Raw genomic sequence first — 144,179 nt, forward strand, 5'->3', positions numbered from 1 at the left:
TCATGAAGTTCAAGTTGAGTGCTGGAGGGGCGGTGAAAAAATACACCCAAATAGTCAATAGCATCAGGTGAGAAATGAATACACTTCTGAGCTGAGTCAAGATGTGATTGACAAAATATCCAGCCAGTAGTTGAAAGAGGCTGCCCTGTCAAAATCAAACCTAAAACAATGTACTTTGCGAGATCTCTTTACCAGATTTGTTTAACTGTATGCAATACATTTAGCACTTTAACTAGTTTCTAGTGGCATTGCTGAAAATTACCCTATTTGCCAGCATATTTTCAAAGTTCAATCGTTGAGGGTGAGCCCAAATGCTTCAAAATTCAACTTCTGACACTATTCAAGTCCAAGATTTTGCCTTTGGGTTTATACAGTGCTCTCAAAATCCTCCAGAAGGTCATTGCTGGAAACTATAGCTGGATAGGGCACCACTGGCTAGGCACCTTTTTAGCAGGACCTAATTAAGCATTTTTCAGCATTACAAGAACCTTTAAAATCGAAAACTTTGTTTTCTTGCCCTCCCACTGTGCGACTTCCCAGAGCAAGCCTCAGCACCTTGTACAAGTCCTTTGGAGGAGGAAAATAAACCTAAGCCCAACAATTCATCAACCGCTGGCAAAATTCAGCCGGTTCACATCTGTAGATGTCAGGTACTAAGGGAAGGCGTCCAGGCACTAGGTCTTGCTAGCCAATGTTCTGGCAGGGTCTAGCTGGGATGTCTTGGAGTCTGGATTACTTCTGCTTTTTGAGTCACTGGATCAGGGAACAGGAGGCCAACCACTTGTCCATAGGAGATCAGTACTAGTTCCTGGGTGTCAGCATAATTCAGGAGTCCTTGGGTCTTCATTTTCCAGTAGAGTCTTCCCAGGTCTAGCAATGTTTTGAGGAGGTGGTGGCGATGTATTAATCATATCTTGTGTACCAGCCAGTGATTGCAAAATTTTTCCTAACCAATCCTGTTAGACCAGACAGCCTTAGGATGGTTTTCTTCAAATATTTTGCCTGTTTGCCTCACCTTTTTGCTGATTTCATACCACTGCTAACTAGTGCTAATGTCAATGTGCTTCTCCCTCTTAAACATGGTTTGATTAACGTATCCACAATTGGAATATTAAGTTTATCTAGTAGTCCCTAGTAGAGTGCACTACCTGTGCCAAGGGCTTGTAAACTAAATACTACTGAGGTGGCAAAGTGAGCTAAAGAACGATGATGGATTCAACCCAGATCTGTGACTGAGGGTGAGTGTCTGAAAAGTTTCAGCGCTCTATCCAGCATCTCCTTGTGTTCACTAGTTGGCCTGGAGCACTGGTTGTGTCAACCATACCGGTAGCATTTCAAACATGTCTCAGGTCTGCCACTGCAGAGCCTGTGTGTGTAGTTTTAATGCCTTGTCGACTTGGCATTTAAAAGCCCTTGCCAAGCCTCAAACTCCCCTTTTAGCACAAATAAGTCACCCCTAATGTAGGCCCTATGTAGCCCATAGGTCAGGGCACTGTGTAATGAAAAGGTAGGATATGTACATTTAAATTTTACATGACACGGTAGTAAAAAGCTCCCAAATTCATCTCTCACTACTGGGTGGCCTACGCCTCTCATAGGTTAACATTGGAAATTCCTTATTACACCTATAAGCCGAAATTCCTGATTGAGTAGCTCTGTCGTGTCTCATATCCTTGGAATGATACTGATAAATCATATTTACTGTTAAAGATGTATGTATCACTACCCTTTTAAAACTGCCACTTTTAGAAAGATTGATTAGCAACACGAGGTTGGGCCAATTTATTGTCAAAAAGGCTAGGCCACTGTAGAGCAAACAAGCACCAGTACTGACTCTATTAACCAATGCTATGATTTCAGGTTGGGGTCACACAACTCAATTACTGTGATCACCATTTATTTTCAACATTATTCATAAAAGACTTTTCAATTTGCATAAAACTGTCATCAACAGAGGAACAACATCCTCATGAAATGAATCAATTGACATGTATTACACGCCCAACATAACATCAACATGATTACATTGTCATAATAGTTAACATGCAACAATGAACAATGAATGTCCCAGTTCTGAACTTTAAAGCAATCAAAAGGGCACTAAGTGAAGTGCCCGTAAAATCCCCTGTTTTTTCTGACTTTCATTGTAGGAGTGTGGGCTCAACCCTTAATTTAATTTGAGGCTTGGAACAGGGATCTGATAATTAGATTTTTTTTCACCCACAAAAATCCCTGCATGCCTGTGTTTCCTTTTTCTGGACATACTCCCTAGTACTCTTAAGCTGCCGGTGCATTTTGAACCCAGGATCAAGTTGGGGTTCTCTTCGAGACCCAGAACTGCAGAACATTATGTTTCAGTTGCATGAATACATCCTGTTTCCAAATTCTTCTTTTCCCTTTTTCTATTACTTTTTTTTGTATTTTAAATGTTACAACAAACCTTTTGGTTTCACTTTATGATGTTGTGGCACAGACTATTAATTTGTGACTCACTTCTTCCAACTTGCTTTTGAAAATTGCTGATGGACGTAGTTGTAGAGCTCCTTCACTCATTCACACCATTTCTCAGACTGCTGGCAGTCAGTATTGCCACTTGTTGCCTCTAAAATCTTTTAGTAAAATGGCATATTTTTGCTCTTAGCCCTGTGTACCTTCAGCCTATCACCAATACACATCTGGGATGGGTGAGAGCTCAAGCTTGTGCATTCCCTCTCGGCAGCCACACATCAAGGGAGCTTAGGTGTGACTGAGTTGCCATCCACACCCTAACAGGTCATTCTGGGTAGGATGAGAAGGAGAAGCTAATACTTACACCTGAAGAGGCTGTGTCCTGCCGCGCCACAAAGGGCTGCGTACCCCCATAACGTGTCTTGAGCCAGAGCTGGATGGGAGGACCTCTGTGCACTTCGATGCCCTTTTTTAAAGTAACCTTCACTTTAAATGCACAACTGGGTATACGTACTGGATCCCTGACCCCACCAAATCAGACACCACTGGACCTGTGAAGAGACTCTGCCAGGAGGAAGGACTGCTCTGCTGCTACAAGGATCACCACCCTGCTGGACTGCTGCTCTGGAAGAACTGCTTTTCTGCTGCACTGACCTTCTGCTTGCTACCCTCTGTCCTGCTGAGGAAGAATTGGACTCTTTGACTCGAATCCAGAGTGATCTCCAAGGGAATGCTGGCCTGCCTCTTATTTTAAGACTCAGGGTTATCCAAGTCGTACCCTCTGCTCCTGTGCCTGGTCTACTGGAGATGATTTCAGGTGCTTGCTCGAGTGAGCAGAATCAATGCATCGCTGTTGTTGTTGGAGCAGGACCGGTGCATCGCACTTGGAACCAGTGCATCACCATTGGATCTGTTGCATCGGAAACACTGTGTCACTGCTGCTGCAGTAAGAGACGTTATACACATCCCCTCTACTGTGTGGAGAAACCCAGCACTTCGGCTTCTGAACCAATACATCTTAGTCCTGGCAGTTCGTCTTTGGAACAGGCACATCGCCATTGTTGCGTGATGAAAATTGACACATCACCTCGTCTGAGGGATCGACCACAGCACATGGCTTGGCTGCACCCCGCATCTCGCTGTTCAACCGGTATCAAGATACTTTTGTTCAGCTGGCCTTGCGTTACTCCACGGTTCTCGGCAGAGGTGGAGGCGGTGGCGGAGGCAAAGACGGGGACAGAGACGGAGATTGTGCAGCATCGACCGGTACCAACCCCCAGAGCAGTGCGGAGATCGGAGGAGTTCGGAGGAGCGGAAGAGCGGCGGAGGAGCTGCGGAGCTACGATGGATCCAAGGTGAGCTGGACTAGAACCTGGACCTCGTATTGTATCGTATCGCTCCTGCACGGCCGCCTCTGTTGCCCCTGTTGCTTCTCGTCCCCCAGCTCGGGGGAGCTGCACCGCCTGGAAGCGGTGGTCACCATTGCCGTTGCTGCCGCGGGGGTCACGGTCGCAGGAAGGCCGCTGATTTCGCGTTCTATGGTGCTGAGCAAGGGGGTTAAACAAAAAAACACCGAGGAGCCTAGTCCCAAATTTCCTCGTCCCCTGAGACAAAAAGGCTCATGCATCTCCCCACCGGCTCGCTGCTAAAAAGAAACTCCCACCCCTCCTGCCTAGTGCCTTACCTTGCCTAGTACTTCGTGCCTTGTGCTGTCACTCTGTCAAGGTGACGTCAGGGCAGTTCAGGTGGCACAGGTGGAAACTGGCAGGGGGTCAGGAGGGAGTGTAAACAGAGCGGGCTGGTTGGATAACAGCGTTTGGGCAGCTGTGTATAGTCCCTCTCAGGTACTCAAGGACATTCGGAGTCACCAGGAGCCACGTGGGCAGCACCTGCGGCCTGATTAGGCAGCCCATATCCTACACTCTAGTCGCGGGGTGCAGTAGAGGCAACCAGGGGATTCTCCCGCCTAACCCGGGAATGAGATCAGGAAAAGCACGGCAAATGACGGAAAATAAAAAAACAAAAAGAAAGCTAAACTGCAGAAAGGATCTGATGGAGCCTAACTCTCTGTCGCAGAATGACTTACCATGCACCAATGAGTGCCCCGGAGAGAGACTAGTCTCAGTACCCAACCCTTATCAATTTTCAACCTCAAAGCAGAAGGTCGGTCTTTATAAATTTTTCTATCTAAAGGACCCGCTGTCAGCAATTTATTCGTCGACACCTATAGTTGAGGCTAGCAAATTACCAACCCCCATTATTCCACACAAGGTGTCACCGCCCAGTACCAAGAGTGGGATTAACAACAAATTTGGTGCAGCGGGGCCCCAAACCTTGCAGCCTCAGCCAACTTTTACAAACCACCCAAACCAGGCCATAGCGACAGTTCAAGTGCATCATAACAAATCTCCCTCAAAAGTGACGGAACCAATAAAGAGCACAGGATTAAAGGAATGTATAGAAGATCTGTCAGTAAATACAAATCAAGAAAACCGGAGCAGACTACCATCACTGGCAGTGAAAAGTAAAGAAATGTCGCCTGTAAGGGAATCCAAAAGCTCAAAGGAGGATAGTCCAAAGCCCAGTAAATTACAAACCTAGTCTTCCAAAAAGCCCGACTCCTGGCATAACTCTCTTGCTTTGACTTCCGATTGCCAACTAGAGGAATTGATGGAAATACTATAAAAAAATATTGATTGCCAAGAGCCAGTTTCAAATTCAGATCCAGGCAATAATGACAATCAGATAAGCCCAGGAATAGTGATCTCGACTCCCTGCAACAAAAAGCAAAAAAGGCTATCCCTGGATGACAGTGGTATTATGCCAAGAGAACAAAACCTTCAAAATCATCTCAGCCAAACAGCTCCAATTACAATCTCGTCAGTATGCACATTGGACCCAGTCCTAGAGCCGGACGAGACGCAAAATTGGTATAAAGATCAGCCGTCGAATCCTTCGAGTTTATGGGCCCAAACCCTCCTAGGCACCCTTGATCAAGCTATAAAGGTGCTGAACTATCAATCTGACAAATTGGAGGTTCAGATAGACCTCATCAATCTAATAGCAGGCCACATATCTGGAATAAATTCGAAATTGGATACACTGTCTTCCCATTTGATTAACAGGGAGAAATCGGAGAAATCACAGTCCCGTGTTGTGAACGAAAAATTCCAAGTCAGTTGCGGTTGTGGGAGCATCATTGAAAAACTAGCAAGTCTCCCGGACACACTAAAAGACATCTTAGAGGAGGTTAAACTAACTCGATCAAGCAAACCAGGTAATGAAATCTACGCCAAGCAAGTTATGTTAACCCCAAACACCAACGACACGTTAGGGGACCCCAAAAGCAACCTTTCAGAAGCCCCAGGGCTAGAAAAAATTGGTATACTTTCAGGAAGCGAAGATAAGGAGAGGGATATAATTCAGCTCTTAAACAAAAGCCCCATTGCGGGAATACCAACCAAGAAGGAAAGGAAAAAGGCAAGGAAGGCCAGATTAAAGAACAAAAAGCAACAACGAACAGATGACGGAATCCTTTTTCCCATATTCAAACTAGTCACCCCAAAGGTGGAAAAACGTCGAAGATTTCCAGACGAAACAAAGGAAGCCCAGGCACCATCAACAAAGGGAATTTTAGAAAACTCATTAAGGGAAGGTTGGCAGGGTTCTGGAGAAATCGCACGCACGCCCTCACAAGAACGCATAACATCCAAATCTTCCCCTATATATGGAAACCAACAGAGTTCATTACCCTCGGCTCCCAAGAAAAAGTGTCATGGTAAACAACAAGTCAAACATGACCACAAAATGGAGCCTGGTCATGCAGGTCCCTCCCAATCAACACCTCCATCGCATTTGGTAGGCAACACGAGAAAAGCCAGCGCAACTTGCGAGAAGCCACGACAGGGAGAGGAAGCGAGTAACGTGCAGCAAGCCCCAAAACAACCGGAGAATATAATAACCGTAATACAGGAGGAGGATAAAACCCCACGAAGCAACATCGGGCCAAATCCCTTGAGTGTTACCATCAGGGGAAACAAACGCCAATGCACACTATCTCATGGGATTTCCACCCGCGTTCCAAATAGAGTACTAAAGAAAGGATCAACACAAACAACCAACGGTAATTCTGTGGAGAGGACAGACGAACAAGAGCAACAATCAGCTCCAAGGAGTGGTAATAATCTGGCAACTTATGACGCCCTCTCCCAAAGACCAGCCACTTTAAAACATCCTAAAGACTCTTCTGACCACTCAGAGGCGTTTGAATCCAAGGTGACATTTGTGCCTGATTTTCCAACAAAGGGGATCCAAGACACCCTTAATCGAGGCAACCTCCTAAAACTGTTCAAGGAAATAGTAGATCTCAAACAGATCACTACCCATGATCTAATATCCGTGGAATTCCAACCGAATGCCAACAACATGGACATCGAGGAAACCGTAACAACTTGGGCTACAAAGGACCTGGCCGACAAGATTTATTCTGCAAGAACCCAGTTTGGTGTATGGGGTATAATCCTGTTGCAGCACAAGCGTCCAAGATACCCCTACCCCTTACTAGAAAAACCTTACAACCCAAAAAAAGGAATATGTGAGAAGGAAAGACAATTTACTTGCTTACGTGGAGCCAGAGGTCAAACGCCAACAACTACTATAACAGGTCGTAATGTTACATCACTAGAAGGCAATCAAAATATCAGCCAACAATCAGCAGTTCAGTTGGACTGGTCATGGTTGCCTAGGATCCTGAATAATCAAAATTCCTAACATCGTGCGTAATAACTCAATCCGTTTGCCAAGGCAGAAACAAATTCCAAAGAAATTAACGCCGCAAAGTATTTCATTCTGTTCCTGGAACGTTCATGGTTTTCACGAAATGGCCTTTGAAAATGATACTCTCGCCTTTTTCCAGCAACAAGACGTAATCCTGATCCAGGAATCATGGAAACTCTCTCCCTCGTCAATCGTAGGGTTCAAAGAACACCATATTTTGGCAGAAAGATTATCATCCTTCGGGCATCCACGCGGCGGACTGTCTATATACGTAACACTAAAATATAACTGGGTAACAGAAGAGCTGGATGTGGGTCTCTCTTGGGTACAAGTGATTAAAATTACCGTTTATTCACCTACCGGAAATAAGAAATGGCACCTATTGGTGTGTAACACCTATATCCACCCGGAGAGGAAAACCCAGAAGGAGAAATACGCAAATTTATCAACCTTGTTAAAAGTATTACAGAGATCCCATGCGCAATGCCCGATGTATATTTCTGGAGATTTCAACAGCAATCTCTTAGGGAAAAATCAGGTAGCGAAAATCAAAAAAATGCAATGCGACCTGGAAGATTTAGGTTTATCAATACTGAACGGAAAAACAAGGGGCGACATTCTGGCAGGCATTACTTACTTGAGCGGTAAAGTCCACTCAATAATTGATTACACAATAATAAGTAAGGTTCTATCTTCGAGTATAGAATCATTCCAAATAGGCAAGCGTTTGGAAAGTGACCACTTCCCTCAAATAACTAAAATGAATATTCCACTCACTGCTTTGTATATTCTGCCGTCCTTACTACAACATGCCGAGAAGTTCAACCTAAAGAAGTTAAAATGGCGTGGGGGTGGCCTGGAAAGTATATTGGTCACAGTAAAACAACATATGTCCAACTCAAGCTCCCTGCACGACGAAGATCGCATAGAGAACTGGGAGCAACTAATTCAGGTCCTCTTGCACAAATTCCCAGCACCATCAGCGAACTTGGGTTGCATTAAGGCAAGGAAGGAGCCTTGGTTCAACCCGGACCTAAGAGAAAAAAAGAGAAGCGTGGCACGGGAGGTCCGAGCAGTCGCCTATGGAAAAAAAATGGGAACCAGTATAAACAATCGCAAACTAAAAGAAGCAAGAAGCATGTATAGAAAGTCGTTAAGGGTTGCAAAGAGAACGTACAAGGAAACCATTTGGAACAAATTATTGAGTGCAGGAAAACGGCCAAATAGCAGGGATTTTTGGGGAATCATCAATGACCTAAACAAAGGAGCAAGCCTTCATCAGGAAGCAGGGGTAGGAGAGGAATGCTGGTCCCATCACGTACAATCACTGTATGGAAACACAGTGTCAAGCAGTACCAAAATGCAACGGGGAGTGAGTTGGGAAGTGGGAAAAACAGGAAAAAAGAGTCTCAACCGAATAAAGACCACGAGGACCAGGAAGAAGCAAACGTGATCGCGGAAACTCCCTTAACATCTAAAAAACTATTGAGCAGAATAATAAAAAGATTGAAGACAGAAGGAGCTGCAGGTCCAAATGCGCTGCCAAATATACTCTTTAAAACCGATCTGGATTTTTGGTCAGAGTCCTTAACTCCCCTATTCAACTATATATATTCTCAAAACAAAGTCCCCGCATCTTGGCATGGAAACATCATTCACCCCATTTTTAAACAGGGAGACCGTCGCAACCCCGCCAACTACAGGCTGATATCCCTAATAGACGTGGAAGCCAAGCTCTATGCCTCCTGCATCCTAACTCAGTTACAAGACTGGATAGAAGATACCAACATTATCCCCAAGTTTCAAACAGGGTTTAGGCAAGGTATGGGCACCATCACAAACCTGGCCTGTCTGTCACTTTTAATGGAAAAAGCACTAACTGAGGGTTCGAGACTATATGCCTGCTTCATTGATATAAGGTCAGCATTCGACCGGGTATGCAGAGAGCACCTATGGGCAAAGTTGATAACCTGGGGATTCCCGAATTCCATGTTAACTGCAATAGTCACCTTGTATAACAATACATGGGTAAGGGTTAAGCTAGGCAACGGTGGCAGTATTTCCTCAAAGATTCCGACGTTTCAAGGATTAAAGCAAGGCTGCGTGTTGGCCCCAAGCCTCTTTAACCTTTTTCTTTCGGATATTAGTAAAGTTTTGGTCACAGCAGAATGTCATCCGCCGAGACTGGCCAACAATCCAATCAACTTTTTACAATACGTGGATGACATAGTAGTACTGAGCAAATCACCAATCGGTCTACAAAGAGCAATCAACAAATTAGCGGAATATTTAAAACAGGAAAAGCTGGAACTAAACAAAGGAAAAACGAAGGTTGTCCGACTAGTGGAATCAAGTAAACTCAACTTTAAATGGATGGCAAATGGTGAAACGGTAGAAGAACAACCTTCATATAAATATCTGGGTACTTTAATAGAGCAAGGACTGAAACATAAAGAGCAAAAAGTAGTAATAAAAGCAAAAGCTCAGTCATTAATCTTTGCATATCGGCTACTGAAATCCAAACTGGATTGTCCCAACCACAATCATTTATTGAAGGTCATGGCCGCGCAAATTTTGCCCACCTCATCCTACGGCCTGGTCACTTGGCTAGGCAAGGAGGCTGATTTATTAAACGCAATGCAGACCAAGATTTATAAAGCCGTTTTTAATCTGCCAAAATCCTCCTCTCCATCACAGATACGGTTAGAATTTGGCCTTCAAAATCAAATCTTCCGGAGCATGAGCGGCTTTGTGAAGCTTTGTAATAAATTTCGTTCCGCAAATCAGCAATCCTTGGACCATCTATGCTGGGAAGAAATAAAGCATCAGGCGGATAACAAAATCTTGACTGCCTGGGGAAAGCATTTGCAAAATTGCTTGACAGAACTCGACATAGAATCATCATGGGAATTAAGGATGGATAAAGCCGGGATAAGTAGCTTAACCAACAAGGCAGCCAAAATGAAATCCTTATTGGAAGATCAAAATTCATTGGCCAAACGTAGGCATGGGTGGACAGTTATTGCTTCTTACAAATCATTAAAACCACAAACATACCTATCTTCTCATTTCAGCGGGTTTCTAAAGAAATTTTACATGGACTATCGGATGGGCGATCACCTGTCAAAAGACCTACTCCCCACCTGGAAACAGAGCTACCAAACAGAAAAATGCCGTTTATGCGGCTACAAATCCGAATCCCTAGCTCATATCTTTTGTGTATGCCCAGCTGTATTAGATTTGAGACGACGGTATTTAAAACAAATTTCTAATGTTCTAAAAATTCGCACTTGCAGACAAGCAGTAACAAGTTGGCTGGGAGGATCCTCCATAATCCTGGCATGCAGGGGAATCAAATTTATGGGGGCAGTAAGGACTCGCTTGAAGCAGCAAGAGCAGGAAGATCGTAACATCGGAACCCTCAAGAAAAAGCAATAAAGAAAATAAACTGTGGAAATAGACAACTTAGATTTTATAGAGACAAATTGTCCCTCGCTTGAATCAAATTTTTATAATTGTATCAAATAAGTTTTATGGGCCTTGGAGACAATGACTAGATGTTTAACGATAGTCAACTTTTATATAATTTATTTATACATGTGGGTTTTGTAATAATTTTAACAAATTATACAATAAACTTAAACTGAAACTGATAGGATTACTCCTGTATCTGGCCTGCACTCCATCGCAGTTGGCCTGAACTCTTGACTTTGTGCTGTCCAGCGCGAACAGATAACCCCTTAGGTGCTTATTGCTTCTAAGCGCTATTTTCTCTTTGAATCTTTAAAAATTCATGTCTTGACTTCTACTTATTGGATTTTTGTCATTTTGGTGTTGTATTTATAAAATTATAATCTATTTATTCTAAACTGGTGTGGAGTCTTTTGTGGTGTTTCCACTGTGTTACTATTTGAAGTGTTGCACAACTACTTTACACATTGCCTCTTAAGTTAAGCCTGTCTGCTCTGTGCCAAGGTACCAGAGGGTGAGCCCAGGTTAATTTAGGGTATGTATCTGACTTACCCTGACTAGGACTGTGGTTCCTGCTTGGACAGGGTGCATACCTCTGCTAACCAAAAACCTAATTTATTAAAAAATCCTATATACTTTTTGGCCCTAAGCCTGCCTTCTTCTGCAGCACTTCCTCTTCACTGTACTGGAACAAATCCCAGAGGCCCTATTATGTAAATGATTAACACCTTCTTTCATCAGAAGGAGATCTGACTCTTCCTATGCCACTCACCAATTTAGAAGATGCATCCTCCTTTTTCAACTTCAAGAACTGCTATTCCTACTGCTGGGGCGTTCATAATGGAGTCTCAGGCATGCTGAAGGCATGCCTGTCAGTGCCCGTCCATGCACCGGCCGCACACAGCAAAAGCCATGCTACTAATTTTTCTATCAAGAACACATTACATTTGATGAAACGATGTGGATGATACTTACTGTTGGACCTGGACATTTTTGCAGGGTTAACACCAAACTTTTTACCTTCATCTGCATATTTTTCTGACCCTCTTTTTGTTGGCTTTAGGACTCTGGGCACTTTACCACTGCTAATCAGTGCAAAGTGCATGTGCTCTCTCCCCTAAAACATGGTATGATTGATTTAGACCTGTTTGTAAAATTTGATTTACTTGTAAGTCCCTTGTACAGTGGCATCCCATATACCCAGGACCTGTACATTAATTTCTACTAGTGGGCCTGCAGCACTGCTTGAGCCACCCATAGAAGTAGCCTTTGAAGCCTGCCACTGTGGGGCCTGCATGTGCAACTTACTACCACAGTGACTTGACTTTTAAAACTACTTGTTAAGACTTAAACTCCCCTTTTTTTTACACATAGGTCACCCCTAAGGTAGGCCCTAGATAGCTCCATGGGCAAAGCACAGCACACATAAAAGGTAAGACATGTGCCTTTCTCGTGTGGCATGTCATGGTAGTGACAAACAGCCTATTTTGTTACTCAGTACTGTGAGGCCTACTCCTTTTATATGCTAGTATTGGAAATTCCCTTATATATGTTCAAGCAGAAATTCCTGATCTGAAAGGAGTAGCGTTGCCATGTTTGTTATGTTTGGAATAGTGGTGATAAATCCTGCTTACTGGTGTGCTTGGATTTCACATTACTATTTTGGAAAGGGCAAACACAAGGAGATGATGGAAGGAGTGCGGAATCTTTTCAGACACACACTCCCAGTCACAAATCTAGGTTGAATCCATCGTCGTTCTTTAGCTCACTTCACCACCCCAGTTCAGACCCAGCCATCTGCATATCAGTCTTAACCATGTTTTTTATGGGAACAGTCCAGCCTGAACTGCCAAGTCAGGTCTTTCCTGGACCGGAAACAAGCATCCTGGGACCCGTTTTGGGGTAACACGGCTTATCAGCCAGGCTAGATTGAATTCAGTGGCAAAGTGAGCAAGGGACCCACATCTGGGCACACCTTGCCAACTTAGGGCAAACAAAGCAAACACAAGGAGCTGATGGACGGAGAGCTGAAACTTTTCAGACACTCACCTCCAGTCACAGATCTAGGTTGAATCCATCATTGTTCTTTAGCTCTCTTCACCATCCGAGTTCAGACACAGCCATATGCAAATCAGTCTTGACCCACGTCTGGGCATACCTTGCCAACTTATAGAAAGGGGGAATTTCTCTGTGCTTATGACTCTTTGTGCTTTGCAGCCGGACTCCAATTCACGCCTGGGCCTGATTGACAGCTATACTTTGTGCATACCTTCCAGACAGCCATCACACAAGAAGGGTTGGGTGAGACAGGGTTGCATATGCATTCATCTGCATTCTGATGGTCTTCCTGAGCTGGGAGCGAGAGGGGTGTTCACACTTTATATTTGTATAGGCTGTGTCCTGCCCTCACACAAAGGGTTGATTTATCCCCTACAAATGTCTGGTGCCAGGGCTGGGGTTAAAAGGAAGTGTTGTCTACTTCTAAGGCTTTCTTTGATGTTCCCCATTCAACAAAGATTTGAGGATAAGTTTGGAGCTCTGACCCCATGTTTCCAGAGCACTTTTGGAACTGGGACTGAACCTCTGTCAGAAGAACTGCTGCACTGCTCAAAGGATTCGTCCGGACTGCTCCTCTGCTGTTGCCATGAACCCTGCTACTTGCTGGATGGCCAAAGAACTCACTGGATTGTTTTTCTGTTTGTTGACATGCTGCTAGCTGCTCCCTGATTCAGTTTTGCAAGGGCACTGTGCTGCTGCCAGGAGAGATTGCCATTAGGGCTGCTGGTCTGGATGTGCTGTTCGACGTGCCTACTGCTGCCTGCCTTGTGCTTCCCCCCGGTTTCTCCCAGGGCCCAGCACGGGGTTAATGTTGCTTTGTGGCTCCATGTTTCCCTGAGTGCCTCAGCGCTTTGACCCCTGAGACTACAGGGTGCCTTTGAAACTAGCACATGGTGAGTGTTTCTTGTTCGGCCAGGATCCGAAATGGCCTCTAAGCTCCACAGCCGCACTCTGCCTAGGAGCTATTATTGAATGCTCCATTCTTTGAAAGTCATCGCATGGTGAGGGCTTAATTTTTATTTAACTTTCACCACAAAGTAGCGTGTGGTAAGCTCTTCGTTTTCACCCCTGGACAAGAGCAGATAGTGTTGAGTGCTTTCGCCCGGCAAAGCCTTTGTTGTTGGCAATGTGGGCCCCTCAGTCGAGGAGACTGGGACATATGGCACCTGGAGGGAAAAGTGCAGTTCAGAGGAACCCTCTCTACCTAGGAGGATACCACCAGCCATTTGGAAACCCCCCAGTGGAGCTCCGTCAACGGGGTAGTCACCATGCTGAGGGAGGATCGCTGCAGTCGCCACCTGTGGCCAAGAAAGACTGGGTCTCCAGGGACACAATGACCATGCTCATCATGCCAAGAGTGCAGACAGTGAGTCGGGCCATAGGGGAGTCGTTTGCCATCCTGCGCTCTTCCCTGGTGGATTTGCAGTTGCTGGGAGGGCCGTTGCAGCTCTGGGGAGGTGCTGACGATTGCTGACACTCGTGCTGATGGGACACACCTAAAGTTCTCTGCCCTTCATTGTCGCTGGCCTCAGCCTCATAACGGCTGTATTCCTTTGTTATCCTAGCAGCGGAGAGGACCGAACGAGGCCTCCTCATGTGGTTCTTTCATTGTGGGGCCCTCCCCCTTTTTTGGGCCTGAGCGTACCATATTTCATGTAAGAGGCACCCAGGTGTCTCTGTGCCTACGCTTCGGGGCTGATTATCATATCAGATTTAATAGGAGCACGGGTGAACCATACCCTACGAGTGTCTGATGGTACATGTGTTTGTCTCTGAAACCGCAGGCTTTACTTGCACTGTACTTTGTTTCTGTGGTAAATGATTGTCTATAGGAATTCATGTGTTTTCTTTGACAAACCATGAATTATGTGCTTATGGTGACACTTAGTGATTTATATGTTGTACACTATGATGATTTATGTGCTTCACTACTGCATCTTCTGAGACTATTATGTATGCTGTTTTGATGTCTGCATAGGCAGGACAAAGAGTACTATTTCGGTCATTATACAAAATGCAATGTACTTAGGATCTATGACACTGTTTGGTCTTAGTACATGCATACAAAATAAAAGTCATATTTTTATATAGCCCTCTGTGGAGTTTCTTTCGTGGTGCATTTATTGTCTTACTGGCTTGAGGGTGTTGCGCAAACACTTTACACATTGCCTCTGATTATACGCCTGCCTGCTCTATCCCAAGCTACTAGAGGGTGAGCACCGGTTATGTTTGATGTTTTAATGTGTAACTTACTTGCCCTGACTAGAGTGGTGGGTTCTGTCTGGCTTAGGTCCATACCCTAGCCACCTAGAAACCCCATTTCTAAAATGTACCTACTAGAGAGACTGTTAAATCAGATCAGGTAACATACTTTAACTCCCTTTACTTCTTCTAAGGATATCTCACACACCATTTGAGCCTCATGTTGGATTGCAGGAATAGTGCGTTATCATCCGCCTGGACCCAATGCTGATTTTGCACAAGCCTTTGTGGACTATATGTCACCTTTTATAATCTGGGTCTCCTAAAGGGGAGTGATTCAGTTCAGGGCTGTGGAGGCTGGAATCAAAATAAAGTCTCTACAATGCAGTGCCTCCCAGACCATGAATTGCAGTTGGTTATTGAGCCGGGATTTACATAAATCTCCCTGCTCTGGTTCTAACAATGACCTTTTTCTCACTCTAGTGTAAATTTTCACAAAAAGTAAGGATCCCCATATCCAGATTTCTAAGTTCAACCCAACTTCTTCAAGAAATACTCTTATGCCTTGCCTTTTTCAAGTTTGTTGTTTATCTTTTTTTTTTCAAGGATTCTGTATCATATTTTCTCATATACATATAGACAATTTACACACTTTACTGTAACATGAATATATGACGTGCTTCACAGTGACAAAGTGCAAATAGTTAGTGTAGTTTAACGATTAGAACAACGAATGACAATGTATGGCAGCATAACTTACACATAGACGGTCCAAAGACAAAGAGACATGTCTTTTTACATTACATATATATGACATATATTTACAAGTGTTACAAGCGTTACAGTAAAGTGTGTAAATCGTCTATATGGACATGCCAAAGTATGATACAGAATCCTTGAAAAAAACAAAAAGATAAACAACGAACTAGAAAAAGGTTCGGCATAAGAGTATTTAGTGTTTCCTTGCGGGGTTGGTGTACTCCCCCGGAAGTCCTGGGTTGTCAGGCACAGGACCCGCCTAAGGGTATAGACCCTGGATGGGAGTAAAACCTCTGTGTACTAGACTATACACGTATGTCAACCTGAGCATGGGTGATATGGTGCAGTGTGTGAAAATAAATGCTTTTTCATAAGAAAATATACCGCAATGCAAACATGCTAAATCACCCAGTGTTTTAAGTGACTACCATGTCAAAAATCATGCTCATCACCTTAGTAATAAACGCCAATAAACCTACCTAATTTCGTCCAACCATATACTTATTAGGTCCTTGTTGAATTCCAAACAAACCACTGCACATAACCACTGCAAAACAAAACCCATTGTCAATTTCACCTCTCATTTCAAATATTTTCTTATGAAGAAGCATTTATTTTCACACATTGCACGTTAATTACACACAGTGCTCAGGTTGACATATGGGTATACTCTAATAAGCAGAGGTCTTGCTCATTTTAAGGTTGGCAATTGTGCATCAGCATGTATAATAATGGGTTATTGGTTGCTTGTGTAACTCCATGTACTTTAAAATAATGATTAAGAAGTGATATTTCGTTTGGGTTTCAAGGAATGCCCCTGCGTAAGGGACTTAATTGTCCCGAAATGCATTGGGCATGAAAAGAAACAGGATGTGCATCTTATGTATTACAAAGAATGTCACAGCATCACATTGATGTTAAACAAATTGAAAGTGAACTTATGTTTGTGAAAGTTTTTTGGTAATGACAGGTATCAAGCATTGAAAATAATGTGAAATACGGAAAACAAGGTTGAATACATAGAATTAAAAATGAGATAGAATGAAGATTTTTTGTATATTGTAACTTATAAAGTGTTAAATAGTTTCAAAAGTGAACAGTGCACACTGCATTAAAGTCTATAGGCTTGCCATAGTATGCATGTTAATCTGCGTGTGTCGACATCACACGCAGCGGTGAAGAACCACTGGTCTATTTTGAATATAAGGTTTGTTTCTTTGAGAATATATTGGAATAGAAAGGAGTGCACTTCTCATCTAAAAGCTACATCTGGCCCAAAGAGCACAACGTTTGTATGTAGGTGTGGTTCCTTTATTGTATCCTCTGCATCACTTGGTATAGAACATGCACCTTTAAGCAGTTTGTGTGATTTTCATCTTTGAATTCTAACCCCACTTTTTGCAGTGAACGGAATGTCACTTGAGTGTACTGTCTAAGAAAGATTGATAAATGTCTGTGTATACTTTTTCTAGCCCTGATTAAGTAATTGTTATCACAGTGTGAAAAAACACACCTTTGATGGCTACAAACTGATGTGAGTGAGAATACTGTCAATAAAGAACATTTGATCTGACGGCATAAGGACAGTTTCTGGTGATTTTCAGGGAGTGCTAACTAATGCAACTGAATTTGGAACTGACTTTTGCTTCCCCATACATTTGAGGAGCTTTTTAAGTGGCTGCTTCTACCCTATACGAAGCACCCAACTACAGACAATTAAATATATTGGACACTAATTATAATGTGGATAGGAATGCACTTACACCACTTTGGCCACCAAATTGTTCACTAAAAATCTTAGATATTTACATAGTAATGCCTATGTACCACCCACGGTGCACCTCCCTTCAAGCAAAATAGCACAAATTAGTGCATAGAACTGCTTTGCATTACTTTATCTACTTTCCATCACAAAACTAGGTTTGTGCTGGAAAGGAAATCCAAATTCTACACTTTGTACTTGCTTGCACCACTTTTGCCATGGAAACCAGTCACAACATTTTAATAAATCTGGGCCATAGTCTGACGGCTGTCCTTTGTGTGGCCAACTGCTCTTGCCCCTCTGAGATGATTAATCTCTGTTATGTTGCCAATTGTTGACTATACCCCTGTCTTCCTGTGCCAAGAGGCCAATCTACTGTTGCTCTGCGAGGAGGGTTGTTAATGCCAAGCTCAGAGCACACACACAGTTGTGCTGAACGGCAGAGCCACAATAGTCAGAAACCCAGTATAAATAGAGGGCCTTATTTATAAGGCCTTGCAACACTTTTGCGCCGCTGTTGCGTCACTCTTTGTGACGCACTGACGGCGTGACAAATGCACCATGCTTTGCCCTATTTACAAAGGTACGCATCTAAGCAGATGCGTCACTTTGTAAAACCCTGCACTACACTATACCTGTATCAGGTATAATGTATGCAGGGTGGGCGTTCCACCGTAAAAATAATTCAGATTTCACAGTGCCACTAATAAGATGCCACTGCATCAAAATCTTACGCCTGCCTCACAGCGGTAAAAACATGCGTGCTGAAAAATGCGAGGAAAATGGATGCGTTGTATTTACCAGCGTTGTATCATCGTACAACCTTTTGTACTGAAACTTATAATTGCTGGTGGCCACCAAACACTTTGCAACATCAACATTTCATAATATAAAGCTTGGTCAATTCTTGTCTAACTTCTGTAGAGAACAGCAGGTGTTCTCATCAAAATAGACCACAGGTCATTAAAACACATAACAACATTAAAATAAAATCATAGTTTGAAAGCAAAAACAAAACATAACCTAGAGATATACTTTGAAAAAACATTAGCACACTATCACTAAACCTCGTCTGCGATCTGTTGTAATAATATATTAACAAAACAGGCATCAGTCCCTTTACACATTAGGCCTGATTCACAAACTAAACTTTATGGAACATTTTTAGTGCTATAGAAATGTACTACAAATGCTATTCACAAACTACTTGGGGAGTCTTATGACTCAGCAAGACCTATACTTATGTGTACATAGTCATTTGTCCTTACTGCAGAGCTACTGGTACAGAGAACTCTTTACACATATGTATAGGGAGCACAAACTCGTAAAACTCCGCAATTAGTTTTATGAATTCTGGAAAATTTGTAAAGTTACTACCAAGTCTACTTTTGTGAATCTGGCCCACTGTAATTTGACAATTTAAGTCAAGGGTGCCCTAATCTGAACCCTGACTTAAAGAAATCGAAAGGAACAAAACATAATAAGGGAGAATACAGTATTAACAAATTCACAAAAACACTCCACAGTTTCCTATTACTGCAGATAATGAAAAGCTTGTAAACCTGTACTTCTGTGAAAATTAAGTATCAACAAAAAAGATTAAATGAATGAATGGTTAGTTGGTAGACTAATCGTACAGACAACAAGGAACACAACGTTCAGTATAGATAGTCTGTTTTAATTTAATTTTATTTTAATTTCAATTTTAAGAGTTTTCTATAGTGCTAGCCAGACACGAAGGTATCGGAGCGCTTTACAACACTGTCACAAGTAGGGAAAACATTAACACTCTAGAATGTACAGAGATTTAAGAAGCATCAAACAATATCATCTCATAAAACATAATGTGACTTGTAAGATATGGTATCACATTAGTATGTACATTTACTCATGGTGCTTCATGTACTGTCATTGTAGATAGCACAATGAGTCTTGACGGGATGAGACCAGGGAGGGAGGGGGAAGAGGAGGTGGTCATGAGGCGAGTGTGGTAGATGTCTTGATGTGCTACTGAGGGCAGGCTTCGGTGGTTTGGCTAAGGCTATCAATTTGCGAGAGATCCGTTGATGAGGAGGTCCTTGGGCTGTCTTTTGAATTCTAGGTAAGAGGGCTTGTTTCTGATATCGACTGGTATGGAGTTCCATATTTTGGGTGCATTGTCTGTGAAGGATCGAGATGCGTTTTTTTGTTTGCGGGTTTTCGAAGGGATGAGGAGTAGAGTGTTGGAACTCCTTAGGCTTCTTGTCTGACCGGCTTTCTGGAGTTTGGAGGCCAGGTAGGTGGGTTTCCCTGTGTGTATCACTTTGTTGGTGAGGCAGGCAGTTCTGAAGTTGGCACGCATTTCGATTGGGAGCCATTTTAGATCTCTGAGTGCAGGCAAAATGTGTTCATATTTCTTTGTTCCAGTGACCATTCTGGCTGCTGCATTTAGAGTTGATCTGAGGGGAGCTAGGTGTGATTTTGCTGCTCCAGTGAGGGTTGCATTTCCGTAGTCCAGTCTAGACAACACCAGGAACTGAGTGACTTGTTTGAGGTCATTCTGAGGGATGAAGGGTTTTATTTTGTTAAGTAGTTTAAGATTGATGAAGGCGCTCTTTGCAGTGTTCTTGATGTGTTTGCTCATGTCCAATTTAGGATCCAGGGTGATTCCTAGTCATTTTACAGAGTCAGCTAGTGTGGGGTTGTATTTGAGAGCGTCGATAGCTTTTAGCCATTCTGTGATTCTCCTTGCTGGAGATGAGGATTTCCGTTTTGTCTTGGTTTAGTTTCAAGTGGTTGCGCGATAGCCATTGTTGGACTTCTCTTAGAGTATCGTTCAGTCTCTGAATGTCTTCAATGGGGGAGTTTTCCAGATTGATCTGGGTATCGTCTGCATAGAGGTGGAAGGGAATGTTGGTTCTTTTGAGTTTGGCGGCAAGGGTTTTCATATAGATGTTGAATAGTTGTGGGGAGAGTACTGATCCTTGGGGGACACCCCTGTTAACGGGTGTTAGGTCTGATAGGAAGTTTTTTATTTTTATTCTTTGGGTGCGGTTCTGTAGGAAGGAGGTGAACCATTGTAGGACCACCTCTTCCGCTCCAACCCTTTCTTGCAGTGCCTTGGTGAGTAGTTTGTGGTCAACCGTGTCAAAGGCTGCCGATAGGTCCAGAAAGAAAGAAAGTAAGCAGCATTGACCTGTATCTAGAGATGTGTGCATATCATCTATTACATTTAGGATCGCTGTCTCTGTGCTGCAACCTTTTATGAAGCCCGATTGGTGGGGGGTTTAGAAGGTTGATGTTGTCTAGGTGTTGGGCGAGCTGGAGGAGAACACATTTTTCCAGTATTTTCACTAGGAGTGGGAGGCTGGAAATGGGCCTGAAGTTATTCATATTGTTTGTATCAGAGCCCGTTTGTTTCAGTAGAGGTGTGACTTGGCCGATTGTGAGGCAATCTGGGATGATTCCAGTGCGCAGGGAGCTGTTTATAATTTTGGTCTAATGTGGGGCTAGGGAAAGTTTGAGCTTTTTTGCCAGTTGGGCAGGTATGGGATCCAGGACATGTACTGAGGTTTTGGAGATGGCAATCCTTTTAATGACCTCTGTTTCGGTGATGGGATTGAAAGATTTGCATACGTATATGGGGTGCTTGGGTATGATATCTTCTGTTCCTGTGGGTGATTTCCTGTCGGGGGACGGCGGTGTGTGTCCAAGGAGAGTTCTATCTTGGTTATTTTGAAGTTGGCAAAGTTATCGCACAGGACTTTGGAGGCCGCCATTGGTGTCGAAGAGGGCTTGGAGGTTTGTTGCCTGATGAGATTGAAGAGTTCTTTGGGCCTGTTTTTCACGTTCCCAAGGGCATTGGAGAAGAAGGAGGTTTTTTCATTCTTTATGTGTTTTTTGTATTTTTCGCGTATTGAGTTGAGGTGTAGTTCGTAGGATTGTGGACAGGTTGTTTTGCCAGAGTCTTTCTGCTGCTCTTAGTTCTCTTCTTTCGGAGTTTATTTCTGTGTTGAACCACGATCTGGATGGTATGTTTCTGGTTCTTTTTAGTTTCAGGGGGGCTATTTGGTCCATAATGGAAGTCATAGTGGTGTTGTAGTGGGAGGTGAGTTCATTTGTAGAGAGCTCCTCATTGTGTATGGGGAGGAGGGAGCTTACCCTTTCTTCTAGGTCTGCAAGGGAAATCTGCCTTAGATTTCTCATCCAGCGAGGGGGGTCCTGCGTATTGAGTTGGCGGTGGATCGTTTGGTTGATGTGTAATAGAATGATATGGTGATCAGACCAGTCAACAGGCAGGGTGTGGTTGATGGAGACTGCGTCTGCTTGAGCGATAATGGCATCCAGAATTGAGCCTCTGTTGTGGGTTCCCTTTTTGCAGTGTTGGGTGAGGTTGGTATTGATTAGAAGATCGTTTAAGGTTTTGATTAGTGAGTTGTTTTCCTCATTCCAGTGTAGATTGAGGTTGCCTAGAATTATGTTGTTGGAGTCTCTGACTGAGCACTGAGTTCTCAGATCAGAGAGGTTTTCTGTGAATGGGCCTTATCTAGTTAGTTGAACTGCAGACAAATGGGGGCATATGTACAAGCCCCTATTGCTACTAAAAAATCACCTATATTGAAGCTGTGGTGGCTTAACGCAGCCTTGAACATAAGGCCCCCTTTCACGCTATGGTTAGCATGAAAGGGGTGGGCAGTGGGTGTTGCGGTGGGCGCTCCACCGCAACACCCATTCATTTTGGCGCTGTCCCCTATGTACAAGGGAGGCGTACATAGGAGGCAGCGCCAAAATTAAGACCAGGTAAAAACTGGTCTTATGATGGCGAAACGAGGAGAAATGCATTATTTCTCCTTATTTTTGTTTTTTCCATGTGTGCTGCCTTGTGCAGCCCACATGAAAAAAGCAAAATGCCATTGTTTGTTGATGTGTAGGAAGGTGTCCCTTCCTGCATATAAACAAACTTTTCAAAAAATGACATGTTGTCACTTTCATGTGTGCTGCATGAAGCAGCATGTATGAAAGTGATAGGATGGCATTTCCAGGATTGTTCATGTGCAGATAGGGACACCTTCCTACACATAAACAATCCTCCCCTGCATGCAGAAATCCTTGCACTCTGGTGCGAGGGTGCCTGCGTTGGCGCTAAGTTGCTAAACTTAGCGCCATCACAGGAGGAAACACAACACTGCACCACATTCTTGTAAATATGGTGCAGCCTTGCGTCTCAGAAGTGGAGGAGAGAGGCGTTAAGCCAGGAAGGCTAACTCCTCTCTCTTCCACTTCCTTGTACATATCCCTCATGGTGAGATAAATCCGTGTGTGAATCAACCCGATTTAATTTACATTACATATTATTTTATACAGTTAAATCACTGGTTTCGGGAAGCTTTAATAATAAGCAGTAAAGATTTTAGATGTCAACTTTAGCATCATTTGTGGTTTTTTTTTAGTGTGAGTAGGTGCGTGGGTGAGTGTGTGTGTGTGTGTGTTTTTATTAACTGTGCACTTCTGGATGTTGCCAAGGCTGTGCTATTTATACCCAACTTTCACTAATAAGTAGAAATGCGTTTTCTACACAGTTATCAGTTACAAGTTATACCACAAAGATCCAGGTTTCATTGCTGCTGAAAGTGTGAGACAATGCACCGTGACCACCGTTTTTGGAGGCGGATCAGTGTAGAAAGATATGGAGGATCTATTTTGTTCCAAAACGAGGACATTGTTTCAGGATTAAATGCAATATTTTCACGTGTCTTAACTCTAAACAGCCATGGGATGATAGGATGCCTAAAAACTCACACACACCAACCTCTCCAGGAATGAGTGACTGAGGAGTGTTTTTCATTTGTAAATGCTATACGCTTCAATTTGTGTTTTCTAAAAGGCGTAAAATTCAGGAGAGTAACTGCGAACGCTTAGTAAAGAGCCCATGATTGTGTAATTTACAGCCAAATGAAAATGTAATATGCACATGGTGTGCCATTTGTATTTTTCCTAAATCAAGAAATCTATATTGATAATAAATGTAAAAAAAAATTCTCATATATTTGCTAATAGTTAGTTCATAATTCTGGAAAGTAATATTAATGTTTTAGGTAAACAAAAAATACGAACATTGATTCTTGGCATTCCTCTGTTGTTATTTGTGGATCTTTTGCCAATATTCAATGGCTCTCTTTGTCTTTCAACTTAGCTCATGCGCTGGCAATATTACATTGGCAAATGTGTTTTTCGGTGCTTTCAGTAATGTTTTATTCGGACTTTGCTTTCAGTGCTGTCCTGCTGTTTGTTCAAAACACGCTTTAGCTAACCTCCTTTCACTAAAACCCTTTCATTATGTTGGATCCTGGGACTTCAGTAACAACCTGATACTTTCTTCTCAAATACTCTGTATCGAGCTACACAGGGAGTCCATTGATCCCATGTGCTGAATCTTTCAAGTCATTCTTTATATTTTTATTCGTGTTATTGTAATTTATTTTTACAAATACTTTGAGCAATTGTTAATATTATATATGATATATAGAGTGCATGTGTTCCCTTCTATAACCGGTGCATGAATGATGTAATTGTATGTATGGAGCAACTTTGTCCTATACCTTGGGCAGTGCTTAATTTGTGCCAGTGGTTTCCGGTGCTCAGCACCTGCACTTAATTGGTTTCCGGTGCTCAGCACTGGCACTTAATTGTCAACACCACACTTATGACAGTCTGCCACAGAGTGGCACTGCTAATCTAATTTAGAGATGAGCATAACAACTGGTGTTTCTGAATACAATACACATTTAAATGCCTCCCAGCCATTCCTTTAGCTTTGGGGACCTGGAATAATATGAACTGTTGCACTTGCGGGTGAGAGAGATGGTTAGTAGTTGTTTTGGCAGTGATAACGGGGGCGATGGGTGGTGCAAGCTGCAGTGGTCTCCTGGTCAGGGCCCTGACACTTATTATTTCACAAATTAAGCACTGACCTTGTGGTTATGTGTGATCTGTAGCTCAGTGGTAGCACAGAGTAGGGTGTGTTAACTTATCCTCCATCTGCATGTAATCTGGGGGTTCATGATTCTCACTTATCCATTGCGTCTGTTTCAGTGCTTAATTTGTAAAAACTTAAGTGCCAGGGCCCTCTTCAGGAGGCAACTTTCTTGCACCTTTCATTGCTGCTGTCAGCACTGCTAATAACAGTTAAAGCGCAACTACTAACCATCACACACCGACAGGTTTGACAATTCAGACAAATCCAAGCATCCAAAGCTATAATAATTGATTTGGCATCAGGTAGGAATCTTTTTCATACATACTGAATTAATAAAAAACGGTTGCTAGGCTTGTCTCTAAATGAGCCAAACAATGCGACCATGTTTCAGACTGTCCTAAGGGCCAGTTTTGAAAATGAAGTGCCGGTGCTGAGCACCGGGAACCACCGGCTCAAATTAAGCAGTGCCCTGTTTACTTATAACTTGTTACCCACCCCTTAATTATTAATGAGGCTGGTTCTAACTTGATCTACAGTCTAGTGAGGGGAATGGGTTGAGGTGTGAATCCACTTTGCCCTGTATACACTGTTCTGTGTGCTGCTTCCACACTTCTGAAACCCTGTCACCGAGTGCTGCACCAGACATTTGTGAGTTGCCTGATGCAAACACTGACCTCATTTCTTGGTCCTCTCAATGGATCATAGAATAAATTGTGATTTTGTAAAAGCAATGGTTCCACTTTCAAAATGTTGCTCATTCATTAACATTTTAAAGAAAGCTGATGTAGTTTGATACAATCCTTGACTTTTAATCAGACATCAACAGTTTCTACACATTATATAAAATGCAAATGTCACGGCTTAGGAAATGTGCAGAATTATGCTTTGGACCCAACAGGCAATAGGGAATGAAAATGAATTCAATACTTCAAAGGAATGTCAATTAAATGTGTTTCTAATGTCAATATTGCACTCATAAGAGATAAAACTTTGCATCTTGATTAAGGATTCATCACACTATAAACCTTAATTAGTTTAACACTAATCTGCCAATCCATGGGGATTCAGGGACCCCTAGACACTAGGATTATGTATCAGGGGGAAAGCTGGTCCATCCTAGCATTGGCAGCCCCCACTCCTGGTTCCAAGACAGTCCTTCTGCCTCCTGTAGAATAGATACATGTTTATTGCCAATGTATCACCATGGGGGTCATAAAGCCTATGAGACCACACGAGTAAAAGTTGTAAAAAAGGTAGGTGGTGGAGGGGGTTTTCCCATCCTGCATCAGGCTGCCCTTGCATCTCTGGGAAAGTCTTTCTGTCCACCGTGGAAGCAAAATGGGGGATTAACCCCTCTATCCCAGCACATATAAAAAACGTACTCCCTAAGAAATCCCAATTTCGTCTCACTCGAGATGGGGGTCCACTGGAGTACTCAGGAAAAGGATGAGTGCCCAGACAACCCTATCATCTCTCAGCATTTCTGAAAGCTGGAGTTTCATTGACATTTAGGGTATTGTAATGTACATGGTCCACAACATGTTGTCTTAGCCAGAATGTCCTGCAACTGGCAAAACTATACATTAAATCTCCCTCTTTCTTCTTGCTCTTCCTGGGAGATGGCTACAAAATTTGGGCCCAGAGTCAGTAAGCACCCAATTAACCAGACAACCACTGGGCTTTTCTGAAAACTAGAGACTCAAATAAATCCAGGGGGTGTTGCTTGTGTGCATCATTGCATGCTTTCTTACGCGCCCTGCAAATCTCAAAATATGGGCCAAATATGCAATTTATTCTTCATTTATGTGGTAATAATCTCACTTCCAGCAAATTGCACAAGTTTTATTATTCTGTAATCTGGTTTGTCTCATAAGAAATTATGGTACACTATGTGCAAAAGTCTTATTATTCTGTAATCTGGTTTGTCTCCTAAGAATTGTGGTACACTACGTGAGTGGGTTGGCTCAATACGATTCAAAACAATTAGTCAAAATGAGCCAAGAACACAGCAATAATAGATAAGGTAAATACATACATGTTTGAAAAATTATCATGTAATGAATTACACACATATTATACAATGAAAAACGACGAAAATATATCATCATTTTTATTATAAGTATGGAATATCAAACACTTGAATATATAGCAATCACATCAATAAACATGCAAGAAAAGAAAATATCAAAAACACACACCAAGACAAAAAATCCAAATCTCTAATCCCCAACCTCCAGACATACTGCATTCATAAAGCATACAGCCCCATTCCGCTGTTTTCTGTGACCACTCTGAGGGGCCATATTATCAACAACACGCGATAAATATCGCAAATTGCGCTTAGCGCGTTTTTCATTATCGCCCTCTATCGCTGAATTACATCGCTGTGTTAGTGGCATATTAGCAACGCTCTGCTACCAGGCGAAGTACAATCCAGCGATAGACTGCGATAATGATCTGTAGCGTGTGAAATCAAGCAATGATTTCACAGCGCTAATGAAAAGCTTGGTAATAGGGCAGTGTGTACTTAACCATACAATACACCTCCCATAGGCAACAATGTCAGGTTTTATTCAGGCGTTACAATCATGCGGCGATGGGGGCTTAGCGTGCCTTTTGTCATCGCTTCGCTGTTCAGGGGCAGCGTTGTTAATACCGCGATGTTGGTTTTGCGATCATTTCACATGTTGTCCGAGGAGGGAACGCCTACTTTGCATCTCATTAGCGATATCTATCGCTGTCATGAGATGCGTTGCAGATTCGGCCGCTAACATGCGCTAATGCATGTTAGCGATGCCTTGCTAATATTGAGATAATAAAATCGACACTTTTTCGTCGGTATGTGCCGATAACGCAGCAATATATCTCTTGATTATATGCCCCTCAGTCTTTTAGATATTTCCATCTAAGCTTCCTATAATCCGACGCACAACTAGGGTTTCGACTATTCCGACACTGTTCTGTAGCCTGTGATTCGACAGAACAATTATCAAGGCCCTTTCAGGAACTCCATACTCTTGGAAGATTTCTACTTATCTGCTCTATTTTCAGCAGCACCACTATTTTAATATATCCAGTTCTCCTACATAGACAGTATTCAACCATTGTTGATTCCAAGACTTTCTGATCCCCTTATGCTCTTAGCGCCCTGAGGAAAGTGCAACCTCATCACCGAAATGCGCATAGACACATACTCTAAAGACCATCAAGATAGGACCGTTATATACAATGTTTTTTCACCAGCAAACCAACAAGTGATTTAAGAAGAGCATTTGTTCAGGACATTGATTGTATTATTTCTTACTTTTTTCAATAGCGATACTCAGTATAACCATTTCTTTCAGCAAGCATTCTCCGAAGATACTGAGATTTATTGCACTATCATTCCTATAAAAGCATATTTTATGGTATATTACAGCGCTCTGGTCTTCCCAGAGTTTTATGTATCTTTGGTTGTTTTTGGAATGTGTTAATCGTATGCTGTATGAATGTGGTATGTGTGGAAGTTGGTGATTAGAGATTTTGTCTTGGTGTCTGTTTTTGATATTTTGTTTTATTTCATGTTTATAGACATATTTATGGATGAGATCAAACAATATTCAAGTCTTTTATATTCTATAATTATGGCAAAAATTATAATATATAATCGCTCTTTTTTCATTTTTTAATATATGTGTAATTCATGACATGAGAATTTTTCAAACATATATGTATTTACCTTATGTTTTTTTCAGTTATTGCTGTGTTCTTGGCTCATTTTTGACTCATTTTTTGACTCCTGTTAAGCGCGGTTATGATGGCGAAAGGTTTCGCCCATTAAAGTACCTGACAGGCAGAATCATTCTCATATACCTCATCGTGCTGCTTCATGCATGCAGCACATAGAAAGAGGAAGTAACGAGTAGAAATAAAGATATTTCCCCTCATTGTGCCTGTCCTGGGGAGGCGTGGCATTTTGACAGATTCCCAGGTTTACCAGTGATGGCAAATCTGGGAATGCTCCAAAATCCATGGGCATGTGTGGATGTATGCGAACACCAAGGGGCATATCAACAAGGGCTTTATCTCTGCTTTTTTGGCTTTAAAAGCCAAAAAAGCAGAGATAAAACTAGCGCCCTATCAACAACAGGGTGCTAACATGCAAATTCGCATGTTAGCACCCTTTTACTCTACGCTTCCCCTTGCATCTCTAATGAGATGCAAAGGGGGCGTTCCAGAGTAAAATAATAGGAGAAATGTCGCTAAGCGACATTTCTCCTATTATCAAGAATATCGCTAACCCTGTTAGAGACAAAAAAAGCAGCGCTAACCGCGGTTAACGCTGCTTTTTTACGTCTGGTATTTTTTGTAACTTAGCCATGATATCCTATGGAAGGAGGATATCATGGCTAAGTTTGTCTGTCCCTATCAACAAGCTAACGTGAGATTATCGCTGGGTTTCCAGCGATAATCTCACATTAGCCACTTAGCGTGAGGATTTTTATCGCTTTTGAGATAAGCATTGCTAACAGCACGCTATCTCAGCGATAAAAATCAACGCTAGCCGGCGATAATTATCATAGCGCTAAGTGCGCTTAGCGATAATTATCGCCGGTTGTTCTTGATATGCCCCTAAAAGGCTCCACCCATGGAACGTCTTCCTATGGCTGAGTAGCGCAAAGCAGCGATTTGTGCTGGGTTGCGTTCCTCTGGATTTATCAAGCCATGCAGGCTTCGCAAAGGTGGCCTTGGGTGGCTTGATAAATCCAACTCCGGTTTTGTGTCACCCTTTTGTGTTGCAAGGACGACACAAAAGTTTCATAAATATGCCCCACAATTTCGATTTAGTTTGAACAAACAGCAGTTTGTACTAAATTAGAATTTCCTTGGGATTTATAGGGAGACTATTGCCTTTTTCCCTTTCTTTTTCTCATAGCTCAGGATCCGCTCTGGCAATGAATTCAACTACAGTTGCCTAGTTACATTTATCACCTATATTTACCATTGTATCTTTTAAAAGTCTGACATTTTGACTTTATTTCGCATAGAACGCGTATAAGCCTCCCAGCGTTTTAGATTAAAATACGAGACTACTAAGGCCAAAATGTATATGTAAAATTTTATTCTGTGACTCGCTCAAATTTTCCATTTACACCGATTACCCAGCACAGGGTATTTTTGAAAGTCAATGAATATTTAAAAAAAACTAATGTGACATTTAAAATGTAAGTAGATCAAAGATATCTGTGCTGTATGGGAACCGGTACTTCAATCTCGAATATTATGTCACTATTAGTGAGTGAAGGTTTTAGTTTGATCGTCTTTTTGATTGATGGAGGGTGAGCAATTTTTGGAGCTGCATGTTGTAAATCAAGTCTGCAGATAGTACTTTCTGACTGGTCCACTTGTCATTCAGCTCAATCACTCATAGAGTGATGAAACTAGCTGAATGTGATATGTTCGGAAGAAACCGTCAGCCAACGTTACCTTTTTAGCTACACTAAATTTATCAAGGCCACGTGGATTGACTTTGCAGAATACTAATGAGAGAAAGCATTTTTATACAGCTAGGTAAAATTGCTCAGGCTGAACTTCGCTATGATACATAAGAGACAGCTGTAAAAATGGATTCTGGACCAAATGTCAAGGAGATCCTAAGTGAATTTTTTGGAACATAGCATGTTTTCCTGTGCCCAGACTTTGTTTGGAAATGCAACTAGGGAGCTGTTGCTCACAGATCTCCCAAAATTAATTGAAAACTTCTCTCATGCTAATTTGAAGTGGCTAAAAGAACACAGGGGCTGATGTATGAAATTTCTTTTTGCAAAAATGTGCTCTCAAATTGTGCTTTTTTGTGAATGGAAAGGAATTTTGCAAATCATCCTAGGCCAGATGTATGGCAGTCGCAAACAAGCAATCAGCCCGTTTGTGACCGCAATTTAGGGCATGGCAATATACAAACCTCATTTTGCGAATCGGTAAATTTTAAAAATGAGGTTTGCGACTTGCTATTAGGAAGGGGCGTGTCAAAGGCGTCCTTTCCTTATTGCGACTCGCATTTGTATATCTGAATGTTTTGCGACCGCTTCCCCTTCCCCTTTGTCAATGGGTCAAAAAATATTTTATAAGGGCAGGAAGTGTGTCCCAGGGACCACTGCCTGCCCTTAAAAAATTAAACTGAAAAGTTTCATTTTTCTTTGTTTTAAATGCATCCCGTTTTCCTTTGGGCTGCATTTAAAAAAAACTGCTTTATTTAAAAGCAGTCACAGACAAGGTGGTCTGCTGACCCCAGCAGGCCACCCTCCCTGTGAGTGCCAACAATTCCTAATGGGGTCGAAAATTGCAGCTGCCTCATTTATATTAATGAGGGATCCAATTTGTGACTCCATGAGGAATCGCAAACAGTGTCTGAGACACTGTTGTACATCCCAATTTGCGAGTCGCAAATTGCGAGTCGCAAATGCGATGCAATTTGCGAGTCGCAAATTGGTGGTTCGTACATCTGGCCCCCTATGTGCTAATAGGTTGGTTCTCACATTTCTGAATTGTAGTGGGTCGCAATCCGAGCTACCTCATCATTATTCATGAGGTAGTTTTCAAATCGCGACTCAATATAATTGGATGCCATGACATGGCAGGCGGCCTGCTGGAGGCAACAGACCACCATACCATATCTTTGACTGCATTGAGTAAACTTTAAAAAGTAAGCAGTGGTTGTATGCCATTTGTGAATGAGTTACCACCTCCTTTGAGGCGTTGCCAATATTTTCGATGTCAATGTAACATTTATTGTGTGGGTAATGAACACCATAACAGTTTGCATAAAAAATAGTTTTGAGTAAAGATAGCCATCCAAATACAGCAATTGCTAAGAAAAACTTATTTATCCTGCCATTAAAAATATTGCTAAAACTCAGAGGGGCATATTCTCAAGGAGCTATCGCCGAGTTAATGGCACTTTAGCGCAGCCAAAGTTGTGATAAATCTTTTGCCCCATTCACAAGCCGGTGCAAACTGCCGATACCACCAGTTTTCCCATGATAGCATCCTCAAAAATCATCGCCATGGATGACCCTGGCAACTATTGCTAATGAGAAGCAGAGTAGGCGTTCCTGAGCAAAAAGCCACAACAACCCCACACTCCACAACATTCTCAACGACCAGCCACAACAGCGATAAGATCACAAAACATGCGATAAGGTGCGTTAGCAGCAGGAAACTAACACCTGGAACAGCTGGACACCAAGCAAGAACCATACGCCATAGCTGGATGCACGCACGTGTTGGTGGTAATCGACTACACACATGTCCTACTTTTGCCCCCTCGTGACACAGCATACAATTACTGCAACAGAAAGCACACTCCTCACATCAATGTGCAGGCAACATCCAAACACGCCACCAACCTCATCGTCAACTACCCAGGCAGTGTGCATGAGACCTTCATCCTCCGACAGTCCTACATCAACCAGCGCTTTCTGGATGGCACCAATGGAAATGCACAGCCCGTTGGCAAGTACCAAATGAACGCCCCACTCACCTCAACTCCACAACCATGCAATTCACAACTCAGGCAATTCACACATCACAAAATCACATACAACATGCAAAACAACATGCCCATCCACCAGACACGACAGCACAACTTACTGTGGCAACCTTGGTTAGCCATGTGCATGAGCCATCAACGACATGGCACCTCAGCCACACAATAGCGGAATGTGGAGAGAGGTGGGAACCAGGCATGCGTGGAGGAGGCAAGTGACCCATGAATGGGAAAGTACACAATGACAAGTGTGGCGGAGATGTGCTGGACAGACTGCAGTATGCAGAACAAACCCATATCCATGACCACATACACCACTGGTGTATGGAGTGTAGTGGACAGTGGACGCGACCATGTCACCCCAGCCAGTGGGGGAGTCCACAGAAATGTAGCCTGTTATGTCCCCCCGTTAGCGTGTGCGGAGTGGGCTGGCCTGGCGTATGCCAGGCCAGCATAGGGGTGTGAATAAAAAGTACGTAGCCCTGGGCATGGTTCTCTTCCTGAATGCCCAACATCTCTGTCAGGGTGGTGCCTCTCACCCCGCCACGAGGCCGACGACGTTGTTGGGAGCAGAGTTGCCTGTGATCCTGTGCGCCTGCTGTACCCCGGTCCACTGGACCCCGAACCCGTCAGGCCTGCCCCTGCACCGCCGGCCACACTGCTCACCTGCTGACACCGGCGTGTGTCAAAGATGGCCCACCACGTGCCGGTGCAAGCTTCAAGCCTGAGGGCCATGACCTTGGCAGCCTCCTCAGACCATCCCGCCCTCCACAACACAGGCCCGCTTTTGTCCTTTCTCATTGACGTACTCTACTGCTGCCTCTGGCCTACTCTACGGTCAAGTAGGTCACACATTTGGAACTGATTCTTGTTTATTCAATGGCAGAGTACACACTTCATGGCTGAGTCATATCTGTGTTCTCCCTTCTATGTGGGGCCACCAACTCTGTGCATAGCATTCGAACGACAGCTGTCTGTGGTCCCTTGCTGACTACTGCATTCAGCCTACACTGAGTCCGAGTAGGTCACACACTTGGAACTGAGTCTTGATTCATGTATGCCAGAGTTCATATCATCGCATGCGGGGAGAGATGGAAGAAGAAGACTCAGTTCAGTCCGGAGGAGAAAAGGAGCATCGTTACTGGTGTCACTAACTCTGTGCTTCGCAGGCCAACCACACATTCCTGTGTGCCCCTGCTGACTGCTGCCTCGGGCCTACACTGCGGTCCAGTAGGTCACACTTTGGGAACTGAGTCCTAATATATTCATGGCAGATTGTATATCACTGCACTGGCCTCATCGCAGACTGCATCCCCTTTCAGCTCCGGTGCCACTAAGTCTGTTCCCCGACATCCAGGACACTTTCTGGTTGAGCTTTGGTGGCGACTGAGTCTATGGACAGTGGGTTGTCTTCATCATCATGTCGGTGATGCTGACCTTGTGGCAAAAATGAGGCTGTAGCATTCCACTCCTCCATTTGTTGCTTCCTGCAGGCTTCTGCCCTCTGCATCATGCCCTGGAGGACACCCTCCACTGTCCCCGCAAGCCTCTGCCACATCCACCTTGGACATCGACGAGGACCCGCTCAGCACTTCATGTGCCCTTATCTCACTGCACCACAAGTCACCATCCCCTGGCAGTGTGCCTGTTCTGGCCACAGTGCATCCGGGGCCACTAACTCTGTGCAGTTCAAGTCAGGAACCATGTATGATGTGAAATTGGATGGACTCTGAGACGGTGGCCTTGGGTCATCAAGGTCATGTGTCTGTGGTCCTGCGCTGTCCGCTGCCTCCGGCCTCAACTGCGGTCCACCAGGGCTCACACATCAAAATCGAGTCCTGACTGGCCCGGACGTTGCTTCACCGCAGGAGGCACACACCACCACCGCCAGGACCACCTCCAGGTGACAACTGCCAGAGTCGAAACTGTCTTACTGCCAGACTAACAGAGTTGGTCACACCTGGTGTGGATGCCATCATCTACCTGATACCCTGCTCAGCACTCCAGGTGCCACTGACTCAGAGCACCACAATTCATGGTGATTGAGTTGTGTGCTGTGGAGAGCTCACGCAGCAATGTCACCTCAGGCAGTGTGGGAGACCCGGAACGATGATGTGGAAGATGATGCAGGTGTAACACACCCCACTGCAGCTGCATCAGGTATTTTCCGAAGGGACACAATCCTAGACATTTTCTTCACATGAGCGAGCTCAGCTCTAGTGCCCCAACATCGGTGCACTGCAACTCACGGACACATCTGTTTGCATGTTGGCTGACCTCTGAACTTGCTCCGGCTACCAACATGATGCTCCACAGTAGTCTCTGTAATGCTGGTGTTTACTGTTTTAGTTTCCATAGTGTTCACTGTTCAAGTTGTTGCCAGCACCAGCAACTCCAAGCAGGCTTGCTTACACTCACCCCAAACACATCCAGCACAGGCGTCACTGTACATGTGTCCCTGCCAATAAAGGAGCCGGGCGCTTGTGCCTATAGCCAGTTTCACGAACGTTATAATTGTGTCTGTGTGGTCCTGATGTATGCATGAGGGTCCCTGGACCTACAACATAACATTGTGTTGTGTACAGCGTGCGCAACCATGTTACCTTTGGCATTGGGTAAGACCTTGGATATGTAGCTTCATGGTCACCTGCTCAATGCGTGGGCTGGGCCATCGTACAGAGGTCCAGCATGGGGGTGTGTATGATGAATCCTGGGCTCTGGGTGTGGTTCATTGCAGGAAGTATGCATGTGTCTCTGTCGAGGTGTGGATCTCCTTTGTGGGTTGTAGGTGGTACCTGGTGGGACTTGAACACCACGTGTGTGATCTTGTTCGGGTTCCATGTGCTCTGACCCCACCCGCACCTGTTTGGCCATCTACTTTTGGCATTCTGACACCTGGTGTTGGAATGCGATGTGTTTCGAGGTGGAGTGTTGGGAGCCATATGTGGAGGCGGGTGCTTCCTGCTGTGTTGTCTGTGCAGGGGTTGGTGTCTCCTCTATGTGGCTTGGCTGCACTGCTCCTGGGGGTTGAGGTTCCGTGTGAGACGGGACGGCACTTTTTGAGTGGTGACGAATATGGATGAGTTTGGTATCTATGAACCGCAAATGACGAGTATAGTGGGTGTACTAGGTTTCGCTATGCAGCCACGTATGGTTCGTCTCATTTTTGGGTTTGTTCATCCGAACCCTCGGGTTCCATTTTAGATACAGCATCCATTTTGTTGCTTGCCCTCAGGTAGTCAGCGAACGGGTTTTGTCCGCTTCGTGACCCTGGAACTCTCAAGCTTACACGAAGGACACGTGTTCCTTTGAGGTGACTTTTACGATGAGGGAAATGACACGACTAAGGCAGATGACCCTGCTCGAGGCTCATCTTGCCGCTCCGGTCTATTGTTTCAGCCATGCATACATTAGACACGAGGTCTTTGACCCCTCTATCGAGTTTCCTTTATTGCCCCCAACACTCTTTTCTAACCTGTCGTGCATCCTTGTCCTTTCCCTGCATTCTGTTTTTCGTCTTTCCTCTTAATGCGTTTATGGTTGGGATGGAATGTGTTTATTGCGGAGGGAATATGTTTTTACAGTTGGGAACCGGCAAGACTGTCGTAATTATGTTCCGGCCTCCTGAAACATGAACGCGACCCTTTTGAAGTTTATTGTGGGAACTGAGTTGTAACCTTTGTTCACCATACTGTGCTATGGCAAAAACGTGTATAAAAGGAGCGACCCACTTCTACGAATTTGAAGCAGTCTCCGAGAACCTACACGTTGTGTACTTCTTGTGACCTCTGTATCCCTGCAGTAAATAAACGCTGATCTCTGACGTCGCTGGAAGTGTCCCGTGTCTCTGTGTTTGGTACGCCAGAACAGGTAACCCACGAAGGTTTCAGGTGTTGTTCCCTGGCACCGCTGGGTCTTAAGAATAACCCAGTCCTTCAGTTGGCGCCCAACGTGGGGCGACATCAACGGTACCGGTCCAAAGCCCGACGATCGTGAGGAACTTCGTGTGAAATCACCGAGGGAAGGTGCACCCCGCTTCATCGATCCAGTTGTCGAAATAAGTGGCCCGACGTCTTTTCCCGCGAAGATCCCCGCCTCCTGACGGCTGCGACGGACCGATGCCCTGACTGTCGACCTGTTTTGGCGCCTGGCGTAGTCCTTTGTACGGCGAGACGCTCAACGGGCCTTCCTGGTGACGCCATTGTTCTCTCAGTTAAGTATTTGTGGGTCGCTCCCAGTGTTGCTTTGTTGTTTGCATGGTTCCATAGCATTCGTGGTTCTTAGTCGTTGGGTTTTATTTGACGATTGCAATTGCCAAAAACCGAGGGTCTTGCATTTTTGCGAGGACATCGTAATTCGATAGCCCTTGAAGTTTGTATACTCGGTTAGTGTGCACGATGCCTGGCCGTAGTACTTTGTTTGGGTTTCTCAAATGTTGCAGCATGGATTCCCGGCTGGAGGATTCGTGTCCGATACCTCCGGCTGGAACTCCGCTTTATGAGCTCTATAGTCGCCATGGCGTGGGTCCTATCGTATATAATGAATATTGGGTTCGTTACACTAAAAAGGATGGCGTCCTTAGTTGGCCACCTCATGGTAGTTTCGAGACTGCCATTTTAGATAACTTGGAAGCTAAATTATTTAAAAAGAAAGCTAGGCCGGCCATGTTTGATTCCTTCCGGTTATGGCGGAAAGAGGCCAAACAGAAAGAAATCAAACAGAATAAGAAAAATAAAAGAGAAGGTGTTATTACGGTGATGCGCAATGCAGAACAATATCAGTTAGACAAAGATGAGAAAGAGCAAGAAGTTAGTGCTCGGCTTCACCATATGGCAGTGGACAAATGTTATCCGGTGCTACCTTCTACTATCGATAAGACAGGAGAAGAAGCGATGGAGGATTCGCTCTTGTCTTATCTGATGAAATCACCACCTCCCTATGCTCCCGATGTTATGGGTCCCGTTCGTCCACCTCTTCCTCAACCCGCTGTTTTGGCGGCTGCTGGTCAGCCCGCCGTTCCTCCCGTACTCCCGAATCCCCTTGGGCCACAGATCGTACATCCTCTTGTTCCGGCTTCTCTCCCTACTGCGCCTTTCCAAGTCCCTCCTCAACCTGTCGTTCCCGCTGCTCCTGCTGCTGCGTCTACTTCTACTGTTTCCACCCCTATGGCTGTTGCGCCTGCATCTTCTTCCTCTTCTCCTTCTGTTCGTAGTCGTCTCTTGACTGCAGTTGCTTCTCTTTATTCTCCGCTCTTTGGGCCGATACTTGGCTCGACTCTTTCAGATGTCGCTCAAAGACGCAGTCAGCTTCCTGATGGTAGGGAACGTGAATCGTTGGTGAAAACGGCACGTAGATGGGTTCGTAACCCTGTTAAATACACCCCACGTATAGTGTTTGAAACGTTTTCTCAGTTTAATGTGCCCACGCAACGATTTGTGTTCGAAGAATTGTGTAAGTCATTGAAAGAGGAGTGGGACGATGATATCGCTGATGATATACCACCTGAGGTTTCCGAGCTACAGCTTCGGTTTGCCACGGGTGTAATCGTAGGTGACAAAGTTCGAGAGGCTTTGGAACGCTTGTTATCCTTTCGATGTACACTGCAACCACGTGCGCTGTTTAAGGACGCGACCGCGGAATGGATGGCACAACCTGGTCAATATCCTATGCGGGAAGTTCCCCCAGTGTGGATGCCAGGTGATCCTACTGCTGTCCCTGCTGTCCCAGGCCATTTCCAGAGAGTGTGGATACACCTCCCTTGGAAGCGATCGGAAGTTTTGCAAGTGAAGCAATCCCTACCTGATCCCCGTAAGAATCCTGCAGGGTATTATAAGGAGCTGTCCCAATTGGTGGATGCTACTGTTATGAACCTAGCCGATATTGATATGTTGTTTGGCAATGTGGTGCCTCAGCCGGTTTGGGCGAAAATTCGTCACGAGAATCACGCAGCCGAGTTAGGCGGTGACTGGGCTGCCCTTACAGCGGCAGATGCCCGGCAGGTCGGTGGGGCTAAACCTGAACAGATTATTGTGGCTTTGCCCCAGAGGATAATTACCCTCATGAAAACACTTATGCCGGCGATGCGCGTCAATTGGGAAAAAATTATCAGCGTGCAAACAAAAGAGGGATGAAAGCGTTTCTGATTTCTTTACGAGATTTGAGGAAGCGTTTGTTGATCATAGTGGTCAGGACATGGGTTCCGAGGGTGGTCAGCGGCTGTTCGTTGATAAGTTTGTATCAAATTTGTTGCCTGACCTTAGCAACAAGTTGAAGAATTCTGAGAGTTTGTGGGCTGTTTCTACCACTGCCCAAATATTGGCTACGGCCCAATATTACGAGAATAGAGAGAAGGAGGAAAGTGAGCGTGCAGAAAAGAAAACGAAGGATCTTAAAACTAAGGTCTTGTTGCAGCAAGCCTATCCACCGCGTTCGAATTTCAGTGATACACAGCAGCCAAACAGATCGCAATCACAGTTCTCCAGATCACAGACGCGAAATGCTTCGCCCACACCTCGCTTTGTGCTGGGATATAATCAATGCGCATATTGTCGTGGGGAAGGCCATCTGAAGTTCGATTGTCCGGTTCTCCGTGATAGGGCCAATGGTGTGTCGGCTCGAGGAGGACGTAGTGGTCCTCAACAGGTTTCTCGTGGTAGAGGTCGCGGAGTTACCCAGAATCAGGCCGAACGCTTTGCGACATCTTCGGATTCGCAAAATTGTTTCGATCGGCGCGAACCATCGTCCGGTCGGTCTGCACAGTATCATGTGGATGACTGCTATGTGGGGTGTGATGTTGATGCGGATGATATCTACTAGGACAGCCATAGACAAAGGAAGGGAGAAGTATCAGTTCCGGTTGATCAGAGAGGGCCTTATGTTGCAGTAGCCACTTTGGGCGTTGTTGAGCCTTTTCTGTTGGACACTGGTGCAGCAAAAAGTTCCATCATGCATTCGAAACTCCCTGGCGCGCCTTTGTCTGGCTTAACGAATGTTTTCGTTGGATTTTCTGGCGCCCCCGTTAGCAATCCAGTTTCTAGCCCTTTGCCCCTTACGATTGGGTCTCATGAGCTAGAAGCTCCTTTGATTTTGACTACCGGTTGTGGTGAGAATCTTTTGGGCTTAGATTTGTTGAAACGGTTACATGCGACTTTGTACTGTTCTCCTACGGGTGTGGAGCTTACGTTGGGTAAGAGCGTGATTTCCCCTATGTATTTATCGATCGACAAGCTCCCATCGGAATTGAGATCTCTTCCAGACTCCTTGTGGGCGACAGGTCCCAATGACGTGGGCCTGTTGGATATACCACCTTATGTTGTCCAACTGAAAGTTGGTGCGCGTCTGCCACGTATACCTCAGTATCGTATCTCCCTTGATGGTGAAAGGGCACTGTTAGCGATCATTTACGATCTGATCGGCAAAGATGTTATTGAGGAGACACGAGGTAATGTGTGCAATAGTCCCGTGTTGCCTATTCTGAAACGAACGGATCCCTCCAAGCCTCCTGTATACCGTCTAGTTATCGACTTACGGGAGGTAAATAAAGTCGTTGTTCCGCAGTTTCCTGTGGTGCCAGACATTACAGCTTTACTGACTCTGATTCCAGCCACTGCATCATGGTTCTCGGTGATCGATCTGAAAAATGCGTTCTTTAGCATTCCGATTGCTGAGGAAAGTAGAGACTTGTTCGGTTTCTCATTAGGTGGTCGCAGCTTCAGATTCAAACGCGCTCCACAGGGCTACTGTGAGAGTCCATCAATCTACAGCCAAGCTCTTAAGAGTCAACTTGATGCGTTTGTGTTACCGGCTGGTGCAGCCTTGATTCAGTACGTGGATGATTTGTTGGTTGCTGTTGACACTGAACAGCTCTGTAGAGCCGCTACAGTGTCTCTGTTACAGCATCTCTGTGCTTTACATCATAAAGTGTCACCTTCCAAACTGCAATATTGTTGTCAAGAAGTTACCTATCTCGGTCACTTATTGTCAAAGGCGGGAAGAAGGTTGACCCCTGAACGAATTGCAGCAATTGCTCGAATGACTGTGCCGACAACTCAGAGAGATGTGCGTGCCTTTCTAGGTATCACGTCATACTGCAGACAGTGGATCCCGAACTTTTCACTGTTAGCGAAGCCATTGGTAGCTCTCACGTGCAAGGACGTTTCGATTCCTTTGCCATGGACGGAGGAATGTCAGAAAAGTTTTTCTGAACTACGTGATGCACTGTGTTCGGCTCCTGTGTTAGGTACTCCTGATTACAGTAAGCCTTTCACATTATACGTCCATGAGAGGGACGGTTGTGCGTTGAGTGTTTTAACGCAACAATTTGGTGATAAGCAGCGTCCGTGTGCATATTTTTCCTCCACCTTAGACCCGGTAGCTAGAGCGTTGCCGAGTTGCTTAAGGGCGACAGCGGCAGCTGCGGCGTCTATTCGACAATCCGCAGGTCTGGTCATGGATAATATGCTCATAGTAATGGTTCCGCATGCAGTTGATACGCTCTTGAATCGGACAAAGACTCAACATCTGACGAGTGCAAGGTTGTCTGGGTACGAGCTGACCCTTTTGGCAAGCCATATACAGATCAAGCGTTGTAATATACTGAATCCGGCGACATTATTGCCGATTAGTATGGAATCAGATGATGTGCTGTCACATGATTGTTATTTACGGGCTGAGGAAGAAACAAAAGGTCGTGTGGACCTGAAAAACACTACCTTGTCAGATCCCGATGGTACTTTGTATGTGGATGGCTCTTGCTTCAAATTGCCGAATGGCGATGTGACGACTGCGTATGCTGTGGTGACGTTGAGCACGGTTGTGGAAACTGCGAGATTGAATCAGAATTCAGCACAAGCGGCAGAATTAATTGCATTGACAAGAGCGTGTGTTCTGTCGAAGGGAAAGCGAGTGAATGTGTTTACTGACAGTCAGTATGCATTTGGTGTTGCGCATAACTTTGGAAGATTGTGGAGAGAAAGAGGATTTATGACATCGCATGGTACGAAGATCCAACACGGGCATCTCGTGAATGATCTTTTGGATGCACTTACGTTGCCTAAACAAGTGGCGATCGTCAAATGTAGTGCACATCGGAAAGTGACGGATGATGTCGGTCGTGGTAATGCATTTGCGGATGAGATTGCTAAGGAAACGGCTAAGAATCTTGCGACTCAAATGTATGTCACGAGTTCAGTGAGGTGGCCGACGGAGGCTGGTATGTGTGAAAATACTGTTGAAAGTGTGAAAGCAATTCAGAACGAAGCTACTGAAGCTGAGAAGACCAAGTGGAAAGAAAGTACAGGGAAATTGGATATGCATGGATGTTGGGTTGACCTGACGGAATGTCAGAGGTGGATGTTACCGGACGCGTATGTATTAGCTGTTGTGACGATGGCTCATGGGTTGTCCCATATTAGTGCGAAAGGAATATGTAAGTTCTTGTCTCCTGTATGGAGGAATGATGGTATTGCTAAGTGTGCCGAAAGAGTGGTTAAGAATTGTATGGTGTGTTTGATGCACAATCCCGGAAAAGGCACCCCCACTCCACCTGGTCATTTCGCTCCTCCTGCCTGCCCCTTTGAGGTTATCCAGCTGGACTTCATCCATATGGAGAGATGCAATAATCTGAAGTATGTTTTGGTTGTGGTTTGCGCGTTCTCCAGATGGATTGAGGCCTATCCTCTTAAGGATAATACTGCCCTGTCCACAGCAAAAATCCTGCTGAAGGAGTACTTTCCTAGGTACGGAATGCCGCGGATTGTGTGGTCGGATAATGGAAGTGAGTTTGTGGGAAGTGTAATGCAGAGTGTGTGTAAGGGCCTTGGAATTCGACAGAAATTCCACAGTGCTAATCATCCTCAGGCAGCGGGTTTGGTTGAAGGGTACAATGGTACCCTGAAGCTGAAGCTCGCTAAGATTCAAGCCACGACTGGTCTGTCATGGCCTGATGCCTTGCCTCTGGCTCTCCTATCGACCAGAGCAACCGTACACTCTCGAGTAGGGCTCAGCCCATATGAGATTGTGTTCGGTCGCCCTGCAAATATTTGGGGAGTCCCGAGGCCTAGGGCTTTTGATAGTCTTGAATATCCAATGTTGATTGATTACTTGTATGATTTGACCACTAAACTACGGTTAATCCATCAACAGGTCTTTGAAGCTCTACCAGCGCAGACAGAGGGTCCTGGACATCAGCTCCGGCCAGGAGACTGGGTGGTTACCCGAAATTTTGGTCGAAAGCGTAATTTGGAGCCAAGATTCGTCGGACCCCACCAAGTCTTGTTGACGACGAGGACAGCGGTTCGACTGGAGGGCCGGAAAAATTGGGTGCATGCCAGCCACACAAAGAAGGTACCGATCCCCTTACCAACCGACGGTTGGGTGAGGACTGGGATTTCGGCCGCAGAGACTGAGACTCCTTTGCGCTTTGTGCCATTTAGCGACGCTCAACCTGTGGAGGAGGATTCGTCATTGCCAAATTCACATGTGGAGTCATCAGTAGCAGAGAACCCAAGGTCCGACTTGTTATCCACTTCATCGAACACTGTTGCGCCAGCTGAACAATTGTTTGTAGAGCAAACTCGACCTGGAAGAAGTCGATACTTCCTTCGTTCAAGGACTAATAAAAATTGACAGTATATTGGTTTTTGATGTTACGAATATTATGGACAATTACATCCTTTCTTTCTGAGTTTTTTTTTGCTTTCCACTGCTAAGAGACTTGTAATAAATTTGAACGTTTCGAGGAAACCTCGCCATCCGGGTCACCGTAGGGCCGTGCGGGTACTCCTTTCTGTTTAGCAGGTTTCTGACGTTAGGTTGGTTACCTTTGTCGATCTCTGGGAACTCCTGGGGATTGATAATCGCTACTCAGAACGAAGTGCGTCAAGTACGTCACGGACGGTTTGTGGAGGATGGCATTCTCTAAGCTGCTGGAAGAAGAAAGGGTGTTGGCACAGAGATCAGAGTTATGGAGGGTTGTACGAACAAAATGTTTTCTGTTTCAGGTGTTTCTACTGTTCCTAACCGTATCTATGTTATTGGTGGGTGGAGTGTATTTCGGAGTATCGTTGTTCTTGCCTTCTGTTTCACCTACCTTTTCTCCTAACTTAAGTTCCCTCACCACTGTCTCCCCACATTCCTTTCATCCTTTGCCTCAACATGAGCAGGTTAGACGTGCGGAATTCATGAATAATTCCTTTGTTCAACTCCTACATCAGCATCAGTTGGTGGTGAATACTACCAATTGTTGGGTATGTGGGTTAATGCCACACACCATGGATAGGGGTATTCCGTATTTGGTCCTTCCATACAGCTCCCAGGGTTCAGCTCGAGCCTTCCAAATTATGTTCCGCAGTGCACTAGATTCCTATCCCAGTCGAGAGCCACGGTCTGTCAACTTTGGTCCTGGGCCGTATCACAAGCCTTTGGCGATAGCCATAGCAGATCTGGACAGAGATGTTTTCGATGCATCACTCATTCCAGATGAAGAAGTGCAGGCCTATAAGGACCTGAGTGAGACTGAGTATAGTACGTCAGTGGGTGATAGACAGCTTAAGAGTTCGTCCCCAATATGGATTGTACCGCACCTTGGAAATTTCTGCTTGAAGGGTTTGGGTCGAAATCCGAGAGCACAACTTGGGAACAGTGCCTGCACTGATACGTATGTCCTACCGATGCTCTCCTCCCCTGTTTTCCTGACTGCTAAGGGCACCTATTTTGTATGTTATGAACGCGCGTATACATGGTTACCCCGCGACTTTTCGGGTACCTGTTATATTGCGAATCTCTTACCTCCAACTTTCACAGTTGCTTCAGACTACCACAAAACCAGAGTTGTGAGAGGCGTTATTAGCAAAGAGGATACTGCTGGTCAAGAAGCAGGAGATTTCTTTAAGGGTTTCTTGCCGTTTTGGGGACCTATGGTTAATAGTAGGAACCTAAGACAGTTGACCCGTGTGGTTGAGTCGACTGCTAATATCACTGCAAATGCCCTTGGTAATCTAACAGCTGAACTACAGGCGGATAGACTCATGACGTTGCAGAACCGTATGGTTCTAGACGTTGTTCTAGCAGATAGAGGGGGTGTGTGTAAAATTATCCATTCGAGTTGTTGCATTTTTATTCCTGACAATGCTCCAACTGTTTACCAAGCCATCTCGAAGTTGCACAAGATTTCCGAGTCCATACACGTGGACGAAGGTAATTGGACGCTCCTAGGATGGTTTTGGGGCCTGATGTCAACCTGGGGTTGGAAGATTCTAATGATCGTAGGGGCTGCTGTAGCGTTTCTGTTCACGTGTTGTCTTTGTGTACAGTGTGGTCCTGCCTTATGTGGCCTATGTGCTGCGACGTGTATAAGGAGGCCATCTGTTACCAAGGAGACGTTGATGGATAGAATGATGTTCCAGCAGCAGCTGAACGATCTGATGAATATCGACATAGACTCCGATCGTGACTAGTGCTTGCCTACATGAGGGCAAAAGGAGCGTCTGAGGTTCCGTGTGAGACGGGACGGCACTTTTTGAGTGGTGACGAATATGGATGAGTTTGGTATCTATGAACCGCAAATGACGAGTATAGTGGGTGTACTAGGTTTCGCTATGCAGCCACGTATGGTTCGTCTCATTTTTGGGTTTGTTCATCCGAACCCTCGGGTTCCATTTTAGATACAGCATCCATTTTGTTGCTTGCCCTCAGGTAGTCAGCGAACGGGTTTTGTCCGCTTCGTGACCCTGGAACTCTCAAGCTTACACGAAGGACACGTGTTCCTTTGAGGTGACTTTTACGATGAGGGAAATGACACGACTAAGGCAGATGACCCTGCTCGAGGCTCATCTTGCCGCTCCGGTCTATTGTTTCAGCCATGCATACATTAGACACGAGGTCTTTGACCCCTCTATCGAGTTTCCTTTATTGCCCCCAACACTCTTTTCTAACCTGTCGTGCATCCTTGTCCTTTCCCTGCATTCTGTTTTTCGTCTTTCCTCTTAATGCGTTTATGGTTGGGATGGAATGTGTTTATTGCGGAGGGAATATGTTTTTACAGTTGGGAACCGGCAAGACTGTCGTAATTATGTTCCGGCCTCCTGAAACATGAACGCGACCCTTTTGAAGTTTATTGTGGGAACTGAGTTGTAACCTTTGTTCACCATACTGTGCTATGGCAAAAACGTGTATAAAAGGAGCGACCCACTTCTACGAATTTGAAGCAGTCTCCGAGAACCTACACGTTGTGTACTTCTTGTGACCTCTGTATCCCTGCAGTAAATAAACGCTGATCTCTGACGTCGCTGGAAGTGTCCCGTGTCTCTGTGTTTGGTACGCCAGAACAGGTAACCCACGAAGGTTTCAGGTGTTGTTCCCTGGCACCGCTGGGTCTTAAGAATAACCCAGTCCTTCAGGGTGGGTCCCCTAAGATGTCCATGGGCTGTTGTAGGGCATCGGTGTCGAAGGTGTGGTGGTCCTCTCCAGCATCACTGATGAGTAGTCTGGTCTTCTCTGCTGGAGGTGTGGATTGTCCCTCTGCAATGTGAAGGGGAGATGCATGTTGACATTGTGTTGACATATGTGTTGGTGCATTCTTCTGGTTTACATGCAGATTGTATGATGGTGTACATTGTGACTGTTTGGGAGGTGCAGTACGTTTTATGAGAGACAGTGGACATTTGGACTACATGACGTAGGTGAGGTTGTACACATACGTTTCCATCTCGCAGTTTCCTGCTATGTTACATGTGATTGGCCTGGTTCTGCGCATGTGCGAACCCAGTTGTGTCCTCTGTTCTGCAGTGTCGGTGTTGCACTTTAAACCACATTGTCGTCGGATGTGCTGTTATTGCTATGTGTGTGTGCTGCAGTGTGCCACAGGGATCAGGGACATGATCCAGGGTCATTGTGGTTGTGCAGCTTGCTGCACACGATTGTGCATGTGTGCCATTGTGCCCATCTCCCCCCGTCCCCCCAGTCCCTGGTCGTTACGTTGATGTTGTGTCAGTTCCTATCGGGCAGTGTTCGGACTCCCACCTGCTGTCGCCATTGCTGCCTTCCTGTTGGCAGCAGGTTTGTACTTGGTTTGTCTTTTCACATCGTGCCAGAGCCAGTGCCAGCGCCTCTTGTCCTCCTCCATAGGCCTCCTTGACACTCTGACTGCATTCATGTTTGTCATGTTGACGTTCAGTGGATGGTGGTGTTCTGTCACCTCCGTGACACTGATCAGGTTTTCATGCGGACTGCACCCCGTCTTCTTCTTCCTCTTCTCCTTGGCCTTCCACGACCACGGTGTTCCTTGGTGGTGGTCTGTGGGGCTAGCGGGGTTCACGTTGGCCTCTGCACTCGGTTCGGGAGCATCCATGATGCTACACAGTTTCTTTTTTGCTCCCTTTTATTTTTTGGGTGCTTTTATGGCGCATTTTCCCGCATGATGCGTGGAGATTGCAGGCATGTCATGTTATCGCTGATTTTTGAATCGCGGTTCGTCTCATCACAACTTTTTTGGTGTTTCGCATTTTTGCGCTGTTGCATTGTGTTTAATGCGGTCATTTGACGTGTTATCGTGTGAATATCGCATGGTGCCACCAGGTTGAGAATGCTACGTTGACACGGCGTGATTTTCCCGCGATAGACTGCGATATGCAAAGTTGCGCTAAGCTAAATTTGCAATGGTTATCACACGTTCTTGAGAATATCCCCCAGAGTCTGCTCCGTGATGAAAGAGAAAGTAAAATTAGTTTTGGTAAATCCGCCTGATATAAAAAAGTTGAAACGAAAGAAGGAGTTGAAAACCAAGCGCTGAGTGGTTAATGTGCATGGTACAAGATGCTTCTGTAGCTTACAGAGAAGGGTCCCAAGTTGGTTCTGAGTGACCTTGGGTTATGACAGTGCTCCCCCGTACACATAGCAAAAGGGGCACCTTGGACTAAAGTGCTTATCAGCAGACATATCCTAGTTTGCCCCCCCACCCCCCAATGATGTGGACAAAGTGCTTCATACAATTAATGGACTGAGAACCCCTTGCCACTCAAAGATCCCATTTCAAGGTTTCTGCATGCAGTGGTCCATTGTTAGTATTTGGGAAAAAATAATAGTCAAAAAGTGCTTCATACAGTGAATGGACTCAGAACCCCTTGCCATGCCGCTTTCCCTTTTCAGGATTACTGAATGCAGTAGCCCTTATGAGCTTTTGAGCAAAGCTGACAGGCTGGGGGTCAGTGGTTCAGTGTCAAAGTTGAGTTCTGAGTTCCTTGACATATTTACAGCTCCTCGATAGAGTTCTTAAATCGGTTCGGGAGAAGCGTAGGGACGAGGCCTCCAGGCAAGTGCGAAACATCTGTATCAAATAATTAGTTTTCCGGAGGGACCTCCTGACATCATCACAAGTAGAACAGCAGCACAGGAGGTGCAACCATGATTCACACTTGACTTGCAAAGTTTGCACGCCCCCTCCTTTCCCGGAAGGGCCCATACTGGATTGAAGTTGGCTACTCGTAGACCTAGCAAGCACATGTGCAAAATGTCTCAGCACACCCGTCTATCTGATAGATATGGTTTTGCTTTCAGTACCAGATAGGAAGTGTTCAAGGGGAGCAAGATACCAGAGGTCTTTAAAGAAAGTGTCTAGCTGAAATGAAGTTATTCACAGCTGCCTGTTAATTTCCTTTTTCCAGGCTGTAAAAGGGATGGTGTCAAGTTTTATCGCTGATGCTTCAATTTGGCAAGGCAATTGCTTTTTCTAGTTGATGCTGCCATGGATTTCCTAGGATCTCGAATGTATCTTTCAGGCAAGCCTCGTGTGAGTTGCCTGGCGTTTTCAAGAAACAAATATAGTATTTCTAAGTGTCAGACTGAAGGTTAGTATTTGACTTGACAGGTGAAGTTCCAGGTGGACTCTAGAAGTTGAAGTTAAAAATATTTGTAGAGCGCACTGTGACCGGGCGGTTTCCTGGCGCTAAGGGATTACTAGAGGCGAAAGGGAAGCAGGGGGGGTTCAAGTGGAGGGGAACGCCTGGGTGAACAAGTGAGTCTTGAGCGCTTTCGGGAAATGCAGATAGGAGGGAATTGATTGAATGGTGAAAGGGAGACTGTTCCAAAAGCGAGGGGCAAGGGAGGAGAACCTAGTGCCACCTGCTTGAGACTTGCGAAATCGGGGGACAGTAAGGAGAGCCTGACTGGAGGAACGAAGATGACGACTAGGAAGATAATGAGAGACCATGGAATTAATAAAGAGAGGGGCTGTGCGAGCACGAGCCATGAAAACTATGCATCCCATTTTGAAAAGGGTACGATACAGAATAGGAAGCCAGTGAAGGGTTTTTAGAAGAATGGAGGAATGGTGAAATTTGGGAAGCCGATGGATTAGGCGAGCCGCCTGATTTTGAATAGTCTGAAGGCGCCGCAACTCATAGGCAGGAATGCCAACATACAGGCAGTTCCCATAGTCCAGCCGAGAAAGGACCATGGTTAAGATAATGATTTTAAGGGCATCAAAAGTAAAAAAGTGGCAAATCTTACGGATGATCCGTAGGGATAGGAAACAGGATGAAACAACGGAGCTGATCTGAGGACGCATGGAAAGGTCCTGGCTGATTTTGATCCCGAGGGTTCTGACTGATGTAGAAGGAGCCGGGGGAGGGACCAAAGCTGGCAGGCCAGAAAGCAGATGACCAGGGGCTGGAAGAGCCGCCAGTTAAGATCAGCTCAGTTTTGTCTGGATTGAGTTTAAGATGATTTAGACTCATCCAATCTGAGATAAAAGTGAGAGTGGTTAGAAATTTGGGAAGAAAATCAGTAGAAGAGGAGAGATTGAATATAAGCTGAAGGTCATCCGCGTAATTGTAGACGGATACCTCCATTCTGAGCAAGGAGACAATAAGGGGATAGATGTAGAGGTTGAAAAGAAGAGGAGAAAGGGAGGAACCCTGGGCAACCCCACAAGAAACTGTGCGAAACGGGGCAGAGAAACCAGAGAGCTGAACAGCCTGTGACCGGCCTTGAAGAAATGACGTGAGCCAAGACAGGGTGGTGACCTGGATGCCCGCTGCCCTGACACGGTCCAGAAGGATGGAATGATCGACCGTGTCAAAGGCAGCGGACAAGTCAAGGAGAACCAAGGCTTGGGGGCAGTTGGAGTCCGTCTTACTCTTAAGCTCGTCGAGGACAGAGAGGACCACAGTTTCGGTTGAATGAGCCGGGCGGAAACCCGCTTGATGGGAGGCCAGCAAATGATTGTCCTCGATGTATGTTGACAGGCAGGTGGTTATATGGCTCTCTAGGATCTTGCCTAAGTACGGGGGCAAAGAGATAGGCCTAAAATTAACAGGGAGGGTTGGATCAGAGCCAGGCTTTTTTAAAATGGGGATGACAATGGCTGATTTGAACTGAGGTGGAACCATTCCCAGAGAGATAGATAAGTTAAGAAAGGACAAAGGGGGGTCGGGACAGCCAACAAATAGCTCCCTTAGGATGCGAGCTGGGTCATAATCAGCAGGCGAGCCAGATTTGACTTTCCTGAGCAGAGCCAAAAAAGATTCTTTGGAGATAGGTGGGAAGTGGGTGAGGGAAGAAAGCAAAGGGGGGAGAAGGGAGGAGGGTGGGAAGATGGTGAGGGGATGTTCCGCTTAATGTTAGCAATTTTCTCAAAGAAGTACTCATTGAGAGAAAGGCAGAGAGAAAGAGAAGGAGTAGGGTGGAGGTTGACTCGATCAGATAAGGCTAGGTTATGAAAAACAGAGAAGATTTCCTTGGGCTTGTTAGCCGCTGATAGAATCTTACCAGAGAAATATTCTGATTTCGCCAAGAGAATAGCTCTCTTATAGTTGTTTAAGAGAGACCTATATTGATCCCTCAGGGAAGGGCAATAGTTGCGTCTCTAATGACGCTCAGACTGGCAAATAGCTAGTTTGAGGGTTTTGAGGTCGCTCGAGAACCATTTATTGGCTACGTGGAGATGACATGCTTTGACCGTCCTGAGCGGAGCTATCAGGTCACAAGAAGTAGAAAGCCAGGTGTTAATGGCGTCCACTTGAAGATCGAGGGGAAGGACCAATAAGTCCGGAGAGGTGGTCCTTAACGAGGAGTGGAGAGAGTTGAAATCTACCCGGCTCCAGTTGCGCGCAGAATCATTCTTAGGCAGGGAGGATTTATCAGTGAATGCTAAATCGATGGAAAAAGAGATAAGCGAGTGGTCCGACCAGGTGCAGGGGAGAATGGTGGTCGGGGAAAGGGTCCGGTTTGCCGACCGGATCTGGTGAAGAATGTGGCCATGAGTGTGGGTAGGGGCATGAATATGAGGGATAAAATTGATGCAGCGAAGGGTGTCAGAGAAGTCTTTGGAAGCCAGATCTTCTTTAGGGTTGCCAGGCCAATAATTGAAATCACCCAGCAGAAGGACTGACGTATTGTTGATTACAAGAGTAGCCAAAAGTTCTTGCAGAGCAGGTAGAAAATGGGGCATTGCTTGAGGAGGACGGTAAACAAGAACTATAGTGAGGGGGATGGAAATATTCACCGAGCGGGCCACAACAAAATCGGTTTTAGGTATCCGGGGGAAGGGTAGGGGCTGGGACTGGAGAGTGGACCGAATTATCAATGCTACACCCCCACCGACTTTCCCATCTGGGCGATCAGCCCGCAGAATGTAATAAGAGTCATGGAGAGCAGATAAGACGTCGGGCTAGGAATCAGCGTAAAACCAAGTTTCCTTCAGGAATAAGAAATCGGGTGACTCGGTATTAAGAAGATTATAAAGTTCCAACTGATGCCTGCCAGCTGAGCGAGTATTGAGAAGGTAGGCGGAAGCCGCCGTCGGGGAGCAAGAGAGAGAAGGGGGAGAGTGTGCAGGGGAAGCAGGCAGTAGTTGACTAGGCAGGGGAGAAGTGGCACTGTTAAGGGCCTGAATGCGGCTGAGCGTAGAGGGAATAAGGGGCCAGGTGCCATGAAGAGTAAATAGCTGGCTGGAGGAATACCTAATAATAGGGGCAGAGCTCGTGGCCCCGGGTCCCGGCCGGTTGCGGATGGGCGCAGACGGGTTTGCCTTTGGCGTGCCGCTGGCGCGCCCGCTGCGCCTGCCCGCTGCGCCGTCTGGGAGCAGTGATCATTTTATGGGAGGAGAGGAGGGTGGGAGGCAGCCGCAACTAGAGCGCTACCCCTGCCTTCTCCCAAGATGGCGGCCACCCTCGGCTCATCCCAATGGCAGATCTCCCGAGCGAGGAGGGAATCCGGCCAGGAGGGGAACTGAGGTAGGAGCAAAGCGAAATGACAAGGATGTCAATAATGCCAGGTGCACAATGCACAAAGTATGCGCTTTAGGTTTTTAAAACAAAGAAAGTAAGCGAGCGTGTGCAAGGATTACAAGAATCTGACAGTAAGACAACACGCAGCGCACAGCACAAGAATTTTAAAAAACAGCGTTGCACTCACGCGGCCCCCGGCTTCCGCCTCAGGGGTGTTCACACAAGTAATCTGTGTGGGAGTGATTGAGGGAAGATTAAGTAGTCCGGGAGGGCGGGAGGCAGCCGCAACTAGAGCGCTACCCCTGCAGGACAGGAATAGTAGCTGATTTTTTTTAACTGCTTGATGACTTAGAACTGCAAGTGTGGTGATGTCATCTATAGTTGACGCAGTTGCTCGAAACCTTGTCTGAAAGAATGGCAGAACATTATTGTCCATGAGCCAGACCTCTGGCTGTTTAAGTTGTAATCAAGTGTAAGCTTTGGTCTCTAGATCTAGAAGGGCTATCAAATGGTAGTAAGATGGATTTGTCTGGCCCCCTTTCTGGAATATTGGGCACAAGATGGAACAACTCAATGTGTCTGGAATGTGGTGTGCAGAGGAAAGGTTGGAGAAAGAGGGAAGTTAACTCATTTTTCCCAGTCATTCAATTCACATTTAAAAATTCCATTCGGAAGTCCGTTGGGTCCTGGAACTCCTTTGTTTTTCTTTGCCTTAACGAGTTTGCAGACTTGGGATGGGCTGGGCCTGGTCAGATCCTGGGCCTGGTCAGACCCTGCACATTTCCTATGGATTGATCTATGATCCCCCATTTATCAACATAATCTGGTGCAGCTGGCTGGCCTGAGATGAGTGCTTTTACGTGTCTCACCAAGGATCCTTCCAGGACTTCATTTTCCCTGATGAAATTTGGGGATTTTAGGTTGTTGATGTAATTCCAAAAGCAGACTATGCTTGTTTCCTGGAGCATTTGATATATTTTTAGCCATTCCTTTTGTTCTAAGGCTTTCTTTGCCTCCCTCGTTGATTTTTTGTGCTCTGTAGGCAGGTTAATTATGTTCATTGCAGTACTTGTGGGTGTGTAGGGACCTTCTTAATGCTCTTTGTGCATGGCCTTGTTTTACTGCTGTTTGAGCTGCTCCTTCCCTTTTGCCCTTTGATGTTGCTGGTGGTCTCCGGTTGCTAGCAGGGAGTTCCTTAACTCATTAGTCAATCTGTCCCACTTGTAGTGCATGTCCCCCGGGGAGTGGTGTTGAGCTTCGTAGTTCCCTTTGTCAGCGACTTGACCACCTTTGAGGTGTCTATAGCCCTCCATTTGACCCTCCTGACTTCCTTAATTGCTTTGGCGTGCATGGAAGAGACCACTGCCCGATAGTTAGCTGCTATGGGAGCAATTAAAGTGACAGAGTCAGTGGATTGTGACCACTTTCTTGCCTGTTAGGAATCTAAATGTCGTTAAGGTGGCTCACTAAGTATTCTGACAGAAAGATATAGTCCATTGTTGAGTTTCCTTTGGTGGTGAAAGGAAACTGGAAGTGGGGAACTTGAGCCTTGAATGCCTAATCAACGGAGGTTAGTTTGGCAATAGTCAGAAGATCATTAATTTTTGCCTGTTCTTTGGCTTTGCGGGCAGATTTGCTAGCGCACCCCGGGTCCATAATATTGAATAATAAAGTTCCTCCAAGCAATGGTAAAGGTGTGCATTTGAAGACAATTGTAAGGCTTTGGTCACATTGTGGTAGCAGTTTATCAGTGGCAGACAGATTGTTATCCCTGAGATTGTTGCTGCTTGCAAGGTCAGAGAATTTCAGTTGAGGGGCACAATGTCAATCTTGCAAGGATACTTAACAAAAATTGAAAGACCTTGCGATGGCCAGCCAATTAGGTTGCGACCTCTCGCCTTAAAAAGCTCATAGAAGCCATGAAAAGTTGTACGAGACGTACCCGGACACTTTTCCGTACGATTCGTAAAAAGACAGTCCGAGCATACAAGTGCGATCCGGACCGGCTATCCGATTTACGAATCGTACGGAAAACGGCCCATACACGGGGAATGACTACCCGCTAGAAAGTGAAGTTTGTACGACTCGTAGCCTGGGAAAGTTGTTCCCGGGGTACGAGTCGTACATGCCCCCTCTCCCTGTATGTACGCACCGTACCACCACCACCCCGTATGTACGCACCATACCCCCTGCGAGTATGCGCTGGGGGTACGGTGCGTACATATGGGGGGGTGGGGGTACGGTACGTACATATGGGGGGTGGGGGAGGTACAGTGCTTACATACGGGGGTGGGGTACGGTGCGTACATACGGGGGTGGGGGTACGGTGCATACATACGGGGGGTGGTGTTGGTACGGTGCATACATACGGGGGTGGGGGTACGGTGCATATATACAGGGGTGGGGGTACAGTGCGTACATACAGGGGGTGGTGGGGGGGCCTGTACGACTCCTACCCCTGGGGACTCACCTTTTACGGCTGTTTTTGGCTCCCGTAAAAAAAGAGCCGTACGGAGTGCCGTAGGGATGGATCGTACTTGCTGGGCTGTAAAACGCTGCTTACATACGTACGGACGGCGCGTACAGGCTGTTCCGGATCAGATTCGTAGTTTTTTTTTACCCGTACGGTCTTTTGTACGATTCGTACGGAAATAGGCTTTCTGTACGAATCGTACTTCCTAGGTTGTACGGACAGTTTACTGGGTACGAGTCGTACGGAGAAAACGGTCCGTATGACGATTCGTAGGGCCTTTTTACCGGATCGGAATCGGCACCTGGGTGTGCAGGTAAATTCAATAAATTAATAAAAAGAATTGCTGTGTCCATCCAGGGCCCATGGGACACCTAGGGGAGTTGGGGATGCAGAGGAAAATCAAACAAATGAATTAAACAATTGCTAGTGTCCCACCAAAGTCTTTCTGAGGCAGGGTGCAAGGAAACAATCTAATAAATGAATACAATAATTGTTGTGTTCTTTCAGGACTCATTTGGACTATATGGGAGGTGGGGAAAAAGAATAAATCAAGTAGATGAATACAAATGTATCAATGTATTGCAATCAGCCACAAGCACAAGTACATTTATGAAACAATTAGCAAAAATGTAATGGGACTATTTTATTAATGTTTTTAGGAAGTGTCTCTTAAAAGTGGAATAAGAGGATTGAAACACACCACTGGCTGAACAATGCAGTGGTAGCTATGTCACCCCCTGCATGGCCACTGAAGAAGTAGGGTTGGAAGAAAGGAATGCCCACCCAAAACACATACACTCACTGGCTCCACAACAACAACAACAACCACTTAGAGACACTCAGGGCCTGATTTACAAAGGTAAGCAAATACTTTTTTGTAAGTTTACATTTTTTTTGGCACTCACAAACACTGAGTTAATAGGAAATGTATGACTGTGAAGACATCACAGACGGGGCTGAGACCTACACACATAGATAGGACAGGGCTATCTTTTTATGTGCAGAGATCTCCGACCGACTATGAAGTCTCTGCAGTCGTAAACCTACTGTTAACTCGTAGCTTGTGAATACCAAAAAAAGGAGTAAACTTACATAAAACTGTGAATTTACTTTTGTGAATCATGCCCTCATTGTGGTAGTACTCCAGTCTTTTAAGACCATATGGATTAAAAATCTTACCTCACCTTTTGTGCAAATCTCAAATCTGTAGTTCCAATGAGCATTGCACTGCCACATCTCATTGTTTGGCAGCACCCAATTTTTCATCTACTGTATGTGCTTAAAATAACATTGTAGATCACTGAACTAATCTTTTTGTTGCTATTGTTAACAGTGAAGCTGGTGTTACTGCAATGGTGGTAGACCCTACAAGCTGCACTCTGAACGACTAAATAAGTATGCTCATGTGATAAAGAGAAGTGACCCCAAATCCATTATTCAGGTGAAGCGGCTGCATTACCAAAGAACATCTTTGAGCTCTCTTTGAGGCGAGAGCGGTCTGTCTTAAAACCATTCCCAAAACTAAGGCTTGCTGCAAAGCTTTCAAGAAACCAGAATAAGGTTTTCAAACCGACATCCATTACAAGCCCCCTAAACAGGGAATTGTTCATATGTAGCATGAGACATTAAATCAATCAATCAATCAATCAAAAAAATAAGTTTATTATGACCAATTGGTCTTTAAACTACATATACTATCAGATTAAAAATACTCAAATTAAAAATACAATTGTTAAAATTTATAAAAGAGCCTAAAAACCAATTTCAGTATGTTCTCATAAGAACTTGTTTTTGTACTGTCATACTATGAGTCAAAGCAGAATACCTAGAAATTTCAATGCATAAAATAATTACAGACATTCTATTTCCATCCATTTATCCCTCCTTCGACCACCCTGTTCCATTTCCTTATTCCTTATGAGACATTCACAATTTGGAGAAAAGCTAGGGCCAGATGTATGACCATTCTGTTTTGTGGGGCGCACATTGAGATTTTTGTGACTCGCAAAACGAAATATACTAATGTGTCGGAGACACATTTAGTGATTTCCAGTGGGGTCGTACGTGACCTGCCTCATCAATATTCTCGAGGTAGGTCGCAATTTGCCACCCATTGGGAATGGGCAACAATTACAGGGATGGTGGCCTGCTGAAGACAGCAGACCACCATGTCTGTGCTTTTCTTTTTTAAATAAAGCAATTTTTTTTTTTAAATGCAGCCCATTTTCTTTAAGTTCTCTTTCAATTTCGCAAACCTTATTTTGTTAGTCGGTAATAGGCTGCCAACTTGCAAAATAGGGTTTGTACATTCTACAACCCTCTTTAGCGGTCGCAAACGGCCAGATTTTCCGTTTGCAACCGTTAAAAACGGCCATACCTCTGACCCTTATTTGGGACAACTTAAAAGAGCCACATTTTCACTCGCTCAAAAGCAACACACAGTAAATGATTGTGCGCAGCTTCGCAGGACTTGTTCCTCCTGTTGCCTGATTATTGTTGGGCATTTTTAAATCATACTTCAAACCAATTTGCACATCGTTCATTGGCCTATTTTCAACAGATACTAATGTAAAAAAAATATGCATATTGTGGAAAAGTATGCAATTGAAATACAGGCCTGCAACGCCGAAAAGACCGTTTTGCTGGAAAAAAGTGCCTTTTTGTATAACATTCGGATCTCAATACAAATTCAGTAGCAGAGTTAGAGACTTTGGTTTGTTCAATATCATTCTGCTCTCTCGCCGTGCCTTTGATTTGTCTTTTGGCACTCCGCGGGAAGAATGTCTCTAGGTTCAGAGGATGGCGCAGGCAAATGTGATGACTAACATCTGAATGTTCCTTTCCCACCCACTTCACAGCCATCAGCTCTTCCCTTCAGCAGTCATTAGCCAGAATGCACGAGCGCTTGGATGACTGCACAGCCAATCTGCTCGCATATTTTGGGCAGATTCTTGAAAACTCCAGTGCTTGTTCCGTGTCGCAATTAAATGTGGCTTAAGATGTGCTGATAGGACTGCCGAAAAGTGCCACAACATCAATACGTTGACCCGCTGCGCTATATTCGTGTCCACGTGAGCAGACGGTATATCGGTTTATGTGGAATTCAACACTGAAGTAGTTGTTTGGGATGCGACATAAGGAGCAAAGTTCACCAAACATTTCAAAGAAAACATGCGATTTAATTTACACCAATGAATCCAACAGAAATTGGCACCCGGTACACGGAGCGGCAGATTTTGTTTTCCTTCGGTTACTTCAAAGAGAGGCAAGGGAGGAGAAAATCCGAGCATTCATCCGCTCTCATGGCAGTCACAAATGAGTCCACAGATGTTTCTTACTGCAGTTCGATGATGCTATTTGGTCCAAATGGCTAGTTTCATTTTAACGACTTCATATGCAGGGACGTAAACCTCACATATGAAGAAAAGCTGCAATGTGTCACCATGTTCTACAGATTAGCATAATAATCTTTGGGAATGTTGACTGAGCTGCAGATATCAAAATTAAGGGGCATATCAGCAACAACCGGCGATAATTATCACTAAGCGCACTTAGCGCTAGGATAATTATCGCCGGCTAGCGTGGATTTTTATCGCTGAGATAGCGTGCTATTAGCAACGCTTATCTCAAAAACATAAAAATCCTAGTGCTAACTGCTTAACGTGAGATTATCGCTGGAAACCCAGCGATAATCTCACGAAATGTGGCGTTAGCTTGTTGATAGGGACTCACAAACTTAGCCATGATACCCACCTTCCATAGGATATCATGGCTAAATCAGTCCTGAAGCAGGCGTAAGGAAAGTAGCGATAACAAGGGTTATAGCTACTTTTCTTGCCGCTATTTTTCATAGCGTGGGGCTTGATGATAGGAGAAATGTCGCTTAGCGACATTTCTCCAGTTATGTCAGGAACGCCCACTTTGCATCTCATTAGAGAGGCAAAGCTGGGCGTTAGTAATTCCTACGCTAAGCAAGTTTTCACGCGTTAGCGTGAGCTTGCTAATTAGGCGATAAAATTATCGCCGCTTTTCGGCCGAAAACGGCTGCTAAAGCGGCGATAATTTTCTATCGCCGCCCTGCTGATATGCCCGTTAGAGATGCCTTTTTGCACAGTAGAAAGCAAATGAGACTGTGAAACTGTCAGTCAGATTAAAATGTTACCTTATATCCTCGAAAAGATATTCCAGTGTACAGCAAAACTCACATAACAACCTTAGGTAAAACCATTGCATCTCGCCTTTTATATCAGGCATCGACCTATTGACTCACGATGTTTCTTGTTTTCCAGACGGATGACAAGCCTGAGCATGCATGCATTTTAGCCATCTTGTAATGTCTTAAACTTTATGGTAAAAAAGGGCATTGGGGAGAGTGGGTGGGGAAAAAGGGCACTGGAAGGATTTTAAGTAAAGAGAGAGGAGGCAGAAAAGGAAGAGAGAGGGATGGAGTGGGGGGGTATCCCTTCTCGTAAGAATGTAAGGACAGGACATCAGTAGTGAAAGCATAGAACTCATCCAATTAAAACACAGTGAGAACAAAATGGTTTTTGAACCTAAAAGACACAAGAATTAAGAGAAAGCAGCTTAATCATGGGAAGTAAATTAAGAAAGACAATAAAGCCATCCAATTATGATCTAGGAGATCTCAAAGCACACTATATATATATTGAATTCAATAGGTCTCTTGACAAGAGTCTTTAGCTAAGAAATAACAAGCATTGGCATAGCCAATAGGTCTCGCTTTTGGGACCTTTTTAAGTATTTAGTTATGCAGCACAATATCCTTGGTGCAACAACATCAACTGTTGCATGGCTAAACACTTATAAATTCCCAAAAGCGAGACCTGTTGGCGATGCCAATGCTTTTTCTTCTTGCCTACAGCTTTCTGCCACAACTCGTGAAAGGTCTTCCTTTTTACCTTTTAGGGCATTAGTCATGAGACTCAGTGGTCCCAAGAGCCCCACGGATGCTCATTCACCATAAGAGGATGTATTGCCTCCCAGTGTTATGATCTCAAATTGTGGCTTAGACACTTCAGATATGCAGGTACAGCAGAAGTTCTGGAGGGAGGTTAGCATTCATATAACAACAACTTCATTCTGTCTAGTATATTAAATCACAATTTTGCCTTGTCTGAACAGTATCCACATATATGCAATGAGTCCAGTTTGAGGGTCAGATGGTCGATATATGCCATCAATATGACTGAAAGTAGTTGGTTCTTTTTTTAGGTATTTCACCCCAATATGATTTTGGAGTAGAAATGCACTAAAATGTTTGACTAAAACATTCCGTTATGCTGTTAACCGGGATCGGTCAGAGTCCCTGTTATTGATGCATTTATCTAGGAGTGTTTTAATTCACTGTAGGTAACCTTTCAGTTACCTCAAAGTGCAGAGGGATAGAAACTCCGCCCAGTTTGAAGGCGGGGCGCTGTAGAGCAAAAACACATCCAATCAGACAGGGTGGAGTAGGTATCTGATGTTCTATGGTGGTGGCCTCCTAGAGTCAAGAGAGGTGCATTAAAAGGCGAGACTGTATAGTTTTGTTTCCAGGAACTTACTGAAGCGCAGGTACACCCAACTCTGTAAAAGCAGGGGATGCTGAGATGCATCAGTGGTGTTATGTGCGCTCCTCGTTAGAGCAGGTGGGTGCAGGTTCACGATGCTTGTGTGTGTGATCCCACCACAGCAGCTGCTGTTGCATGCTAGTATGACCACTTTGCAGGGTGCATCTTGTCTCCAATGAACAAGCACAATTTTGAGGATGTTGTGAAAATCAAGTTACTAGAGAGTCAAAGGAAAGGTCTGGAAGCAACAGGATTCAGAACTTGAGCTGGTGGGTGGGATGAAAAATCATGACCTCCACGGCAAGAAGCCTGTCACAGGAAGCTCTTCCTGGCTGTGCTGCGGGACAGGGACAGCACTGCGAGGGGGTCACATGAAGAGGAGCCCGGCCTCCTTATCACGACCAGCAGATGTGGGGAGGGAAAACAACACAGCCGGCCCTCGCTGGGCTCACAGACTCAGAGATGGGGCCGCTCGAACCCTCCGCTCTGTATAAAAGCGAGCACTTGTATCCTCAGAAATATAATGTATGTTAGACTGCACAATTAAGAATAGCCAGGGCATGAAAAGGCGTCATGCACACAGAATGATAAAGCGGTTGGCATATGTTCCCAGCCCTGGGGCAATGCAATTGTTTTTTAAAGTATCAAGAAAAAAATAACACATCTCAGCCCCACAGACAGGGCCTCACACGGTCCTGTTCTAGGGACCTAACCTGGGCTTAATTTGTGACAAAAAAACAATTGACGAAAAAAGAGGAGGAAAAGGGAGGAGGGAGATTCGAGCAGAGCATCAAAGAGCTGGGTGAAAAGGGAGGGGGGAATGCGAGGAGCAGAGGAGCCAGAATGAAAGTGACGAAAAGAGAGGGGGGAATGTGAGGCGCAGAGGAGCCAGAATGAAAGTGACGAAAAGGGAGAGGGGAATGCGAGGAGCAGAGGAGCCAGAATGAAGGTGACAAAAGTGAAAGTGATCGCGGTCAAGCGCAAGGCGAGGGATGCGCTTAGTGAGCATGAGGAATGCCATATGGTGCCTCTGCTCAAGCGCGCGCCCGTGCACATGCACTGCCAGCTGTAGCCGGCGGTAGCATTTTTTGAAGCCCTCCCTCCTTAAGGTCTCCGCCAGACCAGCGCAAGCGCTGGGTCAGGCGAGACCTAAAAATGGCATAGGGTATTAAGGCAATCAGGAGTACAGGAGGGCTTTAAACAGGCTGCCTTTGTCTTTCTTATACAGATACTTATCGGGTTCTCTTACTTTTATTACTGAACGCCTTTAGCAGCCAAAGGAGATTACCCATACTAAAGTAGATAGCATGGCACATGATTTTGGACACGGGCACCAATATCCACACCATTTGGGCATAGTGGCTTGTGCACCAATCGGCATGTGCCAATAGCTAACGAATTGAGCACATATATCATGAACAGGAAACAATGACACAGGAACCAAAAGACACAGAGCCAGGGGTACACAGGTATCAGGAGTTTTTGGGACAAGATGACATCAGGGTGGAAGATAAAGAGATCTGGGAGACGCTGACACTGGGGAAAAAAGTAGCAGTGGGGACAATGTGGCCCAAGCACAGCAGATTGGGGACCGGAGACATTTACTTTAAGGTTGTGACACACAGACACTGGCGCAAGGAAAGAAAAATATTGGATTTTTTAGATACAGAGACTGAGATCTGAGAGGCACTGGTGTGTACGATGAGGAGATACTGGGAACTACTCCACTTGTTTAAGCAGCATAAAATCGGGCTCACCGCGTGATCCTGTACCTGTAAAATTTCTCAAACTACTTGATCTCGCACCTCGGTGGGTTCTTATGAGACTTTTAAACGCCTCATTATGTGAATCCCAGGTGTTACGGGACTGGAAGCACGCAATGGTTGTCCCTCTCCTGAAAAAAGCTGGAGCCGACGTGTCCAATATTGCTAATTTCAGGCCAATATCATTGCTACCAGTACTTTCTAAAGTACTGGAAAGACATGTTAACACCCAACTATACCATCTAGTGGAATCATCGGGATTTTTACATCCATCCCAGTCTGGTTTTCGTGCTCATTATTCCACTGAGACCGCCCTTCTAGGGGTAACGGAGAGTTTAAGACACGGTATCGATCGCGGTGAGACATCTGCGCTTATCCTGTTGGATTTGAGCGCGGCGTTCGATACCGTGTCCCATTCCATTCTTTTGAACTCCCTTCGTTCCCTGGGTCTGGACGGTCCGGCTTTGGCCTGGATTGCCTCCTTTTTAAGTGAGCGCACTTTCCAGGTCTTTTCCACGAAAGCCACTTCTTCCACTTGTACATCGGCATATGGCGTTCCTCAGGGGTCGATACTCAGCCCTCTGTTGTTTAATATCTACGTCAGACCCCTGGCTTCCATTGCAGAAGATGCTGGGCTGACCATCTTTTCATATGCCGATGATACTCAAATTGTCTTTTCCCTTTCTAGCTGCGAAAGCAATGATCCATCGGTCTTGAAAATCGGGTTGTCACGTATAGCTGAGTGGATGCAAAGGCATCTCCTCAAGCTTAACGGTGACAAAACCGAAATTCTCATCTTTGGCAAACAGAAAGATCTATGGGGCCCGCAACATTGGCCTAGCGAGATGGGACCCCTTCCCCAGCCATCCTCAGTGGCCCGCAACCTTGGCTTTCTCATCGACGATAAACTCTCCATGAGACAGCAAGCCACACAGGTGGCTGCCATTTGTTTTACTACTCTACGATGGCTCCAGAAAATCTTATGGATGCTGCCTCTTTCTACCAGGAGAACCGTGGTCCAAGCGTTAGTAACCTCCCGCCTGGATTACGGAAATGTCCTCTACCTTGGTGCGGATGCGGCCACTGTAAATAAACTTCAGGTTGTCCAGAATTCTGCAGCCCGTCTTCTTTGTAATATCCCTAGAAGACAATCTGCCTTCCAAGCTTTACGTGATCTACACTGGCTCAAGATCTCCAATCGTGTCACCTTTAAAGCCATCTGTTATCTTTTTAAAATTAAGCAGGGTTCGGCCCTGAAGTATTTGCAAAATCTTGTTCAACCTTACAAGCCACACCGTACACTCAGGTCCTCTGCTAACTGTGATTTTGTTATTCCTCGCTTTAAACTTGCAAGAATGGGAGGGTGGGCTTCCTTTCATCTTGCCCCTAAACACTGGAATGCATTACCCTCCACCTTGAAAACAGAGACAAATTTTCTCATCTTCAGGAAAAAACTGAAAGCATTACTCTTTCATTGATTCGTTTGTTGATTTAGCTGTCTCATGATGCTGCTTTTAGAGGTCTGCTCTTTCTTCTTGAGTCTATCCCTTCGCGCCGGGAAACCCACTGTGGGTAGCTGTTGCGCGTTATAAGTTTAAATAAATAAATAAATAAATAAATAAACTATGAGAGAAAAAATTAAGGCACCGGCGATAGACTTTCTCTGCCTAGTTAGGAAATGGGATATGCAATAATGGTACCGTGACCTTTACAGTGAAAGACAAAAAACTCTTTTTTTATATAAGCTGATCTGCATCACTACATTCGTTTGTCTTTATAAACTATATATGTTGTTATCATAGTATGTTGGACTATGCCATACTGGTATGTAACATTCGACCATGGCATGTCAAAGGAAAGATGAAAAGAACACAATTAATTTTACCAACACATACACCAGAACACCACATAGCGCTCTCTCCCTGCCGGGGTGCCTGTCACCAGGCAAATCCCCCCAAAATGTTCAACTCCAGGCATCCCGAGGTAGTGCGGAAAGGTCCAGGACCATAAGCAGGTTAGTCCCCCCTCCTGCCAGCCCAGTGCTCACACAAATCAACACCCCTCTGCGGGGTCAGCACAATAAATCAGTCCAAATATTTTGGGTAGCCCTTTTTTCTGCTGCTAGCAATTCCGCCACAGGGCAAAGAGGTCAATGGAGATCTCGTCCTCCCCCCTGTCACCGCTGGGAGGCTTCAGCCTTTGCCCCTAGGGTTGTGCGGATGTCACATGAAGAACTTCAAAGCCCAGGTGACAAATGTATCCCATCACTGTTTAGATAGCCACGCTCCTCTCAGGCTGTTCGGTGCGGGGCTACCCCAGCTCCCGAGCGATGGACCAATCCGGTTGCGGCTCCCTCGACGAGCCTCCAGTGACGACGGCGGACGTCACTGGGTGTCAGCCAATCGCAGTGCGGCTCAACCGGCCAAGCCTCCACCGCCAACCAATCAGGTTGCGGCCTTCTCGCTCCTTTCTCCGCGGCTTTGCGGAACGGGGAAACAAAGCTTCGAAGCGATTTCGGGCCCCGGCACGTGGCGGTGAATTGCGGGCAGGATGTCTCGAGGCACCCCGAGTCAGCGGGTCGAACGAGACACCGCCAAGCTTCGCAGCAGCTCAGGGGACGCTCACGATCTCTTGGCCACCGCAATACACGTGCCGATAAGCACGTCGATCTTTTCCTCACGGCAGTCGATTTCAGGCAGAGAGCAGCTAGCGCACTCCCCGGAGCCGATGTTTAGAAACTTGGCAGAAACAGCCCACGGTCCTTGCAGCACACAGCAGCACAGGGTGCCTCGAGACATCCTGCCCGCAATTCACCGCCACGGCCCGGGGCCCGAAATCGCTTCGAAGCTGTGTTTCCCCGTTCCGCAAAGCCGCGGAGAAAGGAGCGAGAAGGCCACGACCTGATTGGTTGGCGGTGGAGGCTTGGCCGGTTGAGCCGCACTGTGATTGGCTGACACCCAGTGACGTCCGCCGTCGTCACTGGAGGCTCGTCGAGGGAGCCGCAACCGGATTGGTCCATCGCTCGGGAGCTGGGGAAGCCCCGCACCGAACAGCCTGAGAGAAGCGTGGCTATCTAAACATTTCGTTACCAAGCAACACAACAAGAGCCTACGAACTGATTCTTTTTCGTGAGTACTGAATCACACAAAGAGACTACAGACTATCTTCTTACGATCTTGACAACGCAAGAACGCGAGTAATGTGCAAACCCTTTGATACTTGATTGCCACTGCTAAAACTAGATAAAGTTATATTTTTGATATACTTACCTGTGTGGTCTACGTTTGTGGTGTACTAGGGGGGTCATTTTGGTTGTTACGTGCAAATACTTTACACATTGCCTTGGGGATAAGCCTGTCTGCTCGAGCCAAGCTACCTAGAGGGTGAGCAGGGGTTATCTACCGTGTGTGTCCCTGTACACTGACTAGAAGCAAGGGTCCCTATTTGGTCTAAGGTGCTTACCTCTGCCAACTAGAGACCCCCAGATCTAACAGTGTTCAAGACTTGGTAGCTTAGCTTTGGGTTTGCTAAAACATTCACATTAGCCCACTAAGTGAGGTTGTATTTTCGGTTGGTCTGTGGACTCTCCTTCTGTCCCCCAGGCATATTTCTTGCAAAACCTACATGTTCATACCCTTACAGCATGCAAGAGTTGGTGTAATTGGGGACCGGAACTGTAGAGAATTTGTTTTTTTTTTTACCGTCCCTCGTGATTAGTCTGGCTTCCTAATCAGCTTAAAAGAATTCCCTGGTGAGCCAAACTAACTTGATACCCTTATATATGTCATGCCTTTGGTGATTTGGCCAGAACCTTGCTAATATGGACCCTTACAAATATTGTCCATTGTGGGGCGAAACAGAAAGTTCCCCACAGATGCTGTTGAAGAATACCATATATTCAGATCCTTGGGCCCTAAAATAGAAAGTCATATTTTACACTACCAGGCCTATTAGCCAGAAGAACTTTCCAGACTCACAGCAATGAAACCATGCACTCACCTTAACCAACCATAGTGACGACTGGATATTTTTCTCAATGGCCCATTTGGACTACTGAACTATGCCAGCAGTGCAGTGAACTCCCTCTTACGCTTCCTTACTTTTGTCCTCCTAGGAGTGCCCAAAAGAAACAGCATTACCTGCATACCTGGGGTATTAGTCAACTCTGCTGCATAGTTTGACTCCTATGTCATAATTCGAATGTCCATGCTGAATGGGATGAGGACTAAACTAGGTAGAGGCCCCCGACCTGTGACTGCCTCTCCCACTGCCTTGCCAACATTGATGACAAGAGCCTAGCGCGAATCTCACACAGGCTCTATAGCCTTCAGCTATTTGATAGAGCCGTGAGAATCGCTCATAATGCCACTTGAAGGGTAAACACTGGCATGGGATATTTTTCTACTGGAAATGAAGAGGTAATTGGTTGTAGTAAAAAGGGGAACAAACAGTAAAGAATGCAGAAGGTGGCTAGGGAACAATACAAACAGCTGAGCAGAGTAGAGGACAGCTGGAATAAAAACATATTTAAATGCCATGAGGAGTGGCTAGCTGAATCTCAAAAGACAAGAATTTACATCAATGAGGAGTTGTGGAGGAGAAGGCATGCGCTATTTATTCAGGGAAAATCTATATTTCAAAAACAGTGGGATAACAAGACAAGAAATGGCTCATATGCTAAATGAACCTGCTACTTGTGCATTATATACAGGACACTGTGAACAACTGCGTTGAACTCAGTGAACTAAATCCATCCAATTTCTGTGGAACAATTTGCAGGTTGCTTTCCCTCTGCATGCACATCGATCTCCTGAGAGCTGCGATGGTTGTTTGCGCAGAGGCTACTCAAATGGCAGTCCCCCCCACCACGCCCCCCCATTCAGCGCACTCATCTTTGCTAATGCACCCTGAAGCGTGCAAAAACTCCAGAACCTCTCTGATTTGATTAGCTGGATCCTGGTGCACAGTAGAGAAAAAAATAGGACAAATCCCCGCCTCTCGATGCTTTAAAGTTCTTGTCCTGGGTGCCTCATGATGATGTCACAATCTTCCCTTGTGACGAGCAAGAGAAGGGACTCTCAACCCTGGCTCCTGCCCGTGGAGTGACTAATGGCTATTCACAGAGGGCACCTGACCAATAGGGGCACAGAGTTACAAAGCCCCCACAATAGGATCAATTACAACTATTATATTTTATCTGCCATTACATCCTTTCAGCATCAAAATCGGAAGAGCTCCATCTAATAATAAATGTCCAATTTCAACTTGTTTCCTTTTTATACGTTATAAATGATAAATTATGTAAAACTTATCTTCATCAAAACAAAGATGCATGATATTGCAGCCCATTAGCAACACAATCTAAATATGCCTGGTTGTCCAGCAATCCCTTTAATAATCGGACTATCTAGAGGTTTGACCATTTGAGAAAACACTTGGAAATTCGTGACCTGAAATGTTATTGCATAAAATCTTAATTTGACTCTTAACATGTTAAGATGTAGTTTTGGCTGTCACATTACCCCCAGGTCCCTCCTGTCCTCGTCCCCTTCACACTGACTAGTGAGATAACCTATCTCCTTGACAGAAAAAAGAAAAGCAGGAATGCTGGTACACCCCTCCCCCTCCCCACTGGGAGTACATAAGCGTACCGTACCCAGCATTCCTCCTACTGTTCTTTTTTTTGTCTTCTGACGGTATGAAGTGGACCAGGAACCTGGAGGCTCCTGGGGGCTTACCTGTCAGTGGGCTGCTATTCAGGCTTTCGGTGCCCCTTGGGGGAATCTGCCTGATGCAGATGACCTGGTTTCTCGTTTGTTGCACAGTTTAACGGTCTCGCGTCCTGTGGTTCAGCCTTCTTTTCCTCTTTGGGACCTCTAAAGGATTATATTATATTAGTCACAGGCATCCACCAAAGATCATACCCACTCTATAAAATTTGGAGCAATGGTTTCCTTCTTTTGATAACTTATGACAATGATGCCCATATGGGGCTTCGAAGAGATCAAGCCACTGATCTTCAAAATGTGAAAAAAATGTGTAGTATATTTTAAGCATGAGATTTTAAGATGCAAATTAACCCTGTAATCAGTGGATAAACCAAAGGAAGCCATCAGCTATTCCTTTTGTATTTATATAGTGAGATTTGAATAGCAATAAAAACCTTGCAAGTTAACCCGGATTCCTGCATGTAAACATTATCAAACATATCAAAATAAGTATCATGATCCCACTGAAGGTGTTCTAGGCCATCCACATTCCAGGATACAATTTTTGTCATTGAAGATAGACTATATTAACTCTATGATTGGCAGCATGTAGTAGGAGGCCTGCACACTGTTCAGAATTTACCTTGAGCTATCCAGTGTTTAGCCCTCTTTTTAATAGTAGGAAGTGGACTATCTATGTTATAATACCTACCACCCTAATGGTACTATGAGTAATAAACAATTTTACAGATCGAACTATATTATGCAGATTTGTTCACTGATTGTGTTGAAGAATTAAGTTTACTGCTGGCTTTTCTTTTTATCAGTCCTAGCGATATGCATATTACCCAAGCTGTCCTTGCTAGCTCATGATTGGTCTCAGGCTTGGAATTAACCATAATAAAACCTGATTTTACATGTATATTTTGTTGACAATGTGAAATTTAATGAATGCCACATTTAATACTCTTGAATGTCCTTGACACAATTTTTGCTGTAAATATTCTGATGTACAAATCCCACAATAACTTTCACATGGGCCTTTCGAATAAAATTTCAAATCACTGTGAGTGAAGCTTTTCTTCAACACTGAGAAAGTGTCTATTATACCTGCATTTGCTTGTATGGACCTTTGTTAATCCTTGCATTTTAAGCTTGCACCACTTCCATTTCTTCCCTTGTGATAGGTTGAAGTTATTTGTGAGAAACCATTGACAATTCCTCTATGTGCCTTTCATACCTTAGATTAAATGATTTAATTAACAGACAATGTAGTACATGTTCTAAATAGGAACTGGACCATATGTTTCCACATTGAATATTATCTGTAATGTTGTTGAAAGGCTGGGGATCATTTAGAAGATAGCATTGCAAGTATTTGTGAAGAAAGCAGATGCCTCAAGTATCCACCTCTGCTTTCTTCAGTCTTTTTTTACATTTTGGGAAAAGTCAATGTTCATGATGACCAAGAGCCGGGCAGGAGTTTTGCAAATCAATTCAAGATGGTCTCAATAAATGGTGTCAAAAGCTAATTAGAATTTGAAACACATAGATAGGGATGCCGAACCACCTTGTAAAGTCTCCAATATATGTCAATAAACATCCCCCACAGCTGATTTGATGACCTTGTTAGAGGTTTCTCCTAATTAAAAATAACATAAGATATTATTTACCTCTAAATAAAATTGCAGTTGAACAGACACAACTTTCATTAACATTTGTAGCAGCTGAGGCATACTACTAGTAGCCCAGGATAAACTTTGAATTAAGAGATCCAGGGTAAACCATTCCATGAATGACGTTTTTATAAAACTGGATTTCACAAACTTTGTATTTCAGTACACATTCTTGTCCACCACTAGTGTTTTTCTTTTACCACTCTAGATCTGTCTTCTATCACCAGATCAGGTTGCATCTGAAAATAAGAGTTTCATTACCTAAAACAATGTATTTATTCAATTTAATCCAGATTCTATAGTTTACTGTACTGTCTGTTAGTGTCACAACTGTTTTAGAAAGCTATGCATCACATATTTAGTGATCTTCCTGGGGTTAGTTTTTATAGAAATATATTGTTGGTGTCTCTTTCAGAAATGCAGATATGGATGTTTGAAAAGAGTTTTGGACATTTTTGTCAGAAGATTGCTTAATTCCATTGAAAGATAATTGGAAATGTTTACCAAGAATTGGTAGATTACCTAGATCACGTCTTAAGGATGTGAGTTCAAATGAAAGTTTGGTATTATGGACATGTCAGAGATGAAACATAAGAAGCAAATAGACAAACCTTTGTCAGTATAGTTAAATTATATTCTAAGATTGCGACCAAGAGGACGTTTCTTTGGAAAACAAATTCATCAAGGATGTGGCGGATTTGGATTGAAAAAGGAGAGTGAAGAAAAGTTCAATGAGTTAAAGGAGAAACTGTGGCAAGTATGAGTATTAGTGATGTTTAGCCAACAAGATTTATGATTATGACATGGTGCTTATGGTATGCTGGACTATACCCCCACGGTGTCCCTGCATGTGCTGTCCTGAGTATGTGTTCTTACATTTGCCAATTATTTGATCTTTTGACCCTGTTGTTATACATCTTTTTCAGTTGTCTTTTGCAATCTGTATGGGTGTTGTGGGGTGTCTTAACTTGCAAAAGAAACAGTATTAGAGCCAGGGGCTTTGCTCAGAAGTCCACCGCTGGTGCCACTGAATGTGGTCTGAATTCCAAGGCTGTGCAGTCCTAAATCCACCTCAGGTCTCTTTAATCCACTACCAGAAACGACCGGCCCATTTACCTCATTCTTGCGAGTTTATGCTTTCTATCTTTATGATGGTTTTTCTGTCTTTCTCTTCCTCCATCTTTCAGCTTTGTATGTTTTTCCTTCTCTTCTTCTCAAATAATATCCAATATGGAAAAAAAAGCTCCAGCCCCCAATAATATGTGCTTGTGGCACCACCGTCAACTTCTTGCTCAAATTAGGCACTGTTTTTACCCTCCTGTCAAACACAGGCATGTTCAAGTTTGACAATCACTACAAATGCATAGGTTATAATGCTATTGTCTGGTCCTGGTGTGAGCTCCTTTGAAGATAGTGAGAAGGTAGAGCCTTGAAACCAATCTGATGTCTATGTATGGTGGCTGTGTAAGGACTACCTAATGTCTCTGTCTATGGTGTCGATTATGATGTCGTTCAGAACAGTTTAATCTCGGAAGCGTTTTTGAACGAATCGGGTTCTGCGAGTCAGAACGACTAATAACGATGCTTCCCAACATCGTTCGGTCGAACTTGCATTGACTTTAATGGGAGCCTGTGCTCTGAACGAGAACACAGGCTCCTATTGAAAAAAGGGGTGGTTGGGGAAAACCTTGCACCCTGTGGCGGGAACCCCATGGTGCCTGCCATAATTGTCCATATTTGTGCATGGTTGGGAAGAGGGGACCCTTGGGTACCCCCATGGGCCCCAACAGATGCCCCCAGGTGAAGGGGAGCACGCAATGGGCAGATTCTGACAACCGTTTCGTGTCAGGCAGACCTAATCGGAACGGCTGTCCGAATTGGTCATTGTAATTGGTCGTTCAGAAACCATGTCAGAAAGACTTGGGCTGTCGGACTGCCTTTCGGAACCGATTCGGACTGCCTGAACCGTTTCCAGGGCTCATCATCGGTCGTTGGGAAATGTGTACGATTTGTTCGTAAACTAAGGTTCTGAAACGGATTCTGCAATACAGAATCCTATTCGAAGCCTTTCCCACCGACATCGTAATCGGCCCCTATATATGCATACGTGTTAAGATGTTCCATGCAGCAAGTGTCTTTGAGAACTTTATTGTGTATACCAGTACCATCCGAGAATGACAGCCTCACTGTTCAGCTACCAGGTCCAACACTGGAATTTGTGCCATGTAATCATTCGAAAATGATACATACTTCTAAGGATATGTGATATCAGTTCGCTCCAAGTCCAACACAGCACATATCCCTCCCTACAATGACAAAAAAAGATATTTATTGAGAACTATAATATAAATGTAAAACAACGCTTGAAGTACTAAAAATACAATAATAATTTACAGGTACCCTTTTGATGAATATTTCCACCTGCAAGTGATGACAATTAAAGGAAAGATAAAATATGCGTAAGAATGGCAAACAACGTACATTAAACAATGAAGCTAAACATATGCTCACTGCACACCACAGCAGCAAGTGCTGGCACTAGACACTGCAATATACTATAGTATGATATACTATAGTGTAATTTAAAACATAGTGGCTATATTATGATATCAGATTATATCTAATGAAATTAAATTAAATACCAGCATTTGTAAAGCGCACAGCTACCTCCGTAGAGGTGTCCCGGCGCTGGGGGCCGTTGGGAAGATTAAGCGAGCTATTGCCCAGAGTCACAAGGTGCTGGGCTAACCTGCCACTGGCGATCGAACCGTGAACCCATGTTCTTGAGACAGCTGCCCTGGCCACTGCACCACACCTCTTCCCTCTATCTCATTTGGGTTTGCAATGAGATCTCATGGTACGTCTGGGAGTTGATTCAAGAACCTCACCATCATGGGGAACATCCTGTGAAACACTGCGTCCACAGCTACTCAGAATAACCCTTCAATAGATTTGACATTGGTGCTTCCAAACTTTGTTTCATGCAATTTTACTGGCCTGGACATACTCCACACATCACCATTAACCAGTTTACCCAAATTATTTATACTCTCTCAATCCTGAGAGGTCCTATGTACCCTGACTTACCCCTCTTTAAGAATTACGGCTTCTTCACTAGTACTTCTTCTGCCACTACCCACTGCCGAGCCTTGGAGCATTTACCCTGATCATATTTCTGATTGTAATTTTCCTGATACTTCTATCTCAACCAATTGCCATCTCTTTTAAGCTCACTCATCTCTAACTTTCCATTTAACTGCTTCATCCTTTGCTCTCTTCCACTCAACCACACTATATTTAATTTAGTATTGCCTATTCCTCATCCAGAAAAATGTTGATTTGAATGTCACTAGACTAGGGGCATTGTGATGAGCCCACCACACTTCATTCAATACTTCAGACAATGACCATCTAGACTCTACTGCTTTTATGCACATGTTTCAACCAGCCTGTTCATATTTTCAGCAAGACTATTCACCTGTGGTGAATACAGAGCAGTTTTAAGGTGAAATATGAACGTATCCCCTAAGGATTCATGCATCACATGGGAAGTCAATTGAACACCATTGTCTGTTATACATTCCTGGGGCACTCCCTCATGAATGAAGTCCTCTTTCAGGAAATTGATCACTACTTTAATGTCAATTAAAGTTACACAGTTAGTCACTACCCACTTGGACATTTAGTCCACTAGCAATGTTACATATCATTCATTAAAACGTAAGAGGTGGAAAAGGCCACCAAAATCCAGATCCAAGTTCTTCCATAATTCTAATGGAATCTCTACATGAGACAATGAAGCTTTAGATACCATTTTGCTCATGTCATTCCAGGCACACAAATCACAATCCTTAACAACAACACCCTCCAGATGTTGATCTAACCCATGCCACCAGCACTATTCCCTTGATCTAAATTTAGTGAGGTTCTTCCCTAGATGGCCTTTATGCGCTAAGTTCACAATTTTTCTCTCATGGACCAAGGTGGAATTATTTTGGTGCCCCTGAAAAATTCACTTTCATTCCAACTCAATTAACTCCTTACATTCCAGAACACTTTCACTTTTTCTGTGAGGGTCTTAAACTACGGTCAGCTTCCCACTATAAACTCCTTGAACTCTTTAGTTTCTTCCTTTGTCTCTCTCACTGATCATCACTCATTCTCCTGCATCGCACTCTCATAGACCCATTTGACATGGTCAACATCCATTGACGCCATCTCTCTATCCAGCAGTAATTGGGATAAAGAACCTGCCACCACAGTCTTTGAGCCGGTAATATACTCCAACTGGAAATCAAAATCACTCAACCCTCCTACCCATCTTTAGATCCTGGGAGTAAGTTCATGATATTTCCTTGTGGGGAAAAACTGGACTAATGGTCTGAGATCTGCTCTAACCACAAATGGCATAACCCACAGATACAATTTAAAATGTCTGATCAGCCCAACACATGCCAGAGACTCTTTTTCAACCACATAATACCTTTCTTTTGCACCTCTGAGTGAATGGGATGCAAATGCAACTACTCTTTCTTCACTTACATCCAACTGTGAGAGAACTGCTCCTAGTCTCTGAACACTGGCATCAGTGGTCAGTATAGCCTTTATAGACACATCAGTGTCCTAAAGTAGGCCTCACTCTAATGCAATCCTTAATAGCTCTAAAAAAAAATCCACACTCTTCAGACTGTTCACATCTTGAAAAATCTTTCAACACAGCCCTAATCAGTTGGGCCAAACCAGATACGTCAGGTATACATTTTAATTAAAACTTGGCCAGCCCAAGGAAACAACTGACTTGATCTTTGTCCAATGGTGCCAGTGCCTTGACAATTGAATCAGGCAGTTCTAACTTGGGTTTAATTCCCTCCACAGAGATAGTGTGGCCCAAATACGAAACAGCACCAACCCTGATTCTACACTTCTTGAGTGTCAACCCTTCTTGAGCCAACCTCTCCAACACCCTCCTTAATATAACATCATGCTCCTGAAGACCATTAAGATAAATTAGAATGTCATTGTGGAAGAAAAGCATATTCAGCGCCCCATTTAACCCCTTTTTTCATAATCCTCTAGAAACATGCAGCAACGGATGCTAACCCAAAAGGCATCCTAATAAAGCGGTATGCTCCCAACGGTGTGACGAATAACATCAAATATCTGAACTTATCATGTAGTTTAACCTGATGGTACACTGATAAGAGAGCTACTACGCTGAAAACCCAGGCCTCTCTAAGCATGGTTAAAGTCTCAGAGATGTTAGGGAGAGTTTACCGTCGACCCAAATGTGCATGTTTAGGCCTTGGAAGTCAATGCACATCCTGATCTTTTTGCCCCATCCTTAAGTGCCACACAATTACATCATCCTTAAGTAATATGTCAATTTGTTGCATACGGTTAAGAACCATTCTGACCCAGTGAATACATGAAGAGGCATTCTTCTTGAAGATGATCTTGTGCAAAGTTCTTAAGAACGCCCAATTTGCCACTAAACACGTTAGGAATTTTCAGTAAAATGTCTTCATGTTCTTATTCAGGTGATATAGACATGATAGGTTGCACAGCATTAGGATTCATCATAAACCCCGTGTCTTGCTGGTGACGCCAGCCCAAAAAATGATTCCCTTGTTTTGCTACAGGCACCTTCCCTACCGTCTCCTTGTCAATGAAAGTGATCCTCATAACTTTATAGCCCAAAACATCAATTTTGGATCCTCCATAACTCAAAGGGGTTAAGTCAGGAGTAAACAGAGATACCTGCTCCCTATCAAACTCTTTCTCACAATTTATTTTGCCTACCATTGTGTGATGTAGACCTGAATCAGATAAGGCAACAACATCTTTGTCATCCAGTTTAACATGACATTCTGGCAGGGGTGAGAGGAAAAATGTCCCTCCTCGACCTCCCACCTAATATATTTATCACAAAAATAGAAGAGGGACGATGAATCCAAGTGATGGTGAGTGAATGTAGGGAAAACACACCGGGTTGATAAAACTACCCTCACACACAGCAAGCTGTGACATACTTCATCATAGGGCTGCTAATAGGTGGAGGGAGAAGACAAGAAAATATAAAAAGTGGGATCACAAGTGAAAACATTTGCAGAATTAGTGATATAAAATTGGTGTCAGGGTGTCCCTATTACAATTTTAATATTGGGCACCCTGTCCAGATTTAAAATAACATGGTGGATGCTGTGTTGGGGAGCTTATAATGAGACGCCAAACCCTCCACTCTGCCAAACCATCAACATGTTTCAGCCGGCAAAATGTACTACCCGGCTTTCTTCAGGACTCTCAACAATGTGATCCCTAAGTGCTTACCCTATCTCCTTCAAATCCAGGAGTGATGGGAAAGTCACCCTACCGAGTCAATGCTCAGTTGAAAAGTGGTAGCGCCCCTTGCACTCCGAGAGGAACCGAGTTTATTAAGATTCTAAACTCGAACTGGCGGGGGAGTGAGGACAGCTCCCTGTAATCACACTTGTCTTCAAGGGAAGCTGTCACCCGACATGCTTTATCTCTTTATTTTTAATTTCACAAATCTTTATTTATTTAGTTCTCCTTTAAGAATGAGGTTGTGTGATTAAAGGGTTTTTAGGGCAGTTGTTTTCTCCAAAATTAGTACTGAGTGTTTAATATACAATAGACCACATACATCTCATCCTGGCTGTTTTTGTTGATGGCGGATGTCGCTGGCGAAGTTGTGGAAGAGGTGTTGCGCAGTGGCCAGGGTACCTGACTTTGGACCACAGGGTTCATGGTTCGATCCCTAGCGGCAGGTTAGCCCAACACCATGTGACTCTGGGCAATACCTCGTGTAATCTTCCCAACGGCCCCCAGCGCCGGGACACATCTCCGGAAGTAGCTGTGCGCTTTACAAATGCTGGTATTTCCTTATTTCATTTCAAGTTATTGAAGCTGTCGAGTAGGTTGCTCACACAGGCACCTTGGTTTCACTTCTTTTTTTTCTTATACATTCTTTCTCAGCAAGCTCCAAATGCTATATCTATCTTGGATGGTAGAACTTGTGCAGTACTGTTAAACGAGTAGATATAATGACAAATTTACAGAGGTGCTTGGCAGTTTTCTCCTCAATTTGTGCTGATTGAAGTGGTCAAATGCTGCAGTGTAGTCTAAGAAAGTGACAAAGAGCTTGCATTTCTTTATTACAGCATCTTGTGTAAATTAATCATTTAGGCTTGGCCTATAGTCAACAGTACTGGACAAAAGATGTATGGCACGCAGGTTATGACCACTTCACCTCGAAGCTAGTGATGTAGGTTGTGCATTATAATGCAGCTATATGTTGACTACAGCCTTCATAAGACGTTGACACTGGTATGAACCTGGCACCACCTGTGGCAATGCCAGGTTGTGGCCTGTAAGATGGAAGCATTGTTTGGCACCCTGGTTCTTGAGAGAGTGAACCAGTCTACGTTGTGCCGCTGCACACGGACCATGCCCTACTCCAGTCATGGTTTTACCAGGTGCAGTTCTGCTCCTGGTAAAATGGAAACAATTCTGAAACACCCCAAAAGCGTCCCCATGGGGATGCTGCTCCAGGTAACTGATGATGCAGCCTTAGAAAACATATATACAAAGTCTGCTTGAAGATGCTTAGGTCAAAACCAATTGCTGCTATCTGCCATCCCAGGGTGGAACATTTAAAGAGGAGACCAGTTCACTACATGGAACATGTTACCGCGAGTGAATGACAGGTCTGAACTAACTTTCATTTACTTTGAAAAAGATTCCCATTGTGATGGAAGCTGCCACCCAAGTCCGCAGTGATGTTGCCGTGCCCAGAGAAGAACTTATTTAGAGACTTGTATATGATTTATATTTTAACATTTGTTGTTGGGGGGTTTTCGATTGGGAAGAAACAGTTTCTTTCCGTCGCCTTTATCAGGGCAAGGCCTAGTCATAGTTAATTTTCAATCTGTTTTTGTGTATTTTCTGGAGGTATTTGTTCTGCTGACAGGACACCATCGATTCCTTTGACAACAAATCTTCTCATTAGTACCACACGTTGTTTCCACTTGAACCACACAATATCTTTGCTACATATAATGGACATGTGCAGTGAAGACAAGCTTGTTAACAGTTGGCCAGTAGCTGCCTCCGGTGGACTTAAAGGTATTTATTTATGACCAACAGCACTTTGATGTTTCCATGTCACATTTTCAGAAATATTAATATTATGTCCAAAGGTGTCACCTAAGTTGGTGTGAGCCACATGAAACAGGCATTTATTTCCTACTCTTGAGTGTTGCCTTGTGCATCACTTTGACAGCGCTGCTCTTCTAGCCTGGCGGGGGAGGGCGGTAAGCACAAGGGGCATGTATGATCAGGCAATGTGCATATAGTGGGAGCAAACTGTGCACCAAAGTTTTGTGACCTGACTGTTATTTTGGGATGCAACCTACATCCTAATTGGTTGCGTTGCACATGCCCTTTTACAGGGAGTCACAGAACACCCTGCCTCATGAATATTCATTTTGTGGGTCACTCGTTGCATTGCAATCCCCTGGAAATGGTTACAAATGCAGAGATGTTGGCCTGCAAGAGATAGGAATATTCTTCATCCCTCCATTCCCATTCCCTAATGGGAAATCTATATTTTTAAAAGGCACCCATGTTCCTCAAAGGAAGGGATGTCACTCTAAAAAAAGCTTCCCTTTTGGGATGACAGCGAAGGGAGCATGCAGAAGTCACCTGAACCCCTGCCTGATCCCCCGAGGCCGCCTGACCTGATTTCCAAAAATGAAGCGGTAACACCCCAGGGGCCTTAATTAATCAATGGTTTCCTACACCATTGCAGCCATATAACCATTAATACATCCCTCTGGTAATTCAAAATAGCAGGGGGTGTCCCTATCATACTCCCTCCTACTTGCAATTCGGAAAGGGCTGCGAGAGCACTTTCACAAGTCAGAAGGGGCAGTACATTGTTAATAGCTCCTTTTCCATCACAAACCCTTAGAGTCTGGAAATCGCAGGGTTTGGACTGCAAATGGGATTTGTTGTACATCAGACGCAAGATGAAAACCAGTGGCCTCTCTGCTGCAGTGCACAGACACCACTCAAGGAGTGGCTGTTTTGACGCCACTCCAAACAATTATACACTCTTCTTTAGCAATGTTTCCCCACCACTAATCAGGAAAAGTAGGGGTTAGGGTTTCACGACATCCACACTTAACCTGCTTTTTATGTTGTTTGGTTTCTGATTTTTCTACATTGTTAAACTTGTACCTGATTTTCTTTGAAAATGATTTATATATTGTGCATTACTTTAGGTTTTTTACTCCTGTCATGGTTAGCATTTGGTTGTTCCAAGCTGTCTAATTATGATGTTACTGTACTATTTGCCATTTTGTTCCGAATTCTTTTGGTACTGCCACTTTATGTCTTCGCAGTTTGTCTTTTTGCCTCTTGCTGTCATTTTGTTCAGCTGTTCATTTTTATTCTGCAGAGATTGTGCTAAGAGACTAGCTGAGTGAGATTGATTTTTGTGTTTCAGAACTTAAGGTGCAGTTCTTGGCTTCTTTAATACATATTTCAGACTTTTAGTAACTTTGCTTTTTTGTTTTTGCTTTCACTGCATTCCAGACACTGGGAGAAATAAATTGGTAGACATCTGTGGTTCTGCATTTGTTGTTATCAGTTTCCATGGTGATGTGTGGTGAGATGCAGGAACATCTCTGTGCTGCTAAATCATTCTATTTATAATGTGTGTAGATGACCTGCAGTTGTTAGATCTGTAACAATTTAATACCCTGCCTCTTTTCATTTAATTTCTCAACATGTCTTATGTTTAATTGCTCTTACATACTCAATGTAAATAGTGTAAATGTGAAGGAGAAATATATTAAAAAAACACAGGGCTATTTGAGCACATATGCAGCATATAGGTGTACTACTTGCAGTTAACCTTTGTTGACTTAATAGCATTAATCATATGAAAATCTGTTCAAGATTTACTGAGGATATTGGGTTGACATTTTCAGACATCAATTGGGTAAAAATCAAGAACATGATTTTCACATTGCCCATCAGCTCCAATTGAGGAAGAGATTAGTATTTTTCTATATATCAAATTTATAATACACTAGTTGCTTGCACAAATGTTCAGATACTAGATAGGTGCATGGAAGCTTTCTCATTGGTCCTTTCCAGAGCTTGAATATTTCTGGAAATCATTTTCAGAAACGACCAAAAATCATGGATATGAGATATTAGAACATTGGAATGTGGAGCACTCCGTTGTAGACAATGGAGTGCTACGTGCTTCTACGGGCCGGTAAAAGCCCGCAGAGCAACATTCCAATGTTTTACAAAAGCCTCTCGAAGCTCGAGGGGATTTAAATCTCCTCGAACTTCCTGAAGCCTTTGTTTAATTTGTTAGAACATTCTGCCCTCTAGTGGCAGAATGTTCTAATAGCCTTATAACCCTTCGTAGCAGGGCTATACCGCTATTAAAGTCCCGCTGCTTTTGTTAAAATCCCTCGCCTTCGGCTCGGGCCTTTAACGCTGCAGCGGGCCTTTAATAGCCGGTATAGCCCGCTACGGCGGGGTATAAGGCTATATTACGTGTAGCCTGATTCCTGAATTGTCATCCTTGGGCACCTCTGAGTCTTGACTAAGCCATTCTGTGAACAGTGAGAGCATATATTGGGGTTCCTAATTTCATGATGCAGGTGCAAAATGGAGGCATCCATCTCTGCATCCTGGCTTGCTGAATTGAAATTAATGATGGGATTCACAAAGTCTGTCAACATTTGGAGCCTTCTGAAGAAGGCTACTCAGAACAGATAATATTGTAGTGAGTTGGGTAAGAGGCCCATCCAAGGCGCAGAAAAGCAGTGTTTCTATTGGTGATGACTATTATTTTGTGACGGTGCCCATTTTCTAGATATACTTAGTCTTGACATGGTTTAGCTTATCAAATTCTGTTCGAGTTTATTTTGATTTCTTTTTGTCTGTGGTTTGCTTCACTACTGACTTGCACAAAAAACGATTTGATTCAAAGTCAGAGCAGGGGATCACTTTCACCATTTATGGATGATTGTATGCAATGTCTCCAAGCACAACTAGAGGATTAGCCATCCCTCTTCACTATCTGACTAAGGAATTATTAAAATGAGGTTATATCATGTGCCAAAAACATGGAGTTCATCACACGTTCACCACAAAAGCAAATTCTAAGGTACATTCATATAAGGTAGGAAATGGTGCATTACAAAAACCAAGGGCAGTGCATCATGTACTCACAAGGTCACTTAGGGGCATATTATCAAGAAACGGCGTTAAATTTATCGCCGCTTTAGCGGCAGAAAACTGCAGCTAAAGAGGCGATAATGGGCTTGATAATATGCCCTTGAGAATTCCCATAGAAGCCCATGTTCTGGTGTCAACATGGACTTCTATTGGAATTCTCAAGGGCATATTATCAAGCCCATTATCGCCGCTTTAGTGGCAATTTTCTGCAGCTAAAGCGGCGATAATTTTAACGCCGTGCTTGATAATATGCCCCCATGTTTTTATCTAGGTCCTAATCTTAATGCGAAACAAATCTAGACAGATATCATGTTAATGTCAAAGTAAGGGCTAATATACAATAGATTTCTTTCAACATATTTAGCAAGCATTTCTTTCTTAGTCAGTAGTTAGATAAAGGGCATACAGTTCACTCCAATCATTCTTCATAGGAAACCTATTGCAAATTATTTCGCCCCTACTGTAGTAAATGCGCTCTTTCTACGTGCTGTTCCTTGATTTTTCACCAATTCTGCAGCATATTTTTGCTGCCATTTAATGACTCTCTGAACTGAGACACTGCCATTGGATGCCACTGCTGGTCCGATTATTCACTAAAGCTGTATTTTTGAATTGGCTTTTATTGGATTATTGGTGTAATTAACTTTCCAGTAAACTCTTTGAAAGGTGGCTAATAGAATGCACAAGTGGCATGAAAGTTAAATGCCCTACATGGGCTACCATTGGTATTTACTAGAGCAACATATATGAGAAATGGTATGGTTCCTGAGAACACCAGTGTACTCTAGCTAGACTGCAGTGTCAAGGGACTGAAGTGTCAGTTTACAAGTAGAACGATGTACTTTCATATAATTGCTAAGTCACCCAAGAAATGAGCCTTGTAAGGCCACATGGCTGTTTGTATTGTATATTGAACTGGTAAATGCTAAATATTAGCGAAAACTATGTCCCCATTGTAAACCGTTGCGAGTGGCGGTTAGTCACTATGTAGGTTGAGCATATTATTGTGTTATTTATAAAATCCTATTTTATATATGTTCACCAAAGAAAACAGCAGATTTTTCAAAGTAATCTTTCACTTGTTATTAAAATCCAATTCATTGGTGGAAGTAACTTTGGAATGTTTCTTTGTGCTGCCAAATAGAAAACTGGGTTAGAATTGGTTTATAAAGGAGCCAATCTCCAGAGGCTGAATGAACACCACAAGGTGGCTGATAACAACTGGCTTCATGAACAATCAATGATTAATCATCTAGTAGGGGGCAGAAACAGTGAGCAACAAAAATGTGTATTCCACCACTATTCCGTCTGATGTGGAGAATCCAATTGGAGATCTCAGAAACTGAAACTATACATGACAAAGACACCCTAATCTGTCTATGTGTGTTCCCGGCAGGAATACAAGTGAATTCCAGCACAGGCAGAGGGAGGAAACCTCATCTCCATAGGGAAGTGGCTAGAAGGAGGGATACAAGTTTGAAAGTGTGGTCATTTTACATGAGAAATTCTAGGAACGTTTACAATAAACTAAGGCAAGAAGGGCTGAAGACAGAGGTCAAAGTTCCCTTAGCAAGTTGCCAGGATTGAGTGTAGGGAATTCACCTGTCACTTACTAGTACACCCAATAAGACTAGAACCTGAAAACAACCTCTTTATATACTTGCTTTATATTGGAATAAATCTCTGAAAGAAAGGAAGATTCTGCATGACTGCTGGGGAAGAAGGCTGAAGGACTTTGAAGGCATACTCCTTTACTTCAACAAACCCCACAGCCTCATTCATCTCTGGAGCTAATCCCAAGGAAAACCTGCAAATCATCATGTACCATGTCTACAGGCACAGTACCAAACCTTGGGCCTCTCCTTTACATTTAATTACTGCCTACCTTCTTTATTCAGTCTCATTCTTATACTGCATGCTTCCAACCAGGTGTTAAACATACAAATGCATTTCCTGCAAACCCAGTGGTTCTTACCCTTTTGACTTACAGTGACCCTCTAATGTCACAACTGGAGGGCAGGAGCCTCTAATGATTTGTACCTGAACAATATTTAACAAAGATATACAGAAAACACACACTATATGAATAATGTAATTTCAGACCTCTCATGAGAAGTGCTGGGACATATGTAGTAACTGGAGTGACATTGGCTCCAGCAGGAACATGACAGCAATCAAGCTTTGTAGGGACACACTGGAGACAATGCAGGTCTTTGTGTCAAACGTTGACAAAGGTAGTTGTTGCATAAAAGCTAGCAAATTCAATATTGTTTTTAGTCAGAAGTTGATTGCTGATTCAGGTTGGAGAGTGTCTGAAGCAGAACACTGATTATGAGCATTTGCACATGGTTAGAAATTTGGTTTCAGGAACCAAAATCCTAGTCAGGGTAAGTTACAAACACAACCTAAATTAACCTATGGTCACACCCTAGCAGCTTGACAGCTTGGCACAGAGCAGTCAGGCTTATCTTAAGAGGCACTGTATAAAGTATTTGTCCTACACTTCAAACTGTAAAACTGCGATAACACCTAACAAAAATATGACACACCTGGTTATGAAAATAGATTGTCACTTATTGAACAGAACAAGACCTAAATGACAAAAATCCAATAAGTAGAACCATAGTTATGAATTTTTAAACAATACATTGAAATATAGTCTTCAAAAGCATGAAGCGCCAACTGGGGCTATCTGAGCACTCTAGACTGGTCCAAATCCAAACGTTCAGGCTGACTGCAATAGAGCATCTGTACGATATAGGGACCAGCCTTGACCCACTGCAAAGTACTGGAGTTGTGTTGTCTTCAAAGACGAGATGTGGGGTGCAGGTGAGCCGATGCGTCATCATCGAACCACACAGGGAGGTGATGCATCTGTTCAAAGCATCTCAACGGCGATGATGCATTGAGAATGGAGTCAATGCACCGCACAGTCGGTGATGCATTGAAGTTGATCTACACAATGGTGGTGATGTGTCCACAGCTGAGGAGATGCCCCGATTCTTGTCCTTACATTGAAGGTGGTGCATGCATTCTGCTGGAGCAGCACCTCAGACCCATTTACAAGGGTCCAAGACTGGCTTGGCACCACTTGGCAAGGCAGACTCACAGATGCAACTGTCCAGGCGCTGTAGCAGGTGAGTTAAAAGTCTTTTATGTCCCAGAGACTTGAATTAGAAGGCAAGCCAGCAAGCCCTTGGAGTCACTCTGGGCTCAAGTGATGTGGGTCCTGACTTTCTCAGTCAGGCCAGAAGGGCAGCAGGTAAGCACAGCAAGAAAGCAGTTCTTCCAGAGCAGGAGAGTGGCAGTCTTTCAGCAGCACAGAATTCCTTCATCCTGGCTGAGTCTTTGCAGGTTTAGAAGTGTACTGATGTGGTAGGGTCGGAGGTCCAGTTTTTATACCCACTGAAGCCTTTGAAGTGGGGGAGACTTCAAAGAAGGGTTTTGATGTGTACAGAGGTCTTCCTTTTCTGCCCTGGTTTCCAACTTACTACAGGGGGTATGCAGTTCTTTGTGTGGGAATCGGACACAGCCTATTCAGGTGTAAGTGTGAGGCTGTGTCCAGCTCCTCCCTCCTAACCTGCCCAGGGTGGCCCATCAGGATGTTGTAGGCCGATCAAGTAACACCTGAGCTCTCTTTATGTATGACTATCTAGAGGATGCACAAAGCCAAACTGTCACCCACCCCAGATGCAGGCACACAGAGCGAAGAGGAGAGAAAATGCCATATTTCTAAAAGTGGCATTTTTAAAACTGTAATGATAAATTCGACTTTACCATTAAAGAAGATTCATCATTACAATTCCATGGGTATTTAACATGACAATTCTATCTACTTCCGAATGGAAACTACAGCTTCTTAGATGTAACAAGGAATCTCCAATGTTAACCTATGGAATGCCAAGTCGCTATGGCAGTGTAAACTGCACACACAGACTCTGCAGTGGCTGACCTAAGACATGTTTTAAAGGGCTACTTGAGTGGGTGACACAAACTGTGCTTCAAATTCATAGGACCTGGGCACAGGAAGTGCACTTTACTAGGGATTTATAGGTAAATTGAAAGTGCCAATCGTGGATTAGTCAATCAAACCATATTTAGGGGAATGAGCACAAGCACTTGTTAGAAGTGGTAATGTAGCCAGCTCTAGATAGGTACAAGTCATGTACCAGCTCCTACACCAGCCCCTACTTCAGCCCCACCAGGAGCAGCCTGCCTAGCTGCTCAGCCCATCTCCAACTGTCATCACTCATCCACACAGGCACCCAGGCATTCCATTCATCACAGTCACGCCAACATTCCGTTACCATCTCTCACTCTGACTGAGCAGCTAGGAAGACCTAGGCTAATTACACATAATGTAAAACTGGGTATAACAGGTAACGTATACAGAGTCCTAAGGCCAACAAAAATAAGACCAGCAATATTGGAGGCAAGTAGGCAAAAGGTTTGTGGAAAGACCACCCTAAGGCTGAAAGGTCTAACACAAATATTCTATCTTGAAATAGCAATCAGATTCTGAATAAAATCTTTTTTTAAATGCTTATGAATAGTTTTCAAAGCATATCCTTATTTGTGTTATTACTGCATACATCACATAAACTGAGGATGCAATATGATAAAGAGTTTTTTTGTTACTTGCTGAAAATATCTTCCCAGAAGAAATCATCTTTATGCAATCATTTAGCTCAAAATTCTTATTGTTATTGACAAAAATAATGTTTAGATGTCCTAAGAGTCTGTGAACCCCTGAAGAAATGTTGTGGACCGCAAACAGTCCACAGACCCTGTGTTAAGAACTGCTGCTCTAACGCATGTCATATCATTAAAGCATTAATCATCTCTCTTGTGCTCATGTGCAATTGTTGCAACAGCCATCTTATGTGCCTCCCTCAAAATTCCTTTCCACCACTGACATCCTTCTCAACTTAGCTAACAGAATCCTGTTTAACCTTTACTGTCCTACTTCCACCTAATTCTTTCCAGAAAAATGTGAATGCCACTCAGCTAAACACAGGGGCTCTCTACAAGTCATTAAAACTATGAAGTCAATAGCAAAGTAAATGTATATCTTGCTGATATTTTAACACTGTTTACATTCTTTCCATGGATCGGAGATCTACAAGACAATATCTTTTGGTCATGTGCATATCAGTGATCACCCTGTAAAGCATCCAAAGTTGTTTTTGTTTTTGCCTTATTTGACACATCATTTAAACTCTCAGTGCCACATTTACGACAGTTTTTTGTGGTCACAAAGGGGTTTTAGGCCCGTTTGCGACTGCAAAATATTTTTGGGCCAATGTAAAAACCCTATTTTGCGAGTCACAAACAATTTGCAACTCGCAAAATAGGGTTTACCAACTAGCTATAAGAAAGGGGCGTTCCCTTCCTAACAGCGACTCCAAAAGCTATGTGAAAAAATGTTGTGACCAAAATTGCACTTGCAAAACACTCGCAGTTTACCATCCTTCTCAGAAGGGTGGTAAAGCACTTGAAAACGGGAAGGAGTCTGCAGGGGACCCCTTCCCCTTTAGGAATGCATGCTCAAACATTTTTTAAGAGCAGGCAGTGGTCCCATGGACCACTGCCTGCCCTTAAAAAATAAAAATAAATAGTTACATTTTTATTTTTTAAATGAATACCGTTTTCCTTGAAGGAAGACAGGCTGCATTTAAAAAAAAAACTGCTTTATTGAAAAGCAGTCCCAGACATGGAGGTCTGCTGACCCCAGCAGGCCACCATCCCTGGGAGTGCTAGTCATTCCCAAATTGTGACAGCCTCATTAATATTCATGAGGCATGCAATTTGCGACCCCACTGGGAATCGCTAACAGTGTCTCAAACACTGTTGTGCATAGCATTTTTGTGACTCGTAAATTTGCGAGTCACAAAATGCTATGGTCGTACATCTGGCCCTTAGTCTCTTGATGTTCAGGTTTGCCTCTCACTCTGTGAGTGCAATGCTACCTGAAAGTGTGTTATGAAGTAAACAAATAACTAATTCTGCTCACTGTGCCAAACGTATAAAATGTCTTATTTTAACAATCCATGGAGTATTTAGTTCAGTCTTGTTTTTGCTCTCAATTTGTCACAAGACGTCACTTTTGTACAATACCTCATTTGCCTGATTTGATTCATGGTAGTCTTGAAAGATGCCTACCATGTAACGTACCTCTATTGCTCTCCTGCACAGCATTTCAGTGAGAAAATCTTAATATTGTTCTTAAATAAATAAAAAAAATCATGTGTCGATCAGAATGTTGTGTCACACATTTTATTAATCACATAATTTGCCGCCTCCTGACATGTATTGTTTCGAGGAAGGTATTCGATGTTTTAATTATTTTAGAATACATATTAAATTGAAGGCACTCTTTGGTGTTAATAAAGTCTGTGGGTCTGCGAGCCTCTGTCCACCATGCAAGACAGCTCAGGAGATATGTGAGAACCCTGGCAACCCTGTGGGCCCAGGTGCCTCAGAATGGGCACTATAGTTGCATCCCCGATGCATAGGAGGACTTACTGTGCTCAACAAGGTGACATTTGCTTAGTTAGGTTGGGGGGGGGAGGGGGTTGTTCGGTTATGGGACTCACTTGCGAAGCCTCGCAACATGTTCTTGTTTATAGCTATACAAAAGAGAAAACTGAGTCCTTCAATATCCTCATTGAAACTGTGAGACACCTGCACTTTAGTGCGCCGCCGTACCCCCGGGTTGACGGCACTGGGCTGTGTACTATACGAAGCAATGCAAATGTTACATACTGCGCGGCTGGCCCGAGGGGTTGTAGGCTGGAAGCTGTGTATTGTGGACTAATGCAATAAAGGACTTTTAAAAAAAGAAAAAAGAAAAAAAAATAAAGGCTGTGGGGCATAATATCAAGGGCAGTATTATCGCTTTAGCGGCACTTTTTGCCTCTAAAGCGGTGATATTCTTATCACCCTATTAACTAGGCGGCGCTAACATGCATTAGCGCATGTTAGCAGACGAATTTCTAATGCCACGCATCTTAGCGATGTACATCGCTAATTAGATGCAAAGTAGGCGTGCCATCATGAAACAACATGAGAAATGTCGGTAACACAACATCGCGGTATTTACAACGGTGTAGCGATGAAAAAAGTCACGCTAACCGCGGTTTTGGCCGGATTTTAACACCTCAAAAAAATCTGACCTAGCCATCTCGTCAATGGGAGGTGGATTGTCAGGCTAAGTCCACCATGGCGTATTATCAATGATTTCCCTATCGCTGAGGTTTTATCGCTGGATTTCCAGCGATATTCACACATTTCGCCGCTATCACTGGATATTTTATCGCCTTGGAGATAAGCGTTGATGATAACGCACTAACTCAGCGATGGAATCCAGCGATAGCCGGCGATAAGTAAAACAGCGCTGGGCGCGCTTTGCGATATTTATCGCAATTTCTTGATAATATGCCCCTGTGTCTCAATAATACGATGGACTGTTTTAAAAAATGTATCAATTGTCATTGCATCAGGCCGTTAGTGTGGAATAGTGGGGTATTTATGTATTTTAAGAAAAGTGTAGAGAGCCATATCTGTGTTAATGCAAGAGCCCAGGACGAGTGTGACAATGGTTTAAAGAACAAACGAAAAAAAATTCTACAAAACTGAACACCTCATTCTCTCTTGCAAAATAGAGGCCTGGTATCGTTCTTAAACATTTGCTGAAATATGAGCATGGGTCTGAACATGAAATAACGCATTTATTACTTTTGGCCCAAGTATGTCCATGGAGGGTTAGAAGCCAGGCATCACAGACGCATTAAATAAAAAACTAATGTTCAAAATTTCCTTAGGTTTCTAGTAGGAATATTGTTAATAAAAAGCAAAATTTAAATGCACCCAATTGCTCCAGGTGCGTCTAAAAACTTACGTTTAGCGTTTATTAATAACACACAAAATAAGTCGCATAATGCAGTCTATACTTTTTGCCACTCAGTTGTTTTGTTTCATTCAGTCCGGGTAATATTGAATAACTTCATCAAGAAACGCGGATACCTATCAGGATTCAGCTCCTGCCAATATTTCAATATGTTGCAAACGATTTCTTGATTTCTTCTCTCTTGCAACATTTTCGTACACACCAATGACATTTCTGCAGTGTGATAATTTAGCATAGTTCAATATTTCTGAAAGATTTCGGCCAGATTTTAATCAAGAAGCAGATAACAAGGATATTCGGCTACATTTGGATGGGCCAAGTTATAAACATTTTCCTTGAATGCGAGTGTGATGCCTGACATCTTTGATCATGACATTTTAAGATCACAGCTTGAGATCTTAAATCTCTTGTATGGTTACTGCTATCTTTCCTAGAAATGTCACGACTGCATATGTAACATTGAAACGTTCTGTTTGTAATCCATGCCGCTGTTTCTTTCAATTAATTCCGACCTGTGTATGTGCATGTTCACTCTAGGGAAAAAAGCCCACTTGTTGTGGTGAGTTTACATTCTAAAGCCATTATAGGCTCTGTAAACACAACTTCCTTTTATTCAACTATAGGTCATTTGAAAAGCAGAATGTCAAAATATGGATCAATTTACAGATGCGCGCCACATATTTTTTTTAATAGTGAAGTATACATTATTCAGTAACGAACACAATCTCCATTCCTTTAATTTTTCATGTATGAACTACTATTCTCCAAGGTAATTGCCATAGGAATCCTACAGCTGCCATAGGGCCTGTCAGAAGGCCTGTTTAATATGAATCTGACCCAGGTGTGTCCAGAACAGGTAAAAGCGGTGGGGCGAGGCACGGTGGGTGTTGACAGATGACGGGATAGGGAAAATAAAATAAATAAACAACTATAACCACTTACCTTGCACTCACCGTATCGCTGACTCAGAGATGCGGCGAGCGCAAGGTAAGTGGTTTTATTAATTAATTTATTTTCCCTATCCTGTCATCTGTCAAATTCCCCTCTGCACCATCCTACCCCCGCCCCACTGCCCCACCGGTCTTAGCAGTACCGGCCGCGCCTGTTACAACCAAAATGTTGTCATATTTTCTCTAGAGGTAATCATGGGTGGAAGGTGAGTGACTCTGTGGGTTTGTGCAGGCAAGGGTTCTCCCACCTTTTCAGTAATAAGAGCAGGTATCAACGGAATGTTTAATTCTGCCGGCACAATCAGAGGAAATTCATAATTCAGCATTAATCTTGTAACCCAGAATTACGCTGTTGCACGGTGAAATGAATCTGCAGTAAGAAGAGGAGCAGTTACTGATTCTTTAAAAATCATGGGGATACCAAAGGGGATGATGGACGGAGCGTTTGAGCTAATCAAACACTCACCCCCAGTCAACTGATCTGGGTTTAATCCATCATCATTCTTAAGCTCACTCCACCACGCCAGTGCAGACATGGCCATATGCAAATCAGTCTGACCCTGTGCCTCATGGGAACAGTCCAGCCCGAACTGCCAAGCCATGTCTTCCCTGGACCGGAAACAAGCTTCCTAGGACCGGTTTCTGGCATTTCAGCCGTCTTCATCCAGGCTTGCTTGAATCCAGTGGCAAAGTGAGCAAGGGACTCACTTCTGAGCATACCCTGCCAACTTATGGCGAACAAAGCGGTACAAAAAGGGGGTGGTGATGGACGGAGCATCAGAACCAATCAAACATTCACACCCAGTCAACAGATCTGGGTTTGAACCATCACCGTTCTTTAGCCCACTCTGCCACCCCAGTTCAGACATGGCCATATGCAAATCAGTCTGACCTTGTGCTTCATGGGAACAGTCCAGCTCGAACTGCCAAGCCATGCCTTCCCTGGACCGGAAACAAGCATCCTGGGACCGGTTTCTGGCATTTCAGCCGTCTTCAGCCAGGCTTGCTTGAAACCAGTGGCAAAGTGAGCAAGGGACTCACGTCTGAGCATACCCTGCCAACTTATGGCGAACAAAGCGATACCAAAGGGGGTGATGGACGGAGCGTTTGAGCCCTTTGGTATCGCTCTTTAAAAATCATTACAGAAAAGTTTAATCTGCATTAATTTAAACATAGAGGGACTGCCTCCTCCTGCAGCCCTCTGTAGAAACCAAAGCAGTGCTTTTATACTCTGCGGTAATTACTGCAGCGTATGTAAGGGTGCCAAGAGGTATGCACTGCAGTGATTTTCAAACAGAGCGGAAAGAGGGAGCAGTCCCTCTATGTTTAGAAATCACTGCAGATTAAACTTTATTCTGCAGTGATTTTTAAATATAATGGGACTGCTCCCCCTTCCAGCTCTGTTTAAAAATCAGTGCACAGCAACCTTACCTACTCTGCAGTACTTACTGCAGAGTATTTAAGGGCACCGAGGGCTATTAGCGCAAAGTGCATCCTCACATTTGGAGAAAATAGGGTCAAATCTCAACTCCTCCCTGCCACTGAATTCCACAGATTTCTCATGGAGTTTTAATTTAATTCGGCGGAATTCCTTAGAATCAAATCTCGCTAATTCCGCACAGCCCTAAAAAGAGCTACTTATGTTCCGTGAAAATCATTTCAAGTTACTAATATTATTAGTGTTGTAATAGTGATCAGATTAGAGAAGATTACATTTTTCACATCAAAATATTAGTTAATACATTTTGAGAATATTCACCTCAAATATGCTCATTTCAATTTTCCATAAATGTATTAATTTAGCCAATCAAAAACCTCTAATTTATTAGACTGTTGAGCAAACAGTAGAGCTACTTACAGGTAGCTGGAGGCCTATCAGTACCTCACAAGCTACTGGTTGGAGAAGGCTGGTGTAGGCAATAGGTCTAAACAGGCTGACTAAGGAGCCATTCAAGTCAGGTTTTTCACTGTCATTGGCTTATCTGTCATAGGGGTTAACAAATCATATTGTATATCCAGATTCTCGTAGCTCTCTGTCTATGAGATATTGACAGTCTGCAATGAGAATAACACAATACCATCCTCCTTCTTGTTTATGTGTCCCATAGCTGTTGGCCTTGACTTACAGTTTGACTGATGTCACAAGCTTGACAGATATTTCGTCCTCCTTATTACAATCTATTATATGCTTTGGAACTTGTAATAAGGCAGTTGTGAAAAATCTGTCGTGCTTATGACATAGTACGTGTTTGCCAAACTCTAAATCAGGCTGTAGGTGTTAAGAATGGAAAAATAAGTCATTAATGAACAGTATAAAGTAGGATGTGGTCAGAGAACACTTAACTGCTTTGTATTAAATGAGATAACACAGAAATAGCGATGACTTGGAAGCAATTTGTGGCACTATTTTAAATCCACACTACATATGTGAACTTTTATGACCAAAGAAGAACAAAATTCTCCATAGTAAAAGAGGTAGATCCTGTACAAATTCAGTTTCATAAAGGAGGTTAAAAATTCAAGGAGCAGGAACATGAGAAGTGCTCTTCGTTTTAACTTTAACACAGAGCAGTGCCACTGGTATTACCATCACTACCAACCCCACAGCACAGCAGTAGTAGCCAGTCAATATAGCCATCACCAGAGAGCACAGCTACACAACCTTATCGGGATGCTTTCATCCACAGGTGGCCACACAAAACTGGAACTCTTAAATGATTTTCTACATTTTGAATATTGAGAAACTTCCTCACACTTGATAGTCATGTATATCAAGAACTCCAACAACAGATTTTATAAAGCAGTAAATGGTTCAAAGTGTATAGTTTACTGAGGATTAACCCTTTCCCTTTTGGTGTGTTTGCATTCCTCTGAGCCACAGCCCTTTAAAAGAAAATGGGGATATTAGTTTGAAGACATAGCTATGTGGTCTCTTTTGCATCCAAGCAGACAATTGTGGTTATTCTTAAAGATTCCATACACTTGGGAGTAATTTACCTGTGTAGTTTACTCTTACACTTTTGAGTAACTTTACTACTTTTGCTGTTTGCCAAATCTGAATGTAAAATTACTCAAAGGTATCGACTTACACGTCTACACCCTCTAAATAAAGGCGGTGGATCCAAATTTACAAGTGAAAGTTACTACTTCCAAAAAAAGAAACAGTAGTAAGTCTAGCACCACACAACAGAACACACATTGGTACTGCAACATGTTCGCAAATCAAATTCCTATTATTTTATATGGGAAGGTGTTGCAGTACCAGTGGTGGCTGTGTGCCGTGCTGGACATACTCCAGTGCTGAGCTGGAGAAATCTTTTACTGATGTGGGTCTCTTTTTGGTTCTAGGGAATTTAGAAATGCAGTCTGTGAATAGCAATGGACTTACTCTTTTTAAGTGCGTGTATGCATCTCCCTAAATCCTTCCTGAATTCTCCCTAAACTACTCCTTACTCCTCGCTAAACCCCTTCCATGTATTAGTAAGTATGCACCTTTTTCCAGTTATTCCACCTGGTGTCTCTCACCTTTAATACCAAGAAGTAAACGTACATGTGTGAGGCAATCCCCATAGAAAAGATAGGGGAAGTGGAGATTTACACTCGTAGATTTGTGAATAGCATTTAGCAGTACTTTCGAAATACTTATGTAGTACTGCTAAACACACTACAAAATGAAGTTTGAGAATAGGCCCTACATGAATAGTTTGGCACATCATAGTTAATTAATTGTGCAAACACTACATCAATATCTCACTGTAGATTGAAAATGAAAAATGTGGAGATATTTTAAATTTTTTAATTTGCTCAGTATTTAATTGCGTTTCTCAAATGTATATACTTAAATCGTGGAACACTAATGAATACAATGTTGCCCTGAATGTCTGGTGTCACATACAACTAAAAATGTGTGGGTTTTCCTGAGGAATGTAGTCTGCAAAATTGATTATGAAATAATAATGTTGATCTCTAACTTGAACAGAATCATTGTTTATAGTGCACTGTTAATTTGATGACAGATATCAAAATCAGGATTACAGATAAAGTATACAAACTATATATTTCCAAAATACATATGGCATATTAAAACGATTTCTAAAGTCAAGCGTTCCTTGTCCTTGCTGGCTGGACAGTTCAACATGCTTACCATGATGCTTGACAGTGTGTTGCAAAAGTTTTGTACTTCTCTCTAGTCTCCATAATGCAAGGAAAAAAACGTTGTCAATGGTGAGACATTTGGCAGCAGAAAATTACCATTATGTGGCAGCCATGCAGTGAGGATAAATCAATACCTTTCAGGACAAATGACAGGCTATAAGGATTGTACATTGCAGCAATGATCCTTGGTTCAAGGAGTTAGCTTCACATTGACCAATTTCCCACAGCCAGAAATTCTCCTCTGCATGCATATCCATCTGCAGGGAACCAACCGTCTTTTAGTAGTAAGGCTGCTGCAAGCTTTACCTTTGACATGGATGAAGTTACAATTCTTCATTTTCCTTTGAAAGAGACAAACTGTCTTTATTTTGCAAGACCTTGCACACCTTATTAAACTTCAAACATCACTAGTATACAATATTCTAAGAGGAGGATCAAAAGATATGGAGACACTACCAAATCTGTAAATCATTAATCTCTAGTTAATAGATGTAGGTAGCAATTTTCAACTAATGTTTTTCCACCTTTGCTAACCCACCTTTCCTGTCCTTCCTTTATGTTAGGAACACTTACTTTCCCCATATGTGATCAGAATGTGAACAATTTAAAAACAGCATATAGTGTCCTTCCCTCTAAATACATGGATTTTTGTAACATTGTTTCCACTTTAACGCTGATCTTTAGTGATGTTGTTTGTTTCAAATGAACTCTTCCTCATAATGCACTTTGATGACAGAATGTTGATAAGCTGCAGGATTTACATTCAATGACATACCCAGTAAGCTTGTACCCCACTGTCACATTGAGAACTTATCTATGACATGAACACCTTTGCTAAACTTAAACACATATTCACGTTTTCTGTCAGAGGATGAAACATTAGTGAATTAATTTGTTTGAAATGAAGGAGTATAAAAATAAAATATATGAACCATATATAAGCAGAGGTACATCAGGTAGGTAAATATGTAATTTTCTACTGTTTTCCAATTATCACATTAGTTTGAAGCAATTGATCTATTACCTGCCCCACCACAAAATCAAGGGGCTATTTGGATTTCATTATGTTACAAATAGAGATCAGCAGTACAAAGGTGAAAGCTGTATGTATTTAGATAATCAAAAACAATAATATTAAGTATTTTAAATAAGAAGATGAGTTTTTAAAAAACATACAGAAGTCAAATTAACAAATTCAATTGATATTATTTAAGCACTACAGTTAGGGTGTGAATAAGGTTTATATTAGGCTGTTCCTAACTTAACCTTATCATTGTTGAGATGTCGACTCACCTCAGTAATGGAGCCTTTTATAAACAATTAGTTTTAGATGTTTCAGTCATGTGAATCTCTTTGGAATCTTTGAATCCTAATTGAAACTACATCACTTTCATTCATACATTCAGGGTATTTATTAGTGCAGATCTGATATGAATAGATCCCACAACATGACCACATCACACAACACCTCCACTGGCTCCCCGTCGAAAGAAGAATAACCTTCGAGCTGCTCACTCACGCCTACAAAGCCCTCCACAACACCGGACCCCAAAACGTCTTCAACTGAATTTCCTTCCACGCACCCAAGAGAAACCTCTGCACAGCTGACCTTGCCCTAGCCACGTCACTTGTTTCCACAGGACCAAAGCAGGAGGAATATCCTTCTCCTACCTCACAGCCAAGACCAGGAACAAACTCCCCCTTCACCTCTGACGAAGTCTGACACCGTACCAATTCAGAAAGGTCCTCTAGACCTGGCTCTTCGAATGACCCCAACAGAGCTGCTCAAACACCCCCATCAGCGTCTTGAGACCCTCACGGGTGAGTAGTGCACTTTACTAATGATTGATTGATTGATTGATTGATTGATTGATTGATTGATTGATTGATTGCAGAAGATTGAACAAAACCAAAGCAATATTTAAATTTTTTACAAACTTGGTCAATATTTTATTACATATCCAAAACTGAACGAGCAAAGTCCCCAAAGTTAACAAACAGTCACCCTGAATTGTCTGCAGTGTGGTAATAGCAAATATAATTTGCGTTTTCAGAGAGAATATGTGGGATTGTTTTAAGTCTACATTTTGTGCAGTAATAATAACACAGCATATGAATTTGTAGACATAATTCTGCTAAATGGACTGGTTTAAATAGTTGCAATTGCATCACATTTCCTATGATAAATAAGGGTAGTAAATAATGTGCTTTAGTTAGGCCACATGGGTATATAAATCCCCATTGTGAACAAGATGGATGACAACTCTGACTTCCACTCCTGCGTCCCCCTCTCCACACATTCTTTCCCCATAGGCTCCTTTAACCACAGTCAAGCTCACATGTAGTAGTTTACTTCCACTGTTAAGATAGATTACACGGCTTTCAAAAAAATTTTCTCAGTTCCCCTATGACTTGTAATGACTGTAAAGGATCTTCCGCTGCCTTCTGCTGAGATTACTAGTCTATTCAGTCACTGAAGGCTTTTTATGTTCAGTGTTTCATATTTCTTTGAGCATCTCCTAAGAACTTTAGCATAGATAGTGCTGCTAAGATTTTTTTTAAACAGGATGGTGAGTGTGCGGTAAGGTAATGACGTGTTATTCCTGTGTTCTAGTTTTATAAAGTAATGATACTTGTGCTCACACTATGATGATTCTGTAGGTTTGCTCATTTACTAATCAAGAGTTGTCGATAAGAACCACACAAATTCTGGCGGTAAGCCAAAGATTTTCCTGATATTTTCTTATGCTTATGCTGCTAGTGGTGCTGCCTAATTTCCTTATGATTTTGCTGCTTAGTGAGACTTAAAATATTTTCATATTTGATATATTCTGTATGGCTTTGAGTCTGAGAGCCTTCATGTCATTGATTCTGTACAGCACATTTCCTACATTTTATAATAAAACCCTTTAAACCTTTCATTGATCTAGAACTCAATTATTGAGTGGGCCTGAACCGAATGAGATACATTTCGGGGTGTTCACATTTTGGGGTATGGTTTTGCTCCCACAAAGGTAGTTTGTACAATCAAGTAGGGAACATAAGCACAGGAAACTAAATTGTTGCAGATTCACTGTTTATGATGTACTGTTTATGATATCAATTGCAGGAGTATATGGAAAGTATGAAAGTGATATATTTTCTAATTTTGTACAACCTAAGGAATCGATTGGTACAATCCAGGCCCCCTTTCCTCAGACTTACTGACCAAGAATATGTTCTGAATGTGATATTTGACAGATTTGCAGCATTTAATTTACATACATACTATTTCCCTCTAGTCTCCCTTGGGCATTACCATATCCTTGTCACGGTTTTGCCCATATCTCTGTTCCCCCTAGTTTTTCTCGACATCAGGTTAACCAAGATGAATTGTTTTTAATGGGTTTGAGGTGCCTAAACTCTTTAAACTGGGAAGGTGCATCAGGGAAAACCAGAAAGCAAGATACAGATTAGGTTATCTATCTTTTGGTTCATATGTATACCTCAACCATATATTTTGAACAGCTAAACATGCAATGATTTCTGTTATAATGCTATTGAATTCCGCCAGTTGGTCTTACCTGTGTATCCCACTCCCTTCATCTCTTCCCTGTTGGTATCTCCCTTAGAACCTTCAGGTAGAGCTCATTTAGTATATCGGGTTCCGGTCAGTGGTGAGGCACTGCCTTAGTTGGCAAGACTGGAGACGTTGTTTACTGGTATCTTAATAAAGATATGGGGCAGATTTTTGTCTTTCTTCAGAAAACACGATCCCTATGCTATGACACAATGGTACCACACTTAAGAATCTAACACTCATTAATATGAAAAGGCATCAAATGTTCATTACATTTATTTTTTTTAAAAAGTATACATGAAATTCATAAAATCAATAATGCAATTACATAGACTTAAAAACACAGAAAGTAACCTATACAGATTTTCACATTGATATAATTCACAAACTGTTATGAGCCCGCATAACAAAAAAATTTGGAAGACAATACACTTTGTCATAAATTACGCATCCTAACGGGTCTTATATATACGGCTGTGGTTGGTGATATGTATGCACCGTTATATCTACTCGCAGTCAACCACAGTTCTCCCTTGGATTGCGTTATTTTAGATGCGTCGATGCGTTTCGATGGTTATTCTTGTAATTCCATCTTTATCAAGACAGGTGATAGGCTTCAGGTCCTCTTCTATTTTACAGGGACCTACATCAAGGAAATAAATACTATTAGACTCATCTTTCTAATATATGTTCCCAGGGAGCTTTTATTGTTGTCTCTACTTGACTCTCTTTAAGGAGTATTGTTTAGAGTACACATCTACTCTTGTTGTAAGTATTCATAACCATTAAAAGTAAGGTGGCGCTTCACCTGGTTTATTCACTTCGATATTCCGATTTTTATTCAGTTTTCACTTGTGGGTCCACGTAGTGGAACGCTGCAGGTTTTAAATGTTTTGTGCTGCAACATAGATAATAATAGCATCATGGCGTTATTTAAAAGGCATGCAGACACTCATTCACATTAAATCAGGAAGACGCTCGATATAACTCTCTACTTACTGAATGTATTTTTTAATTATCCTGACACTGATTCTTGTATTGGTAGCCGTGGGTACGTGGCATTTCCCCTTCAATACTCCTCACCTATTGTTTATAGAAAGAAAAATAATGAATGCGCTCAAATTAGCGCCGCTAGCATTTGTCTCATATTTGAAGCGTGGTATAACCACGCCGGTGTCTTTCAATGTTTGCAGCAACTATTCCTATCGGTGAACAAAGTGGTCTCACCTTATGGCCGAATCGTCAGTTTCATACAAGGTGACGGAGGTCCGAGTTACTCCTCCCTTACTGTTCGTCACCTATTTTTAAAAGGGGAAAATAGAAGCGCTCGTATTAGCGCCACTAACATGTTTACTCCTAACTGAAATGGGATCTAAATATCACCATTTCTGTCGAATGCTGACGGAGAGTATAAGCTAGCTTGGCAATCTCACCTTGTGGCCTCGAACAGTCGGCTTCGTACGCGGAAGTGCTTCTCAAGTCGCTTCCCTAATTCTTGTGAAAGGTGTCTGCTTATTTGTGCGTACCTTAGCCACAACAACAAAACAATTTGGGCTAGTAGCTTTAACAATTGTAGAAGCAGAAATGTAGTTTACTTTTTAATCTGCCCCTGCGGCCTGGCGTATGTGGGAGAAACTAGTAGGGAACTACGGATCCGCCTGTTGGAGCACAAATCTGCAATTACAACTAAAAAAAAACAATGCCCCCTTAACAGATCACTTTCTAGAAGCAAACCACGGTTGGGATTCAATCCGGTGGTTTATTCTGGAAAAAGTGACAGTAAACAGAAGAGGGGGTGACTTGGACATCAAGAGAAAAAAGAGGGAACAATGGTTCATATGTTTTTTTAATACTGTGGAGAAAGGTCTTAATACAAAAGAGGACTGGATGAGTATCATTGGTCCGTAAAAGAATTGGCAGACCCAATAAACAGTATTTCCTTTCTGTAATGACTCAGTATACTATAGATTTTGCTGAGATTACGTATGCTCTTGTGTTATTCTGAGAAAGAGATTACTATAACCCTCACTTCAACAACATTTAAATGGTGGCTTACTTTTGGGCACTATATGTTGGGTACAAATAGGATAACTTATATAAAAAATCTGATACCACAAGAATAACATACGGCATCCTAGTAACATCTTCGAAACGATGTTTGTGGCTATTGTATTTACATGAATCCTTCTATCCTTGTTAAATGGTGAAGTTTATTATGTAGATACACAACACATGACGTAAAATAAGATTAACAGATAAGGTTTGAATGATATCAAAGCTATTATATCAAAGCTATTATGTTGACCTGGGGATAATTAAATGTATACTAGACAGGGGTGAGTACATGTAAAACGACCAAGTGTAGATGAAATGATTGTATAGAATACCAGTATAATGATTTGATGCTATTTGGTGATACTGCAACAATATAATCGACGATGTAAAATCATGTTAAGTAAGAATTTATAAGTCTGCCATAATGTATGTTATCATGATGTCCTCAGTTAGGAAAATATTCTATTCGGTTGGTCGAATATGCACCTAATTCAAATCGTGAAGTGTTCTCAACAGCATACCATGAGTAGATTGATTGATAAATATATAATACGGGGATCATATGGAAATATATCGCCAGTAATCAGGTTCTCAATAAACTGAACGATAAAGTTTTCTTTTTGGAAAAAAAACCCCGTGGGTAACATCTACATCACATGGTCTACGGACCATGTGTAAAATTCAACCAATCAGGATTGGTGTCTTTACGCACAAATAAGCAGACACCTTTCACAAGAATTAGGGAAGCGACTTGAGAAGCACTTCCGCGTACGAAGCCGACTGTTCGAGGCCACAAGGTGAGATTGCCAAGCTAGCTTATACTCTCCGTCAGCATTCGACAGAAATGGTGATATTTAGATCCCATTTCAGTTAGGAGTAAACATGTTAGTGGCGCTAATACGAGCGCTTCTATTTTCCCCTTTTAAAAATAGGTGACGAACAGTAAGGGAGGAGTAACTCGGACCTCCGTCACCTTGTATGAAACTGACGATTCGGCCATAAGGTGAGACCACTTTGTTCACCGATAGGAATAGTTGCTGCAAACATTGAAAGACACCGGCGTGGTTATACCACGCTTCAAATATGAGACAAATGCTAGCGGCGCTAATTTGAGCGCATTCATTATTTTTCTTTCTATAAACAATAGGTGAGGAGTATTGAAGGGGAAATGCCACGTACCCACGGCTACCAATACAAGAATCAGTGTCAGGATAATTAAAAAATACATTCAGTAAGTAGAGAGTTATATCGAGCGTCTTCCTGATTTAATGTGAATGAGTGTCTGCATGCCTTTTAAATAACGCCATGATGCTATTATTATCTATGTTGCAGCACAAAACATTTAAAACCTGCAGCGTTCCACTACGTGGACCCACAAGTGAAAACTGAATAAAAATCGGAATATCGAAGTGAATAAACCAGGTGAAGCGCCACCTTACTTTTAATGGTTATGAATACTTACAACAAGAGTAGATGTGTACTCTAAACAATACTCCTTAAAGAGAGTCAAGTAGAGACAACAATAAAAGCTCCCTGGGAACATATATTAGAAAGATGAGTCTAATAGTATTTATTTCCTTGATGTAGGTCCCTGTAAAATAGAAGAGGACCTGAAGCCTATCACCTGTCTTGATAAAGATGGAATTACAAGAATAACCATCGAAACGCATCGACGCATCTAAAATAACGCAATCCAAGGGAGAACTGTGGTTGACTGCGAGTAGATATAACGGTGCATACATATCACCAACCACAGCCGTATATATAAGACCCGTTAGGATGCGTAATTTATGACAAAGTGTATTGTCTTCCAAATTTTTTTGTTATGCGGGCTCATAACAGTTTGTGAATTATATCAATGTGAAAATCTGTATAGGTTACTTTCTGTGTTTTTAAGTCTATGTAATTGCATTATTGATTTTATGAATTTCATGTATACTTTTTAAAAAAAATAAATGTAATGAACATTTGATGCCTTTTCATATTAATGAGTGTTAGATTCTTAAGTGTGGTACCATTGTGTCATAGCATAGGGATCGTGTTTTCTTAAGTGTGATTAGTACCCCATTCCCTTCAAAAGACAAGGGGTCTCTCTCGGTTACTCATATAAAAATATTTTTGTCTTTCTACATGTATGTGATGAGGTGTGAGGAAGAAGGAGAAAGACTATTGTGTGCCGGAGAAGTCTATCCCTTGCTTTTGGCTTATCCTGGTCTCATTTAAGCTGTAGCACAACATCAGCACCCCCCTCCTGCCACATCACAATCATGATCTGCTCTTCACCACTTTCTGTGAAAAACGCTACCTTAGTGTTGACTATCAGTGGCACAGTGCCTTTAAAAAGCCTCTGTTCATCACAGTCAAATGGTATCTGCAGGACTTAGGAAACATAGTTCTGTATCAACACCCTCTACCACCACAGTCGCATTTACCATCTGTTCATCTGAGTGTGCCTAATTGTGCGTTTTAAGCTGGCCAAGGCATTTCAGCAGCTGAAATAACTAAGGTCGTGGCCAAAATCATATGTTGCCACTCACCCCTATTGCCTGTTGCTGCTCACCTCATAGTCTTGAGGAAATTTCTTTGCTGGCAGTGTTTTTCTATTTGAGGTCGGTCGCGTGGTGCTTTACTGTCCCTGTGGCTTCTGCTTAGCAAGTGTCTGTTAGTGGTCAGTGCTGCACAGCATTCTACAGTCCTGGTGATTGCTGCACTGCCCTCTGCCTGATCTTTTCTGGGAGGAGCACAACATTTCATGCTCATAGAGGCATGAAAAGCGCGTTATTGCCAGCATATTTCCAGGGTGGGAATAAGATGCTTGCAGGAGCTTAAACGTACCTTACCTGTGAAAATCCGGTGACACAACATCATCTGCTCTGCAATTTTCCCACAAGCCATGCAGCTTCATTCATTTCATCTTAAGGAAGCAAGGCTCTCTCTCCCATGTATGTATATAGAAAGAGGACTAACTATGATTTGCACATTCCAAGCAGCAATCATAGAGAATGGACAGGTAGAAGTAATACATTAGAGAAAGTGTACTTGCTGCATATACAGTGGCAACTATGTTTAGATTCCATAAAGTGCATTTCTAGTGGAAAGTTTATGTAAATCAGTTTAATCATTTACTGCACAAGGCAGAGAACACATTTATTTTGCATTGTGTACTACACATGAGGTGGAGAGCAGATCATCCTATTGTATTCTATTTTGTACTTTTATCTGATAGTAACATAGACCAGAATAGTTGTAAAGTTCTACTCCCCTTTGCTATTCTGACATCTAACATGGCAGCGGCCAGCATGAACCAACACCCTCCATTCTTCATTGACTCTGGTGAACCTAACATACCATGGAACAGGTGGATACAATGTTTCAATTCATATTAAATATCTATAGGGGGTGAGAATTGTTATTACATAATCTAGGTTTGCAAGGAAGAAAGGTGTATGAAGATATTTCAGAACAAGAATCTATTGAAGCCAATGGGGAAGAGAACACTGAGGAAGATGTTTATCAAAGCACATTAAGAAAGTAAAAAACTCACTTTAAAAAAAGAAACAATGTAGTTCTTGAAAGAAATAAATGGTTAATAGAGCTGAGAGAAAAGGAAAAAAAGTGTCTGATTATGTTGCTATCCTTAGAGCTTTATCGACCTTATGTGATTTTGGGGTGCTCACAGATTCTTAGTCTGATCAGCTGGTTCGATGCACCAATGACCACAAAATTCAAGAAAAACGTTTCAGACAAAACCCAGATCTATCAGAGGCCATAAACATTGTAAAGGAGATTGAGCACACCACAGTATGTATTAAGAAAATTAAATTGTCTAATGGGACACTTAACGAAAAAAATGAGGAAGTAAGAACTCTCACTGATGATTAAATTGTATGTACAATTAATGACAAATCTAATGAAAAACCCAAAATAAAGAATGAGAGTTTGAGATGTTTTAGATGTGGTAACCACAATCACTTAGCCAATAGTACAGAGTGCCCTGTATGAGTTGTTATATGTAGAAAATTCAACAAAAGGGAACATTTTGCCAAAATATGTAAATCCCCTGGTGAAAATATCTGCATGATTGCTGATGAAGAGAGCAACCTAGAAAAAAAGAATTAATATTCCAGTTTGAAAAATCAGTAGGAGAGAAAATGCCTTATCCTGCTTGCAATTTTCAATTAAATGGATACACATCAAAACCTACACAAATTCATGGTCTTCCACAACACTGATTGATAAGATGCATTTCAAACTCATTTTCCCACAGATAAATACAAATTGGAGGTCCCTGATATCAAACCAGGAGGGTATAACAAGGAACCTATTCTGCAAGGAGGAAAGGTACAGATGCACATTTCATTCAAAGACAGGCAAACTGTACGAAAAATATACATAATAAAACAAGGGTCAATCTTATTAGGATGGAAACATCAGAGGGATTTAGGGATAACTCTTGATACCAATAGTTAAGAGCAAGTGCTTCTACTTGACCAATCCTGAGTGGGGAAGAACATATTTGAAAAATATCATGAGGTTTTCTCAGACAATTTGGGTTTACTAAATAATTCCATAAATAAAATAACACTGAAAGACAATGTAATTCCTGTAGTGCATCCAACAAGGTTAGTCCCATTATTGATGAGAGAACTGTTGAAACTGGAGTTACAAAATTTAACAAAGCAAGATGTCATTGAAGAGATAGGAAGTTCGAAATGGTTGGTTCCAATAGTTACCACAGTAAAAGATGGTGGGAAAAATATTCGCTTTTGTGTGGATTTAAGAGTTTTAAAAGTGAACATGTGGATAGATAAGCATCTCCTGCTCAGGATACACACAATGTTAAGTACCATACAGGAAGCTAAGTATTTCAGTGTCCTATATATACTCAGCATGTCACCAGACTGCACTCCTCCCCGAATACATGTTATTTTATTTGTATGTATGACTACGATTACTGTCTTGTGTTTTTTTTCTCCACAGATAACAAGTGCCAGCAAAAAGAACCGTAAGTTAGCCTTTAAATTACGAGAAAGCAATTTTGTTTTCTCTCACTGTGTGCACCTTAGAGTGTGCGCATTTTCTCACAAAAAGCTGTTTTACTAGTCCAGCTTTTTTCACTCTTCTGGTCCTGATGAAAGCCAGCGAATATAAGTGTCTGGCTGAAACATGTAGACCACCCTTTAGGATATAAGACTCAAGTTTAAATCTCTACAAATATCCATCGCTTTCCATTTTTAACCCTGTCATAGGGCCCTAGGATTTAAAAAAAATCCTTCTAAAGTGGACCCTATAGATAGTTTGAACTCACAAATCACCTCACTTGGAACAAAAAAAAACAGCTCCACTGTATTTCCAGCATCAAAGCACACCAGGGATGCACTCGGCATCCTGGGTGGGAACTCGATGATGAAGCATGCCATCTTCTAGGTTGGTGGGTGAGGGTTCTTCTAAAAAACCTAATGGTTTTCCTCACACAAAGCAGTAATTTGACAAACAAATGATGTTTACATGAGCCCATTCTTTTTGATTGAGACAGATTTACCCAGGGGAAAGGAACATGCTGCTCCTATTTTTCCTCGCTGTCCTTTTGATACATAATAACAAGCTAGGGTTAGAGATTGCTGATCCAATCTATGTGCGCGGCTTGCAAGACAAATTTATCGATGTTCTCATTTATAATTTTTCACATAGGATAACCACAAATTTGTAAATACCATCAACAGATAAGGTGAAAGGTATCCCTACCACTTTAAGTATGGACAATGGTGTACAATGTGTCTCTGAAGAGATGAAACATTTCCTGTCCAACCTGTCCATAAAACAAATAAAAACTCCTTTGTACTGCCCCAAAGCCAATGGAATGGGGGAAGGGCCAACAGGATGATAATGAAGGTGATACAATTAGCCACAGTCTCAGCCAAACCCATTATCCAAACATTTAAGAAGATGTTTTGGTCCTACCATACCACTCCCAATAGTGTCACTGGTTTATTTCTAGTTGAGATGCTTGGAGGAAGGAAACCAGGAACTAAAATATCTCATAACTGGCTCTGTGATAACAAAGAAGTTTCTATAAATAAAGAGGTGCAAAGGGGAAAGTGGCTAAACACCACTCCAAGTACACAGAGTGGTATGACAAAAATGGGGTGTGAGAAAACATGAATCAAAAGTCGGGCAGTGGTTTAAGTCAAGACACCACTAGTAGTCAGAAAAAGTTTGCAAAATACCATAAATCAGAAATAAATCAAGGAAGCTAAAAACAACCTAGTATAACTAGAAAATAGTAATATGTGGAGTATGGACAGATTAACACCATGTCACAGATCCATGCTATACACCAAAGATTACATAAGAGAAAAAGAGGAGAAAAAAATTACATAACCAACAGAAGACAGAGTATAAAAATGTTAATCCACTGGTGTGGCACAACGACTATTGTGTAAATCATGTTCAAATTCTTTCCAGTATGATATGTGATTCTTGTTTTTCCTTACAGGTTATGGATTTATTTTAGTAGATGTATTACGTATATTGTTACAGTGTTTCATTGCCATATACTATGGGCCTTTGTAAACTTCAGTGACCTGTGTCAAAAAACAAACAAATATATATATATATATTCTATGTGTTTATACTTTCCTTCTTTTTCCTTTATAGAGGGAAGATGTGCTATAATGCTGTTGAATAACACCAGTTGGTCTTACATGTGTTTCCCACCTCCGTTTATCTCTTCCCTGTTAGTGTCCACCTTAGAACCTTCAAGTAGAGTTCATTTAGAATGTTGGGTACCTGTCAGTGGTGAGTCACTGCACCAGTTGGCTAGACTCAGGACATTTTTTACTGGTGGCGTAATAAAGATATTACTTTGCACTACCTCAGGAACATCCTTTCAATTTTCATCACTAGGTGCTAGACATCCTTCAACCTAACTGGCTGGTGAGCAGAAATCCCTGCCAAGGCATGACCAATGCCTTAGTATCTTGGGTGGGAAAACCAGACATATATGGGTTCACAATTGGTTCTCGGTGCCCATGAAGAATAAACAGGGTGTCTTTGGTTGTCTAGGAAAATGATCTGAAATTAAATTTGTCAAATCTCAAGCAATTGTTCCCCAAAACATGGCAATTTCCTTCAGTCTTCCTCACACAGATACATATCCTTGTCAAGGCTTAAGTGACATCTCTGTTTTCCTGGGTACACCCAGTATGAGCGTATCAGACATGTGTGAGTTTTCAATGGGGTAGAACTGGGACACTAGGGGATCATTTAATTGAGCATCTTCCGTTAGGGATGTCAGCACCATTTAGGCCCAGTGTTGGCTGACACCCAAAGAAACACTAATACCATGAAAAAGTCCCTTAGTACTCTCCACCCCCAAAAAAACAAAAACAAACAAATATATATATATATATATATATATATATTCACCACAATTTTTCCAAGATTTGGGGTCGCGATCCATTGCAGATAAGCATTCCGCTTTATTTTTCCAAAGACGTGCAGCTTCCCTTTCCTTCGTATCGTCCCTGGCCTTACGCGTTTCGAATCCTTTTAATTCTCATCAGAGGCCCGTGCAGCAATCCTTTTACATCAGACCACATTACCCAACTTGAGTTTATATAGTGTTCATTTGGCCTCAGGTGTGCCTAATAAAGAAAAAAATTTTGAGCACTCTGGGAAATGTAGTCCTTTCACTTGCATTTTTCAACCCTCCAGTGGGTGTTGATGCTGTACGCAGTATGGGACCAATTCCTCACCCTCCATTGGGTTTTAGAATGAGACTCTGCATGTCTGTGATCAGGGATCTGCAATGCCCGATCAGCATCAACACCCACTGGAGGGTTGAAAAATGCAAGTGAAAGGACTACATTTCCCAGAGTGCTCAAAAAATGTTTCTTTATTAGGCACACCTGAGGCCAAATGAACACTATATAAACTCAAGTTGGGCAATGTGGTCTGATGTAAAAGGATTGCTGCACGGGCCTCTGATGAGAATTAAAAGGATTCGAAACGCGTAAGGCCAGGGACGATACGAAGGAAAGGGAAGCTGCATGTCTTTGGAAAAATAAAGCGGAATGCTTATCTGCAATGGATCGCGACCCCAAATCTTGGAAAAATTGTGGTGAATATACAAGCGGCGTTTCCTGGCCGCGTGGGATAACGCATCGCTGGTACCCAAAGCCGGACCCGCAAGAAACAAAGTCCTTGTTTTTTGATCGGGCATTGCAGATCCCTGATCACAGACATGCAGAGTCTCATTCTAAAACCCAATGGAGGGTGAGGAATTGGTCCCATACTGCGTACAGCATCAACACCCACTGGAGGGTTGAAAAATGCAAGTGAAAGGACTACATTTCCCAGAGTGCTCAAAAAATGTTTCTTTATTAGGCACACCTGAGGCCAAATGAACACTATATAAACTCAAGTTGGGCAATGTGGTCTGATGTAAAAGGATTGCTGCACGGGCCTCTGATGAGAATTAAAAGGATTCGAAACGCGTAAGGCCAGGGACGATACGAAGGAAAGGGAAGCTGCACGTCTTTGGAAAAATAAAGCGGAATGCTTATCTGCAATGGATCGCGACCCCAAATCTTGGAAAAATTGTGGTGAATATATATATATATATATATATATATATATATATATATATATATATATATATATATATATATATATATATTACCTACTGGCGGTCGCCAGTAGGTAGTTATAGTTAGGACCACGTTTCCATAGGAAATCTGCAACATTCTATTTTGAATAACTTTGGCGCCGGTCGACGAATCCTCGCGAAGTTTTCAAAATAGGTGGGGCGCTACGCTCCGCTCCTTCCCTGAAAGTCTCGGGGGGATTCGTCAAGCGGGGGCTGAGATAAAAGGGGGGTCCCAAAACGCGTTTTTCCCATGCATTTTTCCATAGGACCTTTAGACAGGGCTACAGCCCGAACGGCTGAACAGAATTACTAGAAATTTGGCAGAGAGGTAGTCCTCAGGTCAAGGAAGTGCCTTTTGTAGGTTTGGTGTAAATCTGTTCAGTAGATTCTGAGAAAATAGCCTTTAAATCAATATATATATCTGAGCCAGCTTACGGTGCGCTTACGGTACGCTTACCGTACGCGTACGGTGGCGTGCGCGAGCACGATTCTGATTGGCTCTTAGATCTTAGTAAACATTCGAATCGGCCGAAACCAGGAAGCGGCGGCCGCCATTTCGTGTGTTTCACTCAGAAAAAAAAGAGTGATAACAAGAAAAGGGGGCAAGGAGGAGAGTTACAGACCCCCTAACATTTGTAAGGGGGTCAAAGAAGGACAGAAAAGTACAAAGAAAACATTTATTGATTTGAAAAAAAATCGCGGGGTACGCGTACGGTAAGCGTACGGTAAAAAAAAAAAAAAAAAAAAAATGAAATGCAGATTTAAGTGTTTAGATATTAGGGGGCTCTAAAAAGAGCCGTTGTGTTTATGAAGTGATTTTTAAGTGGTACCTACAAGTAAGTACCGATGCAGAGTCTAAGGTTCAAGAGGAAGACTCTGTTCCCTTCATCATTGAAGTGCACACCATCTCCTCTATAAATGTCTTGCATGTCGTAACGCAAGTTGTTGTGGTAAATGGAACCCATACCATAGTCACGGAGGAAAGCAGAAACAGATTTGTTGACGTGCTTTCTTGCTTTGTCAATCTGTGGACAGAAATGATTGGACCAGTTCCATTTTTGCCTTTGGCATATGTTAGAAAACACAAAGGCAGTTTTAGGGAAAAGTGAAAACAGTTGTGCAAAGGTGTCCTTCATAAGCATTTCCAGACCTACCCCAGTCAAAGTGCCTAGGTCATTGCCACCACAGTGCACTATTATGAGGTCAGGGTGTTGGTTTTGCATGAAGGATTTCACCAATGGCATCAATTGGTGCCACTTTAACCCTCTCAGACCAATCCATTTAATGTCTACATTTGGCAAAGCAAGGTCTCTCACCATACCTGTTTTCTCTGCAAACTTTTCACTCCAGAAGACATAGCTGTGTCCTACAATCCACACTGTGAACATCTTCAAAGGAGATCTGGATGCACTCAGGAGGTGTTTTTCAGTAGAATGGTAAAAAGAAATGAAAGACAGTTTGGAAATGGAGGCATACATATTTTTTTTTAAAAAAAGAACTGATTGGCTGTTTCATACCATTCTACACTAAAAACTAGGCTGTATGTGTAAATTTATAGAAGCATGTTTTGTATTGGTACAGAAAAATGTGTTACCAAAGAACAGTACTATGGATTTGCTGTTAGGTTTGAAAAGTCAAGCACTCTTGCTCTGTGGAATTGAAACATTGTTTGGCGAACTTCTGACCTAACTCCACACAGCAGTGTTCCATGAGCTGTTGCTATGGTAGCAGGCAGAAGTCAAGTTGGGGGAAGGGTACTAGGCAGAAGTCAAGTTGGGGGAAGGGTACTTTTGGAAAAGGGTTGGTTTTCAACCAATAGAAATGTGTGATTACATTTGAAAAAAAGGGGGAAGCACTGAGATTTGAAATTAACATGTATATATGTGGAAAAAGAGAGGGAAAGTTTGCCATTATCTGGTTCTGCTGAGAGGAGAGAGGTGTAAAGAACAGAGATCCTGGCTCTGATAATCTGCTGTTTGAGTGCCACATTTCTTTCACAACTAACTAATTTTAAAGGTGAGTTTAGAGTTTGAGAGGGGATGTATATGGTAAATTAAGAAATGAATAATAGAAATGCAATTATTTTTGTTGAAGTTGTGTTTATTATTTTCTGTTTTGGGAGAAATTTAAATGTGAGGAACATGTAAAATAATATGGACTATGTTTTCACGATAAATTAAGGTGTACTGGTATAAAAAAAGAATAGTTTAAGGGTTTGAGGTTGGACTCAGTAATGCAAATACATTCAGCATCACTAAGGCTGGTTGCCCTTGCTGGAGTGTAGGCAGTCACCCAGGTTACAAATGGTGCTGGTCTGAAAAAGCATTTTGGACATGTGCTTTTTAAAAAATCTGAAAAGTGGATTCATGATGTGTCAGTCTGTAAAAGTGATTATCACTTGCCAAAAAAAAGAGCAGTAAGTGTGCTTTCAAATTGGCAAAGAAATTTCGTTTTGTGACTAATGTGAAAACATGACTCTGTGTGCAAAGAGGAATTATAGACAGAGATTTATTGCGTATTACTCTGGTGATTTCACAGTTGCATTAGATGGAAAGGGGGAGCCATTTTTTGGTGCAGAAGCAGACTCTTAGCACATACCCAGCTGCTTACCATGTGGAATCATGCACAGTATTGACAAGCGAGTGGGATTTGAGGTTTCAGTCAGTAATGCAAATACATTCAGCATCACTAAGGCTGGTTGCCCTTGCTGGAGTGTAGGCAGTCATCCAGGTTACAAATGGTGCTGGTCTGAAAAAGCAGTTTGGACATGTGCTTTTTTAAGAATCTGAAAAGTGGATTCATAATGTGTCAGTCTGTAAAAGTGTTTATCACTTGCCAAAAAAAAGAGTAGTATGTGTGCTTTCAAATTGGCAAAGAAATTTCGTTTAAGGGCCTAATGTGATAACATGACTCTGTGTGCAAATAGGAATTACAGGCAGAGATTTATTGCGTATTGCTCTGGTGATTTCACAGTTGCATTAGATGGAAAGGGGGAGCCATTTTTTGGTGCAGAAGCAGACTCTTAGCACACACCCAGCTGCTTACCATGTGGAATCATGCACAGTATTCACAAGCGAGTGGGGTTTGAGGTTTCAGTCAGTAATGCAAATACATTCAGCATCACTAAGGCTGGTTGCCCTTGCTGGAGTGTAGGCAGTCATCCAGGTTACAAATGGTGCTGGTCTGAAAAAGCAGTTTGGACATGTGCTTTTTTAAGAATCTGAAAAGTGGATTCATAATGCGTCAGTCTGTAAAAGTGTTTATCACTTGCCAAAAAAAAGAGTAGTATGTGTGCTTTCAAATTGGCAAAGAAATTTCGTTTTGTGACTAATGTGAAAACATGACTCTGTGTGTAAAGAGGAATTATAGACAGAGATTTATTGCGTATTACTCTGGTGATTTCACAGTTGCATTAGATGGAAAGGGGGAGCCATTTTTTGGTGCAGAAGCAGACTCTTAGCACATACCCAGCTGCTTACCATGTGGAATCATGCATAGTATTCACAACCGAGTGGGGTTTGAGGTTGCAGTCAGTAATGCAAATACATTGAGCATCAGTAAGGCTGGTTGCCCTTGCTGGAGTGTACTCAGTCACCCAGGTTACACATGTTGCTGGTCTGAAAATGCTGTTTGGACATGTGCTTTTTTAAGAATCTGAAAAGTGGATTCATAATGTGTCAGACTGTAAAAGTACTTATCACTTGCCAAAAAAAAGAGTAGTAAGTGTGCTTTGAAATTGGCAAAGAAATTTTGTTTTTTGACTAATATGAAAACATGACTCTGTGTGCAAAGAGGAATTACAGGCAGAGATTTATTGCGTATTGCTCTGGTGATTTCACAGTTGCATTAGATGGAAAGGGGGAGCCATTTTTTGGTGCAGAAGCAGACTCTTAGTACACACCCAGCTGCTTACCATGTGGAATCATGCACAGTATTCACAAGCGAGTGGGGTTTGAGGTTTCAGTCAGTAATGCAAATGCATTCAGCATCACTAAGGCTGGTTGCCCTTGCTGGAGTGTAGGCAGTCACCCAGGTTACAAATGGTGCTGGTCTGAAAAAGCAGTTTGGACATGTGCTTTTTTAAGAATCTGAAAAGTGGATTCATAATGTGTCAGTCTGTAAAAGTGATTATCACTTGCCAAAAAAAAGAGTAGTACGTGTGCTTTCAAATTGGCAAAGAAATTTCGTTTTGTGACTAATGTGAAAACATGACTCTGTGTGCAAAGAGGAATTACAGGCAGAGATTTATTGCGTATTGCTCTGGTGATTTCACAGTTGCATTAGATGGAAAGGGGGAGCCATTTTTTGGTGCAGAAGCAGACTCTTAGTACACACCCAGCTGCTTACCATGTGGAATCATGCACAGTATTCACAAGCGAGTGGGGTTTGAGGTTTCAGTCAGTAATGCAAATACATTCAGCATCACTAAGACTGGTTGCCCATGCTGGAGTGTAGGCAGTCACCCAGGTTACAAATGGTGCTGGTCTGAAAAAGCAGTTTGGACATGTGCTTTTTAAAAAATCTGAAAAGTGGATTCATAATGTGTCAGTCTGTAAAAGTGATTATCACTTGCCAAAAAAAAGAGTAGTAAGTGTGCTTTCAAATTGGCAAAGAAATTTCGTTTTGTGACTAATGTGAAAACATGACTCTGTGTGCAAATAGGAATTACAGGCAGAGATTTATTGCGTATTGCTCTGGTGATTTCACAGTTGCATTAGATGGAAAGGGGGAGCCAATTTTTGGTGCAGAAGCAGACTCTTAGCACACACCCAGCTGCTTACCATGTGGAATCATGCACAGTATTCACAAGCGAGTGGGGTTTGAGGTTTCAGTCAGTAATGCAAATACATTCAGCATCACTAAGGCTGGTTGCCCTTGCTGGAGTGTAGGCAGTCACCCAGGTTACAAATGGTGCTGGTCTGAAAAAGCAGTTTGGACATGTGCTTTTTAAAAAATCTGAAAAGTGGATTCATAATGTTTCAGTCTGTAAAAGTGATTATCACTTGCCAAAAAAAAGAGTAGTAAGTGTGCTTTCAAATTGGCAAAGAAATTTCGTTTTGTGACTAATGTGAAAACATGACTCTGTGTGCAAAGAGGAATTATAGACAGAGATTTATTGCGTATTGCTCTGGTGATTTCACAGTTGCATTAGAAGGAAAGGGGGAGCCATTTTTTGGTGCAGAAGCAGACTCTTAGCACACACCCAGCTGCTTACCATGTGGAATCATGCACAGTATTCACAAGCGAGTGGGGTTTGAGGTTTCAGTCAGTAATGCAAATACATTCAGCATCACTAAGGCTGGTTGCCCTTGCTGGAGTGTAGGCAGTCACCCAGGTTACAAATGGTGCTGGTCTGAAAAAGCAGTTTGGACATGTGCTTTTTAAAAAATCTGAAAAGTGGATTCATAATGTGTCAGTCTGTAAAAGTGATTATCACTTGCCAAAAAAAAGAATAGTAAGTGTGCTTTCAAATTGGCAAAGAAATTTCGTTTTGTGACTAATGTGAAAACAAATGTAGTAATATATTTAAATAAAATAAAGGAATTTTTTTTTAGTTTTTTTCAGGTATTGCTGAAGAGCAGTGAACAAAATTTAAGATGCCTACAAAATCCAGAGTAAAAAAAGACCACAAAAAAACCTATATTTGAAGACAACTGGAGGACCTAAGTTAGTTGAAGATGCTCATGTTGGGAAAAAGAAAAAATCTTCTGGTAAGCAGACAAAAAAATTTCTAAAGAACATATTCAAAAAAAGGAAAAATGTACAAAATGTCTGTACTGGAAAGAATGTTTTCAATAGAAAAGGACAGGAAAAAATTGAGAATTTAGTTAATGCAAATATACCTTCTGCAACTAAAAAGATTAACTTAAACAGAAAAACAGCGTTTAAAGAGATACGTAGAAAAATGTTTCAGAGAAGAGTTATGTCCAATTTGATAAAGGATGTGAAGAAATATAAGCAAAAGGCTAAGTTTTATAAGAGAAAAAAAGAAATTGAAGCCATTGCAGCAAAGGCATTAGAATTAAAAAGGAAACTATTCATTTTAATTTTGAATAGGATGCGTACATTAGACAAAATGGTTAATGTACTGAAATCACATAGCAAAAGGAAAAGAGTAGTGAACAGAACAAACTTTTCTAAAGTGTTTTTAGGAAAATGGATGCATAGTTCAAGTAGTAAACCTTTTTTTAATGAAGAGAGTTATTTTCAAAGTAATAGTTTGCTGCATGCAGTTGACACCAGAGGTCGTGCTTATGAAGTGAAAAATGGTTGCATAATGGAGAAGGAGATAATGGTTCCAAGAGATGAGGTACAAGTGATGGCGGATGAGGCTATGGGGAGACGTCCTAAAGCCCCAGTGTACACTTGGAATTGTAGTAGTATTTGCACTGTGCGTCAGGAATCTATTGATAAATTTCGTGAGTTTCTAAGAGAATATAGTAAAAAAAAAGTGTAAAACAGAAGATTAAGGTGCTTCAAAGTCTGGATCCATGCAGAGTGAGAGAGAATACTGGTTTGCAGGGTCATTCTCTGGCTTGTCTATCTAGAAAAGTGTGTAATAGTGTTTTCCATCATTTTAGGATGCTGGCTGTTCATCATACTGAAATGAGAAAGTTTGTGAGACGGTTGTATTTTGCTAAAAGTCCAGCAATAAAGTTAGATGAATTGAATAGGGCTCTGTTCCGTGGAACGGTATCAGATGTAGAGAAGGTTGTTGATGAAATTCAGTTTTGTTACTTTGGTCCTGAACAAAACAGTGCAGAGAAGGACACAGTAAATGAGGAAGAAGTGGAAGTGAATGTAGAACCCTCTGTAAGTAAGACATTTAATGATCACATAACAAAATTTGCAATAATCTCTAATGAAAGACCAAATATTACTTGTATTTGTTGCCGCAGAACTCATTATAGAAAACAAACTAGGAATGTTGATCTCTACAGAAAGAGTGAAAATGAAGATAATTATAAGTGGAAGGATTTTGCCACATATATATTTCTTGAAAATTGTTTTGAATTAGGTGAAGATCAGACATTTTGTAAATACTGTTACAACAAGTTAGAGGAAAATAGAATGCCGACCAGAGCTGTACATAATAATTTAGAATTGGATGCTATTCCTGCTGAACTTTCTGAATTAAATACATATGAGTCTATACTTATTCAATGTGTTCATCCGTTCCAGACCATAGTACGTATGGAGCCCAAAACTGGTAAATTACCTCCTTCAGATTTACTGAGAGGTTTAAAAGGTAGAGTGGTGTATTTGCCCTTGGATTTGAAAAAAAATATGGAAACTATTGATGCGGATACTTTGGAAACTGAACCATTAATTATTCTGGTTAATGGTGTACCTACAAAGAATAAGAAGATTTGGCAGGAGCTGGTAGATGTACGGAAAGTACAAAGAGCAAATTTGTATTTGAAAAGGAATAACAAATGGTATGAATCAATTTATATAGAAGAAGAAGAAGAAGAAGATTTACAAGAAGACACAGAAACACCAACTGGACAAATTGAAAAAGTGGACAAGTCAAAGGAAGAAGAAATTTATGAACATTTTAGCATACATCCTCTTCATTCAAAAGAAGTTATGGGAGACAATATTGATCTATTTCAGATGAAGAAAGCAAAAGGAACTCCCGTGAGTGTATGGGAGGAGAGCTTGGAAGCTCGATGTTTTCCCCAGCTGTTTCCTAAAGGAAAAGGAGGACGATACGATGAACGTCCGGAACAGATTCCAAATCACATTTTAAAAAGTGGAGTACATTTACAAAATGTGTCTGCTAAGGATTTTATGGAGAAAGTGCAGCACCGAGATGATCATTTGGAAACACAACTGATCAATCTGATGGCTTGTCAGCGTGGGACAAATGAATATTGGTACCGACGCCATGGTGAATTAAAATGCATGTTACGGAATTTAGGAACACCAACATGGTTCGTTACCCTAAGCTGTGCCGAGTACGCTTGGGATGATTTACTGGATTTTCTACGAGAGGCAAATTCAAACATTAAAAACATCGAATACAAGACAGCAGGAGAACTGTGCTCATTGGATCCGGTTAATGTTTGCAGATATTTCAATCATAGATTTGAGGCTATGATGTCCTTCATCTGCAATAAAAAAAATCCACCTCTAGGAGAAGTAGTGGATTTCTTTTGGAGAAAAGAGTACCAGGCAAGAGGTGCTCCTCATATTCATATGCTGTTGTGGATCAAGGATGCCCCAAAGTTTGGAACAGATACTGATGAAGCAGTGTTATCTTACATTGAAGAATATGCAACATGTGCTATACCAAAAAGCACAGAAGAGAAAAAGTTAAAGGAGCAAGTTTTACGTTTCCAAAGTCATCGGTGTGGAAAATACTGTCGACGGAAATACAAGAGCAAAGATAAATACTACACTAAATGTCGATTTGGATTTCCTAGACCCGTTCTTTCAAATGGAAGAGTTAACAGTTTTATGTCATCTGTGAGACATACTATCACAAGAAAATCACCTAAGAATACCTACAACCTTAAAAGAAAAGAAGAATCAAAAAATATAAATGACTACAACCCAGTGATTTTATCCATGTGGAACGCTAACATGGATATACAGTATGTAGCTGACAATTCCATTGCTGTTGCTCGATATGTAACGTCTTACATTACGAAATCAGAAAAAACAGAATTGAAGGAAATGTGGGAAGAGATTTCTCACGAGAAAACTGTCAGTAAGAAGCTGTACAGTTTCAGTTTGAAGATGTTATCGCATCGAGAAATTGGATCCTACGAATGTTCAGATAGGTTATCTTCTGCAAGTCTCTACTCGAAATCAAGAAGAATAATTTGGGCAAGTTTAGGCCTTGCAGCAATGAGAAATCGGGTACTGAAATCTGTTGGAGAAATTGAATATTTGGCCGAGAATGACCCAGAAAGTACAGATATTTTGAAATCAAACATGTTGGACACATATTATCCCAAGAGAAGTCATCATCTGGAGAACATGTGTCTCTATGAAGTGCTGCAGAACTACATTTATTCACGGAAAGCCACAGAAGACATCAACAATGGAAAATATAAAGTCATTGGTGAAGAAGGATGTTTGGTGAAGCAAACAAAAGGAAGTTTGATAAATCACAGGAAGCTGAGTTGCGACACTACTGACAAAAAGGAATTTTACTACTTGGCTCTTTTACAGCTGTTTAAACCATGGCGTACAGAGGATGAACTACTGGGAGAATTTCAAAGCTATGAAGATTCTTTTAATGCTTGCAAAGACAGCATACAATGCAGTACATTCTCAAGTTATCTGCAAATGTTAAATGAAGAAATTGAGCAGAAAACTACAATTGCAGCAGAAATAGCTAGAGACAGTTCTCAGGACAGCCAAAGTTCAGGAACACTCAGTCAAGATTCCCTAGGACAACCAATCGTTGAAAATGAAGCATCAATAGCCATGAATGAAGTGGAAACGGCTATGAATCAAGCTCAAGAAGAATTTATAGACTTACAAAATTTGGAAAGACAACTGAACGAAGAGCAGCAACAAATTTATGAAGAGATCAGAAACAAAATTGATCACGGATTTCTACATGAAAAAAAAGAGTGCCCATGCACATCATTTCATCCAATCAGGATGTATGTAAGCGGACAAGCTGGAACTGGAAAAAGTTTCCTAATAAAAGTCATCAGAAGCTACCTACAGCAAAAAACGGATTCTACTTTGTCTTGTGTGGTTACTGCTCCAACTGGGTTAGCAGCATATAACATAAAAGGAATCACTTTACATTGTTTGCTAATGTTACCAGTGGAGCATGAGAACAAAATACAATACAACAAGCTAACTGGAGAAGCATGCTTGGAAGTTTCAAGAGTATTGAAGAAGATGCAAGTTCTCATTATTGATGAGGTGAGCATGGTATCAAACTTACTGCTTGCCTTTGTGCATTTAAGAATGCAGCAAATTCTGAAGACAGACTATGACGTGTTATTTGGAGGAAAACACGTCATAGTTTTTGGAGATCTTTTGCAACTTACTCCAGTTAAAGGACAACCAGTGTTTAATACTGTGACACATGAAGACACGAAGAAGTCATTGGGAAGCATCGGTAATACAAATATTTGGTCCTTCTTTGAGTACAAGGAACTTACTACTAATATGAGGCAAGCAAACGATGAAGAATATGGAAGTATTCTGAAAGATATCAGAATTGGACTACTCACTGAAGCTGGCAAAAAAGCATTACAGAGTCGGCTGCTACATAATTTATTTCCAAAGGAAGAAATAGTTGCAGAGAAGATATACAAGAACATTGCAGAAAAGAAAAGTGTCATCTGCTTAATGCCAACTCTACGTGAATGCTCAATATTCAATGAGGAGCTTTTGAAATTGGAAAAGGAAGATATCAGGAAATTGGAAGCAGTGGACAAAATTGAGGATGGAAGAAATACTGTCACATTAACAGGCACACTGAAAAATAAATTGGATTCACTAGAGAAGAACATTTCCAAAACAGCTGGATTAGAAAAAAATCTATTTGTTTGCAAGAACTGTAGAGTATTTTTAAGGAGAAATTTGGATGCTGAAAAAGGTTTAGTTAATGGAGCTATGGGAAGAGTTGTGGGTTTTATTAATTATCAGAAAAAAGATGGAATTGAATGTTTAAAAATAAAATTTGATCAGATAGAAGAAGTTAAAGACATTTGTCGTTGTTCAGTTCGTTTCATGCTTGTGAAAGACTTATATGTACGTAGGAAGCAGTTTCCGTTTTCGCTAGCATATGCTGTAACTATTCACAAGTCTCAAGGATTGACTGTAGATTGTGCATTTGTGAACATTGGTTCAACTGTGTTCAAAGAAGGTATGGCATATGTTGCTTTGTCACGAGTGAAAACATTATCAGGTTTATTCATGATAGACTTTGATGATTCAAAAGTTAGTGCTGATACAAATTGTGTAAAGGAGTATAATAGATTAAGAAGAAGCTATGCTCCTCATTTAGGTCAGTATCCTGTGTTGGAGAAACGTGTAGTTTCTCGTAAAAGGAGAAATGAGAATATCTGTAATGAAGATGTAGAGAGGAGGAAAAAAAAGAGGAGTGATGTAATTGCAAGCAAAAAGAATAAGGAAAATGAAGAACAGGTTGTAGGATGTCATTTTGAAAATAGCTCTGGTGTCAACTGCTACGCTAATGTAGTGCTGAATGTTGCATTTTATCTGGAAAGTTTGCAAGAGCAGATAATAGTAAATCAGGGAAAAAGATTCTGTTCTGTGCTGAGTCTCCTTTTTGAAAAGCTGAGTAATGATAAAACTCAAATAGAAAGTGCTACTGAAATTAGAAAAGTTTTAGATGTATGTTCAGGACGAACACAGTTTTCTCAAAATGTACAGCAAGACGCACAGGAATTCTTGATGTATTTTCTTCAGGTACTGGAAGAAGAAGGGGTTCCCATTGAAAATGTATTTGGTCTCTCTTATAAATGGGAACATAGTTGTGAAAACTGTTATAATATATGTGGCTCTAATGTTGATAATGAAAGGTTTATTTATTAACATTGCCAGAGAGTAAAACAGTCACTTTTGCTAAATTAGTTAAAGATGCTAATCATAGCATGCAATGCGGTGAGTGTAAATCTGACATGTTTTCAACGTTAATTTTAAAGGAATACGGACAGTATGTAATTTTAATGATGCAACGATGTAGAGCTGATGGTTCAAAATTGGATACTTTAATAAAGAAGTTTACAGGACAGCAATCATCAATTTCAGGAAAAACTTTTGTAACAGTTGCAATAATTTTCCATGATGGACCTACTGTAACTTCTGGTCATTACACAGTTTATCTTAAATGTGAAAAAGGCTGGACACTGTGTAATGATTCCCAATTGATTTTTAAGCAACGTTTGCCTTTTGATTTAGCAAATTCCTATCTAATCTTCCTGAAACCTAAATTTTAGAGAGATTTGGCAACATCTGGACAAAACAATTTTACCATTTTATTGGATTACCATTTGGAATTTACAAATCAAAAGATTTAACAAATTATCATTTGGCCTAATGGAAAGGTAACCAATTGTAATGTGGAATTTTTCCATTTTTTAAGGAAACTTTGGAAAACCAAAAATTTAGAAAAAATCGGTAACATCTGCACAATTTAAATTTTGGAATGTTATTGGATTGCCATTGGAAATTTTTTCAAAAAAGATTTTTAAAATTACTATTTGGCCATGCGGAAAGGTAAACAATTCTATTGTGGACTTATTTAATTATTAATAAATCTTTCGGTAACCAAAATGTTACAGAGAATCGGTGAGATCTGTACAATTTAAACTTTAGATTTTTATTGGATTACCATTGGAAATTTAACCAAAAAGAATTTTAAAATTACTATTTGGCCTAAAGAAAATGGAACCAGATGTATTGTGGAGTTATTTGAGATATATTATTGTGATTATACCTATGAAACAAAAATATCAGACGGTATTTTAAAGAAATAAGTATTGATATTAGATGATATTTTTTAAGAATATTATGCATTTCTATAAAGTTATGTTTATGCAAAAAGAGATTGTGGGCTTTTTTAAAACAATCTTTGAGATTGTTAATTTTTTTTTTGCCCGCTGTTAAATGATGAATGCAATTGCTTTCACAATTTATAGTGAAATGCAATATATTCTGAAAACAGCAAAAAAAAGGCAAAAATATTTTTTGAAAAATATGTAAATATGTGTACTGTATTATAAAATGTTTTATTAAATGTTAATACTTTTTTCTTTTTTTTCAGATTGAGATAGAAAATTTTCGAAAACTAGAACCATTTTTAAAGCAATTAATTTTTTTTTTAAATGATTAAATATTTTTTTGAGTGGGTATGGGAAGTCAATAATATCATGGTCCCTTTTTTCCACTTCTCTACAATCACATTTTCAGTTTTTAATTGTAGTCTCTCAAGGACCTTGTAATGTGATAATTGATTTTTAGTGTTTTTTTTAAAAAAAAAATAATAATTACGCGTACCGTACGCGTACGGTAAAAAAAAAATAAAAAAAGTTTTTAAAAACATATATAAAAAAAAGATGAAATGTAAGGTTGGCTCTTAAAAGAGCCGTTGTCTTCATGCAGGGACAGAGGAAAGAAAGATTGGGAATATTAGATGGTACGACAAGTGTGCTGATCTATTTTATTGTTCACTAGGGAAATACTGGTCTCCCTATAACTAATTAGATCATGACAAGTGGCGCACCGTACTTCAACCCTCGCAAACCGAGGGTTAATTTCCAGAGGACCAGAAAAAGGAGATGCTCCCACCACAGATGAAGGGCTCACCTGACCTGCAGAAGAAGGACTCAGCACTGCAGATGATGGTCCAGGCTGAGCTGCTGTGGATGTCCTTGGTTGATTTACTGAAGGGTTACCTTCAGTAAGTCGAGCATGTGTCCTTCTGTGTACATCCTTAAGGTGTCTCATCATGGTGTGATTCCCAAAGGAATACTTCCTGTCGGGATTCCCTCTTGAAAGTACACGCTTACACAGCTTACAAGTCACTAAGGGTGCATTTACCTTTTGCTGGCCTTCTGGAAAAGAAAAATACTCCCATATGTAAGAGGTCTTTTGTTTCCTCGCTCTCTGCCTCAAGGTAGTGCTGCTAGCCTCACTCTCAGAAGAGCTCTGCTGTTCTGCCATCGTATCACAAAGACAACCCAGCTCCTTCTCCTAAGGGATCACAAGCAGAAATGAGGGGAATGGGTGTGGTGTAGGAGAGTTCTAGAACTGAAAGTAGTTTCAACCAATCAAAAGTTGTGTTTCATGATCACATGACCTACCGTACGCTTACGGTACGCTTACGGTGCGCTTACGGCAAAAGTACGCATGCGCGTAAAAAAGACACGCGCCTGCGCGCATGCGCAAAACAGGCACGCCCCTTCACTTCCGCGTAACGTGCGCGTGCAGCGTACGCGTTACGCGCTATGCGCGCGTGACGTGCATCTACACAAATTGCGTAAATGAACGCAAACAGCGTAGAAATCTAACGTAATTACAGCAAGATGTGCGCTTACCGTACGCACACGGTAAAAAAAAAAAAAAAAAAAATGTATTGCTAATAAATTTTACCTGTTTATTTTAAAAAAATTGTAAAATAAAAACATATTGTAGAATTTTTAAAATTTAACCATAGTCTTTAAAAAAGGATACACAATTAAAATAAAAATATGTAAAAAAAAAAAGAAGAAAAAAAAAAAAAATTAGCATTTAAAAAACCTTGCAAATTCACTGAAAAAAACATGGGTTTCACTCACGTTATAGTTAGGAATTAGCATTTAAAAAAACCTTGCAAATTCACTGAAAAAACCATGGGTTTCACACACGTTATAGTTAGGAATTAGCATTTAAAAAACCTTAGAAATTCAATGAAAAAACCAAAGGTTTCACACATGTTATAGTTAGCTGGACATTTCACTCGTAAAAAACCATTGAAATTCCCCCGTTATAGTTAGTTCAGCTAACTATAACTCGCGCGCCCGCAATGCACTACTGATGACGTCACATATTACATCACTCATGACATGGTCAGTGACATCACTCATGACATCACTGATGACATCTCAAATGACATCACTGATGACATTATCCTTGTGACAGAGTGGTAGGTCTCCTCTCACCCTAATATAACCTTTGATACACACATTTAAAAATAGAGACTGAAATTTTCAAAAAAATGGACATACCAATAACAGTTACAACAACCTATTCAGTAATTCTAAGATCCACATACACATCCACTCATCCACCAACAATCCTATACAGTCACTCATACATGTACTCACACATCATATGTACTCATACACCTAAACATCCTGTAACACAATGCCACTCATTCATAGAGTTACTCACACATAGTCACTCATGCTAATAAAGAATCAAACATCCATTTACTTGCATATACAGTTATACACACACCACCACACTTACTTTTACAGAAACTTACACATACTTAGTCTTTTAAACAATCACTTATAGAAACACATACTTATTCATACAGGAAGTCTACCAATCTCTCACTCTCACATATACTCACTTATAAACACCAATACTCACATATACTAGTTTAAAACATATGTAGTTACTCATAAAGACACTATTGAGACAGTCATTCACTCACTAACACACCCATGCACACACTCATCCACCCATACGGTCCTGCACACATGCTGTCTTCAACACATACAAACAGTGAGTCACTCATTCATGCACCTATGCACTACGTAATAACCCCCACCGAACCATGAAGACACTCAGACACTCATACTGATACTCAAAAAACCAACTAATAACCTATATAGACACTCATGTAGCTACTCACCAACCCATGCAGCCACTTATATACAAAGTGAGAGACTGATACAGGTATTTACACATTTAAACATTACTCACTTAGCCATGTATTCATAAAGATACACTTAATCAGTCAGTAATACAATCAATTTTTCAAAAACAAATCATCAATTTAGACACTTATATACTCATTTATTCTTCCATCGACCTTGAGATATACATATATTAAACATATTTAATTTTCAGAAAAACACACATTTACTGGATGATGTCATCAGTGATGTCATTTGAGATGTCATCAGTGATGTCATGAGTGATGTCACTGACCATGTCATGAGTGATGTAATATGTGACGTCATCAGTAGTGCATTGCGGGCGCGCGAGTTATAGTTAGCTGAACTAACTATAACGGGGGAATTTCAATGGTTTTTTACGAGTGAAATGTCCAGCTAACTATAACATGTGTGAAACCTTTGGTTTTTTCATTGAATTTCTAAGGTTTTTTAAATGCTAATTCCTAACTATAACGTGTGTGAAACCCATGGTTTTTTCAGTGAATATATATATATATATATGTTTATATTACCTACTGGCGGTCGCCAGTAGGTAGTTACAGTTAGGACCTATTATCCATAGGAAATCAGCAACATTCTATTTGGAATAACTTTGGTGCCGGTTGATGAATCTTCGCAAAACTTTCAAAACTGGTGGGGCACTCCATTCCGCTCCTGTCCTTAAAGTCTCGGGGTGATTTGTCAAGCGGGGGCCGAGAAAAAATTGGGTCCCAAAACGTGTTTCCCCTTTGCAATTTTCCATAGGAACCTTTAATCGCAGCTACAGCCCGAACAGCTGAACGAAATTACACCAAATTTGGCAAAGAGGTAGCCCTTGGTTCAGAGTCTTGCCTTTTGGTTAAATGGTGTAAATCCGTTCAGTAATTCCTGAGAAAATCAAAAGTAAAATCACATATTTATCTGGGCGGAGCCTAACCACACATCTCATCGTGAGATCTGATTGGCTGTCAGCACTTCATCCAAGAAGTGTTGGCAGCCATCTAGGGACCAATATACATGATTGCACCTCATTAAAAAGCATTGCAGTTAATAGAAGGTTTTAAGACTTTAGTTACATTATAAATCATTTGTTGATGGTACCATACTCATTTTAGGAATTGTGGTGTGTTCTAAGGTGATTTTACCATGTGAAAAAGCCTTCTGTTGGGATATCATGAATCATGTTTGAGAGAAAACGATTTTCTCATACTTTTCCCACAGAGGTTTGGAAGGTGATCTATAAGCTAAACTGAGAGCATATTTTCTGTAAATTCACATTATCTTTCTCAGTCAAGTGAGAATGAATTCTGACATTCTCAGTAAAACATGTACATCCATCAAGGGCAGAGACTGTCAGTTGACTCCTTTGTGTTCTACTGCAGCTTCCCAGAGTGTTCTAAAGAACAACTAGAGTGCTAACAGTCCTACTTATGACAAACGTATTGCACACCTGAAGCCGTCTTGATTGGAATAAAGTGGTAACTCTTAAAACATTTAATTTAAAAAGGAACAAAATAAAGGGGTTCATTTTGCCATAGAAAGTATGATTAGTGCTGCAGAAAGAAAAATTAGGGCACATTTTGAGTGACTTCTCAAATCCTCTTCTATTTCATTAAAACATTCTGACATGCAGACTGAAACATGCACTTTGAATACGAGCAGCAGACTTCCCTGGTGAGCAGTACCTTTACTACAGTGATCTAATGAGCAACTAGAGAGCTAACATTCTGAATTTATGGCAAATGTGTGACACATCTGAATGCCTTCTTGATGGAATCAAAGTAAAAAACTGAAAGTATTTCCTACTGAGGAGACTGGAGGAAATGAGGAAATTAGGAAACTTCATAACAAATAAGTCTTCCAAGATGGCCACCAGAGCCAAAAGAGCCAAAATGTAGCACAAATATCACCTAGATGTAGCCCAAGTATAGCCCAATTACAGAATGTCTTAGAGTGTTCTTAAGAACAACTAGAGCGCTTACTGTCTTACTTATGACAAAAGTATGGCACACCTGAAGGCATCTTGATTGGAATAAACTGGTAAAATTTAAAACATTTAATTTAAAAAGGAACACAATGAGGGGGTTCATTTTGCCATAGAAATTATGATTAGTGCTGAAGAAAGAAAAATTGGGGCACATTTTGAGTGACTTCTCAAATCCTCTTCTATTTCATAAAAAAATTCTGACATGCAGACTGAAACATACACTTTTAATACCAGCAGCAGACTTCCGTGGTGAGCAGTAGCTTTACGGCAAATGTGTGACATATCTGAATACCTTCTTGATGGAATAAAAGTAAAAAACTGAAAGCATTTCCTACTGAGGAGACTGCAGTCAATGACGAAATTAGGAAACTTCATAACAAATAAATCTCCCAAGATGGCCACCAGAGACAAAAGAGCCCAAATGTAGCACAAATGACAGAAGTGTGCAAAACACTTTTTATTTTTCATGTTTTTGTAGTTTTATATAGTGCAGACTTGTCAGGTATTGAAGTGCTTTACATGAGCATTGGTTACATCACACAAGAACAAATTCATTTTTTCGTTGTAGACATGGGGAGATTAAGTGATTTGACCAGAATCACAGAATGTCGAGCTGAAGCAGAAACTCCAACCTGGTTCCCTAGTTGCAAAGTCTGCAACTCTAGAAGTAACACCACATCCTCTCCCCTAAGTGCAATCATGTGGTCAACTGGATAAAAAAATATAAAGATAACAAATAATTTAAAAATGCTTTGTCGCTCTTTGAAAACTCAGAAAATATGTCCTCATTTTAGTTTTTTAGAGCACTAACCATAATTTTGATGCAAATAGGACCCTCTCATATATGTAATTTCTAAAGGAAATGCTCTAGGTACTACAGTTTTGATTACCTCAAGATGACGTCAGATGTTCCACACTTTTGTAATAATTATAGAATGTTAGCAATCTAGTTGTTCATTAGGATACTGTTGAGAGGCAGAGGCCAGGGGCACGGACTCTGAAAATTGAAGTCAGGTAGGAGGGTGCAGAGGCAACAATTTGACCACACTGGGTAGGCAGGAAGGGCTGTGGCAGCACAACAGACTATGGAGGGCAGTGGAAAGGGGGGCAGGGGCAACACACCAACAATACAGGACTGGCAAGAGAGGCTGTGGCAATATAATAGACCATTGTGGGCAGAAGGAAGAGGCAGTGGTAGTACAACCATACATGCCACAGGCCGATTCAGCCAGGAAACGTCCAATGTTTTTAAGCTCAAATGAGCTTTATGTGATCTGTCTCCTGTCTACAATCTCCTCTTTTTCAATGTAACTCAAAGGGGAACATCAATACCCCAGTTTTTTCTCAAAATCTCCCTCTTACCAAGTTCAAAATGTTTGCAAGTATTGTACATTGGATCATGGAAGGCACGGGGAATTGGGGTAGGGACATGGACTCGGATAACAGAGGACAGGAGGGACGTCGAGAGGTGCAACAAACTGACCCTACAGGGCAGGCATCAGGGTTGGCAGCAGCACAATACGCTACACAGGGCATGCAGGACAGGAGTGCAGCACAACAATCCATAGAAAGTAATAGGGAGGGGACAGAACCATGCACATGGACAACAGAGAACAGAGGGGAAAGAGGCAATGGTAGCTAGCTGACCGTAATGGCAGACAGGAGACAAAGCTGCAGCATAACAGACCACAAAGGGCAGGAGGGACGGATCAGGGGCATTACAATGGAACAGACAAGCCAGGAGGGAGGTAATAGGGGTCTGCACTTGGAAACAGAGGGCTGGGGGCAAGGGGCAGGGCAGGAGCAGCAAGATGACCATGGAGGGCAGGCATGATGGGCACTAGAAGCAAGACACACCATGGAGAGCAACAGTGAGACTATGATGACATACACACAGACCATGGAGGGAAGGTGTGAAGGGGTATGGGGCAGCTAGCTGACCACACAGGGAAGGTGGGAGGGCCTTGGCAGCACAGAAGACCATGCATGGCAAAGGGGAGGGTTAGTGGCAGCACAATGGCTATGATGGGCAAGAAGGAGGGTGCAGGGGCATGCACAAAGGACCGTGGAGGATAGAAGGGAGGGTCAGGACCTGGGCACAGACAAGAGAGTTCAGGGGAAGGGGCCTCACAACAGACCACGCAGAGCAAGCAGGAGAAGCAGTTGCAGCACAACAGACCAGGGAGGGCAGAAGTGTGTGGCAGTAAAATGGACCATGGAGGACAGGAGGAAGGGGATAGGGGCATGGAATGTGGACAGGCAGGATGGAGGTGGCAGGGACAGGTTACAGTCATCTGGCAGCTCAACAGAACACTCAGAGTAGATAGGAGTGGCAGGTCCATGGAACATGGTGGGCAAAAATGATGGAGCAGGGGCATGCACAAAGACATCGGTGGGCAGGGGGACGGAGAGTAGGGGCAGCAAGCTAAGCACAGAGGCTAAGCAGGAGGTCAATGATGCAGCAGAGAATTGGGCAATGGGGGCAGGAGGAGTGGACTGGTACATCATGCTAAATGGAGGGCAGTGGCAGCACATCAGACCATGCATGGCAGGAAGGAGGAGGCTAGTCTATGGATTCAGACAACAGAGGATAGGGAGGAGGTGGATGGGGCAGCAAGCTAACTGTTCAGAGAAGGCGGGAAGGCCAGTGGCAGAACAATGGCCACACAGGGTTGTAATAAGGGAGCAGGGACATTGACTTGGACAATGGATGGCTAGGAGCAGGAAAGGCAGGAGCAGCAAGCTTGGGTGGGGGCAGCACAATGCCAGGCCCTGCTCCCAACCCCCCACCATCCACTATGATATGCATCTTACTTAACGTTAAAAAAAAACTAGAAATTTGCTGAAAAAAACAAAGATTACGGGGAAGGTATAGTTAGACTCAGATTTCACTCAAACACAACCAGTGAAATTCAGCAGTTATAGTTACCTGAGCTAATTATAACTTACGCCCCCGCAATGTACTGCTAATGACCTCACACATTACATCATTCATGACATGGTCAGTTACATCACTCATAACATCACTCATGACATCTCTAATGAGCTGTGAATGGGATGGAACTATAATCGCTAGAACTTTATTTAGGGATAGTGTGTGTATATTAACACCCCTTTTGTTCCTTTTCATTTGTGTAAGAACCATTATAATACGCAACGTGCCCATATTAATATGGCAGATAGCCTTTTACTTTAAAGTAATGTGTAGTCCATTGTTTATGTTGATGTTTGCAATTCTAAGTATGTTTATTATGAATAAGTCACGTTGACGAACATACAGGTATGGCGGTCACGGGGCAAGATATGCTGAAATGACATTGTGTGCATATTAACACTTGTTTTATTTTCTTTATTGTATCAATTCCTGAATTTTCACATCGTGGCCAGGCCAATATGGCCACGAGCGTTTTGGATTAAAGTAATGCACTGCTGATGACGTCACATATTACATCACTCATGACATGGTCAGTGACATCACTGATGACATCTCAAATGACATCACTGATGACATCATCTACGTGATCATCTGATGCACCTCCTCACACCCTAATATACAGACTACCATTCTTGAAACCATAGACACACCAATACTAGTACAGCTACAATATTCTGTGCACTATGCATGCAGACCTCTAACCAGCTGCATAGCTTTGATAAAGTCTTTTAAATACTCAGTTAGTACCTATGCAGTCTAGGAATCCTTCTGTTTGTCTCATGCACTTCTCCATTCAACCATCCAGCACTATCTACGTATCCTATCACTCTGCCAATACCTAAGCACTAATAAATTTAGCATGCACTCTCTTTGTAGCAGTGAAATTACTCCAGTTATTAGTCATATACTTAAGGAATGGCCTTGCCACTAACATAAGTGCAGGTACAATATTTTGTGCACTATGCATTCAGACCTCTAACCAGCTACAAACTATTGATACGCTCTTCCAAATACCCAGTTAGTACCTATGCAGTCTAGGAATCCATCTGTCTGTCCCATGCACTTCTCCATTCAACCATCCAGCACTATCTACTTATCCTATTACTCCACCAATACCTAAGCACTTATAAATTCACTATACACTCTGTTTGTAATACTGTAATTATTCTAGTTACTAGTCATGAACTTATGGAATGGCCTAGCTACTAACACGAGTACATCTATAAGATTTTGTGCACTATCCAAGCAGACCTCTAACTAGCTACATACTATTGATACACTCTTCTAAATACCCAGTTAGTACTCATGCAGTGTAGGAATCGTCCAGTCTGTCCCATGCACTTCTTTAATCACTTATACTATCTACTTATCCTATCACTCCACCAATACGTAAGCACTTATAAATTAAGTGTTCACTCTGTTTGCAGCACTGTCATCATTCCAGTTACTAGTGATATTCTTATAAAATGACCTAGGCACCAACACAAGTACACATAAAATATTCTGTGCATAATCCCTACAAATCTCTAAGCAGATACATACTATTGATCCACTCCATTAAATACTGAAGTAGTACCCATGCAGCGCAGGATACCTCCTGTCAGTATCATGCAATTCTTCAATCACCCATCCAGCACTATGTTCTTATTGTATCAGTCTGCCAATACCTAAACGCTTATGGGGCATATTTACAAGCACCCTGCGCCACCAGTGCGTCACTTTCTGTAACGTAGTGATGGCGCCAGGCACTCCTTCATATTTACAAGGAGAGGAAAAGCCACCCTGCGTGGTTTTTCCTCTCCTTGTAAATACGACCCCTTCATATACAGAACTTTGCATTGAAGGGGCATCCCATAGGTGTTGCTGTGGTTGTTCCCACTCAACAACACAAAAAACAGGAGCACATTCCCCCCACTAGTACAGTATTTATAGGCGGTAAATCCATAGATTAAGATGTACCCACAGACCAAACAGAATATTTAAATTATTTTTTCTTTCATTTTCATTTATTTATCAAAAATAATGTTATGCATTATAATATAAATGCTGTCGTGGAATCACTACTAATGTTCATTAGTTACATATAAAACCAAACACATTGTAAATTCAACTTTGACACAATGAGTGATTTAAAAAAGGCAAACAATCATATGCCCGACACAAGGAAAGCAATTAAACAAACAAACAATGCATATAATGAATATATACATATAACAGCAACACAAGCAAAAAAATGCAAAATACAGTATAAAACAATAAACAGGACAAAAATGCGCCGACGCGCGGTTCGGAGATCCCAAGATATTCAATGAGCTCCTTCCTCAGGGCGCAAATAGCATTGCCGTCTTAGTAGAAGTAGCCAAATGGATTGTTTTAGACTGAATAATAACTTACATGTCGGGCTTCAGCCACATAACAAGTTGTAGGTCTGTGGAGCACAAAACCAAAATTTAGCATAATGACAAAAATGCAAAAACCACAAGAACTGTTAGAGCAAGGAAGCAATCCCAGGAAAGGGAGAAATAACCAAAACTAAAAAAAGAAAATCCATCACCCAAGAATAATGTGAAATGCAGAGTAAAGGTGACAATGTGAACAATGTAGCGTTCATTATAAAAACCGAGCACTTAATAAAGAGAAAGAGTAATGCATAAAAAAAGTTAGCGTACTTATCAAGAGAATTATCCCGGCAAAACTAATTAGCCACAAGTGTAAGCATAGCTTTTACACGTAGTAGGTCAATTGAAGCTGGAAACTCGAGCCGGAAGACCAATTCTTAGCTGAGAAGGACACACACTAATCAGAGTATGCCGGTCTACAGGTAAAAAATGGCAACCAAGGACTGAAAGAAAAACCAGGGGATATTGATATAGAGAGAGGGAGATATATCCATAACCAATCCACAAACAAAACTCTGTAGAAGCAATAAACTACATACCGCATAAAGTAGCGAGAAATGCAGGAAGTTCTATCAGGGACACTAGCAAACATACTAGAGTCGGTATGGAGAGAGAATAAGTGTTGCCCCAAAACTGTAAATCCACGGGTTAGTCGTAAATCAAATGGAGTGAATACCCAGTTTGCACAGCATTCCTCGGGCGTCTTTAAAATCTATGAACATAAACCCATAGACCAAGTATAAATGAGCAGTATTAACTTGTCTCAAAAAGTCGAGAAAACGACTAGCAGGCGTACAGAAAACTTACTGCGTACGGCCGCAAACGAGTGCCATAGAATAGTCGTAGGTCGGAGTAGATACAAAGCAAACCAAATTAGCACAGCAATCCTCGGGCGTCTCTAAGATCTATAAACATAAGCCCATGAAACCCAAGTATGAATGAACAGGATAAAATCGTCCCGGACAAAAGAGAAAGTCGACTAATAAGCCTGCTAGTAACTTACCGCGTGCGGCCCCAAATGAGTACCATGGTAAAAATAGAGTAGAGAGTCACGCAGCTGGCCACCATTCGCATCAGAGCCAAAGTTCAAACTGCACTGCTAAAATACCTACCCACTCAACACCCATAGAACAAGACACTTCTCCAGATTTATGAGAAATCGTAAAACTGGAGATGTGTGTGAATGCTGCGCAATCCTAGAGTTGGTGTAGCAAGACGCAACAAGGAGAATTGTTTCCATTTCTCCTCAGTTTTTCCTCTTTCAATGCATGCTGCATTCCACAGCATACATTGAAAGAGGAAAATGCCTTTACTGATTGTTTTTGTGCAGGAAAGTGTCCCTTCCTGCACAAAAACAATCTCCACATGACACAGACATCCTTGCACCATAGTGCAAGGGTGCCTGTGTCACAGCATGGCTGCAGTTTGTGCAGCAGTGCAGAGGGAAGCACAGAGTTGCAACATATTCATGTACATATATATCACATCCCTGTGCTTCGGAAGTGCCACAGTGCAGTTCAGCTAAAAAGCTGGCAGTGTCACGCTGCAGTACTTCCTCATAAATCTTCACCTATAAATTCACTATACACTACTAATGCATTCTTTCAGTCAATCATGCTGTATACATATATTCAACCAAACTTTCACACATTACCTTGCAATTATAGTTCTTTCTTTAACCAGATAAGGTAGTTCTGATAAGAACTTTTTTTTCTTATTTTTTCTTTTGTATAATTTTGGACAATTTTGTATTTTTTTTTTCAAAAATGAACATAAAAAAGAACGAATAAAACAGGAAACATTTGGAATAACTTATTCCAAAAGCAAAAAAATTAACAACGTGGTTTCTTTGCGCAGCACAAACTGCATCCACCGATTGCTCCCCGAAGCACATACGTTTCTTACACTTCACGCAGTGTTGCGAATTCTGGCCTAATGTCCATTGCAGGTGTTCCTTAGGATGCTCCAGATGTACTTGCCACAGCAGGTGAGGGGTTTAAAGCAGCTCGCCTCATTTCCTTCCGAGCAAGATTGAGAGGATGTGAGGTTCGGAGATGCTTGTACATAGAAGCAGTGCCACAAGAGTATTTTTTTTCACTGCCTCTTGACAGGACTCGGTCACAAATTTTGCACGTCATCTTTCTCGCATTTACTTTCTTCTCTCCAGGTGGAAAAGTGAAGAATTTCCACACAGATTCCGGCCTCTGTGGACGTAGTGCCTCCTGCAAGAGTTCTTCTTCAGAAGATACTTCCTCCTGCTGCTGTCCAGATGCCATTTTGTTTGATATTTTTTGAAACACACCAAAAAAAACAAGCAAAAAGGGTTCTTGTAGGAAAAGAGATGTCTCTCTAAAGATGCTCCAACAAGAATGATTAAAATGGGTGGGGTCCTTCAATAGTTACAGTGGGAAATGTTATGAACCAATGAAATCTTTTTTTTTAGGTCACATGGGATCCGTGCACTCTGCGCTCACGAAGCAAGCACCCTACGCGACTTCGCGAAAATATATTTAAAAATAATATAAGTTTGTTATAAGTACACATATATTATTTTATGAATATCTTAGATAGTCTCTTTCCCTAATATGTATATTAAACACACATACATATCATTTTAGAACATGAACAAATTTCGCGGGAGTCGCGCACCCAGCGCGCCCCAGCACGTATATGACGTCACGTGGGACCCGCCACAACGCAAGCGTCGCATACTGTAATGCGCTTGTGTCGCGAATGCACAGGAGCAGGAGTCGTGGACTGGTCACATACCAATCGCGCACATCACGTAATATTAAAAGTATATGATGTAACTAAAAAAACACGCAGCCATCCCATACCGTAAGCGGACCCTTCACGACGTTCCTAAAATGGCGGCTAGAATCCATGCACCCACCGTGATGTGTACTCTTTTGGTACGTGAAAAAAATAAAATAAAAAAGAAAATAATATATAAATATATTAAAATAATAAAATAAAACAAAAAAAATTAACAATATTTAAGTTTAATTTTTTTTTTTTTTTTGCAATTTGCAGAAAAATATATAATGTTATTTAATGAATAAAATATTTATAAATAAACAGTTAAAAACCTGTAGAAAATCAGTACAAAAAATAGGTATAACTACTATTACACTTAAAAATTAGCATTTAAAAAACCTTTGAAATTCACTGAAAAACCCATAGGTTTCAGAGACTTTATAGTTAGAAATTAGCATTTGAAAACGCTTTAAAATTCACTGAGAAAACCATAGGTTTCAGAGATGTTATAGTTAGAAATTAGCATTTAAAAAACCTTAGAAATTCACCGAAAAAAACATAGGTTTCAGGGGTGTTATAGTTAGCTGGACATTTCACTCGTACAAAACCATAGAAATTCCTCCGTTATAGTTAGTTCTGCTAACTATAACTCACGCGCCCGCAATGCACTGCCGAGGATGTCACATATTACATCATTCATGACATGGTCAGTGACATCACTGATGACATCACTGATGACATCTCAAATGACATCACTGATTATTCCTTATTATTTAGCCCCTGAGTGGGCCAAGTCCCGGGGGTATTCAATAATGTTATTGCGGGGGCCCAGGGAGGCCCCCGCAGGCCCGGGGACCACCACCCCCCAGGGTTTTTCATAAATATTTGCGGGGGGCATACGGCCCCCCGCTGCCCCGGGGACCACCACCCCCCGGGGCTTGTATAAATTATAATCACGGGGGCACATGTACCCCTGCTGCCCCGGGGACCGCCACCCCCGGGGCATTAATTAAAAACAAATATACACCTGTGTGGGGGGGGCTTGAGCCCCCACACGCTCCGGGGACCGCCACCTCCCCGGGGCACTAATTATGGTAATTCCGACTAGTTGGACCCCAGGGACCCTGAAGATTCAAGGGGACTTAATCCCCCAACTTAAAATGCGCCACAGGGTGCCTTTGCACAGTTGTGAAGGGAGGGGGCGGGGCCTGAGGTGACGTGTGCAAACACGCCCTGTGGCACGTTTTAAGTTGAGGAATTAATTCCCCCTCAATCCTGAGGGGCCCTGGGGGCCAACTAGCCCACCAGGTACCTCCAGTAAGCGCCACAGGTCTGCGTTGCAGAGAGGTGGCCCAGGCCAGGCCCCTTTTTATTCCTCTCTACAACACAACTCTGTGGTGCTTACTGGAGGTACCTGGAGGGCTAGTTGGACCCCAGGGACCCTCAGGATTCAAGGGGACTTAATCCCCTAACTGACAACGCTCCAGGGGGCGTGTTTGCAGAGTGGTGGAGAAAGGGGGCATGGCCTTTGTCTATCTCTCACCAATCCCACTGCATGGGGCTTACTGGAGGTAAAAGGTAGGCTAGTTGTCCCCTAAAGGACCCCCAACAGTGAAGGGGACTTCAAACCACATCCAAGAGCGTGCCAGGGAGTGCGTTTGTAGAGTGGTGGGCAAAGTGGGCATGGCCTGGTACGAGTACTTAACAATGCTGCTGTGTGGGACTGACTGGAGGTAATAGTTTGGGAAGTTGGACCCCAAGGATGTCATTGGGGGCCAACTACCCCTCCTGTTACCTACAGTAAGTCCAAAACAGTGGGTTTGCTAAGACGTCTTCGGTGGCCATGGCCCCCTTTCTCTTCCACTCTGCAAACGTGCCTCGTGGCAGATTACGGGATGGGGATGAAGTGCAATTTAGTGCTGAGGGAGTTTGGGGGCCAAATTCAAGGGGAATTAATCCCCCAACTTAAAATGCGCCACATGGTGCAGTTTGCACACTTGTCATATTAGGCCACACCCCCTCCCTGCACCACTGTGCAAACACGCTCCCTGGAGTGTTGTAAATTGGGGGATTAAATCCCCTTGAGTCCTGAGGGTCCCTGGGGGCCAACTAGCCCACCAGCTACCTCCAGTAAGCGCCACAGAGCTGCATTCCAGAGAGGTATAAAAAGGGGCGTGGCCACTTCATTGGGGACGGTGGGGGGAGCCCCAATGACCCCACGGTCCCACCGGCTCCCTGCCTCCTGCAGGAGCCGGCATTGCTTTTCCACACGGGGAGCTGCTGGGGGGTGGCGTTCCCCAGGGCCATGGAGGCCTCCCTATGTGATTAAAGCCCCGGGGAGGTGGTGGTCCCCGGGGCTCGGGGTCCATAACAGACCCCCAAATCTCAATATTAAGTGCCCCAGGGAGGTGGTGGTCCCCGGGGCAGTGTGGGGGGGCTTCAGCCCCCCCACACTAATTATGTATTTTAGCCCTGGAGAGGTGGTGGTCCCCAGGGCTGTGGGGGCCGGGAGGCCCCTGCCAAATAGCATAAAGGCTCTGGGGAGGTAGCAGACCCCAGAGCAGCGTGGGGTGGTTCGGACCCCCACGCATTTCCTTAGGTAGCCGCAGGGAGGTGGCTGTCCCCGGGCTACGGGGGCTACGGTATTTTAATAACTTAAAAGGCACAAGAAAGCACATAAACAAAGGCGCAAAGCGCGACAAGGGGGCAGGGTGGAAACAGCCTGACCCCCTAGGCCTGCTCAGGGGGTCCCACAAGGACCCCCAGGGCCTAAAAAAGTATTTTTTTTTTAAATCGGCGAGATTCGCGCACCCAGCGCGAATTTCGGCCGAAAATAAAAAAAAAGAAGCGCAGGGCTCCCACGCTTCTTTGGTAATTGGCCCCCGGGGGGGCCAAATCCCGGGGGCAGAAATAAAAAAGTGTGGGGGGGGTCCCAATCCCCCCCACACTGCCCCGGGGTCCGCCACCCCCCAGGGCTCAGAGATACTATATGGGGGGCTCACGGCCCCCTCAGCCCCGGGGACCACCACCCCCCAGGGCTTATAGAAAATGGGTGGGTGGGCTCGCAGCTCCCCCAGCCCCGGGCACCGCCACCCCCCGGGGCTTGAAAGTATTTGTGATGGGGGGCTCTCAGGCCCCCCCAGCCCTGGGGACCGCCACTCCCCGGGGCAACTTGTCCGTGTGGGAGGGGGGCCACGCGGCCCCCCTCCTGGAGCCAATGATGGCCCTGGTGAATGCCACCCCCCAGGGCCAGCTCCTGCAGTGTCCTGGGGTGCCCACCCCCGGGACACTGCTGTTTGCAATGACAGGGCGGGAGCCTCACGGCTCCCACCCTGTCATCGCAAACTGCTGTGCTTCATTGAAGCGAGAGCAGGGAAATCTGCTCTCGCTTCAATGAAGCAAAGCTGATTGCTTTTCCACATGGGGAGCAGCATGTTAGCTGCTCCCCATGTCAAAAAGCAATGCCGGCAGAAAAGATCGGGATCGGGCCGGAGGCCACGCCCCCTCCTTACACCATTAGGCAAACGCGCCCCATGGCGCGTTTGCAGAGGGGGAACTAATTCCCCTTGAATACTGGGGGTCCCTGGGGGCCAACTAGCCCACCAGGAACCTCCAGTATGCGCCAGGGGGCTGTGTTGCAGAGAGGTGTAATGAGGCCACACCCCTTTTTACACCTCTCTGCAACGCAGCTCCGTGGCGCTTACTGGAGGTACCTGGTGGCCTAGTTGTCCGCTAGGGGACCTCAGGATTCAAGGGGACTTAATCCCCCAACTTAAAATGCGCCACGGGGGAGGAGTAATTCTAAGCGTACTTACCAGTAACTTGTATTTCCTTCCATAGGAATCCATTGTGTGGTTTTCACCAGAAAAGTTTCTAAGTGTCTATTTTCACAAACTAAAAATATTCCTAAAAAATCATCTGTATGACTTAAACACATTCTTCCAACTGTTTACAGGAGGTTGGCCACTGCTGGATCCAGGATCCACCACTAAGTAAGAAAAAGTAATGATAATGATAACACTACTTACCTGCTAAGTGAATTTTCTGCCATAGGATAACATTGGTGATTCTATGTGAAAACATTTCTAAGTGTCAACTTTTAAAATACAATAATATTCCTTAAAAATAACTACTGTAAACAAAGTGCTTTTACTCAACTGTTTACAGGAGATGTCCAAGGACTGAATCTAGGATCCAGGCCTGTGGTTAGAAAAGTAATCCATAAAGTAACTAATTGCATTTCACTAGAAATTCACATTGAGCTCAATGTTTTTTGTTCATATCAGCTCCTATGTTAAAAGTTTGGGGGTGATTCGTCAAGGGGCCGAGAAAAAAGGGGGGTCCCAAAACGTGTTTTCTCCATGTTAATTTCCATAGGAAATATTTGACAAGGATACAGGTCGAATGGGTGAACGGAATTACCCCAAATTTGGCAGGGAGAAGGGTCTTGGTCTACAAAGCACGTTTTTGTTTATTTGGTGTAAATCCATTCAGTAGTTTTGGAGAGATATCGTAATTTACAGATATCGAAATTTGGGAATTCTGCCATCTGATTGACTGAGGAGTTACGAGCACAAGCTTGCTGCTCATTGTCTGCGAGCGATTGGAACTAAGAAGTGTTGGCAGCCATTTTGTGATTCTGTCGAAGTGAGTAAGGGGAAAAAAAGGTGAAAAAAGTAGGGAAGAGGAGGGTAGGAGCACTATAACCTCTGTGGGGTGTTTAGGGTGTGCTATATAGGGGGTGCGAAGCAAAATACTGATTCCTATCGGTCTGAAAGTGAGAAATGAAGTGAGGAATTGCCTAGAGTCTGATGCTGCTAAGGTGAGCTGCTGCGGGACTCGGGGAATAAAGCGTGAGCCCAAACTGTGTGTCTTATGTTGTGAAGTAAGGTGCCCTCTCCGTTGCATCGCACCTGTGGAAGTAGTGTAACCATATGTTTATACCTACTAGGACAAACTACTGACCCCTACTGGTCTGAAAGTGCAGGGTACGGAAATTAAGTGAGGTGTTGCCTAGAGTATTATGCTGCTAAATTGAGCTGCTGCTGGACTCGGTAATGAAACCGTGAGCCCAAACTGTGTGTCCTATGCTGTGAAGTCATGTGCTCTGGGCACTGTGTCACACCTGTCCAAGTAGTGTCAGTAATATTTTATACGTAGTAGGAGGAAGTATTGTTTAGAACACAGTAATTTGTATATGTTGCTTAGGTGGTGTTATACAGGGAGTGAGAAGGTAAATCAATACGGTATTTGTAAAGCGCAAACTACTCACCGCTATGGGTCTGAAGGCCCTGGAGGCCGGTGTGGAAATTATGTGAGTTATTAAGTGAGCTATTGCCCAGAGTCACATGGTGCTGAGCTGAGCTGCTGACTGAGCAGGGGATTAAACCATGAGCCCTGTGCTCTGAACTCATGTTTTCTAGCAGCAGCGGCACACCTGTCTAAGTAGTGTCAGCATGTGTGCATACGTACTAGGAGGAAGTTTGTTTTAAACAGTGTGACGTCTGTAGGGTGATTGGGGGTGCTACAGAGGGAGTGTGAAGTTCAATTCTGCCGTTTCCAATCAACCCGGTATATGTAAAGTGCAAACTACTCACTCGTACGGGTCTGCAGGCGCTGGGGCCCGGCATGGAAATGAATTGAGCTATTGCTCAGAGTAACATGGTGCTATCCTGAGCTGTCGCTAGAGTCGGTGATTAAAGCGAGAGCTCTGTGCTCCAAAGTCAGATGGTGTGGCCGCTGCGCCACAGCTGTGTGGGGAATACGTTTTGGCGAGGGTGCAAGAGTTGCCGTTACCTAGCCCTAAAATAGCGGGCCTACCTGGCCCTAAAATAGCGGGCCTAAGTTGTCAGTTATAAGGTGGCTCTAAAAAGAGCCCTTGTGTTTATTAGTTGGAGCTACATATAAGTGCGGATGCACAGCTTCAGGTTATTCAGAATAACTTAACTTCCCTGCTCTGTGAAGTGTACTCCATCACTTCTGTAGATATCAGCCATATCAAAACGTATGTTGTTGTTGTAGATAGACCCCATTCTATGGTCTCTGAGGTATGCAGACACAGCTTTGTTGACATTCTTCCTATATTTTTCAATCTGAGGACAAAATTGGTTTGACCATTTCCACTTCTGTCTTTGGCATATATTGGAATATACAAAGACAGTTTGAGGCAAAAGCAACATTAATTGTCAAAAGGTGTCCTTCATTGGCATTTGCAAACTTACCCCAGTCAATGTGCCTAGGTCGTTTCCACCACAAAGCACAATCATGAGGTCAGGGTGTTGGAGATGCAAACAGGTTTTAACCAAAGGCAACAATTGGTGCCACTTCAATCCTCTGTGTGCAAGCCATTTAATGTCCACATTTTCTAAACCTAGGTCTAAGTCAATATGTCTCTGTTCTGCATACCTCTTGCACCAGAAAACATAGCTATGTCCTACGATCCACACTAGCATTTTGAAGGTATGGCTGGAAGGTATGGAAAGATGTCTGTAGCTCATGCAGTTCGTTCGTAGAGTAAGAGATATGTTTCCACAGAAAATGATAATTGATTGGAAGATAAGAAGCATTGGGTACTAAAAACTAGGGTGCATATTAGTTGCGTGAAAAAGCATGTTTGTCATAGGTTAATAAAGAGCAGTCTAAACGTGCAGTCCATACGATAGGATGAAATGTGCTCAGCTCAACCAGACGTGCTACTTGCATTTGGAAGGTACATTTGGAACTTAAAACAACGGTGAACTTTTAACCCGCTGGTGCTGTTAAATGTTCGAGAATATGCTGAAAAAAAAACGTTAAGTTTTAAAAAATCATGAACTTTTAACCTGTAGGTGTCGTAGAATGTTCCAGAAAGTGTGGTGATAAAATAGGTTGAACTTCTGACCTGTATGTGGCGCGGAATATTAAGTAGCTTTTCAGATGGAAAATTCAAAAATAACCAATGGAGATAAGTTTTGGAATGTTGATCAAGGAATTAAGTAATCTGATTTGTTTTTTAAATGTATTTATATGGGGAGCGACAGAGAAATTGTGCCATTACTGGTTCCATTCTTGATGAAAGCGGTGCATTACATGTACTGTGTGACAAAGAAAGAATTGCATGCGTGTGTGACCTTTGAAATCTGCATACCAACTACAAAGCTGAGGTAGAAATGAACAAGGTGTGTTATGTGTTCTGTAGTAGTGATTAAGTATTTGAGGTGATATTTTTAAGTTTGAAAGTATTTTTTATTTCAAAATAATATGCTGTTGGTAAAGTGTGGTGTTTCATATTGGTTATAAAATATGCATAAAGTTTGACCTGTTGTTAAATAAGTACTTTATATATGTTTAGGAAATTTTCACAAAGAAGAAATGTAGTTTGTCATCTTTATAGGAATGTATGGTTTTGAAAATGAGATACAGCGTTAATTTGGGTTTGCTAAAGTATTCAGGCGAGATAAACAAAATGTCCCACGTTTGCAAATTATACTTTTTGTGGAAGTAGTGGGGGTAGACGTATGTGTTGTTAAGTTAAAAGCGATAAAACCAAACCCAGAAATGTTATTTGGACAGGTTGTGGTCTCATTTTTGACAGTGAGTGGTAGATTTGAATATAAGACTAGGTAGGTTGTTGTACTGTGAGGCCATCTACAGTGTTTGGAGATTACTTGGAGAGGAGATGGAGATAGTAAAAGTGATACGTTCCTTTTAATTTGTACGCATAGTTTGAATCATTTAAACATAGGTTGAGATATATTATGAACATGGTTTCTGGTTTGCAATTGGGTATAGTTAATAGTTTAAGTAGTTTGTGACTAGTGAATAATAAAAAGGTAGATATACTAAAATATATGGTAGTAAACGTATTAATGATTGTCCATTCTTATGAAATAGAAGTGGTTGGGGAGTGTTTCTTTAGAAGAGATGTTTTATAAATGTGTGAGAGATAAAAAAGAAATGAAAATGTTCGGTATGTTTTCTGTATGACTTTCTTGACATTAGTAAACTACATGTGATTATAAGTGATACTAATTGTCAGGCTGAGTCCCTGTGCTGAATATATGTAGGTGTTTAAGTGGTCTGAGTTTTACCTGTGCTCAGCTTCACTATCCCTTTTGAGACACTCGTCAATTTTTTCACTCCATTTAATGTCCTTAATATACATACAGTAAAGGGACGGTATATCAAAAGTTTGGGAATTAGAACTTTGTTTACTCTCCCCATCCTATGCTATACACTCTACAGAGTGTTTAAACGACTTTATTAACATACAGATGTCTAACTAGTAAAGATGGTGTAGTGCCACTGGGCCCATTTTTAAACCGGGCTATGGGATGGTTTATGTTTTACCCGCCAATTTGCATGTTTGATTACTTTTGGCTGATAAGCGTTCCGGAAGACACCTGTTAAAATTAAGCCTGTGTATGGGTATAGTGGCGCTACTAGGAATGGTGGAGGTTTCTGTTTGATTTTGTACGGTTAAGCAAGGGTGGGGGAGGTGGGTATGTTGGTGATTAAAACACAGACTTTAGTAATGTGCAGATGTGTAGCTACTAAAGGTGATGTAGTACCACTGGGACCATTTTTTAAAGCACCCTATGGCATGGTATATGTTTTACCCGCAAATTTGCATGTTTTAATACGTTTTGCTGATGAGCATTTTTAGGAGATATCTGTTGAAATTAAGCCAGTGTATGGCTATAGTGGCGCTTCCAGGTTTGCTGGGGCTATTTGTTTTATTGTGTAAAGTTAAGCAAGGGCGGGTGTGGAGGTGGTGTAGTGGTACTGGGACTATTTATAAACTGCCTTATGGTATGATGTATGTTTTACTTGCAAAATTGCAGGTTTAAATACCTGTTGCTGATGAGCGTTCCGGCAAACACCTGTTGAAATTAAGTCTATGTATGGCTATAGTGGCACTAACGGGAGTGCTGGGGCTCGTTGTCTGAATTCATAAGGTTAAGCAAGGACAGGGGTGGGGGTGGTAGACGTGGGTATGTTGCTGATTATCACACGGACATTTGTAACGTGCACATGTGTAGCTAGTAAAGGTGATGTAGTGCCACTGGGTCCATTTCTAAAGCGCTCTATGGCATGGTATATGTTTTATCCTGAAATTTGCATGTTTTAATACCTTTTGTGGCTGAGCGTTCCGGCAGACACTTGTTGAAATTAAGTCCCTGTATTGCTGTAGTGGCTCTACCAGGTTTGCTGGGGCTCTTTCTTTGATTTCGTAAGGTTAAGCAAGGATGGGGTGGTGTAGTGTCACTGGGCCCATTTATGAACCGCTTTATGGTATGGTATATTTTTTACTCGCAAATTTGTATGTTTTAATACCTTTTGGTGATGAGTGTTCCAGCAGACAGCTATGCAAATCACACAATATTTCTGTGGATAAAAAATCTTCGTGCTGATAGACACTCTTGCACTGTGGTAGAAGGCTGCCAGCATTGATGGCAAATTATGAAACTTGGTGCCATTGTACATCTAAATGGAAGCTTGGACCATTTCTTTGTTACTATGGTGCAGTCAGGGCTTTAAGTGGAAAAAAACTGGGGGTGCTCTAAAAGGGGCAGGGCAAACCTGTTAAAGGGGTGTGGGCTATCCAAGTAGGGGTGTGGTTTAAATCAAGATAACTAGCATTGTGTGCTTAAGAAAATCCCCTCCAATTATCGTACGTTCGGAAAACACACTCTTTAAAGGATTTCCCTTCCTCCTACAACGTAGCTCACCTAGCATGATGTCTCCACTTCTCAGTAGTGAGCAAAATGAGCATGCACACATCGATGTGCATGCTCTCACTGCAGTCCAATAAAAAAAAAAAGAAAACTGACTACCTTTGCAAGGGCCGAAAATAGAGCTCAATAGACACCCGTTTCAAAGCCTTCTGAAAATTACTGCCGGTGCTCAGAGCCGGCCCACTTAAAGTCCTGCATCCATCCATCCTAAGCATTGCGCCATCCAACCATCTTTCTATTCATCATACATTCCTACCTACAAACATACATACATCTGTCCCTGCACTTATCCTAAGCATCTATCAGCCCACTTGCCTATGGTAAGCACTGTGCCATCCATCCAGTCATACGCCCATATATCCATACATTCATCTGTCCCAGAACCAATCCTAAGCATCTATCAGCCCACCCGTCTATCCTATGTACTGGTCCATGCATCCATTCATCCTTAATCCACTCATACATCCATCCATCTAGCTATCCATTCATCCATCTGGCCATACATCCACTCGCACTTTATTCAACTATCTGTCCTTATTTCCGTGCACCCTAAGAAAAGCCTTAGCAAAAAATTGTACAGCTTTACTTTGAAAATGCTTTCCCACCGAGAAATTGGATCCTATGAATGTTCAGACCGCTTGTGCTCTTCAAGTTTATATTTAAAGTCACGAGGAATAATTTGGGTATGTTTAGGCCTGCTCACGGAATAGTGTTGAAATCATTAGAAGAAATGTAATACTTAGTAGCAAATGAACCACACAGTACAGACATTCTTAAAACTAATATGTTGGACACATACTATCCGAAAGGGAGTCGACATCTGGAACATCTATGTCTGTATGAAGTACTTCAACATTACAGCTTCAAAAGAAATGTTAATCAGAATTTTAAATGAAGGAAAATATGCAGTAGTTGGATGTCATGGTTGTTTAGTAAAACATGCAAAGGGTAATCTTATAAACCACAAGAAACTCAGTTGTGAAACTCCAGATAAGCGAGAATTTTACTATTTAGCACTTCTCCAACTCTTTAAACCATGGTGTAGCAAAAGTGAATTTCTTGGAGACTTTGACTGCTATGAAGATTCTTTTAATGCATGTAAAGATAGCATTGCATGTACAATTTTCCCTACATATTTAAAAATGTTGAATGATGAAGTTGAACAGGAAAAGACTATTACAGCTGAAATAGCTAATGAAAGTTCTCAAGATAGTCTAAGTAGTGGTCAATGTAGTCAAGATCATATTGGACAACCAATACTGGAAAATGAAGCAGCGATTGCTATACATGAAGTTGAAATTGCAATGCAACAAGCACTCAATGAGAATATTGCATTGTAAAAGTTAGAAGAACAACTAAGGTGCTGATTCCGATCCTGTAAAATCAGGGTACAAATGGTCGTACGGAGCGTTTTCTCCGTACGACTCGTACCCGGGAATTCCACCGTACAAACCAGCAAGTACGATTCGTACAGAAATACCATTTCGATACGGATCGTAAAAAACACCGTACGGCTAAAAAATACATACAATTCCGACCCTGGACAGCGCGTACGCGACGTCCGCACGGAATCAGGCAGCGTTTTGTGGACCAGCAAGTACGATTCGTACCCACAGCACTCCGCACGGCTATATTTTTACGGGAGCCAAAAAGTGCCGGAAAAGCTAAATACGCCGTGATGCATGAGGAAAAGGGTGGCCCGGTACGTGCCGTACCCCCCGTATGTATGCACTGTACCCCAGCCCCCCCCATATATACGTGCCGTACCCCCAGCCCCCCGCTGAGTATCTGTATGGGTGTCTGAGTGCCTATGTGGGTGGGTGGGGGTGTCTGACTCTATGCATACATGCTTGAATAGCTAATTCACTGGTTGTATACATTCAAAAGTGCATTTTGGAAGGGCTGTATGGGTAGCTGACTGTGTGTACAGGTGTGTTGATTAGTGAGTTGATGTTTCAGTTGTATATATGTGACTAACTATATATGTTTTTAGACAGTATATGTGAGTGTTGGGGTGTGTAATTGACTATATGTGAGAGAGAGTAATTGCAAGAGTGTCTACATACATGAATGTGTACTTGTAT

Source organism: Triturus cristatus, chromosome 11, assembly GCF_964204655.1.
Source record: "Triturus cristatus chromosome 11, aTriCri1.1, whole genome shotgun sequence".
NCBI classification, from domain to species: Eukaryota; Metazoa; Chordata; class Amphibia; order Caudata; family Salamandridae; genus Triturus; species Triturus cristatus.